At 51.3% G+C, this 140,640-nt stretch overlaps 1 protein-coding gene across 2 annotated transcripts; it reads right to left on the minus strand.

Moving 5' to 3' along the window:
- Nucleotides 1-11,062: 11,062 nt before the first annotated feature.
- On the minus strand, nt 11,063-50,938 carry LOC102451607 (malectin-like). Of its 2 annotated transcripts, XR_012900477.1 has the most exons (6): nt 50,713-50,938; nt 41,397-41,575; nt 40,426-40,602; nt 38,561-38,618; nt 37,227-37,371; nt 11,514-11,559 (listed from the first exon to the last, which is right to left on the minus strand). XR_012900477.1 is itself a non-coding variant. In XM_075918558.1 (5 exons), exons 1-5 carry the CDS (start codon nt 50,921-50,923, stop codon nt 11,333-11,335), a joined length of 852 nt encoding a protein of 283 aa, XP_075774673.1. In that variant the 5' UTR covers nt 50,924-50,937; the 3' UTR covers nt 11,063-11,332. The 2 variants fall into 2 exon arrangements, 1 of the variants encoding a protein (XP_075774673.1); XM_075918558.1 differs by lacking the exon at nt 37,227-37,371 and having other exon boundaries at nt 11,063-11,559; nt 50,713-50,937.
- Between the last annotated feature and the right edge of the window lie 89,702 nt (nt 50,939-140,640).

The following is a 140,640-nucleotide window of genomic DNA, read 5'->3' on the forward strand; positions in this document are numbered from 1 at the left end:
AATTCTTTAATTACTTGCTCCATTATCTTCCCTGGCACAGAAATTAAACTGACCGGTCTATAGTTTCCTGGGTTGTTCTTATTTCCCTTTTTATAGATGGGCACTAGATTTGCCCTTTTCCAGTCTTCTGGAATCGCTCCTGACTTCCAGGGATTTTTCAAAGATGATAGCTAAAGGCTCAGCTACCTCCTCTATCAGCTCCTTGAGTATTCTAGGATGCATTTAATCAGGCCCTGATGACTTGCAGACATCTAACTTTTCTAAATTTAATGTGGCAGCTGCTACAGCTTCATGTGGGGCTGTGCCATTTTTACCATCAGGCACAGCAGAAACATCCTAATGCAAAGGAATCCAACACAGATTGTTCCTCTTAGCTTTTGATAATGCTCATATGTAGGTGGGATGAGTGTGTGCAGTTGACATTGGTGAGGGGGTGGGGGACACAGGAGGGGCAAACTGTATACAGGTTGTACCTTCCTAAACTGTGACTCTCTCTGGTACAGCAACATCTGCTCCTGGACCACAGACTCCAGGAACAGGGAGATCTGGCGGTGGGACAGGAGTGCAGTAGGGGGCAGGGGACAGCAACTCAGCCAGGAGCCCTATGGGCAGGGGGCACTAGCAGCCAGGAGCTCCTACTTTGAAGTAGGAATAAGAGCCTCCGGAAAAGGGCACTTTTTCCGGAGGATCGGGGCCAGTGTAGACGCTCTTTTCCGGCTTTTTTAAAAGCCGGAAAAAAGCGGCGGACATTTTTATTTAAATGCCGCAGGGGATATTTAAATCCCCCGCGGATTTCCCTACGACGACTGGTGAAATTTACATGCCCCTTCCGGAAAAGGGGCCAGTGTAGACGTAGCCTACCAGTTAATAGCAGTTGCCATGCCACAAGTGCTGCTCTGTAGCACAGGGGAAGGTAGCAACACCTGATAAGTGAGTAACCCTGATAGCCTCTTGGCTCAGGGCTGGGTCCCCTTTTCCTCCCTGTTTCCAACTAAGGGTGTGTCTAGACTACATGCCTCCTTCGACGGAGGCATGTAGATTAGCCAGATCGGAAGAGGGAAATGAAGCCGCGATTAAAATAATCGCGGCTTCATTTAAATTTAAATGGCTGCCCCGATCTGCCGATCAGCTGTTTGTCGGCAGATCGGGGGAGTCTGGACGCGATGCCCCGACAAAGAAGCCTTTCTTCATCGACACAGGTAAACCTGGTTTCACGAGGCTTACCTGTGTCGATGAAGAAAGGCTTCTTTGTCGGGGCATCGCGTCCAGACTCCCCCGATCTGCCGACAAACAGCTGATCGGCAGATCGGGGCAGCCATTTAAATTTAAATGAAGCCGCGATTATTTTAATCGCGGCTTCATTTCCCTCTTCCGATCTGGCTAATCTACATGCCTCCGTCGAAGGAGGCATGTAGTCTAGACACACCCTAAGATTGACGTAGATCAAATGATACCCATGAGGCAGAATCTGCCTCCATCGTGCCTGATCCGAGCCAAGAGCCTCTTCTACGGCTGGAACAAATGGAAACAGCTAGGCCCACCTCAGCACTTCAGGGAATCTTGTGCAGTATAAAAACAAGTTGCAGTTGTAGCCTATAGGGCTAATCTGCTCACTGGCCTATATATGTATTATTTCCTTATGGTTTTGATTATGTTTATTATAATAAGTTACAGTAGGTTTATTTTGGCTGTAACACAAGCCTGGGACCTTTCAGCCAGATAGCACAGTTAGCTCACATATATTCGGGACCTTTCACCTAGACAGATGGTGGTAAGATTGATGGACTCTTTATGGTACAGGCACTTTCAAGAATACCCTCAAACTTAGCAGGTACATCATATATATATATATATAGTAGCCCAATGTCTGAGACTCTATAACGCTGCAATGGTGGCTGTTCCCTCTGGGCGGCGCTGTTGCCTGAGTCACGTCCTTCGCCTCCCGCCGTGGCGCTCAGCTGACTTCCGCGCCGCTCAGTGAGTGAGAGGCAGGAGGGGGAGGAGAGCTGAGAGGGGGAGGGGGGGGAGGAGGAGGAGGAGGACAGAGAGAGAGAGAGAGATGGGGCGAGAGATCGGAGGCTCAGGAGAGAAGACCGATGTGGAGGAGAGACCTGAAAATCCCGTCTTATGATGGGCTAATTGGCTAGTTACGTAGAAAAGCCCGAAATAACAAGTTGAGACCAGACCGAATAACCGAGTAGGACAGAAATAACAAATGTGATAGACAACCACAAAAGGCCCATGGTAATGAATTAACACACATGATAATAAGTTCAGATCAATGATATACTGACCTACTGGAAAAAGACACTTCACCATTAGTAAGGTGTGGAAATACAAATAAGGAGAAAAGGAAACATCCCCTACTGAATATGCATCAAACATAACATCAGCATAACATATGATAAACGTGGCATCCCAGCCTAGGGGTGGGAGGAGAAGGAGATGTAGTCCTTGGGAGGTGCCAGAATGATGGCCACTGGTGATGATGGGGAAAGTGCAGGTGAGGAGGAAGATGATGGATAACACCTTGGGTTGTTCTAGAAGGAATGGTGTGTGTGTATATGGTATGGAAATGTAGATGTACATTCCCTATTTATCTTATTAAATTGGGGTGTTTGTGACTGTGCTTAATTAATAAACTATATTTGCAAATATGCAGGAGTTCCTATAGCATGAGTGTTGCATCTGTGCACATCAGGGTTTCCAAGCATAGAATAATTGAATACTGGGTCTGATCCTGGGACAAAGAACCTGTCAACCCTAAACGTGGTAACCAGAAATTTATAAGCAATATTAGATCGGACAACACAGTTCTCCCCTATCTAATAAAGATGAGGGGAAATAACCCAGCCGTGACAGAGCTGAACACTAGCAAGGAGGAACAAAAGAGAAGCAGAGTCATTGCTGCCCAGGGGCTCAAGGATTCAAGTTGCAGTAGTGGTGGGATTTAAAATTGGATCTCTCCAATCCACTCTCCAGTGAAGTCAGGGCTCCAGCCCCAACACAGTAACAAGATGTCAAACGCCCCTTCTCTCAAAGCAAAGAGGGATTTCCTAATTTTTTAAAGCACTAGATCATCCAAGTGACAATATAATTTTGTTTATTTTCCTTAAATACACTGCTGGTTAAAGCTGCCAGGCAGTAGATTTCAGAATATTCCCTCAACCAACCATCCTGAGAAAATTAAAAAGTAACAGCTACATGTACCAAAAATAAAATAACCCATCCAGCTCTTCTCTCCAAAAGAACAAGTCTTTGCAAAGCCAGTCTACTAAGACACAGATATCTATGCTTTTAACCCAGGGCCCAAGATTGATACAGTCACTGCAAGTTGTTATAACTCAAAGCAATGGACAGTAAAAAAAATAAAAAAATCTTCTTCAGAACCCTTTAGTACTGATTACTAACACAAAGAATCGCCCCAAAATAAATGGATTTTTCCCCATATCGTTATATCCTTCATTGTCACTCAAGTCTTGCAACCTTGAGTAACTTGCAACTGTGCGGCCCTTAGTGCTCAAAAATCAGCTGAGTACAGAAGTCAGTGTTCCCTTGGCAAGAAAGGACATGCAAGCAGCTCATTCAGGCCTTGTCTAAACAACCATATCCAAGTCATGGCACCCACTTTCAACAGAGTTAAGAGCTGCTGTGCAGATGGGACCCAAACACTGTCACTACAAGCAGCAAGAGCTTGAGTGGAAGAAGTCCCCAGGAGCAGCCTGGATCCAAGTTTACCAACAAACCTCTAGTCTAGTGGCTGTTTTACTAACTCCAAAATCCCCAAATGAACATGTTTGGATTGAAACTGAACCACTATGACAGAACAAATAAGCACATCCCTAACAGATGAATAAGAAATAACTATGGCTCAAATATTTTGCATTTCCTAGATCCAGACACACACTAAGAAGAATTTTTGGTTAAACAAAACTTGTTAAAAACAGCTTGACACCTGTCTGAGCTATTTCCCCATCCCTGCTATAAATCTCTACCACACAGCCTCCTGAGTCCTTGCTGTTTGCTATGGATTATTCACATTTCCTGAGCTGACAACAACTGTCTCTGGGAGGAAAGAAAGCACTTTGCCGCCACCCCCCCCCCCCCCCCATGAAACACTTAAGGAGGAAACAAATAATATCAGCCACGAGAGTCGTGCTGGCTAGACCAGGTGCAGTGCACCCCATGGCATTTCCCTGATCTCTTCAGAAAGTGCTTTAATATATAGCTATAAACTCTGAGTACTCCAGAGTCCAGGAATAGGGTTGCCAGATGGTTTAACTAAAAATACCCAATCCCAACAACCCCCCCCCCCCCCCCCCCCACAGTGAAATTCCAGACCCTGCGAGTCCCACTAAGCAGAACTCTCTCCTGCTCTAATGGGCACAAGGAGTGGACAGATGCCTTAGAGGTTCTGCTACTGGCAGGAGTTTAAGTCCCAAACTACTTAGAGACTCTCAGGATCTGTTACAGATGCAAGTTGCAGCAGTTTTCTATCCCTTTACAAAGGGACTAATCAGGCTACAGCTGACACTGGACTATGTTTCCATGGTTGCTGTTAATCCCGTTTTAAGTACAGCAAGGCCAGGGATCAAGTATTGTATTTTGCTCCTGGTTTAGAACTCTGCCGCGATGGCCAGTCTGAAAGGCGCCCACCAGTTCCCCTAGCACATCCATTACTATTCATCCAGCTCTGTATTTCAGCTAGGACATTCCAAGATGGTAAATAATGCCCTCTGCTTTTAGAGGGGGAAGTGCCTGAAGTAGGGACCATTTCCTCCAGGAGATAGATTTAAAGAAGAAACAAGTTCCTTAAAACAGAAGCTTCTTCAAAGAGCCTTGTGATCAAACCACAACAAAAAGGCACCAAAAATGAACATGAGAATTTGCTTTGGCATTCCACTTGCAATCCCACAGGGAAAGGTTAGCTATCATTCCATTTGCGCAAACACTACGGTACAAAGGTCCAGGGCTGGCTTAAAGCTACCTAAGACCACTGGATTCAGAGTTAAGGATGAAACAGATCCTCACTCTCCCAACCGCACTGCGGAAGACACACACACCGGAGCCCTGTAAGGATGCCTGCCATTCTGAGATCCCACATCCTAGGCACAAGCAGGTGGGGAGGAAAAAAATAAAAGAATCTCCACCTGCAATTTGAATACCCTGGGCTGGGAAGGTTCAAGTCAAGCCATATCATCATCACGTTGCTTCTGTTAGGTTTTTAGAATCAACATTGTTTAGAAAAAAAGTCTCGTCAATCTGTCTATAGAACTCAACTGCCTGTCCTCAGGCTTCTCAAGGGACACTGAGCCATAGCCTCCACATACTCACTTCACCCTGCCCACTGTTGCAAGGATGCACACACACGGACCAGGGTCCATATTTGTCTGCTGCTCTTTGTTTGCACGTGATACAGAGTTTTTACACTTCCTTGTTTCTAACTGGTCTCCTAACCTTCCCAAGCACTAGCCTGTATTATAGACTAACAGAGTGTAAAGCTGTGGAAAAGCTTCTTGCTTAGGGAAGCAAAATAGCAGTCCAGCATTTCCAAAAGTGAACAGCCTGCCAGGATTTGAAGCAAGTCATGGAAGCAAATCACTGCATCTCCCCTCATTTCCACCAGGCTACAATGTCACAAGTAGCACTGCACTAATAGTTACAGGCCTGGAAATGCAGCATTGTTCACACTGTTGTACTTGCTCAGCCATCCATCCCTAAAAACAAATGGAAATCAATTCAATGAAAGGCAATGTCTGAATGCTAACCCAACATATCAACAACAGAAAAATAAAGTAGCCCTAAACCCATCTCTACCCCAAACCCCCAAATCATGTACCTCTTGTCACTCTTAGCCAGCTGCAGCTATGAAGAGATCGAGGCAAAAGTGAGCCATAATCAGAACTCAACATCCATTCATATGTTGGATGGATCACTCTGGCCACTGCAATCCACCCTACCTTACCCTTCTATAGTCCTTATTCAAAAGATAAAAATTAAGTACTTGCTTCATTTGTCCCAAAAGGATCATTCAAGTGAAGCCTGAAGCTGCCAGAAAAGGAAGAGTTGGAAAAGGAAAGCAAAAAGGAAAACTGTTTCATTATAGCACCATAATGGTGCCAGTAGACCCGGCAAGCAGCTAAGGCAGGGGTGGGCAAGATGGGGTCCATGGGCCAGATCCAGCCTGCCAAACCACTGGATCCAGCCAGCAGCTGCCCTGCCACTTCCCCGCCCCCAGGCCAATCAAGACCTGGGAACGGGGGAGCTCGCAAAGTCTCCTACCCCCACTAGGGACATGCAGCATCAGAGGAAACCACCAGCTGTTCAAAACGGCTGGCATTTCCCTCTAGGCTCCGCATGCCCCTGGCAGGGCGGGGCCAGGGCGCAAAGAATTCACATGCTCTCCCACCCCCAGGCCAATCAGGGTCTGGAGGTGGGGGGGAGCACGCAAAGTCTCCTCCTCCCCCCACGCCAGGAGTGGGTCGCACCTAGAGGGAACAGCCCCTTCCACCCAAGGCCCCGCCCCTTCTGGGGCAGCTCACAACCACTTCCAAAATTCATTAAGTGCCCCCCCCCCCTGCAAAAATTATTGCTCACCCCTGAGTTCAGGGGTGGGGGCTCAAACCCATGTGAGCACCTCACCTCTAGTGCACAGGATAAGGCCCGATAACTAAGCTAAGGGTAAATAGAGCAAAGCATATACCACTTTTAAAAAAGAATCAAACTGAATTCATTTCCATGTAAGAACCATAGGCTGCAACACACAACAGAAGCATAATGCTGTGCAGGCTACCCCTAAAGACATGTTGCTTAATCCTCAGGTGAGAGTCCAGCACAGAATCAGTGCATTGCCACTATCATAAGAAACAGGGATCCACTTCCCTGTCCTTGCAGAGGAGCGGACTAATAAATCAGACCTCTTCCATCTCTAACTCCTATGATCCTACATGTCACCCCTTGAGCTCAAGTTGCAGGAACTCAGAGGTACTGAAGGAGACCTGTGTCTAAGAAATACTGGCATCTCAGGGGAAGAGAAGAGCACACTCCTCAACTGAAAGGGGGGCTGTTTTCAAGGCCAAGTTCCTGGTTTGTGTAATGAATCGGGGCAGTATATGATGAACCCAAGAAGCTCTTGCTATTTGATTAAGGCTCCAAACCTCGTGTTGTTCTAGTGTGTTAGAGTGACCACATGATCGGCAAAGAGATCCAGGTAAATCATAAGATCAGACAAAATGTTACAGGCATTGCCACTCAGAACAAAAAAAGTCCCCAAAATACACCTTTAATTGTCTCATACATTAAAAAATAAGCATTTAGGAGTGATAAAGGTCCAGGAAGAGACAGCGGAATGAAGCTGCTAGTTCCAGGCCTCCCAGTGTTTCAGAACTTGGCTTGCTCTGGAGAGCTACTGTGGACTCTCTCCTCCCAGTAGGGAGCCAAGCATTCTCTGACTGTTTTACCAACTCAACTGCTTGTGTACACATTTAGTGGCTAACAGTAGCAATGGGAGAAAGATCAGCTGGATCTTATATTCTGCACTGGTCTTGCAGAATCAGAATTGTGGTTAAATATAAAGCAGCAATGCACATGCTCGGAAAGATGGCTGCTTTGGGGAACTAATGCTCTAATAGTGCTCCTCACTCCTGTCTTAGCCTTCATGGCTGAGTAACACTTTCCACAGCTTGAAAATAGGAAGAAAGTAAAGGCCTTGGCAGCTGTAAACAGATTATTCATAGAGCTCCACTGACCCTTCACGAAGAGGGTCTGTCTAGCTTATCAAAAGGCCAGGTGTGAGTAGAGCAGGTGTGCTCAAAAAGCAATGGATAGGAAAAGCCAGAATCCAGGGAGCAGCAGCAGGGGGATTACCACTCAGTCAAGTGGCACAGTATGAAGCAGATGAGATGTTTGCCAGAAGAGATAGATTTAGCCTAAGGCAAAGAAATTCTGCACTGAGGATCTAGAGGATGCATGTTATTAGAATAAAAGTGGACAAGGCTTGTGCACCTCAAGACTTAAGCACCAAAAAGAGCACCTTTTATCCTGACTGTGCAAGTTGCTGGGCACTTCCTGTGAAGAAGGGAGCACGGACACCTCCCGTAAGTCAATGGGAACTGAAGCTGCTCAGCACCTTGCAGATTCAGATCTTAAGCCAGGGGTGGGGAACCTCAGGCCCAGAGATCAGACGCAGCCCCCAGCTTGCCTAGATCTGGCCCCTGAGGCTTGGGGCTCTCCCTCCCAGCATTGGGGAGCCCACGCTGGCACTCCATGCCTCCCCATGGGGCTGAACCACACAAAATCTACTAGCCTGGGCCCCCCTAGGCTCTGGTGGTGCGTGAAGGGAATGTGGAGAGTGTCTTTCTCCTCAGTCGGAGGCCACGTCAGTGAGGGGTTTTTTTTTTTTTTGCTTCTTACATGTGTGCAGCCCCCAACTGATTTTTCTGTGGGTCAGCGGCCCCCAACCTAAAAACGGTTCCCCACCCCTGTCTTAAGTGACACCAGCTGTCCAAGGTCCTCCAGACTCAGATCCAGAGCCAAGCAGCCCTTCATGCCACCCCACCTAGAGAACACATGATCTTCAAGCAGGAGCAGAGTCCACTTGCTAAGCTATATAGTGGAAAGTAAACAGGTAGCTCAGACCCTGTCACGTTGCTGAATTGGAGGGAAGCAGCCAGATCGCTGGTGCACCCCTAGGTGGGGGTGTTGGCCCCAGAAATTGGTGTGGGGGGAGCCATGTGGGGTGTTGAATGGGAGATTGTTGTTTGTTGATCTTATGTACGCTATTTATGTGAGTGTTTAATGTCTATGTGTGTAGGTAGGAATCTGTAATCTGTGTGGAAGCTGAATATTTCTGTGAATGTGGTTAAGCATTGCTATGGACAGGCTGAGTAGCAAAGCCCTGTGGAACAATGACTCTCAATAGGCTATGGACACACCCAAAGAATGGGATTTGTCACCTGAGGGCAGCCAGCAGGAAATATAGAGATTGGCCTCTGACCAGGTGACTTGCTGCATACAAGAAGAGGCCAGGAAGGAGTATAAAGAGGCCATGTGGCCGATGCCATTTGGTTCTCAGCTCAGCACTTCATCCCAGAGGCAGCACTGCAGGGATTGAAGAGCCCGGAAGACCTGTGAACCCATCCTGATCGTAGGATGTGCAATAAGAACTTTTAAACCAGCAGCTGCAACATCTCTGCTAGAGCCTGCATCGAGGACTGGGAGATTCGGTGCATGTAACGTACTGTACTTTAATAACCTTACTCTCATGCTTTTCTTTCTTGTAATAATAAACCTTTAGGTATAGATTCTAAAGGATTGGCCCAGCGTGATTTGTGGGTAAGGTCCAGAGGGTAAATTGACCAGGGATCTGTGGCTGGTTTCTTGGAACCGGACAGAACTTGTTCGGGGTAGGTGGGATTGGGTGCTAGGACCCCCCACCTGTGTATGAGGCCCGGGGCCATCTGGGGCACGGATATTGCTGGGGTGTCGGAGGGGTTTTGCTCAGGAGGCTTCAGGCAGGTTGCTGAAGCGCTCTGTGAGACTGGTTTTTGGCCTGTGTGGAGAGGTCGCCAGTCAGGGGGACTGTAAAGAGCCCCGGATTTGAGCAATTCGCCCTGAGCGGACGCCCTAAGCTGTGCCCAGACACGGCCCGGTCCGTCACAGACCCATCACCAGTTGACCATGGAAGCTGATCAAATTGATCTACAGCAGTTTCCATCTATTTCAGATTCTCCACATTGGATTACGGATGTGAACGACTAGTCGCTTCCCCCTCCCCTTGCTGCCTCGATCAGAAATAGGTTGGGATGGGGGGGTGGGGAGCAGGGGGGTGCTTCAAAGAGGCAGCACCACATGGAGCCTGGGGTCAGCTGGATCCCCAGCTGACCCCAGGCTCCATGCGGCGCTGCTGCTTTGAAACACTGCGGGGAACATGGGGCCAGTGGGGGACTGCTTGAGTCCCCTGCTAGCCCCGTGCTCCTTGCAACGCTTTCCCCTTTGAAGTGTAGCAACAGCCCCAGGGAGGCACCCTTATCGACTCATCGAATAGTCAATGCAAATTGCATCAGCTATTCCATTTGCCAATTAATCTAAATTTAACATCCCTACATTGGATGGACATACACATACATTCATTCCAAAAGGCTAAGCTCCTTGGCACTTGCCAGCCTCCAACTCTTAGGCACATCCTAATATTCCAAAGCTTGCGTAAGATAGTTACCAGTAATGGTAGGTACAGACTGCAATCTCACATTACTGCAGATGATCAGGTCAACACAGCTGATGCAGAAAGATTAGAGGGTCACTGGCAAGTACTTGAAGGGTTGCACTGCTCTGTCTTATGGTTGCCAGATGACTGATCATAGCAGACATGCCCAAGCATTGGGGACTCACAGCCTCCATTTTTTGGTCACCTGGTTCTCAGATCCTCCAGGGAAGGCATTGTGCACTAGAGGTGAGCTTGAAATGAGCCATTGTGAAGAAAAGTATTAAAATGGAAATAAAAGCCACAACTGATACAGCAACCGAGCGCCACTAGTGCAGAGACACTGCAGCAAGAAGCCAGGATATTGCAGGCCACGGTAGAACTCCCTCAGCAACGATCTAACATTGCAATTCTCAGACTAGGAAAGTCTCTCCCCACTGGTGAAGAAAATCAGGCCGAATAATTCCCTCAGCTCTTTTTGCAACTCTCATTCTGAAGTTAGAACCTTTTCCTGGAGATCCATCAGTAAGTCTGAGCCTGTGGATCTTTAGGACAGAGAAGTACCATGCATTTAGTTACAAACATTAAGGTAGCTGTTGAAAAGCCAGTCTCTTTCCCCTGTAACTGTTAGTCACCCAAAGGCACCAGAACATCTGTGCACACTTCTGACCAAAACAGACACCTGGCCTCATTTCAAAGGCTGTTTTTCCAGGCAACATTCAGAGTGTGCTACCCTGCTTAGCTTCTTACACTGGGATCGATTATCCCCCTGAACGAGGGCCCAGTGCTTAGGTCATGCAGCTTCCTCTCCATGTGGGATATGGATCAAAGTTCACCAGCATCAACTTCTTACAACCCAGACAAACAGCAAGGATCCAGTTTAATCTCAAGTGCCCTGGAAAGGAAGGGATGCTGCTTATAGTGCAACAGGAGATGCCAAGGCCTCACTGCTCAGTGGCTGGGGGAAGGCAAGTGCCCCCCTTTACCTGTACCTGGCGTTCATTCCAAATGAACTTTTTTCCCTTTAAATGATGAAAAATATGGAGAAACTGAAAGCAACTGTATTTGGTCTGACTCCTTTCTTCCTGGCCTGTGGCCCCAGCTACTGTAATCTCTGCATGGGGCTTGCCCTCACAACCGGCAAAGGCAGAAGAGGGTAGGAATGAAGACACCAAAGGCCACCAATATAGGGAACATGAGGCTGCTGTTGTCCGAGGCGTAGGGGTTTGGTGTCCGGGGGCCTGACTGAACCCGGTTCTTATTGGCCTGTTTTTTAATGCTGGAGCCTTCATCATATTCTTCATCTTCCTCATCCTCCTTTCTCTCCAAGCCAGGATGAGGCTGCAGCTTTGGAACATCTGTTGGAAGAGAAAGAAATTCAGTGGTGAACTTTGCAAGGAGTTGTCAGGACTGCAACAGGCAACTGATTCCAACTGTCCCTTTGTGATCTGCCCCATCCCACACCCTACCAGCTCAAACAGGGCTTCAGGGACACCCTGCAGATGGGTACACAGTCCCACACTGCCAAGGTGCTCACTCCAATGCAAGCACCCTAATCCATGGAGATACTTGGACAGCTCCACTCAATATGTGAAGCAAATATTAGTATATGATGAAGATGCCTATGAGGACAGAGCAGCATCACCACTCTCCAACCTCTTATTCAGGAAGAGCTACATCACACAAGCACATCTGCCCTAACCCAATCTCTAATGCTTCTGAAGCTTCAGGGGGTAGCCGAGTTAGTCTGTACAGGATAAACTTAAAAAACAGCAAATGGTCTGGTAGCACTTCAAAGACTAACAAAACATGTAGATGGGATCATGAGCTTTCGTGAGCACAGTCCACTTCTTCAGATGACGGGAGTTATGAGTTTAGGGGTTGTGCAGACCCAAAATAAATAGGGGAGAAGGGAGAGGAGGGAAGGAAAAAAAATGGAAGGGGGTGGGAAATAAGGAGCAGAGGGTAAGAAAATATCAAAGGGAAAACCAAATAGGGGAAAACCAAACAGGCAGAACTGGTAATCACTAAGCACCTAGGCTGTGTCTACATTGGCACCACATGATAAGCCTCCAGGAACCCAGCCCTAAAATCAACCACAGTGACAACTGTCCACATATCTATACAAGCAAATTCATCACTGGAGCCAACAACATAAGCTACCAAATCAAAAGGTCATTTGACTGCACATCAGGGCTCCCCACCCCCTACCGGTCTAAGGGTATGTCTATACTACAGCACTATTTTGAATTAACTTAATTTGAAATAGTTAATTCGAATTAAGCTAATTTGAAATAATGCATCTATACACAAAAACTATTTTGAAATAGCATTTTGCTGTTTCGAAATAGCGTGTCAACACTGAGTGGACCGTGAACTGAAGTTAAGGCTGGCTGGAACCAGTGCCGGCAGGGCATCAGGTTGGGACTTAGTGGCTACATCTAGACTGGCATGATTTTCCGCAAATGCTTTTAACGGAAAAGCACTTTTTGCGGAAAAGCGTCCGTGCCAATCTAGACGCGCTTTTGCGCAAAAAAGCCCTGATCACCATTTTTGCAATCGGGGCTTTTTTGCGCAAAACAAATCTGAGCTGTCTACACTGGCCCTTTTGCGCAAAAGGGACTTTTGCCCGAACGGGGGCAGCATAGTATTTCCGCAAAAAGCCCTGATTTCTTACAGTAGGAAGTCAGTGCTTTTGCAGAAATTCAAGCAGCCAGTGTAGACAGCTGGCAAGTTTTTCCGGAAAAGCAGCTGATTTTCCGGAAAAACTGGCCAGTCTAGACACAGCAGCTACGTCTACACTGGCACCCTTTTCCGGAAATGCTTAAAACGGAACAGTTTTCTGTTATAAGTATTTCCAGGAAAAGCGCGTCTACATTGGCAGGCTGCTTTTCCGGAAGAAAAGCACTTTTTCCAGAAAAGCGTCCATGGCCAATGTAGACACGCTTTTCCGGAAAAAAGCCCCGATCGTCATTTTCACGATCGGGGCTTTTTTGCGGAAAAGACTACTGTGCTGTCTACACTGGCCCTTTTCCGGAACAGTTTTTCCAGAAAAGGACTTTTGCCCGAACTGGAGCAGCATCGTTTTTCCTGGAAAAACACTGATAATTTTACAGTAGATCGTCATTGCTTTTCTGGAAAAGCAAGCGGCCAGTGTAGACAGCTGGCAAGTTATTCCGGAAAAGCGGCTGCTTTTCCGGAATAAGTGGCCCAGTGTAGACACAGCCAGCCAGTGTGTGGGGCTGCTGCCTGAGGCTAACTGAGCTCCATGCTTAAAGGAACCCTACCCCCACCCCAGACAGACAGTTCTCAGGGTTCCCCGCTTGCTTGTCTACCTCGATGAGGGACAGCAAAGCAGTCCTGGCTTGGAGTGCCCTGAGTGCCCGCAGTCGGGACACCACAGCACTAAGCCACATGGAGCCAAAGCTGCCCCGGGCACGCTGGTGTGTCTCGTGGGGTCGTTGCCATCAGACCGGCTGCACTTGCTGCAGGCTGCCATCCGGGGGTCCATCGGGTGGCTGTCAGGATCCAGGAAGCCCTAAGGGAGAGCATCCACCCCAAGGAGCCCTCAGAGCCTCCCTGGTCCTCCCCACCGGGGGCTCATGCCCCATTCCTCCCTCACGTCCTTCCACTTACCCCTCCCTAGCCCCCTTCCTGATGTCAAACAAAAGACACGTGTGTTCAAAAATACAAACTGGGTTTATTGAACCAAACTGGGGGGGTGGGTGTGGACCTCTGGGGAGACTGGGAAAAGGAGGTGGGAGAGGGGAGGGGCAACCTGGGAGGAGGGAGCTAGAAGGGGGAAGCAAGGGGGAGGGGAAGCTCAGGCTTGGGGGGTCTCACCGGACCAACCTGACTTTCATGCAAACCTGCCCCTGGGTTCGCATGTGGCCTTTGGTGGCCAGGCTGGCAGCTATCCTGCCATAGACGGCCGTGTTCCTCCATCTAGGGCTGAGATCATGGAAGTTGGGGGCATCCCCCCCAAACCTGAATAAGGTCCATGATCTCCACCCTGGACCAGGAAGGCGCCTGCCTTCTCCAGCCCCTGTCAGGCTCCTGGGAGCTGGCAAACTGCTCCTGGGGAGTGGTGGAGGGCTGGCTGCCAGTGGCTTGCTGGCTCATGTTTTGGGGTCACTGGGTCAGGGGCCCCAGTGGTCACTGCTGGCAGGCTTGGAGCTGGCACTGGCACTGGCACTGTGGCCAGGGTCTACCCCTTTAATGGCTCTGGGGCTGGGGGAGAGGAGAGTAAGCTTCCCTTTAATGGCTCTGGGGCTGGGGGAGAGGAGAGTAAGCTTCCCTTTAATGGCTCTGGGGCTGAGGGAGAGGAGAGTAAGCTTTTCTGGTTGTGCCCAGAGTGGCCACCAGGGCTCTCTGGGGGTATGTCTACACTACCCCGCTAGTTCGAACTAGCGGGGTAATGTAGGCATACCACACTTGCAAATGAAGCCTGGGATTTGAATTTCCCAGGCTTCATTTGCATAAGCCGGGCACCCCCATTTTTAAATCCCGGCTGGTTCGAACCCCGTGCAGCGCGGCTACACGGGGCACGAACTAGGTAGTTCGAACTAGGCATCCTACTTCAAACTACCGTTACTCCTCGTGGAATGAGGAGTAACGGTAGTTCGAACTAGGAAGCCTAGTTCGAACTACCTAGTTCGTGCCGCGTGTAGCCGCGCGGCACGGGGTTCGAACCAGCCGGGATTTAAAAATGGCGGCGCCCAGCTTATGCAAACGAAGCCCGGGAAATTCAAATCCCGGGCTTCATTTGCAAGTGCGGTAGGCCTACATTACCCCGCTAGTTCGAACTAGGAGGGTAGTGTAGACATACCCTGGGAAGGGCTGGAGGCCCCCTATTTCGAATTAAGTGGCTACACAGCAGTTAATTCAAAATAGCTATTTCGAATTTGGCATTACTCCTTGTAGAATGAAGTTTACCAAATTTGAAATAAGGGCTCCACTATTTCGAATTTATTTCGAAATAGCGGTTTGCCTGTGTAGATGCTATTAAAGTTAATTCGAAATAACTGACCATGGGTTCTGTGCTTCCCCCGGACAAGCGTCCAGTCCTCCAAGGTGGAGGACTGGTCAGCAGGGGCGAAGCCAGGGGGTGCAGTTGTTGTTTGGGAGGGGATGTTGAGGCAAGGGAGGGAGAGAGGGGGGTAGGGAAGCCTCCACCTGGGGAGAGCCCTCTCCCTCACCCAACAGCGAGCGCACCACCCTCTCCTCCTCAGGCCCCACAGAGACAGGTGGAACGGAGGCAGGGCTCGCCCAGGCACGCCAGAGGGGGTGCCTCCAGCTCCCGAGAAAAGCTGTCAGTTGGAAGAGGGGCGGCTGCAGAGACCGGACTACCAGGGGGGGCCGGTAGTGTTAGGGCCAGCGCCCTCCCGGGCACTGGACACCTCCTCCGCCCGGGCCAAGGGACAGTCCCTCCGGACATATCCAATCGCCTGGCAGAGGAAGCAGCAGGTCTCCCCCGTCTAATAATCGACCTGGTAGAGGGCCCCCTGTTAGGGCACCATGAAGGACCCCTCTAACATCAACCCGCCATGTGCCGCCGGCAGCAGCTGCAGGTGTACCTGCTGGCAGAAGGACAGAATATGGCGGTGTGGCGGGGTCCTTACAGCCCAGTGGGAGAGGACTGATAGTGAATACTGGCCTCCCCAGGGTGGAGAGGGCAGGCAACAGCAGCATTGGGGAGGAAGGGTGGGATAGAGGCGAGAACCACCCGTACGCCCAGGTCCTTCAGCGGTTCGATGGGTACGTGCACGGCCCCCACGTCTAGGCCCCTCTCCACCGCCTCCTGGGTGGTGGCCTCCGAGGCAAGGAAGAACACCGCCTTGCCGTACATTTTAAAGGCCCCCCACCACCTTCGTCAACACCCGCACGTAAGTTTCGCCATGGGGCAAGGCGGTGACCAGGAGGCAACAGATGCCGTGCCTCTTGGTCAGAGTGGGGAAGGGGCCCCAGCCACCTGGGACAGAGCTTGAGGCGGTGGGCAGGGCAGATGACACGGTGGGGGACAGCAGCGGCCCCCTGGGCATACACCCTGGGGGCTACAGGTGGATCGCCCTCAGAGCTGATGGGGGGAAACCAATAGGGGAACTGGGGAGAGCAAGACAACCACTCCTCCCACCTAAGATAGAGGCAGGGGAGGGGGGTCAAAAGGAAGTGCTAGCCACTCCTCCGTGCTAGAGGAGGAATACAAGCGATCGGGGTAGGGACCAGGTACTCTGGGTAAAACAGGACTACTGGGAGGCTGGGGGAAGGGATAGCACTGGGGGAACAATGTGGGGCAAGGCAAAGCAAGAGCTGGGAGGCAGGACAGGCACTACAGCAGACAGCCAACAAACTGGGGCTGGGTGGGGCAGGTCAGCAAACTCTGGGGTGAGGGGGGACAGAGCTGGTTGGCGGGGTGGGTGAACTACTGTAGTGGGGGGGCAAGGTGGGGAAAACAAGGGTGAAGGGGCCCCCCAGCCAAACACTGCTGAGGGAAGGGGCCAAGTCCAAAGGGAAAAGATAGGGGGAGTATGCCCATGAGCACCTGTGGGGGCTCAATCCTCGCCTGCTGCTGCAGTGAAACAGTCCTAGATAGTAAAGGGATGGGGGGAAATGGCTAACCCCGCCGAGGGGCAAGTCCAGATGGTGCAAGGGAGTTGGTGGAGGGGGTTGTGGTATGTGGGGCAGGGGGGGCTCTGCGCCTCTCCCCCAGCCCCCCTTTTAGGAACTCAGTCCACCACCACCCCAGGAGCAGGTGAAAAAGCTCAGTCCCAACAAACCAACCCCCTCCACAGTCCAACTGGTGGTCCTCTTCTTTTCTCCCTCGGCGGGGTGCAGGTGGTGCAGGAGCAGCAGCAGGCAGGTAGCAGCCAGGGGGGGAAGGCCTCTGGATGGTGGGTGCTGGTGGGGTCCTCTTCCTCTGGAGTGGGGGAGGGGCAGGCCCTCCCTCTCCCCTCAGGCAGCAGTAGCAGCTGGTGGTGGGGAGCAGGAGCACTGTCCAGGAGGAGCAAGTCCAGCAGCTGAGGCCTCAGCAGGCTGGGTGGGACAGGGCAGCAGAAACAGGAGGAGAACAGCAGCTGCACCCTGCTTCCTCTCCTCCTTCTCTAGATTGGTTAGGAGTGGCCACTCACTGACCCCAGGGGGAAATGCCTCTCCCTGAGTCTTGGTGGGCTCACCTTGATGACTCACCTGGAAGGAAACCAGGGTGCAGGGCTGGGGATATAAAAAGGTCTGCCTGTAAGGCCAGTTGGGGTCTAGAATTATTCTATCCCCAACCTGTAAGGGAGCCAGAAACCTTCTCAGCCCAACCCAGTGAGTAATCAGACCTGGGGGAAGCTGACCACTGGGTGGGCCTGTGTATCTGGCCTGGGGACTTCAACCTATGCTGCCCTGAAGACTTGCCCTGAACAAAGGTACAATCTGTGGAGGGGAGAAATGGCACCAGCCCAGGGATAGCCAACCTTGGTCTAGCCAAAGGTCAGTGGGTTGCAGCATGGAGCCCTGCTGACCAAACAACAGGTCAGTGTGTTTTGGACCAGGATCCCTGCTGATCCAGCAGCTGACTGCTCTGCTGCTGTTAGGGCCCTGGGCTGGGACGCAGTGGTGTAGGGAGGGCCTGCGTTCCCCTTCCACTACCCCTTAATTGGGTGGCAGTCTCCCCTCTCACTCTCTCTGACCACAGGCAAGGTGCCTGAACCCCTCCTGAACAAGAAGCTAGACTATCTACCTGTGCATACCTGCTGTGAATTGGTTTGCTTATTTGCTGCAGCCCCACCCTGCACCAGGGCTGAGCTTCTAAGAACTGCCACCCTGCCCTGTGCTAGGTCTGGGCTATAAACTGCTAATTGCAGTGGCCTCCCCCTGCATAAGGCTGGGGCTACAAGCTGCTTATTGCTGCTGCCCTACCCTGTGGTAGAACTGGGTTAGAAACTGCTTATAGCTGCAGCCCACCCTGTACTAGGGCTGGGCCACAAACAGCTTGGCTCCTGCTTCAGCCGGGTGGCCCATAGACTGCCAGTGCTGTAGCCTGCTCTGAACTGAGGCTCCAACTTAAACTGTGTGTAGTGGGTTTGAGTGGCCACCCATGGACCCTGAAGGGGGATACCCCTCATTCTCTGGGTGTGCCCCACTGGGCTACACCTTCCTATCTAACTGCTAGCCTTTGATCCTTATCTGGTTCTTTTAACTATCCAATCTTTGGGTGCTTACTGATTACCAGTTCTGCCTATTTGGTTTTCCCTTTGATATTTTCATACCCTCTGCTCCTTATTTCCTGCCCCCCCCCTTCCATATTTTCCTTCCCTTCTCCCCTATTTATTTTGGGTCTGCACACCCTAAACTCAAAACTCTGGTCATCTGAAGTGGGCTGTGCCCACAAAAGTTCATGATCCCATTGACATGTTTTGTTAGTCTATAAAGTGCTACCAGACCATTTGTTGCTTTTTAAGTTTATCTAATGCTTCTGGTAGCCTTGAAAGATCCCAGGCAGGATGGAGATTTACTGCTTTGATAACCAGGTGCCTCCCAACCAGTAAAGGGAGACCTATCTTCCAGCACCTTCCCCATAACCTGCCATTGCCACTCCACATATCTATCAAAACAATGTGTCCTAACTCACCCCAGTCTTTGCTGGCATGAGACCTGAATTCAAACTCCCCACACAGCAAGTTACAATGCTGCCACCAGACCACCTGGCCAATTCTTTGCCCGCAGGGTAGCAATCTCTTATCTCTAGAACAGCAAGCGGACCCACCATAGGACAAAGGTCTTAGCTAAGTGCTCTGACTCCAGCAGGTCCTATGACTCAGAACACTGAGTAGGACCCTACCAATTTCACATGAAATTAACCGTGCCCAGTGAAATCTCATCTCTCAGAAATCAGCCATGCTGGAGGACAGGACTTCTCCTTCCACTGCTCAGGTGTTATTGGAGGGAGATCAAACCATACCTCCACAGGCAGCACAGGAGTGAAGTCACTTCTACCTCTGGGGCTGCTGCAGCACAGGCTTCAGGCTCTGCACCGGCTCAGGGAGCCCAGACTAGGGGCTGCTGCTAGAGTTTGCAGCTTCTGTGATGACTCCAAGCTGCTACTTCCCTCACTGCCACAGCAGGTTCTGGGCTCAGGGCTACCATCACACCGCAGCGCCAGCCCCTGATGTTTCTGCCTAGCTTGGGGCTCCCCTCCCACCATGGCTCCTGGGCTCAGGACTCCAGCTCTGAGATTGCTGCCACTGTCCCCCCACTCCTTCCCCTGCAGTTCCTGCTGGGGCTCTGGGCACTCAAGCTCCAGGGCTTGTTGCCTTCCTCCTGCTCTGGCTCAGGGCACCTGGGCTCTGGGAATGCTGTTGCCCTCCCTTCCCCTGCGGTTCCTGCCCAGACTCTGGGCAGCTGTCCCTTCCTAGCAGCTGCTACCCAGGCTCCAGCTAGGACTCAGGGCTTCCATCTCATGTAGCTCCTTCCTGGGTTCATGGGGCTACCAATGCTTTAGCCCCCACAGTGCCTGCTGGGGATCAGGGCTTTTACCTCATGGCTCCTGCCACGGCTGAGAGGCCCATTTTTAAGTTGTCCTGGGCCCATGTGTTAATATACCACTCACCTCTGGGAGCCTCCTCCAGCTGCAGGGAACTGCACACCTGCTGCCTTCAGAGCTGGGGTCTGCAGGCTGCACAGAAATTAGTATGGCAGGGGTGGGCAAGAGGCAGTCAACAGGCCGGATTTGGCCTGCCAAACCACCAGATCCAGCCCACAGCCGCCTCCCCACAACCCTTAGGTGGAAAGCAGCTCACGCTCTGCTCTGGATGCTGGGGAGGGAGGCTTTATGTGCTGCCCTGCCCCCCAGCAAAATCTCTCAGCTCTCATTAACCAGTTTCCAGCCACAAGGAGCTGAGAAATTTTGCTGGGGGGCAGGGGTAGCGAACAAAGCCTCCCTCCCTGCCCCCTCCCTGGAGCAGAGCCACATGGTCCCACAACCCTGGGACTGCAGCAGACAGCCTGCCTCAGGTTCCTGCCGGGCTGCTGACTGGGAGCCACCTCTGGGAGCCAGAGCCTGCTTCTAGCACCCATCCCTTCTCTCCCCTCTACCTGCCCCAGGTCACCATCCAAACCCCTTTCCACTATCTTGAGCACCCAGCGGTCCGAAGTAACAGACCACCAGGCTGGGGTAAAGTGGGATCTGGTATGGACGAGGTGGACTATGGTGCTGTGAACAGGAGCAATGCCGTGACTGAGACTAGGAGCCCTGAGAAGACCAGGTGGATTCCGCCTCAGTCAGACGTGTACTCCGAGGTGGACCAGGGAGGAGCAGATGCAGACACCTATGGAGCAGGTGGACGTGGTGGCATTGCGGTACGCATGTCCAGTGCAGAGGTAGGTGCTGGAACAGTGTGACCCAGTGTCGGGGAATGGTACCGCATCCTGATGTGGCACCGTGGGTAGGGGTGCGCTGCTGGTCGGTGCTGTGAGCGGTGCCAGTCGAGCTGGGAGGGAGGGGCGGTGGGCCTGGGCCTCCGGTGCTGTGGTCTTGGGTTGTTTCAACAGCCAGTGCCAGGACATCCTGTTTTGCCTGGAGGGTGCTGGAGTGGGGGGGCGGTGAGGGGGAAGAGTCTATGAGCACCCTTGCCGTTTCTAAGGCCTCTGGTGTGGAGGGCTCAGGGAAGTCCTCCAATGGGCTCAACTCCCTATGCTGGGAGGAAGGTCTGCCCAACCTGGAAGGTCCAGGCTCCGGACTTGCCAACGCCACGTGCCCCACTGGAGGGCACGTGTCTAGCAGAAGACTGTCCCCTGTTGGGCTGCCTCTTCTACAGTGCCAGAGACTGAGACTGGTGTCGAGGTCTCTGTGGTGCCGGTGAGGCACAGTGCAGGGGGGAGTCCTGCACTGACGCCGGTGCACTTCGAGGACCTGGTGCCGACTCCAATGCTGGTACTGGCTGGAGAGCCGCCTCCATAAGGATGATCTTAAGACGTGACTCTCTCGGGCGTTTTGTGCACGGCTTAAACATTTTGCAGGCTTCCGTGAGGTGCGTCTCCCCCAAGCACTTTAAACACGAGGAATGAGGGTTGCCATGGGGCATAGGCTTGTGGTACTTTTTGCAGGACTTAAAGCCTCGCGGTCCGAGCATGCCCTGCTGCGGGCGCATGGCAGCAAACAGCAACGAAAACAACAAAGGAGTCTTTAACTTAACTGCAGGTACTTAAACTAACTGAAGAAACAAAGCAATACTGAAGACAACTATCCCTAGATGAGCTGAGTGTTGTTCCAACGACCATCACAGCGGTAAGAAGGAACTGAGTGGGTGAGGGGGGCAACAGGGGTATATATGGGCCAATATACCGGTGCCACTCCAGGGAGCTCCCCGCTGACCCTAAGGGTACTGCTGAGGGAAAAACTTCCAACAACATGTGCACGCTACATGCACACACCTAATTGGAATGGACATGTGTAATCACTCGAAGACGACAACACTTGTATTGTGCAGAGCAACTTACATCTGCGAGCAGACATTTTCTGTCATGAAATTCAGTAAATCAAAGACCAGCTCTTCTATCACTACTGACCACCTTGCAGTAGTGCTCCGCATTGCAACATCAGAAGTGACACCTGACTTCATGTCCCTTGTTAATGCCCAACACAGACTTGCTTCTTCACACTGAGTTGCATTTTTTTTTCTTTTATGCTTACATTTAATGCACATAAGTTGCATTAAACTCAGGTGGGCAATATATGAGACGTGGCTTCTGCCAGTGTTTATTACCCTGTGCCTCTGCAGATGTGGCCATTTAAAGCAGTGTTTCTCAACCAGTGGTACGAGTACCCTTAGGGGAGTGGTCTCCAACCTTTTAACACCCAAGATCACTTTTTAAATCTCAGAACAGGTGAAGATCTACCGCCCCGCCCCTTCCTTGAAGCCCTGTCCCTTCCTTGAAGCCTCTCTATTCTCCTCCTGTCCATCACTTGCTATCCCCAGCCCTTACTTACACTCTCTGATAAACAGTTTATTTTTAAATTATGCGATACATACAATTAAAATAACGTGTTTATAATTATGAAATAAATGGTCTGTTTTTTATTCATGCTATTTAAATCTAAAATGAAGCATTTAGAATTATACATTTTGTGGGGACAGAGTTCTGCGGCTGGGGGCAGGGGAGAGGGAACAGGGTGCTGGGAGGGCAGAGGACAGGGTTCTGCAGCAGGGGACAGTTTGGGGAGTGGGGACGCAAATGGGGACAGAATTCAGGGAGTGGGGACAGTTCTGTAGCTGGGGACAGCATTCTGTAGTTGAGGACAGGGGAGTAGGAACAAGGGGCAGGGTGCCAGTGGAGGCAGAGTCCGTCGCCCCTGTCTCCCCCCCCCCCCCCCCCCCGGAAACCAGCGCATGCCTGCCCCAGGGCCAACCCCCCCCCCGTGCAGCAAAGCCTACCCAGAGGGCGTGTGCCTGCCCAGAGGGCGGACCCCCCCCACCCGCACAGGGAAGCCCCGCGCGCGTGCCTGCCCCAGGGCCAAACCCCCCCATGCAGGAAAGCCTCATGCGTGCCTGCCCAGGGGGCCGACCCCCGCAAGGAAGCCCTGTGCGTGCCTGCCCCGGGGCCAACTCCCCCCTCCACGCAGGGAAGCCCCGCGCGCGCTCACCTACCCTGGGGCCAACCGCCCTCCCGTGCAGGAAAGCCTCACGCGTGCACACCTGCCCAGGGAGCTGACACCCCCCTACCCGCGCTGGGAAGCCCCGGGGCCAAACCCCAGCGCGCCGGAAGCTGACACTACCTCTGTCTTCTCTGGAGGTAAGTAGTGGGGCTTCTGGGGGGGTGGGAGGGAAATGGGGGCGGGGCTTACAGGATGCCTCGCGAGCGACTGGTCGAGGCCTTGAGATTGACCAGTAGCTCGTGAGCGACCGGTTGGTGACCACGGCCTTAGGGGGACTCGAGAGAAGCTTGGGGGGGGGGTCAACACAACTGAAGTTTGGAGAGAACTGAATTTTTGTTTGTTTTTACAGCACTTTATTTTTGTACTTTTTACACCCAAAAATGTCATCGCCCACCCAGCTATGATTAAGTTGTTTAAACAAATGTGTTGCGACTGTAGAAAACAATTGTGTGCATCTGAAAACTGTAGGTAGTGGGGGCACTTTATTTAAAAAAAAAAAAAAAAAGTTGAGAAACACTGATTTAAAGCTCCTGTTGGCTGTGGATCACCATTCCCAGCCCACGTGAGCTGTAGGAGGTGGCATCCCAATTCAAGCAGTGCCCATTGGCTGGAGATGGTGCTTCACGGTGAAGGGGAGGTCCAAGCAGCTGTACCAGTGGAGGTGCATGTAAATAAAGTATTGGTGGCCTGCCAGGGCTAACCCTGGTGAACCCTGTCCACTCCGCGGGTCGGATACTGCCCACCACTGATGGAACTAAAAGTTTAGCATTAGTGTTGTTGTTACAAGTGTTCTCAATGTTAGTGTAAAATTTGTAATAAGTGTTCCCTTCTATGATAACCTTTGGATAATGTTGTATGCAGTTAATTATTACACTTTAATTACTTTGTGTAAAAATACATATGGGTATCTTTTTACACCACATGGACCAAGGCCGTGCCCCTTACGGGTCAGCCCTTGGAAACTTCTGAAATTTGTGAAGTAGCCCCCCACCCCCCCTTCAAAAATTATTACCCACCCCTGGTCCAGAGTGATCTAGACAGAGGATTGGGCCGAAAGAAATCTGATGAGGTTCAACAAGGACAAGTGCAGAGTCCTGCACTTGGGACGGAAGAATCCCAAGCATTGGTACAGGCTGGGGACCAACCAGCTAAGTAGCAGTTCTGCAGAAAAGGACCTGGGGGTTACAGTGGATGAGAAGCTGGATCTGAGTCAACAGGGGCCCTTGTAGCCAAGAAGGCGAATGGCATATTGGGGTGCATTAAGAGGAGCATTGCCAGCAGATCTAAAGATGTGATGATTCCCCTTTATTCCTCACTGGTGAGGCCACATCTGGGCTACGTCTACACTGGCCCCTTTTCCGGAAGGGGCATGTAAATTTCACCAGTCGTCGTAGGGGAAATCCGCGGGGGATTTAAATATCCCCCACGGCATTTAAATAAAAATGTCCGCCGCTTTTTTCCAGCTTTTAAAAAAGCCGGAAAAGAGCGTCTACACTGGCCCCGATCCTCCGGAAAAAGTGCCCTTTTCCAGAGGCTCTTATTCCTACTTCAAAGTAGGAATAAGACCCTCCGGAAAAGGGCACTTTTTCCGGAGGATCGGGGCCAGTGTAGACGCTCTTTTCCGGCTTTTCTAAAAGCCGGAAAAAAGCGGTGGACATTTTTATTTAAATGCCGCGGGGGATATTTAAATCCCCTGCGGATTTCCCTACGGCGACTGGTGAAATTTACATGCCCCTTCCGGAAAAGGGGCCAGTGTAGACGAGCCCCTGGAGTATTGTGTCCAGTTCTGGACCCCCTGCTACAAAAAGGATGTGGACGCATTGGAGAGGGTCTAGCGGAGGGCAACCAAAATGATTAGGGGGCTGGAGCACATGACCTATGAGGAGAGGCTGAGGGACTTGGGTCTGTTTAGTCTGCAGAAGAGAAGAGTGAGGGGGGATTTGAGAGCAGCCTTCAGCTTCCTGAAGGGAGGTTCCAAAGAGGATGGAGAGAGGCTGTTCTCAGTAGTGACAGATGGCAGCACAAGGAGCAATGGGCTCAAGTTGTGGTGGGAGAGGTCTAGGTTGGATATTAGGAAAAACTATTTCCCTAGGCGGGTGGTGAAGCACTGGGATGGGTTACCTAGGGAGGGGGTGGAATCTCCATCCCTAGAGGTTTTCATATCTCAGCTTAAATCAACCCAGCCAGGGCTTTGTCAAGTTGGGATTGGTCCTGCTTTCGGCAGGGCAGGGGGCTGGACTCTATGACGCCTGAGGTCTCTTCCAGCCCTAGGATTCTATAGGTTTCCTCCCAGAGGCTGAGGCTGGCACCCTGCTCTAGTCAATTCCCCTCTCTGACCAGCTAATTCCAGCCCAGCTGGCAGAGATCAGAGAACCACTGCATTCCTCCCAGAAGCTGTTCTCCTCCTGTCTCCACCCAATGCACAGCCAGGTTAGTGAGCCCAGGCCGGGAGGAGAAGTGAGCCCAAAGGCCAGAGTGAAGTCGACCTTCACCACCCCAATAGGGCTCTGAGTTCCTGGTCCTGCCTTTTGGCCTCAAAGGGGCCTATCAGGGGGCAGACTCAGTACCATGGTACCTCTAGCCAGAAGTCTGGGAACTAACTTGCCAGCTCACTGGATGCCTACTTCTAGCTGGTGTCTCCCCTTGTTCTTCCCTCTAGTCCAGACCCATGTCACTCTTTGACCACAGCATCCTCTTCAGGCCACTGCCCTCTGGCTGTGCCCACTCCAGTCTCCGTGTCCCCTTCGGGGGGGGGGGGGGGGGAGGGTTACCCAACTATGCACTCCAGGGTCCTCCCCTCCCAAGGGGCACCCACTTCTTCTCCCAGGTAACACCTAGTTCCTCTGCACCCACCTTGCCTCAGTGACCCACTTCCAGTCTTCATCTAGACCCTGCCTCAGGGGCCAACTGCAGTCTGTAATGGCCACTCATCACTGGCAAAGGGGTGTGGACCTGCTGCCCCTGCCTGCCTCCCGCAGCCCCAGTAGCTTCCGGCCTTGCAGTCTGGGGGCTTGCTTGGCCAGAGTCTCCCCAGCACCGCTCTACCTCCAGGAAGCCGCCTGATTCCCTGGCAGTCAGGTCCCTACTGATCTCTAGCTAGAGCAAGAGTGAGCTTCCCCTTCTCCCTCAAGGGGCACTTCTTTATATAGCCCCCAGCTGGGCCCTCATTAGCCAGAACTGCCTCAGCTGGGGCTTCACCCACAGCTCTCACTCAGGGCTCGGTTTTTGTCCTTAAAGGGCCAGTGCAGGGCAAGCACCCTGTCACAGGGCCTCTGCCACCTTCCAGCACCTGGTGGATCAGTTACTGAGAGGGATGGAGAACTTTGCTTTGGCTTATACTGACAACCTGTCTCTTTAGCTGGACCTGGGAAGCCCATACGATCCAGGTGAAGAAGATGGCAGGCTGACCGTAAAAGCCAGGAAGTGTAGTGGGGGGATGGCGGAAGTGATGTATCTAGACCACAAGGTGGGGAGTGGCCAGCTGAAGCTGCAGCCAGCTAAGGTGGAAGCCATCCGGGACTGGCCCACTCCCCAGACTAAGAAGCAGGTCCAGGCTTTTGTTGGGATGGCCAAGTACTACTGGAGGTTTGTGCTCCATTTTAGTGCCCTGGCCACGCCCCTGACAGAGCTGTGTAGGAAGGGCCAGCCTGACAAGGTGGTCTGGACTGAGCAGTGTGAGGGGGCTCTCTGCGCACTGAAAGAGGCCCTCATCCAGGGCCTGGTGGTGGTCAACCTGGACTTTAGCAAACCCTTCCTTCTGTTCACTGCTGCCTCCGACACTAGGCTAGGCGCGGTGCTGATGCAAACTGACTCCAAGGGGGGGACCCCATCATGCACCTCAGCAAGGAGCTGCTGCCCGGGAGCAGCACTACAGGGCCATAGAGAAGAATGCCTGGAGCTAGGGTGGGCCCTTAAAAACTGCAGCCGTATCTATTTGGGCCACATTTCACCATGTACACCAACCACTCCCCTCTGACCTGGCTGCACCAGATGAAGGGGGCCAACGCTGAGCTGCTGCGATGGAGCCTGCTCCTGCAGGACTACGCCATGGATGTGGTCCATGTTAAGAGGAGCGCTAATGTCATAGCTGATGCTTCATCCCATAGTGGGAGGTCTGAACTTCCCCAGGTCACTGGGGGTATGTCTACACTGCCACCCTAGTTCAAACTAGGGTGGCTAATGTAGGCAATCGAAGTTGCAAATGAAGCCCGGGATTTGAATTTCCTGGGCTTCATTTGCATCTTGCCAGGTGCCGCCATTTTTAAACGTCCGCTAGTTCGGACTCTGTGCCCGCGGCTACACGCGGCACCGAGTAGGTAGTTCAAATTAGGCTTTCATATTTAAATCCCGGGCTTCATTTGCAACTTCGATTGCCTACATTAGCCACCCTAGTTTGAACTAGGGTGGCAGTGTAAACATACCCTGACTGAGTGACCCTGCTCAATTTGGTCTGGGGGGGGGGAGAGATGTGAGGAAGTAGGGAGTTTTGGGGGCTCAAGAGGAGGGGGGTTGCATGTAGAGTGGGGCACTTAGTGCCCCGGGATGTTACTGGTTAAATGTGACAAGGGGAGAGGGAGTTTTTTGTTGCAGGGAACAGCACAGAACTGGAGCCCTGGCATCTGGTGCCCTGGTCACGGGAAGACCCTGCTCAGAGGACACAGCCGGTTCTGGGCAGATGAAAGACAATGGGCTGCAGAGAGGAGACTCCTGTGACCAACCCAGCTGGTTCCAGCCAGGGGAGAACAATGGATGGAGGAGAGGGGAGGCGGAGAAGAGAGGGGCCCAGGCAACCCTGTCTATCTGGAGGGAAGACAATGGACAGGGGAGGGGCTGTTGCTGAGGATATTGGAGGCTCTGAGGGAAGTTGGGGGAGGGGGTGGTGGTTGGGACAGAATGGGAGCAGACAGAGCCCACCTGGCTGCAGGGGGGACTCAGACATGCCTGGCTGAGGGAGGCCAGGCCTACAGGCCTGAGAGATCCTTTGCTGCATTCAAAGCTCAATAAACCCTCCTGTTTGGTGCTCGCTGAGAGTCGCTCTGGGCTGGAGAACAGGGCTGCACTATTCCCTCTGGGAGTGAAGGCTCCAGGGGTACAGAGGGAGTGGACCCCCGAAGGGGCTCACGGCAGAGGCAGGCGGCTGAAGGCCCTGCGAGGCGCCATCCCGGAGGCAGAGGGGCAGACCCCCCAGGTGAGAGTAGGCACCCCACGAGAGGGTCGCCGCACTGGAGTAGACCCCCTGAGAAAGGGCTGTATCACTGCCGCTGGAGTGGAGTGGGCTCCCCGAGAAGTGTAGTGGAATTTGCCCCTTGCCCGAAAAAGATAAGGAACTAGCCTAACAGCAATTAGGGGCCCACTAGCCTGTGAGCAAGAATGAAGCTGTGTTTCACATTTTCTAACTTGTGACAGGCACAAGCAGGCAGAGTAAAACCGCACATAGGCATAAGATAAGAGTACCCCTCCCCAGTTACTGGAATGCCAATCGTGAATGTTAGAAATAAGGTATTGCTGTGCTTTAACCAATGAAATGTAAAAGCCAATCAAGCTGTTATTCATGTATCCGATAAAAGGCTATGCACAGAGCGGCACGGGGTTGCTCCTCACCATTTTTGCTGTAAAGCTCGAGGGGACGACCATCAGCGCTGATTAATAAAGGTCTGGTAAATCCTCCTTTGGGCATCCGTGTCATTCTGTTACACCGGTTTGAGTCCGGTACGGTTACAGAAGGGGCTGCTGCACTGCGGGGGGGGGGGGATGACGACCTGAGCCATGACAGACACTCAGCCAAATGGACGAGCTTGAGAAGGGGGACTATGAATGGGTCAAACAAGCCCTGCTGCACACGTTGGGCCGAGCCCTGAGGCATACAGGAAAAAATTCTGGAGTGTGCAGAAGGGCCCTGGGGAGACCTACATGGAGCTGGTCTCCTGGATGGTGTGATACATTCACAAACGGGTATTTGGGGCTGGGGTCCAGACCCCAGAGGACCTGGTTAAGCTGATGGTCCTGGAACAGCTCTATGAACTCTGCCCCGCCCCCGTCCCCTGGGCCCTGAGACTGTGACTGAAGGACAGGAAGCCAGAGGACCAGCACAGTACAGGGAAGCTGGCTGATGAGCTTACAAACAGCCAGTCCACCTGTGAAAGGGAATCCCAGAAAGATCAGGTCACAACAGTGGAGTGAGGAGAGGCACCCACTAGTGCCCCCCAGAAGGGAGGATCCAGCAACCTCCTCCCTATGGGGACAGCCAATACCCAGGCAAACCAGCCGGTCCCAAGGGAACCAATGGAACCTGACCTGTCATCACTGTGGGCTCAGTGTCCCAAACTCTAAGACAGGCTGAGCAAACCGAGACCTCACAGGGTTAACTGGGTAGGGCTGGAGGAGGGGCAGGCTGCCCTCAGCTCAGGAGTGGTGAGTCCCTTGGACTAGCTCCTTTGGGGGGCCTGACACTCCAGAGGCAGGTTTCTCAGTGTACCAGGTAGGGGCAGGGCTGCCCCTGTCATGATTATGAGCAGTGGTCCCCAACGCGGTGCCCGCAGGCGCCATGGCGCCTGCCGGGGCATTTGTGCATGCCCACCGACAACCTGGGCCAGCCTGCCCCCAGCGCACGGGAGGCGCCGGTCCCGGGCGCGCGACACGCACCGGTGCCGGGCGCACGGCCCTCGGACAGCCCCAGCCCCGGGGCGCACGGCCCTCGGACAGCCCCAGCCCCGGGGCGCATGGCCCTTGGACAGCCCCAGCCCTGGCCCCAGGTGCGCGGCTTGGGCGGCGGTGCTGGCCCCGGGCCCATGGCACAAGGCGCTTGGGCAGCCTCGGCCTCAGCCAGCCCCAGGCGCAAGGCACTCAGCCAGCCCCAGCCCCGGGGCACATGCTGGCACCGAGTGCAAGGGCATCCCCGTCCCCTGGCATGCCCCCGGATGCGTGGCCCCACCCCCCGGGAGGCCTCTAAAGGTTGGGGACCACTGATTATGAGGGTTAGCCAGCAGCCTGGGGATTAAGGGGTTAACTACACCTAGCCAGGTGGAGTGACCAGTAGGAATGTAGGTGGGACTTTCAAACTGGGACAAAGGAATTTGGTTTTTTTTCCCCTCTCCTTTTGTCTCTCGGGGTGTGTTCTCTGCAGCTACAGGCAGGGACAAGCATGTCTCTCTCTCTCTCCAAGACACCATTCTTCACTTTCTGTAAGTAGGGTAAAGTTTAGGCAGTTTCGTTAGGTTTTATTGTTTTAAGGGTTGGGTATGGGATCTGGTATCTGGCACTGCTTAAAAGATGTTTTGGCTTTTCTTTGTAACTAAGTTCTAGGCCCATGGAGTTTCTCCATGAGTATATTTTGTTACCTCCCTATCTAGTCATTATGTTTGCAACAGGAATATTGTTGTAATAATAAAAGTTCTTTCTTTTCTTTTTATTAACCTGACAGTGGTTACTTGTGTGTCCTGATTTTTATTTTAGGGGTGAGATTTCCCAAATGATCTTTCCCCTGATTTCTTTATCAGTATTTGGGTGGTGGCAGCAGAAGTTTTATTCCCAAGATCTAGGTTTTTAAGATTTTGGGGGAAGTTTTATACCAAAGCCTGGTAGATAAGGCTTTGGGGTACACTTGCTGGCCCCCACTTCTGCATTTATCATGCCAGAGTGGGGAAGGAGCCGTGGCATAGCAGTGGGATTATTTTGAGAACCCAGGATTTTTAAAAGGACACAGGTTTTTCTTTGAGTTGCAAGCTTTGCAGTTTTTTCTCTTTTTCTTTTGTTTTCTGGGCTGCTTGAGAGGGGCAGACAGAAGGTTAAGCTTAAGCCAGACACAGACCATCCCAACCAGTTTGTTTGTTTGTTTTTAATAGCTTTCGTGACAACTGGATAGCTAGGCTAGAATAGGGCAGGGAAGGAGCCCAGTACATGCTCTTGCGATCAGGCAAGGTAACCCTAGAGAACCCAACCCTTCCTAAGCAACACCCTGAGGCAGAAACAGCCTCAGAGCCAGGCATGATGTTAAGTACCTGGAAAGATTCCAACCCCAGAGAGGGGAAACAAGAGCTTACCTCTGTGAGCCCTGGGGGAAGGGATCTTGAGGAGGCAGGAGCAGCCGGCTGCCGCTCTCCCTCCCCCACACCTGCGCCTTCTGTGTGCGATTATGCCATGAGGACCAGCAGGCCTCTAAGGGTACGTCTAAACTACATGGCTCCATCGACAGAGCCATGTAGATTTGTTGTTTTGGCAAAGGCCAATGAAGCTGCGATTTAAATGATCGCAGCTTCATTTACATGGCTGCCGCACTGAGCCGACAAACAGCTGATCAGCTGTTTGTTGGCTCAGCGCGGCAGCCATGTAAATGTAAATGAAGCCGCGATCATTTAAATCGCGGCTTCATTTGCCTTTACCCATAATCCTAATCTACATGGCTCCATCGACGGAGCCATGTAGTCTAGACACAGCCTAACTGACAAGGAGATGGAGTTTTTCCTACAGCTGGAGGACAGGCGTGCACAACGAGAGACCGAGGCCGAAGACAGGCATATACAACAGGAGGTGAAACTGGCAGAGATAGCAGCAGGGACGAGGCGAGCAGAACTAGAGGCCCAAGTTGCGCTGGGGAAAGCCAAGCAGCCGGACACCGCAAGTACCCCACCTAACACTCCCACCTCCATCATCAACCAACCCCCCAGAAAGTTCCCCATGTACCAAAAGTAGGGGATAATGTTGAGGACTTTTTCCTCAACTTTGAGAGGGCCTGCCAGGGGTACAACATTCCTCCTGATCAGTACATGAGAGAGTTAAGATCCCAAATCGCTGGTCCCTTACTGGGGGTAGCCACGGACCTGCCAGGTGACCTAGCAAATCATTATGAACTGTTTAAGCAGGAGGCCAGACTCAGGATGGGCCTCACCCCTGAACAGGCCCGGTGTCGCTTCAGGGCCTCTAAGTGGACCCCAACCACACCATTCCCCGAACATGCTAGTCGTGTCCTCAAAAACTGGGAAACGTGGCTCTCTGGAGAGCAGGCCCACACTCGGGAAGAAATCTCTCTCCTGATGCAGATGGAACAGTTCCTCGAGGGTGTTCCAGGAGAGATTAGAGGGTACATCCTGGACAGAAAACCAAAAAGCCTCAGAGAGGCAGCAGTGCTTGGGGCCAGATGGATGGAACTGAGGGGCCACAGCAGCCTGGAAAGCAGTCTGAGGGGGCCCATCAACACCTGGGGATCCCCCCGACCCCCACCCCACAGAGACGGGCCCTACATACACCCAGGAAGACCCCAGATCTCTCCCCGTTCCTCCATACCATCTGCTGGGAGCCCCCCCCCCCCGTTCCCATGATACCGCTGTGAGGCGATGCTTTAAATGTAATGAGCCGGGGCATGTAAAGGCCGACTGTCCCCAGAGCACCAACCGGCTACAACTCATCACTCCGGGGTTGCCACAAGGAGCCTCAGGCCCAGATGCCTCACGGATCCCCCCCAGAGCGGAGGGAGACTGTGAGAGTGGGGGGACGGGAAGTTATCGCATGGAGAGACACCGGGGCACAGGTATCAGTGATTCACCACGCTCTGGTGGACCCCAAGGCCATTGACCCAGAGACTCTAGTCACCATTCAACCCTTCAAGGCAGACCCCTTCGACCTGCCTACGGCCAAGCTACCAGTTCAGTACAAGGGCTGGGCTGGAACTTGGACTTTCGCAGTCTATGATGACTACCCCATTCCTATGCTGGTCGGGGAGGATGTGGCCAAGCATGTGCAACAAGCTAAGAGGGTGGGAGTGATCACACGTAGGAAGGCTATGTAGACTGTACACCCAGACACCCTGAACCCTGCAGTCATGGCACCCAAGCCCCGACCAGCAGCTGCAACCACAACCTGTGATCCAATTCCTGAAACCCAGGTAGGGCCAGCCCAAGAACTGGAAGGACAGGGGCTGCCGATACTAGGATCTAAGTCAGCCACTAGGGGCACCATGGAGTCAACAGCCACAGATGAATCTGCACCAGCAGACAGTGATTCCCCACCTGTAGAGGTACTACCTGCTCCCGCAGTGCCTCTTGTGGGCCCTGGTTGGACGTCTCCGGCTGTAAGAGAGCAGTTCCAGGCCGAACAAAAAGCAGATGAGAGCCTCCAAGGTGCTTGGACAGCAGCCAAAAGCGAACCACTGCCCCTCAGCTCTTCGAACAAAACCAGGTTTGTGGGAGAAAGAGGACTTTTATACTGAGAGTCCCTTTCTAGTGGACACCAAGGGGACTGGCATCCTCAGAGACAGTTGGTGGTTCCTACTAAGTACCAGGACAGGCTCCTAAGCTTAGCCCATGATCACCCTAGTGGCCATGCTGGGATGAGCTGAACCAAAGACCAGTTGAGAAGGTCATTCTACTGGGAGGGGATGAGCCAGGGGGTTACTATGTCCGTACATGTACGGTGTGCCAGCGGGTGGGGAAGCCCCAAGACCATGCCAAGGCACCCCTCCAACCCTTCCCCATCATAGAGGTCCCATTTCAGCGTGTAGCTGTGGATATTATGGGTCCTTTCCCTAAGACGACCCCCAGGGGGAAGCAGTTCATATTGACCCTCGTGGATTTTGCCACCAGATGGCCTGAAGCCGTGGCTCTAGGAAGCACTACGGCTAGGACCATGTCCCAGTCCCTAACAGATCTTTGCCAGGGTAGGTTGGCCCTCAGAGATCCTCACAGATGCAGGGGCCAATTTCCTGGCAGAGGTTATGAGACACCTCTGGGAAGCCCATGAGGTAGAGCACCTAGTTGCTACTCCCTACCACCATCAAACAAATGGCCTGGTGGAAAGATTTAATGGGACTTTGCGAGCCATGATACGCAAGTGAATGAACGTTGCAACGACTGGGACCTGGCTTTACAACAATTACTGTTTGCTTATCGAGATGTCCCACATCCCAGTTTGGGACTTTCGCCTTTTGAACTGGTGTATGGCCGCAAAGTTAAGGGTCCCTTACAGCTGGTAAAGCAGCAATGGGAGGGGACTAACCCTTCACCAGGAACTAACGTTTTGGATTTTGTTTACAACCCCCAAAATACCATTCGAGACACTAACTCCCGCACAAGAGAGCTTGCAAAATGCTCAGCAAGAGCAAAAGGCCTGGTATGATAAACATGCCAGGGACCGGTCCTTCAAAGTAGGGGAGCAAGTCATGGTTCTGAAGGCACTCCAGGCAAACAAAATGGAAACATCCTGGGATGGGCCCTTCACGGTCCAGGAGCATCTAGGGGCAGTTAATTATCTTATAGCGTTTCCTGATCCTGACCTTAAGCCTAAGGTCTATCACATCAACTCTCTAAAGCCCTTTTATTCCCGAGAACTCAAGGTTCTTCAATTCACTGCCCAGGAGAAGGAAGAGGTGGGGTGGCCTGAGGGAGCCTACTACGACGGGAAGAGCCAGGGTAGAGTAGAAGAGGTAAGCCTCTCCCTGAGCCTCAGCCGTGAGCAACGCCTACAGATCATGCAGCTGTGCACCCAGTTCACCCCAATGTTCTCAGCCACCCCGGGACAGACCGCACAGGCATCTCATTCCATTGATACTGGTGATGCTCGCCCAGTCAGGGCCCAACCCTACCGAATGGCTCCTCCAGCCAAATTGGCTATAGAGAGGGAAATCAAGGACATGTTAGAGATGGGCATAATTCACCCTTCGGGGAGTGCGTGGGCTTCTCCAGTGGTCCTAGTTCCCAAGCCAGCTGGGGAAATCCAGTTTTGCGTGGACTACCGGAAGCTAAATGCTGTAACTCGCCCAGGCAACTACCTCATGCCACGCACAGATGAGCTATTGGGAGAAACTGGGGTGTGCTCAGTTCATCTCCACCCTAGACTTAACCAAGGGGTACTGGCAGGTACCTCTGGAGGAAGAAGCGAAGGAAAAAAATCAGCCTTCATTACACACACTGGCCTATTTGAGTTTAATGTTCTTCCTTTTGGGCTGCGCAACGCACCTGCCACCTTCCAAAGGCTCGTGGATACCCTATTAGCTGGTTTTGGAGAATTTGCGGTGGCGTATCTAGATGATATAGCTGTATTCTCTGATTTATGGGGAGAGCACCTAGGACACCTCCAAGCTGTCTTCCAACCCGTAAGGGAGGCAGGGCTAACAGTTAAAGCAAAAAAAAAGTCACATTGGCTTGAACAACAGGGTGACCTACCTTGGACACCAGGTGGGTCAAGGAACTATCAACCCTCTACAGGCTAAGGTAGAGGCTATAAACAACTGGCCGGTCCCCAAATAAAAAAAAAAAAAAAAAAAAACAGGTCCAATCCTTCTTGTGTTTGGCCGGGTATTACAGGCGATTTGTACCACACTACAGTGAGGTCGCTGCCCCTCTAACTGATCTTACTAGAAAAACGCAACCTAACGGGGTCAAGTGGACTGACCAGTGCCAGGGAGCTTTTACCCAGCTCAAGACAGCCCTTATGTCTGACCCTGTACTGAGGGCCCCAGACTATGACAAGCCTTTCGTGGTCACCACAGACGCATCCGAGAGGGGTGTGGGGGCAGTTCTGATGCAGGAAGGACCAGATCAACAACTTCACCCTATCGTGTTTCTCAGCAAAAAATTGTCTGAAAGAGAAAGTCACTGGTCTGTCTCCGAGAAGGAGTGCTATGCGATTGTGTACGCTCTGGAGAAGTTAAGACCGTATGCGTGGGGGCGACGCTTCCATCTACAGACTGACCACGCTGCTCTCCAGTGGCTTCATTCGGTCAAAGCAACCAACAAGAAGCTCCTTCGGTGGAGTTTGGCACTACAAGACTTTGAGGTACAGCACATTTCAGGAGCCTCTAACAAGGTGGCCGATGCCCTCTCCAGAGAGGCATTTCTGGACTCAACTAAATATACTCTCTGTATATCTGTTATGGTACTCCATGGATGTGGAAGCATTTTGTTTACTTTTCATGTGTTCAACCATCTAGTCAAGTGTGCATAAATGTATTTACTATGTTTTATCTCAGACCTCCAGGAAGAAATCACAGGCAACGTGGCCAGAGGCTGTCCAGCACCGTCTGTGATTTGGGGGGCATGTCATGATGATGAGGGTTAGCTAGCAGCCTGGGGATTAAGGAGTTAACTACACCTAGCCAGGTGGAGTGACCAGTAGGAATGTAGGTGGGACTTTCAAACTGGGACAAAGGAATTTGGTTTTTTTCCTTTCTCCCTTTGTCTCTCTGTGGGAGTCCTCTGCAGCTACAGGCAGGGACAAGCATGTCTCTCTCTCTCTCCAAGACACCATTCTTCACTTTCTGTAAGTAGGGTAAAGTTTAGGTAGTTTCGTTAGGTTTTATTGTTTTAAGGGTTGGGTATGGGATCTGGTATCTGGCACTGCTTAAAAGATGTTTTGGCTTTTCTTTGTAACTAAGTTCTAGGCCCATGGAGTTTCTCCATGAGTATATTTTGTTACCTCCCTATCTAGTCATTATGGTTGCACAGGAATATTGTTGTAATAATAAAAGTTCTTTCTTTTCGTTTTATTAACCTGACAGTGGTTACTTGTGTGTCCTGATTTTTATTTTAGGGGTGAGATTTCCCAAATGATCTTTCCCCTGATTTCTTTATCAGTATTTGGGTGGTGGCAGCAGAAGTTTTATTCCCAAGATCTAGGTTTTTAAGATTTTGGGGGAAGTTTTATACCAAAGCCTGGTAGATAAGGCTTTGGGGTACACTTGCTGGCCCCCACTTCTGCATTTATCATGCCAGAGTGGGGAAGGAGCCATGACAGCCCTCACAGAGCGAGTGCCTCGTGCCCCTGGAGGTGGATGGGAGGAAGGTGATGGGCTACTGGGACACAGGCGCACAGGTGACACTGGCCCAGCCCAAGCTAGTGGCCCCAGACTGCATGGTGCCCAACTCCCACCCGACCCCGATGGGCATAGGTGGGACCCTGTTCAAGGTACCTGTGGCCCGAGTGCATATGAAACAGGGGGGGGGGGGGGCTAAAGAAGTGGGGGTGCACCAGCCCTTACCAGCTGGGGAGCTGATGGGCAGTGACCTAGAGGATTGGCTGGAAGACCCCATAGCCAGTTACCTGTAGTTACCCGTAGCCAGAGCGGGGCACTCTGCCTGACCCTGGGGAGGGCAACCTGCAGGGGGCACAGGGCCCCATCCCAGCACACAAGGGACCCCAAGGGGTTGGGCACAGCAGGGCTGGGACTCCAGACCCAGGTAGCGAGGGGGGAACAGGTCCCCATTCCTTCCCTGGCTGCTGAATTCCAGGCCGAGGTGCAGCTCAGCCCCTGAGGAAAGGCTGCCAGGAGAGGTTCCTGTGGGAGAGGGGATTCCTGTACCGGGAATGGCTCCCTCCAGGGCAAGTGGAGCGGGGGGGGGGGGGGGGGGGGTCCAGCGATAGCTGGTGGTTCCCCAAAAGTATTGCTGCAAGCTGCTGTACCTGGCCTATGACGTCCTGTTCTCAGGGCACCAGGGGATTCAGCGCACCAGGCAGAGGCTGCTGCAGAACTTTTACTGGCCTGGGGTCTTTGTTGCTGTCCAGCAGTACTGCCGGTCCTGTGAGCCCCGCCGGTGGGTGGGGAAAGCTTGAGACAAGGAGAAAGCTGCCTTGAGACCCCTGCCCATCATAAAGGAGCCTTTCCAGAGGGATATCGTGGGACCCGTCAGCAAGATGACCCGGTCGGAAGAAATACATCCTGGTAGTGGTGGATTACACTAGTTGCTAGCTCGAGACTGTGCCTCTGTCCTCTATCAAGGCAGACACCGTGATGGCCATTTTCAGCAGGGTGGGGTTCCCCAAGGAGGTCTTCATGGACCAGGGGTCCAACTTCATGTCAGTCCTGCTCCGGTGCTTGTGGGAGAAGTGTGGGGTCCAGCACACCTGGGCCTCAGTGTATCACCCACAGTCCAGCTGGTGGAGGATGCATGGGGGAGCCCAGGGTGCTGGCTCTAGGCCCTCCCCCTCCCCAAGTTGGATTGTACTAACTGCATCTGGTGCCTATGCTCACAAGTCTGTTCTCCATGGTGTCCCTGTGAACTAATAAATATTCTGTTCTACCTGCTGGCTGAGTGTCTCATCTGGCTGCGGATGGGGGTGCAGGGCCCGGTGGCTCCCCACACCCTGGTGACACTGAGAAGGCCCCCAGATTTTCAATTAGACACACAACCTACTTTACAAATGAAGCAGCCTCGTACTCTTGGGCTACGTCTAGACTGGCATGATTTTCCGCAAATGCTTTTAACGGAAAACTTTTCCGTTAAAAGCATTTGCGGAAAAGCGCGTCTAGATTGGCACGGACGCTTTTCCGCAAAATCTAGACGCGCTTTTCCACAAAAAAGCCCCTATCACCATTTTCGCGATCGGGGCTTTTTTGCGCAAAACAAATCTGAGCTGTCTACACTGGCCCTTTTGCGCAAAAGGACTTTTGCCCGAACGGAAGCAGCACAGTATTTCTGCAAGAAGCACTGATTTCTTACGAGATCGTCAGTGTTCTTACGGAAATTCAAGCGGCCAGTGTAGACAGCTGGCAAGTTTTTCCTCAAAAGCAACTGATTTTGCAGAAAAACTTGCCAGTCTAGAGACAGCCTTGGAGTCAAGGAGTGGGGAGACAATACACCTGTGGATGTGCTAGGACAAGTCTTTACAGGTGACAGCTGAGGGTGATGGGCCTGGCTGAGACAGGTCAGTGAAAGCTGCCACTATACATATGCTTTAAAAGGTAATGGGTTGCTCTCCAAGCTAGAGTCTTGAAGGATTCGAAGTTAAAAACTTACCATCCACTGTTCCTTGCAGAATGTATAGTGCACAGATTTTCGGATTGTCATAGTATCCCTAGAGAAAGGGAAGGCAGAGGTCAGTGCTGCAGGGTCAAAGAAAGGAATACCCTCACCTATCAGAGTCACCTCCTGTCACATTATTGGATTTTAATATGAGCAAGCAGGTCACTGCTGTACCCACTAATGGGTGTTTGGCCCCAAACTCTATACAAAGTGGGCCATATGAGGTGTCAAATGGAAGCATGTACTCTGCTGATTCTATGTATGATACAAATATCATACAAATATAGGAGTATGTGAAGTTATGAATATGGGCTCTGTGCTTGTATTGAAAATATTGTGTCTGGGAGAGAGCAATGGGCCTGGACTGCCTATTGTGAAGGATTGTTCAGTGAACGGCTGTGCTAACTAGCACTGCTGCATGGACAATGGCTCTCAGAGTGGCCAATACACACCTGAGGAATGCGTCTGGAAACCTGCAGACCAGCCAGTGCCTCATGGCTACTTGCATGTGAAACACAGACAGGTCACTTGATCATGTGACCAGCTCCAGTTTGGGAGACACCAGGAATATACAAGTGCCATGAGGCCGACTCCATCTTTGTCCTCAGTACTGCTGCTGATTCCAGATGCATCCTTGCTAGGGACTAGGGATGCTAAGGACTAGTCGATTCCTCCCCCCCCCCCCCCCCGGCTGCCTCTATCAGATAGAGGCAGCAAAGGGGGGGGGGGGGGTACTTCAAAGTGGCAGCACTGCACAGCTGAGCCCGGGATCAGTTGTGCGGCACTGCCACGCGTGGAGCCTGGAGTCAGCTAGGGACTCCCCAGCTGATCCCGTGTTCTGGGGAAATGCTGCGTGGAACCCGTGGTCAGCTGGGGAGTCCCCAGCTCATACTGGGTTCCGCTGAAATGCTGCACAGAGCCTGGGATCAACTGGGGAGTCCCCCACTGACCCCGGGCTCCATGGTGTGCATTTCAAAGCAGCAGCGCAAGAGCCCCCACTGGGGACTCTTGTACATTTCAAAGCTGGCCCGTGTGCAGCCCGGAGTCAGCAGGACTTCCCACTGGCCCTGGGCTGTACGCGGTGTTCCACATTCTTCCTTTGAAATGTACAAGAGCCCCAGCAGGGGCTCTTGTACATTTCAAAGGAAGAATGCATAAGTGCCTATCGACTAGTCGATAGAAATTTCATCAACTACTCGACCAGCAAATTAACCGTTACTTAACATCCTTACTCGGGACAGAGAGCCAGGAAGGATTTGCTGACCCGTCCTGATACAGAATGTACACCAGAGACTTTTAAGCTGGCAGTTTGTAACATCTCCACTAAGGGCCTGCATCAAGCACTTGGTGTTTGATGTATGTAATGTATTCTCTTTAACACTCTCAACCTTTTCTTTCTTTTATTAATACACCTTTAGATTCTAAAGGATTGGCCCAGCATGCTCTTTGGGTAAGATCTGAGGCATAAATTGGCCTGGGACTGTGGCTGGTCCTTCGGGACCAGGAGGATCTGTTCATAGTAGGTGAGACTGGGTTTTATAACCTCTCTCCTGTGTAAGGTCTGAGTCTGGTTCTGGCATGGAGAAAGCTGGGGCGTCTGAAAGTCTGGGGCATTTTGCTGGCCAGATTGGCAGCTGATGTTCTCTGCGTGACTCGTTTGTTGCCTGTATAGGAAAGGAGTCCAGTTGTGGGCTGTAAGTAACCCAAGTTTTGAGCAATTCGCCCTGAGAAGACCCTCTCAGAGGTTCCCAGACTTGACCAGGTATATTACACCTCCCCTCCCTCTCCTTATACACGACTGCACCACGCGGCACGGTGTGAGGGATTGGATAGGGTTTCCACTAGCCAGGATTTGTTACCTTGACAAACTCAATGTGGAGCTTCCCTGTGAACGTGGAAACCTCTCCCTGGACACTGAGCTTCCCTTTTCTGATGCTGATGGGAATCATCTCATCATGAGCTGTGCTATGTCCAACTCGGTCAAAAATGTCCAAGTCCTTCACCACCACGTGACCGTTCAAGCGCACATCAAACACCTTTGGGATGGAAGAGATTGCAGAGAGTATCAGACCAGGTCTACACTAGACCTGGAAGGTTGGCTTAAGGAACGCAACTCGGCTTAAGGTAAGCCACCGCAGCAGGCGGCCAACAGGGGCAAATGCTCCCATTGGCTTCCCTTACTCCTCACAACTGCAAGGAGTACAAGCTGCCGGCCGGCGCAGCCCATAGCATTCGATTTATGGGTCCATACCAGACCTGCTAAATCAAACGCCAGAAGGTCGATCTCCGGCATGAGTGAAGATGTGCCCCGGAGGCAGAGAGGCAGACCCCCCAGGTGAGAGTGGGCACCTCAAGAGAGGGTCGCTGCACTGGAGTGGACTCCCTGACAAAGAGCTGTCTCACTGCCACTATACTTGAAGTGGAATCCCCGAGAAGGGGCTACCTCTCTGGAGAGGGGGGTTCCGCCCGGGACTGACTGGCCAAGTGCAGGCACGACCTGTAAGCCGTGATACCTTGCAACCCAAGTTTGAAAAATACTGCTGTAGAGAAACACTCCACAAGGTATTTTGGAGAGTGATGTTTACCTGCAAGGCAGAGTAAAGGCCTGCAAAGCTTTCAAGGAGGTTGTTTGGGTGGTTAGCAGACCAGAGTACAGGGAACTGATACAGTGTAGCTCCCACGAGATCCTCACCCTCAGTGTGGGCAAACAAGGTAATTGTCAGTCCTGAATTACATCACAGGAACTTGGCATACACAGCCCTAGACAGAAAGTATCATCACCAGAAAATAACCAAGAAAGGCTCCTGGGTCAGGGGGAGACTTGGCTTACCTTCTGCTGGGACTGTGCAAAATAGACTTCAGCAAACTTCAACACCACAACGTAGTCACCCTCCTCCTTGATGGGGACTTCATACCCAAATGTCTCCTCATTGTAACGCTCAGTCTGGTACAGAATCTGATCCTCTGTGTTGGACCGCAAGATTGGCAGCTTCACACCATAGTCAGAGGCTGGGTTCCAAATACAAAAATCAACAAGAATGCAAGAGTTAACTTTTGAGGCATCAGCGGAAGACAGCTCTAAACAACCTCCGGGCATCCGCAAGAGGACCAATTCTCGAGGCCCCATATTACCTCCTAATTCTGACCAATGGGGGCACTACTTTAAAAATCCCCATTCCCACTTTACCAACAGCCACACTTTTTTTTTAAATCCAGTAGAGGAGGAGACAGGATGAGCAGTGGCTGGAGGAAACCCAGAACCCAACAGAATCCTACAGAAACACATTTCTTAACACATTGCTAATAGTATAGCAACCAGCCCCAAGCCAGTTAGCAGAAAAGAGGTCCTATTTCATGGACTGAGTACACTGGTGTTCCCACAGACCTTTTCCACTCAGTTCCCCACAATCTGAGTTCAGCTCCAGTCTCATTCCTCAGCTTCCTTTATTTGACATATGGTAAAGCTAGATTAAGTTGATCACACCCAGGGGCTACGTCTACACTGGCCCCTTTTCCGGAAGGGGCATGTAAATTTCACCAGTCGTCGTAGGGAAATCCGCGGGGGATTTAAATATCCCCCGCGGCATTTAAATAAAAATGTCCGCCGCTTTTTTCCGGCTTTTAAAAAAGCCGGAAAAGAGCGTCTAGACTGGCCCCGATCCTCCGGAAAAAGTGCCCTTTTCCGGAGGCTCTTATTCTTACTTCAAAGTAAGAATAAGAGCCTCCGGAAAAGGGCACTTTTTCCGGAGGATCGGGGCCAGTCTAGACGCTCTTTTCCGGCTTTTTTAAAAGCCGGAAAAAAGCGGCGGACATTTTTATTTAAATGCCGCGGGGGATATTTAAATCCCCCGCGGATTTCCCTACGACGACTGCTGAAATTTACATGCCCCTTCCGGAAAAGGGGCCAGTGTAGACGAGCCCAAGGGGTGTGGTGTATGGAGCATACTACACAGAGGGTTACACAGCAAATCCCTTCCTTTATATAAGTGTACAAATTACACTGCATCACACATCTTGGAATTGGCTTAAATTGCTTTGTAGAAACCAAACCCTGTACAGCACGCACGACTTACACTTTACCTCAGCTTACCTTCCAGGTTGATCTTATCCATTGTTACCCTGTCCATCGCAAGTGTTTCCCTGGGCGTTCCCCTTATTTTAGCTAGTATAGACATTCTGTTTCCAGCCTGCTGATCCACTTACCTCCCTAACCCTCTCTCCAAATAAATAAGACCTGGCTGGACATGGGTGAGGCCTATAGCATCAGAGGACTTGACCACAAAAATCAGACTTTGCTAGAGAAAGAGCATGCAGAACTTCTAATGTTTTAATCATGATGCGGTACACAAATGAAATGAAATCAATTTAGGACCAAGTCACCTCAGATAATATAATCCTGTCCCCTGCAACTGACTTGAAATTAAAAACAGATTACATTTTCTCCTAAAAACATTAAAAGCCATGCTCCATCAAAAACATGCAGGCTGGGTGCATGTATTAGAGGGATATTAATAAAACTCCTTTCTTCTTGCTAATAGTTATCCAAACATCATGCAAGGAACCTGAATCAATAAGGATGTGCATACATGAGGGCTGTGATGACCATGCAATCTACCCCAGCTATGATTCTGTGGGTTATACATCAGAGCCACGTGTGCAGTGAGCCTTTACTTCTGTTAGCTGTACACCACACAATGAAGACTCTTTGAAGAATATTTCCAGCTGTGCCAGAATCTGAAGCCATCATGGAGGTTAAATACTTGTTTGCCCTTCCTTGTTTAATATCTGTACTATAATGGAACTTTGGGACCTTAATCAGCATTGGCACCTTATTGTACTGGACACTTCACAAAAACACAAGACGGCATGAGCCCCTAAGACAGGGGTGGGGAACCTCAGCCCCAGGGGCCAGATGCAGCCCCCAGCTTGTCTGGATTTGGCCCCCAAGACTCATCAATGGGGAGTCTGCGCTGGTGCTCCAGCCCCCCCCAGCCTCAGAGCTGGAGCACACAAGGTTTACTTGCCTGGGCCCCCCTAGGCTTTGGTGTGCAAGGGGAATGTCTTTCTCCTTCTCAGTCAGGGGCTTCTCTCAATACTTCTCACTTGTGTGCAGCCCCCAACTGATTTTTTTGTGGATCAGCAGTCCCCGACCCAAAAAAGGTTCCCCAACCCTGCCCCCAAGAGCTTACTAGCTAAAATGCTATTTCCATCTGATGGAGTAGGGGAGATGCTGGATGACATCTGCACAACTGGCACTTCCAGGCAGCAGTGAAAGCAGATCCAAGCTTTTAGTGGTCAGCCAACAGTTGCCATGTCCACAGAAACAGGCATTAGTTTGGTTTGGCCAGTACAGAGTAATCCAAAAGTTTTACCCAGTTGCACAGTACCAACGTCCAAGACAATGGAAGTGACAGAAAGGAAACCAACACTAGTTCTAAATCTTCAGTGACATATCTACCATGCTACAGAGATTACAGCTATATAGTTACACTGAGAGAACCTTGGGGTAAAACTGCTATTGTTCTGTAATCACCAGCGAAGGTCGTGGAGCTTTGATAATCAGAACCACAGGAGGTTAAAAGCTCCCACTGTTCTCACATCCTGCTGTAAATACATCCCTTTTCCCAAGTTACATGTTAACTAATTATAGTAGTTCAAATAGCCCATAAACACTAGATCAATTCTTATTTAACCCTGCAGGTTAGAGACAGGTGTACAGAGAAACTAAGTTCATTGTCAGGCTGGGATAATGACTATGATGGGTTGGATCACAGAGACCCCCTTGAGACTGTCACTTGATGGGATGATCATACCATTGAGCATAGTCATTTGTGTGAGTTCACACTGACGGTTGCTGTGACACTTCTGTGCCCCATATTTTTATGGAAATGTTTTTTTAAATATGAATGTACATAGCAAAATGGGACAAGTAACCAAAATGGGGCAAGTAACCAATAATTCATACCCACCCTCTGGGGCTCCCCACCACCCTATGCTGCTGAACCAGAAACTCTCATTTACCACAGCCAAGGTACAGAATTGGGGTAATAGTCTCTGTTAACATCCTTAGCCCCTCAGCAGAGTAAGGACTAGTTGACTATCTGATAAGCAAATCCTTATTGGATAGTCAATTCCCCCCCCCCCCCCCCAACTGCCTCTATCAGATAGAGGCAGCAAAGGGGGGGGGGGGGCGGTATTTCAAAGCAGCAGCGCCGCACAGCTGATCCCAGGCTCTGTGCAGTGCTACCCTTTTGAAACGCTGCCATGGAGTTTCAAAGCGGCAGCACCGCATGGAGCCCAGGGTCAGCTGGGGACTCCCCAGCTGATCCCGGGCTCCATGCAGTGCTGCCACTTTGAAATGCTGAGCGGAGCCCGGGATCAGCTGGAGAGTCCTCAGCTGACCCCGGGTTCCATGGAAATGCTGCACGGAGCCCGGGATCAGTCCCCAGCTGACCCCAGGTTCTACAGGCATTTCAAAGCGGCAGTGCAGCATGGAACCCAGGGTCAGTGGGGGACTCTGAGTCCCCCACTGACCCAAGGCTCCATGAGGGTGCTTCCACTTTGAAATGCACAAGAGCCCCTGCTGGGGACTCCTGTACATTTCCAAGCTGGCCCATGTGCAGCCCAGAATCAGCAGGAAGTCCTGCTGACGCCGGGGCCCACACAGATGCTTCTGCTTTCAAATGCACAAGAGCCCCTGGGACTCTTGTGCATTTCACAGGGTAAGCGCCCTTGTGGAGCCTAGTCAGCGGGACTTCCCGCTGGCCCGGGCTGTATGTGGTGTTCCGCATTCCTCCTTTGAAATGTACTAGTCAATTAACATCCTTAACAGAGAGACAGACAACAGCTCAGCTCTAGGAGCTCAATTACAGGGACTTGACAGCCCTCATGGGACCAAAACTCCAAATAATCCATCTTACTCTGTATAAAAATTTGAGAAAGAGAAAGCTCATAAGTTTGCTCTATCAATGAAAGATATACACAGCTGTTGTCCACCACAGTAACTATTTACCCTGGGTTTTATAATCATAACATCATTTTAAGTATAAAAAAGTAGGATTTAAGTGGGTGCAAGTGATAAGCAGATCAAAGCAAGTTATTAAGCTAATATAATCAAAACATGCTAGCTAAGCCTAATTAAGAGAGATTGTTGCAAGTCATACATTTCTCACCCTAGTCCTTATTTCAGGTAAAGAACTTCAGGCCAGAGCTGATCTTTCTCTCTGACCTGGGCCTAACAGCTCCTCCCCAATCAGTTATTTTCTTTCCAGGTCCTTTCATATGTCCCCCTTGAGGTGGGAAGCAGTCTTTGAAGCCAGCTAAAGATTAATTACCATTTGCTTCCCATTCCTTAAATACAATTTCCCCAGGGAGGGAAGTCTTTGTCCCACTCCCCTCATCTCTCTGGAAAAATACCAAATTCAAGATGGAGTCCACAAGCAGGTGGTATGGTCACGTTTTTGTAGGACCAACCACAGTTTAGGCTTACAGGAAAAACAAGACTATTCTCAGATGCTTCTCGTGAGCACTGGTTCCTTGAGTACCAGTAATGGCTTTCACTAGAAGACCTAGAGCAGTGGTCTCCAACCTTTTTAACCACAAGATCACTTTTTGAATTTAAGTGCAATGTAAGCTCTACCTCAAATCCAAATACCCTTTGCCCCACTTCCTTCCTGCCCCTTTAAGGTACCACCCCTGCTTCACCCCCTCTCTGAAGCTTCAGCCTGCTCACTCCATCCCCCTTCTTCCCCAAACCTCACTCACTTTCACCAGGCTGGGTTAGGGATGCAGGCTCTGGTCTTGGGCCAAGGGGTTTGGAGTGTGGGAGGGGCTCCAGGCTTAGGGCAGGGGATGGGATTGGGGTCGGGGTCCAGGAGGGTTTCAGGGTTCAAGCTCTAGGAAGGAGTTAGGGTGCAGGGGGACTCATGTCTGGGGCAGGAGGTTGGGTGCAGGAGGAGGTCCAGGGCTGGGACAGGGGTTCAGGAAGCAGGCTCTGGCTGGGCACTGTTTAACTGAGACAGCTTCCAGGTGGTGGAACAGTAGGATTAAGGCAGGCTTGCTCCTGACCCGGCCCTGCACCACCCCTGAAAGCAGCTGGCATGTACAGCAAAGGCTCCATGGCGTCATGTGCTGCCCCTCATCTACAGGCACTGAGCCCACAGCTTCTACTGGCCACAGTTCCCTGTTACTGATCAGTGGGAGCTGCAGGAGCGGTGTCTGCAGGCAAGGACAGCGTGTGGAGACCCCCTGCTCTGCCTCTCTCAGGCTGCAGGGACATGCCAGCCACTTCCAGGAGCAGCAATTACCACAGGGATGACAACTCCAGCCACAACAGGTTAGCGTAAGTGAGAAATGAAAGTGATGAAATGCACAGACCACTCAAACCCCCAAAATAACCCACTTTGCAAGCAGTAAAAGTAGTAACCACCACCACCCCCCACATGTGTGTTGGGTCAGGAGATGAGAGGGAAGGACACTGAGTGTGAGAGAATGACAGACACACACGGTGTGTGAGAGTGACATTTTCATTGCCAAGCTCCCTCCCCTTCTCTGTGTGGAGATAGGGTACAGGAGCAGGGGGACACCCTGACATCAGCACCCCCCTTCTCCCTCCCACACCCTGCCCAGCAAGCAGGAGGCTCCCAGGTGGGGCAGCTCCAAGGCAGAGGGCAGGAGCAGCATGACAGTGGGTGGAGAGGCAACTGAAGTGCCAGTGCTTGGTAGCTTCCTGGCCAAACCAGTCAGGATCACCTGTCAGAGGCTCCAAGATCTGCTGGTAGATCCCAATCTACTGATTGGTGACTGCTGACCTAGATTAACAAACAGGTGTACACTTTATATTTCTAACTTCACCTACAAGAATAATACATGCACACAAATGAAATTTACATGTCCAGGGGTTACAAGCTCTTGAATGATAGGTTACTTGCCCCATTTTGCTATGCATATTCATATTTAAAAAACACATTTCTATAAAAATATGGGGGTATAGTGTCAGAGTGAACTCACCCACTCACACAAATGACTAATTCATTTGAATGCTACAGTATGCTGTATGATGCAATGGAAATGGATCTGACTTAGCAGCATTTTAGTGATGGTGAAGAATGAGTGATGCACCAAGACAGAAACAAACCATTACACATTAAAAGTAACCAAAGTAGCCACAATCTTCATTTATTTGGCATCTGGATATGCTAGAAATCCCTTAGCTATACTTTCTTCCTTAAGTCCCAGGATCAGAATTTGAGTCTTGAGGGAAACCCTAAGGCACCATCCCAGGACTCCTAAGCTATCAGTAGCAGGATTTCTGCTGCAGCCATTATCTGCTCATCTACACAAGTGGGAGCAGAATGAGTAATTCCAGGAACCAAAAAGATGGTGTAACAAAAGCCACTGATGGAGAGATCCGGAGAGCCAGGAGCAGGCAGGGTGCACCCTCTCACAGGACCCAGTCAAGATAAACCTGAGCAGTGAGCAGTCAAGCATCCCTCACCTCCCAAAGCATACACCAGGGAGTATGTAGGGTGGAGAGCCCCATGTGCTGGACAAGCGCCAGAGGATCCACCCAGTCTTCCCACTCGCAGTCCAGGAGGTCTCTGATCCTGGTGACTTCTGCCAGGACCAACCTCTGGAGCACCAAGGGGGACTACGATGCCTGCAGATGGAGATACAGACTGCATAGCAGAGGCTCTGTGAGATGGTCTGCCTCCACAGTGGTCCTCAAGGACATGGCCGCTGAAAGCAGCTTCCAGCTCTGGAGGTCCTGGTAGAAGGCCAGCAGTTTGGAGAGGTCTCTCAGAAACCCACTCAGATGGAGATAAAGGAGCTGCCTGTCATACTGGAGCAAGCTGTTACATGTCACTAGCCTGACCACTCAACATCAAGTTCCACTTCAGTCCATGAGGACAGACTTCTCCTCAGATGACATGCCTGCAGTCTAAAGCAGGGATCTTGAAGTTTTACAAAGCTAAATGCTCCAAGTCTCATCCAGTTGCAGGGAGTGACCATACTTCTGGTGAGACACACGGCATGCTCAATAAAGTTGGGCTTTTTTGGGGCAAGCTAGTTTTGCAGGCAATAGCCAACATAGCAGTTTATCAGCTCCTGTAGGCAAACCCCCCGCCCCCACCCCCCAAAGGCCTTGTTTAATAGAAGCTGAATAACTTTTTAGAGTTTTTGTTGCTGATAAGTATCACTGATATTTACAGCTGGAGATGGACAACACAGATCTCAGGTTCTCTGCTCCTGTGAAATCTGATGCAGGGTGCCTAAAGTGCTCATTTCTTTTTTTTCCTATCTCCCACTGGAGGCTACCCTCTCAAGTTAGATCTAGACTATTCTCAGTGAGATGCTAGTACCCTAGCAGTTTCAATAAAAGTGCAACCTTTCAGAGAGATGAACAAATAAGCAACTTTTGCTCAGTTAGGATCACATGCTAGAGCAGCTAGGCTGACAATCGGAGAGATGACACCAACCTCTCAACTCTTCTGCCCTGCCTGCTGAAACAGAACACACAGGCTGCATCTAGACTGGCAAGTTTTTCCAGCCGCTCTTGCACAAAAACTTGCCAGCTGTCTACACTGGCCGCTTGAATTTGCGCAAGAACACTGATGTTCTACTGTCCGAAATCAGTACTTCTTGTGCAAATGCTTTGACCTTCCCGTTCAGGCAAAAGCCCTTTTCCGGAAATGCTTTTGCGCAAGAGGGCCAGTGTAGACAGCTAAAAACTGTTTTGCGCAAAAAAGCCCCGATGGCGAAAATGGCGACCGGGGCTTTCTTGTGCAAAACTGCGTCTAGATTGGCACGGATGCTCTTTTCCACAAATGCTTTTAACGGAAAAACTTTTCCATTAAAAGCATTTACGGAAAATCATGCCAGTCTAGACACAGCCATGCTGTAAAGTCAGACTGCATCTCTGCAAACAGCTGCTCTCATGTAAGCACCTGACCAGAGAGGGCAACACAATGGCAGAAAAAACCTCTGAGCATTCTACAAGTTCACATGTGTTGCCAACATTTAAGACTTAGAGTTCAGTACTATCACCTTGTCCCTTTCCTCACCTGGAGAGCAGTAAGGGAACAGCCCTGAGGGCAGCCTTCCATTGCCACATGGCTCAATGTGCAACAGGGTACTAAATTGCATCCATTCCCTTTCCTGTCTCTCTACTCCCCCTAACAAAAATCCTCTTTGGCAACTGGAAGTTACAGAACACCAAGAGAAGGCACAGAATGGGTACTCAGCAAGGCAAGTGTGTAAGTTATCAGCAGGAAATGGCAGCCAAGACAGAGAGGAGTCTAGGGGCAGAGAATCAGTTATCACTTTAACAGATAAGGAGGAGGGTTCAATACTTCCTGGGTGACTGGTACAGAGAACTGCTGATCCAGGGAACTCCTCCAGAAGAGCCTGGTTCCCCCCACAGCCACGGGGTTCAAACAGGGAAAGGAAGAGTTGAGGAGAGAAGCAATAGGAGAGAAACAGGCTGAAGGGGGTGAGAGGCTAACGTAGCACACTGAGAACATGCTGTGCCCAGGAGTTCGGCCCCTTCACAGATTGCTTGGGTTCTCCCACCATCCAACGCTCAAGGCAGCAGGGTTCTGAAGTTCTGGAAGCAGTCATCCCCTTTATTCCCCCCTTCAAAGACACTGGCTAGGAGCCATTCCTCCGGTAGGATTAGGCGGGCAGCAAGCCCTATGCCAGGCCGCACCTGGCCCCAATCGGCCCCTTAGCCAGAGGTCCCCAAATATCCCCGGCTAGGGCACCAAAAAAGCGTGTAGCCTGGCTCCAGGCGGCTTCATTAGCCAGTGCTCCAGGCACTCACCGAGCCTGCCCAAGGGCGAGACACGCTGGGGCAGCCGGCTAGGCCCCTAGGGGGAGTTATGGGGAAATGGTTAAGTGCCCTTCAAATGCGCGCCTTCGCTACCTCACACCGCCCGCTGCACGGCGAGAAGCCCGCCCGTCCCGGGAAAAGGTAGCGGCGAGCCTGGGTTGATCCGGGGGGCGGGGAGAGAAAGCAGGAAAAGGGAGAGGTCAGAAAGGCTCCCGGCGGGAGGGCAGCCTGGGGACAGACGAGGTGATGAGAACAAGCTGGAGGAAGACGGGACGTGGCCAAGCCTCCAGTTCTTTCCCTCCCCCCGAGGCCTCACCTCGGCCCACCCGGCCCTCGAGCGGGTCCCTGCGGAAGTGGATGCCGTTCACGTCCACATGGGCCTCACCGCCCGCGTTCACGGCCCAGATCACGTTGTCGGCCAGGCCGGCTCTCGAGGCCCCTAGCAGGGCCGCGAGTACCAGAGCCACCCCAGACACCCCCATCTCCGGCTCCTGTTCACAGCTTAGCCCCGCCCATCCGAGCCACATCTATCGCCCTCCTCTTCCTGCCGCGACAAGGGGTATCCGAACGCACTAGTCAAATGGCTGGAAACCAGCCATTCAGTCACCGCCTATGGTCTTGAACGTTAACTACCTACTCTTCTCTTATTGGCTCTCGTAGTTCCCATATTTGTATAGTAATAAAACGGCGAGCCAATAGGAATGAGCAGGTTTGGCTGAGAGCTAATCAGGTATAAGGCGGCTAATGCTGTTGGGTTGGCAAAGACTGGGGGGAGCGGGGACTAGAGCACGCTATGTGCAGCCCCTCCCAGGGCAGACCGCTGCAGCGTCACAAGCAGCTGCCCCATAGAATGTCATACCTAGTCGCTGTTCCCTGCTCTTTACAATAATTAACAAGGGGCTCAGGGGTAAATCGCAGCGGGTAGAAATTAACCGGGGGGGTTAACTAACTTTCTTGATGGTAGGGCAGAACGGGGGCTGGAAGGGAAAAATCAGGTGGGGGGATTGGAGCTAGGGGAGACACTGCCAGTCCCTGTGACGGAGTTTTGACCCCACACGGGGAGGGGCAAACGGAGTAGCAATTACTCAAAGGGATGAGCTCCTTGCCAAGTGTGCAAATCTGGGGGCGGGGCAGAGAGGGGTTTTTATTTCTCCTCTCAGGGAGAGACGTACCTGAACACAGGATAGCTTCCTGTTTGCTCTTAAATGTACAGCTACCCTAGTGCCTCCCTGCTAGCCCCACAGCCCCTACATCTCTGCACTGCTACAGTACGTGGGGCAAAACACTGTAAGCACCCCACATGCAGCTGTGAGGGAGCATGTAACACATTCTGAGGCCTTAAAAGTCTCTAATCAGTTAATACATGAAGTCTCATAACAGTTCAGATATGTCTTATCTCTTGCAGTGATTCCCTGAATTACATTCCCAACCCTCTAACCCATTTTATTGGTAGCTTTGCTCCTTTACAAATGTTATTTCTATTACTCTTATTAGAGGGCCATGCTCCCTGCTTGCTACGCTCATCAACCAGACACCCCTCTAGTGTGGGGGTTTGAATGAGCGGGGTGGGAGTGCGGGGTCTCGGCTTGTGGGGTGGGGGCCACTTGCTTTCATGCAGCTCCCAGCACCATAGCTCAGGCCCTAATGCTGCTTTTTAAAATCTAGCTAATTTATTTTGCATTAATTGCTTGAGTCAACTACAATTAATTGAGAACCTTAATTTTCATGCCATTCTACAAGTTGAGAGTTTGCCCTCACCTGCACTGCTGGCTGTGTTCACTTTTGGTCACCCTACTCCAAAAAGATGTAGCAGACATGGAGAGATTTCCAAGCCAGGCAGTGAAAATGATTAGAGCCCCTGAAAGGTTGTGTGTGAAGAGACTGAACAGATTGGGACTGCATCATGCTGCCAGCAGACAGCTCCCTATGGCATGCCAATGTTACACATACCAATGAATAAGCGGTTACACATTGGGGGCTTGGATGGCATAGGGGACTGAGCCCCAACAGCTCTTCCCCAGTGATGCAGCCCCCCGGGCTGTGAAGTGGGAGCCAGAGATGGAGCAGCCCATGGCTGGAGGGGACAGCACCAAGACTAGCTGCAGAAGCAGCGGGTACAGGAGTTTGGGTTGGGGTACATGAGGGGCTCAGTGTTACCAGATTTGCCCAATACTCTGGGGTATGCTCATTTATTAGGGTTACCCTTATGGGACTGGGGGAAGGTTAACAGTTCTATCAGTGTGCTGTTGGTGCTTACTTGGGCTCTCATATGGAGCTGAATTCTCCCTGCTGCCAATTCCCCCTCCCACTGGAGCTCTCCTGCAGGAACTAGGTTCTCAGGATGGGGCTCTTCCCACCTTAGCAACACACACAGACACTCACCCCCACTAACAGAGCACGTCTGAGAGGACTGGGTACTCAGCGCTCACAAGCTGACCCCCTCATATGTCCCTGGACTCAGCAGGCTGGGTTTCACAGCAATGCCACACTGCACCCTCATGTGCCTTTGGACTCCGTGGGCTGGATTAAACAGCACTTTAAGCTGCCATCCTCATAAGCCCCCAGGTTCAGCACCCCCATCCCCACTTTCACAGCACAGTCATTCACTGGTGTTGGGGACTCGAACCCGGACGGCCTCTGTTCGTTGTCTGACCGCAAAGAGACAGGCAACACCAGCAAGATCCAATCACAAGCTCTTTATTGAATAGTGCGCACTTACAATAGAGAGCGGCCCGTCTCCAAAGTGAACCAGCCACGATTTCATTAACAGGTAGGCTTATATAGACAGTTCTGTCGTGTCATAGACTATTCGCCCAAGCAACCAACCCCCCTTTATCAGTTAGAAACCTCTAATACCTATGCATACCTGGCCAACTATACATCACGGCCTTAAGCAATTCAGAATGCATCAGCAATTTCTTATCGGCCCAAAAGACAGGTACTGGGCAATAAGGAGACAGTTTGTTATGGCCGAAGGAGAACATAAACAGGGAGTTTGGAACAAACGGGGAGAGCAGAAACAGGGAGTCTCCTTATCAGTTCTCAAAACAAACTGTTCCTCATCACAGCAGGTACAAAAATGCAGCTTTTTGCTTATCTCATTTTGCCAACTTGAGCAAGCGTGTAGGGTGCGTCCCTGCTTGAACCTATCTCCAGTTCTGTCCAGGGACTACCCAGAAACCTTTGTTACATTTGCTTTAGCATAACTGCACTAGGCCTATTTTTTCTAGGGCCTAACACTGGTAACCCACATGATGAGCAAACCCCACAGGATTTTGGGCACTACAGGGATCTTTTGCTTGGATACAAGAAGCGTTGTTGCAAAGCGAATGGGGAAGCCAAAACAACACCCCTTGAGGAAGAGTGAGCAAAAGAGAAAGAAAGAGAGAGAGAAGCAACCAGCTTAACAATGAAAGTGATTTATTTCTGAGTAGTGAATAGATATCAAACAGTTACAATATTAAATCTAACAATTACAATATTAAATCTAAATTGAAACTGATTACAAACGTTAGGTAACCATATAACAGTTTACACAGGGCAGGGTCAGGAGGCTATGCTTAGAAAGATAGTTGATGAGAGAGAGAGAGAGAGAGAGCACGAGAGAGAGACCTCACCACTCCACAGAGCTTGCACTGATCGGGGTTCCCAGATGGTGATGGGAGCCGGGGGGTCCAGAGGGCAGGAGAAAAGCAGGACAGAGCCCCCAGCACGATCAGACAGGAGATGAAGAAGTCTCAATGGAACTGATGCAGTTTAAGTCCAGGTATCAGAACAGTTTTCTTGGGGCAAGGATAGGAGTTTTATAGGGATAGTTCAAACAGAAAGAGGAGAGACAATAGAGACTGATCACCCCCTGGTTATGGGGGATGTTCCTTGAACGAGCTCACAATGCAACTAGGCAGTGTCAGTATTTTGGATGTCAATAGGATCGTTACTAGAATTGGTCTGATAATGACTAATTTGGGTGTGAGCATCTGGAGCAGGGATTTCCCATCAGGCACTGCTTCTCTGCTTTTGGTGTCCCATAGTTCACTGCGGTTCCTGCCTTGGAAGAGCTGCTCTCCATTCTGTATGCTAATGAGATGTCCCTCTGTTCCATCTTTAATGCAAATGAGGCTGGGGTGTTTCCTTAATTGTATCACCCTTGTCTGAAGCAGTTTAGGTGTGTCTTCCCCGGCCTTTTCATTGCTTTGTCTTTGATTCTAGCAGAGGCCTGAGGGAGGGGGATGGTTTTCCATGAGCGTCACTCCCTGACTCCCCAAGAGCACAAGGCTGACAGGTGACCATGTTCTGGTTCCCCAAGAATCACAGAGCTGGTAGGTAACAATTCTCCCTGCCCCCCCAGAGGGAAGCCGGCGCGTGTCTCCTCCAGGGCCGGCATGTGCCTCCTGTGGCGCAGCCAAACCCCCGTGCAGGCCAGCCCCGAGGCCAACCCCCCCCCCCCCGCGGCGCAGCCTAACCCCCGCGCATGCCTGCCCCGGGGCCAAACCCCCCTCCCACAGTACAGGGAAACCCCTGCGCTGGACTCACCCCTCCAGCGGCGCAGGGAAGCCAACACACTCCTCCTCCAGGGCCGTCGCCCCCTCCTGCAGCGCACCCAGCACGCCACAGAGCTGTCAGAGGGGAGCAGCCACCGCACTTCCGGAACCCCCGGAAGTGGCGCGAAGCTGCAGGCAGGAATTCTGTCCACCCCGCAGGAAGCCAGCACTATGCTGGAGGTAGGTGGGGGGAAAATGGGGGGTGGGGGCCCAAACGCCTCGCAGTCAACTGGTCGAGCCCTCGTGATCGATCGACCGGTTGGTGACCACGGCCTTATACACTCTCACTGGGTTGAGAGAGGAGGTGCAGGCTCTGGGGTGGGAATGAGGGATTTGGGTGTGGGAAGGGGTGAGAAGTACAAGCTCTGGGAGGGAATTTGGATGCAGGAGAAGGGGCTGTTGACTCAGGGAGGGGGCTCTAGGCTGGGGAGTGTTGGGTTCAGGTGGAAGGCTGGGGTGCTGAGCAAGCCAGGGCTTGTGGCTGTGAGGGTGCAGGAGTTTGGGCTGGGGTGCGTGAGGGGCTCAGGGCAGGGAGTATGATGGGCTCAGGACACAGATTTGTGGTGTGTGGATGGTGCAGGAGTGTTGTGGCAGAAGACTGAGGATGTGGGGATGCAGGAGTGTGGGGATGTGAGGGGCTCAGGACGGGGGTTCCAGTGTATGATAGGCTCAGATTTGGGGTCAGGTGGTGCAGGAGTGTTATGATGCTGCAGTGAAATGGGGATTTGGCTCCAATTGGGGGCTTGTTGGCCTGACTTAATTTTTAAATAAAATATGATGTCAAACTCAAAAGGTTTTAGCATTGTCTTTATTTATGAGAGCAGTGAGGAACCATTTTGAGTCAAAGGTCACTGACCCACAGAAAAGTCAGTTGGGGCCACACAAGTGAGATGCAAAAAACCCCCCCAAAGCCTCACTAATGTGGTCCCAACTCTGCTGGTGTGGGCAGGGGACAGGGTGCTAGTGGGTGCTGGGGCCAAGGAGAGGGTGCTTCTGGGTGGCAGGATGCTGGCACAGGTGGCGGGGTGATGGGGCAGGATGCTGGGGTCAGGGACATGATCCTGCTGGGCACTGGGGTGGGTGGCAGGCTGCTGGGACAAGAAACAGGGTGCTGCTGGGTGCTAGGGTGGGTAGCAGGGTGCTGGGGCCGGAGACAGGGTGGTGCTGGGTGCTGCGGTGGGTGGCAGGGTGTTGGGGCCAGGGCCAGGGTCCTGGGGTGGGCGGCAGGGTGCTGGGACTGGGAACAGGGTGCTGCTGGGAGCGGGGACTGGGTGCTGGGGACAGTGCTGGCGATGTCAGGGGACAGGGTACTCGTGGGGGGTCAGGGCAGGGGACAGGGGCAGCTGGGAGCAGTACCTGGCAATCCTGCAGCACCTCTGGGTTCCGGGAAGTGTGCGACTGCACTTCCCCTCCCCAAACAGCTGGCGTGCGAGCTGCCTGAGCAGCAGGGGCTCTTGCACTCCAGCAACTTACTTCCACGATGCCGTCCTGCAGGGGGGGAGGGCGCAGTGAGTTCCAGGGCAGAGCGTGCTGCCTGCACAGTCGGAGCTGCTCAGACCCGGGTCTCCTGACTTCTCCCCTCCCCTGCACCCGCACCGTGCAGAAAGGCGGCGGAACTAAGTTGCCGGGTGCCACAGCCCCAGCTGTTCAGGCAGAGCGCGCTGTGACGGACTGGGCCGTGTCTGGGCACAGCTGAGGGCGTCCACTCAGGGCGAACTGCTCAAATCCGGGGCTACTTACAGCCCCCGACTGGTGACCTCTCCAAACCGGCCACAAACCAGTCCCACAGAGCGCTTCAGCTGCCTGCCTGAAGCCTCACAAGCAAAACCCCTCCGACACCCCAGCAGTATCCGTGCCCCAGATGGCCCCAGGCCTCATACACAGGTGGGGGGTCCTAGCACCCAATCCCACCTACCCTGAACAAGTTCTGTCCGGTTCCAGGAAACCAGCCACAGATCCCTGGTCAATTTACCCTCTGGATCTTACCCACAAATCACGCTGGGCCAATCCTTTAGAATCTATATCTAAAGGTTTATTATTACAAGAAAGAAAAGCATGAGAGTAAGGTTATTAAAGTACAGTACGTTACATGCACCGAATCTCCCAGTTCTCGATGCAGGCTCTAGCAGAGATGTTACAGCTGCTGGTTTAAAAGTTCTTATTGCACATCCTACGATCAGGATGGGTTCACAGGTCTTCCGGGCTCTTCAATCCCTGCAGTGCTGCCTCTGGGATGAAGTGCTGAGCTGAGAACCAAATGGCATCGACCACATGGCCTCTTTATACCCCCTTCCTGGCCTCTTCTGGTCTCAGCAGGTCACCTGGTCCTCAGCCTCTCTCTGCTGGCAGCTCTTGGGTCTCCGCCCTCCTGCTTTAGGTGTGTCTTTGGGCCATCAAGGGCCATTGTTCCACAGGGCTTCGCTACTCAGCCTGTCCATAGCAATGCTCAACCACATTCACAGAAATATTCAGCTTCCACACAGATTACAGATTCCTACCTACACACACAGACATTATACACTCACATAAACAGTGTACACAGGATCAGAAAACAACAAGCTCCCATTCAATACCCCACATGGCTCCCTTTTATACCAATTTCTGGGGCCAACACCCCCACCTAGGGGTGCAGCAGCGATCTGGCTGCTTCCCTCCAATTCGGTAACGTGACATGTGCTGGCTCCTTTGGGGAAGGGAAGTGCTTCTCTCCCTGCTGTGGGTCACATGAGGTCATCCCTGTCTGGCACCCACCTAGTGTGCCCTCCGGGAGCAACTGTTCCCTCTGCCCCCGCCTCCCTATGCCTCTGCGTCGCCAGGGAGGAATGGGAAACAAGTGTGCTGCTTCTTTAAGGAGCTGGCTAGCCGTCGCTCTCTCTCTTTCAGAGGGGGCGGGGGAGTGCTGGCTCTTCGCAGAACCCCTACTTTCACTTCACAGAACCCCAGGGTTCCACGGAGCATGAATTGGGAAACACTGCTGTAGAGGCAAGGTTTTGGAGTGCTCTTGTGGGTCCCCAACTCCTGCATTCGTCGTGCCAGAGTGGGGAACAGCCTTGACAGATGCCCTCCTCCCCTGCCTGCTGTTTGGTGGGGAGGAGTAGTCGACCCTTGTCCCCCTTCCCCCTCTGTCTGTGCCTCCTCCAATCCCCTCTGTCATGATGGAGGAGACCCCTTGCCCCCACCCCTGATCCTGTCAACCCCATGTTTCCCCCCCATTGCCACTGGCCCCAAAGACCACTGTGGCTGACCTCCTGACCCCTGGTTCAGGCTCCGCTGCTGGCATGGCCGATGCCCCCCCCCCCCCCCGATTCTGGAGGGGCTTCCACCTCTGCTGGGAAGAAGGGCAAAGGCCTGGCCCGGAAGGGACCTCCCGAGGCCAGCCATGCCCACTGCAGCACCAACATCTGTCACAACTCCTTCTTCCCCTGCTGCTCCCCACACCAACTTTGGGGGCATTCCATCCGTGGCCCCCAGAGCGTACGCCCAGGTGGCCACTGCCACCCTCTGCATGCCACTGCATCTTCTGCCCCAACTGCCGCCTCCAGCTCCATTCTTGGTGGCCGGGGCCCCTTCCCCACCCTGACTAGGAAGCACGGCGTCCGCTGCCTCCTGGTTCCCGCCTTGCCCCACGTCAAAACATACATGCGGGCATTGGCAAGGGTGGTGGGGTCCTCGGCCGTGGTGGCGGCCTCCAAAATGTACGGGGAGGTGCTGTTCTTCCTTGCCTTGGAGGCCGCTGTCCAGGAGGTGGTGGAGAGGGGCCTGGCAGAGGTGGCATGCACGTGATCCTAGAACCATTAGAGGACCTGGGCGTACGGGTGGTGTTAACCTCCGTTCCACCCTTCCTCCCCAATGCTGCCCTGTTACCTGCCCTCTCCTCCCTGGGGAAACCAATATCCACCATCATCCCTCTCCCATTGGGCTGCAAGGACCCCACCCTCCATCACGTTCTGTCATTCTGCTGGCAGATGCAGTGACAAATGCTGCTGGCAGCATGTGATGGGGTGGCGCTGGAGGGGGTCCTTTCTGGTGTGCTACCAGGGGGCCCTTTACTGGGTCCATTACTCCTCAGGGGAGACCTGATGCTTCCTCTGCCGGGTGACGGGGCATGTCCGGAGGGACCGTCCCTTGACCCGGTCTGAGGTGGCATCCAGCCCCCTGGGGCCCAAGAGAGCACTGACCCTAACACTGCCGGCACCCCTGGTGGTCAGGCCTTCACAGCTGCCCCTCCTCCTACCAACAGCTCCGCCTAGGCACCAAGAGTGCCACGCCCAGGTAAGCAGGCTGGCCTCGAATTTGTACAACCAGATCCAGCGGGGTCCGAGGAGGAGAGAGTGGTGTACTCGCTGCCAGATGAGGGAGAGGGCTCACCCCAGGGAGAGATTTCCCTGCCCCCCATTGTTCCTCCCTTTCCTCCCAGACACCCCCGAATATCACCTGCGCCCCCTGGCTCTGCCCCTGCCGACCACCCCTTCGATTCCTTCTGAGGTGGCTGGACACTCATTTGGGGGAAGCACAGAGCCTGCGGTCCGTGAGCTCGATCCCCCACCCTCAGATGAGGAGGGTGGGAAAGCCCCATGCAAAATATTGAGGGGGGGGCCACAGCAGCTGATACGGCCCTCGACAAGCATCAGCAGGAGGCGAGGGTCAAGGTTGCCATGGCAGCAGAGGTGGACGGTACCGTCCTCCTTGTGGAGCCTATCCCCGAGGAGGCCTCAAATGGAGCTCCCCCGGCCTCTTTACCATCCGTGCCCCCTGTCGTCACCACCAAGGCAATTACTGCCTCGGCAGCCGGCGGGGAGGACTATGGGGCAGTGGGGATGGACTTCAGCTCCATCTTCGAGGAGATCGAGGCCCTGGGTCTGACCCTGCTTGCCCAGTGGGAGGACAACCCATTGCCAACAGGCCTCGGTCTGGGTGGCGACTCAGTGGCGCCGCCGCCGCCGCCGCCGCCACCTCCTCCTCCCTCCCCCATGCCCCAGACAACCACCCCTGTTCTCATCCTCAGGGTGTCCCTAATACTCCCCATTGGCGTGGCCACCCCCCCTCGAATGAGGAAGGCGGGAAGGCCTCCGCAAAATAATGAGGGGAGCCACCACTGTCAGCATCACCCCCGATGAGCGTCAGCACAAGAATGCCATGGCAGCGGAGGGAGACGGAACCGTCCCCCTCGCGGAGCCTATCTCCGAGGAGGCCTCGGATAGAGCTCCCCCGGCCCCTTTCCCATCCACGCTCCCGTCATCACTGCCGAGGCAACTGGTGCCTCGGCGGCTGGTGGGGAGGACTCTGGGGCCGTGGAGATGGATTTCTGCTCCATCTTTGAGGAGATCGAGACCCTGGGTCTGACCCAGTTAGCCCAGGAGGAGGACAACCCCCTGCCAACGGGCCTCGGACCCCTCCTCCTCCTCCCTCCCGCATGCCGCAGGTGGCCATCTCCGCTCTCGCAGTCAGGGCGCCCCTAATGCTCCTTGTCGGCCCAGCCACCACAGGTACCTCGTCTGAGGCCGCCAAGCCATTAGGGGCGATGGCCGGCACCGAGCAGCCGGGTCCCGGGCTTGTGGGTGCCCCCTCCACCTTCGAAGCGGAGCGGTTGCTGTCTCTTCCTGCTGGAGGCCCAACAATTGGTATAATTGTAACCGATGCCATGGCCTAGGACACGAGCTCCACCCAGCCATCCGAGCCCGGCCTTGGCGCGGGCCCCCTCCCCACCTCAATCCCCGACCCCATTCAGGAGGCGCCGCAGCCCGGTGGCCCAGACCTGGAGCACTGTCCCCTTGCCCCTATTGCAAGCTCTGGCCCCTCTCCCTGTCTCGATCCTTCCCCCATTCCTGTCCATAGCCCCGGTCCTGATCCCACCCCTATTTAGGGTCCCAGTCCAGCTCCCATTCCTAGTCCTGCTCCCACCACCACCACCATCCCCCTCATTCCACACTCTTGTTCAGGCCTGGTGTCTGTTCCTGACCCTACTCTCCCTTCCTTCCCCACCGCGATGCCCGTTCCCCCTCCACTGCCCCCCCCATCCCACTGTTATTGCCACTCCCATGGGGGCCTTCTCTTTCCCACTAGCTGTGAGCAGCCCTCAGGGGATGGTTTTCATGTCCCCCATTCCTAGTTCTCTAGGGGCTGTTCTGCTCCCTCCGCCACCCCATCCCTCGCTGGGGATGGAGAAGGGCATTGCAGCACCACCGCATCTGGCACTGCACCAGATATCGGATCCCTGTTTGCCTGTCTCCGTGGCCCGTGGGGCCCATACAGGGGCCCAGATGGAGGAAAACCCTGCTACGCCAACCCTCTCAGCGCTGAGGTCCAAGCTCTGCCAGTTCCTCGCGGATACCCGCAGGGCCAAGGACAAGGTGCAGCTCGCCCTTCTGCACTGGGAGTTCTTCAACCATATCCTCAGGGCCACAAGGGCACTTTTGCAGGAGAGGAGAGGGACCAAGAGGCAGGACATCGCGGCCTACTGCTGGTCCTGAAAGTTCCATGACACTCTCCTGGCCTTCGGGTCAGGGAGCGGCCTGTTGCCGGACCTGCGGGGGGACCGATTATCCTGCCCATGAGGATTCACCCCAGCCCTCATCATGAAATACACCATGGTGACATTAAATTCCTAGGGCTGTAGGGCGGGTCTCCACAGGAGCCGGGTGCTCGCCTTTGTTCGGGAGGGGGGGTACTCAGTGGTTTTCCTGCAGGAGACCCACACGACTCAAGCCGTTGAGGCTGGAGTGGGGGGATGGGGTGTTTTTTAGCCACCTCAGCACTCGCTTGTCTGGGGTGGTCACCCTGTTCTCCCCTGCCCTACGGCCCGAGGTACTGGGGGTCGCCAAGGTCATTCTGGGCTCACATGGAGGAGCTGGTGTTGAATTTGGCGGACCTTCCGCCTCCAGGCCCTGCAGAGACTCCTCTTCAGTGCAGGTAGTCCGGCATGGGGCACCTTGGCGCGCGCCTTCCTCCGCCACCTCCGAGGGCTCCGATACGACCGGCAGCTCTTTTTTATCCACCCGAGGGGTCTTCCGCGAGACCTCTCAGAGCTGCCGGAATTCTACCAGGACCTCCTCCAGACCTGGAAGCTGTTCTCGGCGACCAGGTCCGTTGTGGCCTCCGAGGGGGCAGACCTCCTCGCGGAGCCCCTGCTCCACAATCCAGCCTTGTGCGTGCAGGTGGCGGAGTCTCCCTCGGTGCGCCGGAGGCTGATCCTGGCAGAAACCACCATGGTCGGAGACCTCCTGGACTACGACAGGGGGGACTGGGTGGATCCCCGAGCACTCGCTCGGCACATGGGGCTTTCCACCCTCCCAACACCCCTGTACCTACTCCAGGAGGTGAAGGCGGCTTTGTCACAGCTCACTCTCGATTTCCTGCAGCGAGCCCTGCCAAGAGGGTACACCCCCCCCAAATGACTGCTCAGACACTGAAGCCTCTCTTGATGACTTTCATTCACACACTTAAAACCCATAGGCTGCGTCTAGACTGGCATGATTTTCCATAAATGCTTTTAATGGAAAAAAGTTTTTCCGTGAAAAGCATTTGTGGAAAAGCGCGTCTAGATTGGCACGGACACTTTTCTGCAAAAGCACTTTTTGCGCAAAAGCATCCGTGGCCAATCTAGACACAGTTTTGCGCAAGAAAGCCCCGATCACCATTTTAGCCATCGGGGCTTTTTTTGCACAAAATGGTTCTCAGCTGTCTACACCAGTCCTCTTGTGCAAAAGCATTTGCGCAAGAGGGCTTTTTCCCCGAACGGGAGAGTCATAGTATTTGCGCAAGAACACTGACAATCTTACATGAGATCGTCAGTGTTCTTGCACAAATTCAAAGCAGCCAGTGTAGACAGCTGGCAAGTTTTTCCACAAAAGTAGATGCTTTTGTGGAAAAACTTGCCAGTCTAGATGCAGCCATATAGTATTCCCTACTCCACATGTCTAATTTTACACACAAAAATAATACATACACAAAGAAACAAATTGTCATAGGGCAGACTCAGCACCAAGTGCACCTCCTGCTGGTCACTCAGGCAATTAGCATTTTTGGTGCTAGAATGCCCCTTCTGGCTGGTGTCTCACCCACTCTTACTTCTTATTCACCACCACTGTCAGGGCCCATCTCTCTCCCAGACCGTGGTGCCCTACCCAGGATACTGCCCCCACACTCTGGAGTCCTCCCTCTCAGGGAGCTCCCCAACTCCCTATGCTCACCTTGCCTTAGTGACCCACTGCCAGTCTTCAGCTAGCCCCTACCACAGGGGCAAACTGCAGTCTGAAATGACCACTCATCATTGGCAAGGGGTGTGAACCTGCTGCCTTCACCTGTCTTGGCTGCCTCCCCAGAGCCCTAGTACCCTGAGGCCTTGCTTCAGGCCCTGGGAGCTGGACGTTGCCTGGCCCTTGGCTTAGGAAGCCTCCCTAGCACCTAGATCCCTCCTGCTCCCCAATGCCCCTGGAGCCCTTATTTATACAGCCCACAGCTGGGCCCTAATTGGCATCTATCTGTTGCAGCTACTTGCTCCATGTCTTCAGCCCTCCAAGCCCTCACCCAGGGCTGGGTTTTAATCCCTTAAAGGGCCAGTGCAGGGTAGACACCCCATCCCACAGATCCAGTGGATTATGACATGAAGGTTACATGAAGTAATTTGCTCAAAGCACCTTTGAGTTATGGACATAAATGTCCATAAGTCCATTTCATAAAGCTTGGGGGGGGGGGGGGGGTGTGTGTGAACCGTCACAGCTGGCACTCAAGGGGTCCTTCCTAGTGCCCTACTAGGAGGCCCTTTATCGGGTACACTACTCCTTGGGGGAGACCCGATGCTTCCTCTGCCAGGCGATGGAGCACATCTGGAGGGACTGCCCCCACCCCAGTCCGAGGAGGCGACCAGGCCCTGGCCCCAACACCGCCGGCCCCCTGATAGTCCAGCCTCCACAGCTGCCTCTCCTCCTTCTGACAACGGCTCTGCTCAGGGGGCAACTCTCTGGCGAGCAGGCAGGCTCCACCTTTGTCCAACCTGATTCAGTGGGGCCTGAGGTGGAGAGGGTGGTGTGGTTGCCCCTGGCAAAGCAGAGGGATCACCCCAGGGGGAGGTTTCTCTGCCCCCCGTTGTTCCTCCCTTGCGTCCTAGACCGCCCCCCTCCCCCCGAGTACCACCTGTGCCCCCTGCCGGCCAGACCTCTGTCTCCACCTCAGAGGGCTTGACACTCGTTCAGGGGAAGTGCAGGGACCGCGGTCTGCAGGTCCAATCTCCCCCCTCCCCCGCTGAAGCCCTCTTTAGTGTTTGGTTTCCCATAGCAGTGCCCTGCTTTTTCCTCTACAGTGTGAGCTTCCCAACAGCAATGCCCTGCCCCTGCCCTCTGCAGTGTCAGCTTCCTCACAGCAGTGCCCTGCTCTGTGCACTGTGAGCTTCCCCAGAGCAATGCCCTGCCCTCTGCAGTGTGATCTTTCCCACAGCAGTGTCCTACCCTGTACAGTGTAAGCTTCCACACAGCAATGCGCTGCACCATGTAGTGTGAACTTTCCCACAGCACTGTCTTGCTCTGCACCCTGCAGTGTGAGCTTTCCCCAGCAGTGCCTTGCCCCACCACTCCGCAGTGTGGGTATGTCTACACTACAGCGTTATTTCGAAATATCTTATTTTGAAATAGTTAATTCGAAATAAGTTATTTTGAAATAACACGTCTACACAAAATGCATTTCGAAATATCGCATCCACACTGACTGGACGCTGAATCACATTTAAGGCCGACCGGAACCAGGTCCGGCAGGCCATCAGGTCAGGAGTTAGCCTCAGACAGCAGCCACACAATGTATCTGAGGCCTGTACTTAAAGGGACCCCCCCTTGACAGCCGATTCTCAGCTTTCCCTGCTTGCTTGCCTACCTCGATGAGGGACAGTAAAGCATTTTGTCTCTGTGTGCTCTGGTTGCCCTCATTCAGGCCACCACAGCACTCTGCAACATGGAGCCAGAGCTGCCCCGGGCACTCTGGTGCGTCTCGTGGCTGCGTTGCTGTGAGCCTGGCTGCACTTTCTGCAGGCTGCCAGCCTGGAGGTCCATTGGGGGGCTGTCAGTATCCAGGAGGCCCTACGGGAGAGCTTCCACCCTGAGCAGCACTAAGAGCCTCCCTGGTCTGCCCCAGTGGGGGCTTGTGCCTCATTCCTCCCTCATGTCCTTCCACTTACCCCTCCCTTACCCCCCTTCCTGATGTCAAATAAAATACATGTATTTTCATGAACACAAACTCTCTTTAGTTAACAAAACGGGGGCGGGGGGGGGGGTGGGCGATGAAACGCTGGTGAGACTTGGGAAAGGAGGCGAGACAGGGGAGAAGAGAGGGGAGGGAGAAACCTGGGAGAAGGGAGCTGGAAGGGAGGGGAAGAAGGGGGAGGGGAAGCTCAGGGTCTCACCGGACCAACTTGATTTTCATGCAAACCTGCCCCTGGGTTCGCATGTGGCCTTTGGTGGCCAGGCTGGCAGCTATCCTACCATAGACAGCCGTGTTCCTCCGTCTAGGGCTGAGATCATGGATGTTGGGGGTATCCCCCCCAAACCTGAATAAGGTCCATGATCTCCACCCTGAACCAGGAAGGCGCCCGCCTTCTCCAGCCCCTTTTAGGCTCCTGGGAGCTGGCAGACTGCTCCTGGGGAGCGGTGGAGGGCTGGCTGCCAGTGGCTTGCTGTCTCATATTTTGGGGCCACTGGGTCAGGGGCTGTCATGGCTCCTTCCCCACTCTGGCATGATAAATGCAGAAGTGGGGGCCAGCAAGTGTACCCCAAAGCCTTATCTACCAGGCTTTGGTATAAAACTTCCTCCCAAAATCTTCAAAAACCTAGATTTTGGGAATAAAACTTCTGCTGCCACCACCCAAATATTAACAACGAAATTAGGGGAAAGATCATTTGGGAAATCTCACCCCTATTATGAAAATCAGGACACACAAGTAACCACTGCCAGGTTAATAAAAAGAAAGGAGAAAACTTTTATTGTTACAACAATATTCCTGTTGCAAGCATAAGGATCAGAAGGAAAGGTAACAAAATATACTCATGGAGGAATTACACCATAGGCTAGAATTTAGTTAAAAAGAAAAGCCAAACATCTCTTAAGCAGTGCCAGAGAGCAGGTCCCATACCCAACCCTTAAAACAATAAAGCCTAACAAAACTACCTAAACTTTACCCTACTTACAGAAAATGAAGAATTGTTTCTTGGAGAGAGAGAGACATGCTTGTCCCTCCCTGTAGCTGCAGAGGACTCACCCAGACAGACAAAAGGACTCAGACTCATAGACTTTAAGGTCAGAAGGGACCATTATGATCATCTAGTCTGACCCCCTGCACAGTGCAGGCCACAGAATCTCACCCACCCCCTCCTAGAATAATCCTCTCACCTATATCTCAGATATTGAAGCCTTCAAATACTTTGAAGACCCCAAGATGCAGAGAATCCTCCAGCTGTGATCTGTACCCCATGCTACAGAGGAAGGCGAAAAACCTCCAGGGCCTCTGCCAATCTACCCTGGAGGAAAATTCCTTCCCGACCCCAAATATGGCGATCAGCTAAACCCTGAGCATGTGGGCAAGACTCATCAGCCAGACACCCAGAAAGTTCTCTGTAGTAACTCCTATCATCCCTCCATTGACCTATTTCCCACGGATAATGAATGGTCAATTAGTTACCAAGATCATGTTATCTCATCAAACCATCCCCTTCATAAACCCATCGGCTACGTCTACATTGGCCCCTTCTCCGGAAGAGGCATGTTAGTTTCCTACTTTGAAGTAGGAATAAGAGATCCTCCGGAAAAGGGCTTTATTCCGGAGGATCGTGCCAGTCTAGACGCTCTTTTCCGGCTTTTCCCCAAGCCGGAAAAAAAGCGGCGGCCATGTTTATTTAAATCCCGCGGGGGATATTTAAATCCCCCGCGGATTTCCCTATTCTGCAGTTGGAAATTAACATGCCTCTTCCGGAGAAGGGGCCAATGTAGACATAGCCATCTAGTTTAATCTTGAAGACAGATAGATCTTTTGCCCCCACTACTTCCCTTGGAAGGCCGTTCCAGAACCTCACTCCTCTAATGGTTAGAAACCTTCGTCTAATCTCAAGTCTAAACTTCCTACTAGCCAGCTTATATCCATTTGTTCTTGTGTCCACATTGGTATTGAGCTTAAATAATTCCTCTCCCTCCCTGGCATTTATCCCTCTAATATATTTAAAGAGTGCAATCATGTCCCCCTTCAGCCTTCTTTTGGTTAAGGTAAACAAGCCAAGCTCCTTGAGTCTCCTTTCATAAGACAGGTTTTCCATTCCTCGGATCATCCTAGTGGCCCTTCTTTGTACCTGTTCCAGTTTGAATTCATCCTTCTTAAACATGGGAGACCAGAACTGCACACAGTATTCCAAATGGGGTCTCACCAATGCCTTGTATAATGGCACTAACACCTCCTTATCCCTACTGGAAATACCTCGCCTAATACATCCCAAGTCCGTATTAGCCTTTTTCACGGCCATGTCAAAATGGTGGCTCATAGTCATCCTATAATCAACCAGGACTCCGAGGTCCTTCTCCTCCTCCGTTACTTCCAACTGATGTGTCCCCAGCTTATAACTAAAATTCCTGTTATTAATCCCTAAATGCATAACCTTACACTTCTCACTATTAAATTTCATCCTATTGCTATCACTCCAATTTACAAGATCATCCAGATCTTCCTGTATGATATCCCGATCCTTTTCTGAATTGGCAATAGCTCCCAACTTTGTGTCATCCGCAAATTTTATCAGGACACTTCCACTTTTGGTGCCAAGGTCAGCGATAAAAAGATTAAATAAAATTGGCCCCAAAACTGATCCCTGAGGAACTCCGCTAGTAACTTTCCTCCAACCTGACAGTTCACCTTTCAATATGACCCGCTGTAGTCTCCCCTTTAACCAGTTGCTTATCCACCTCTCAACTTTCATATTAATCCCTATCTTTTCCAATTTAACCAATAATTCCCCATGTGGTACTGTATCAAATGCCTTACTAAAGTCGAGGTAGATTAGATCCACTGCATTTCCTTTATCTAACATCTGTTACTTTCTCAAAAAAGGAAATCAGGTTGGTTTGGCACGATCTACCTTTTGTAAAACCATGTTGTAATTTGTCCCAATTGCCATTAGCCTCAATGTCTCTAACTACTTTCTCCTTCAACATTTTTTTCCAAGATCTTGTGTACTACAGATGTCAAACTAACAGGCCTATAGTTACCCGGGTCACTTTTTTCCCCCCTTTCTTAAAAATCGGAACTATATTAGCAATTCTCCAGTCAAATGGTACAACCCCTGAGTTTAGAGATTTATTAAAAATTTTTGCTAATGGACTTGCAAGTTCATGTGCCAGTTCCTTTAATATTCTTGGATGAAGATTATCTGGGCCCCCTGATTTACTCCCATTAAGCTGTTCAAGTTTGGCTTTTACCTCGGATATGGTAATATCTACCTCCATAGCCTTAGTCCCATTTGTTAACTTACCATTATCCCTAAGCTCTTCATTAGCCTCATTAAAAACTGAAGCAAAGTATTTGTCATTGAACTACTGTATCAAGATCTACTCCTTAGTACAGCTAACACTAAAGGCAGATGTTTAGTCCAGGATCCCCCCTTTTCTGACAAGACTTTAGATAAGGCTGCTTCAATGGTACGATTCATACGTTCCACCTGCCCAGAACTATGAGGGTGCCTGGGGATATACAGCCTCCGTTGTATCCCTAGAGCATCCAACAATGCCTTCCAGATTGCTGGCAGAAATTGGGGACCCCTATCTGAGTCAATCACCTCAGGAGATCCATATCTACAAATGATCTCTTTAAATAAAACCTTGGCTGTTTTTTCAGCACTGTGGGTTTTCATGGGAAATGCCTCTACCCATCCCAAAAATGCATCTACTACTACCAAAAGTGAGGTACACCCTCTTTCCCCAGGGGGTAACCCTTCAACAAAATCTACCTGGAGGCGGGCCCACAGGCCTCCTGGCTCCCGCTGATGACCTAAGGGCAGGTGATCCTCAGATTCCCCTGGCCGGCATGGGTTAAAAGCAACACATGTAAGACAGTTCTGTACCCAGTTACGTCCTGTCGCTGTCCTGGCCAGCAGGCTGTGTCTAGCTCATTGCAAAGTCCCTTCCACCCCCTCATGAGCAAGTGCATGGGCCCAACATACAATTTCTTGTCAGTCCCACCGTGCTGGTACCACTACCGGGTGCTCAGTTTGCTTCAGCTGTTGGCGCAGGGCCCCACGTGTGGTGACTGCAGCCACACAGGGGTCCTTGCTAGCCCATCCACCTTATTGTTAAAAAGAGCTTCTACTGACTAGTCTGCATTTTGGTGGCCTTTAACATATCCTAATGTCCTCTCCGCCCACGTGCAACACTGCGCATGGGCAGCAGCAGCCAACGAGGAGGAGCCGCACACGGCAGGGACGGGTCAGGGTGCGCGCCACGCAGAGCTGGGGGAGAGACCCAGCCCCACATATTGGTGGAGCAGGGCCCCCGGCTCTGTAACTCGCCAGCACTTCCGGGTTCAGGGGCACAGGGCCCGATTCAACCGAATCGGCCTAAGGCCGGCCCTGCCGGCAGCCACCAGGCATACTGAGGCCCGGTATTTTTTTCCCCACGGCCCGGTACTGGGCCGCGGCCCATAGTTTGGGAAACGCTGACCTAGTCAATTAGTCAATAAGCGGGGGAGCCACACCGGGGTTAGCTCCCACCCTGGGAGCTAACCCCGCTGCAGCTCTGCCTTTTAAATGTATTAAGAGAGCTTGCTGGCTCTTAATGCATTTGAAAGGCTGGTGAGCAGCGGGGTGGAGAACACAGCATGAGCCAGGCCAGCTGATTCCTGGCTTGTGCCAGGTCTGCCAGCTGCGCTTTAGCCTTTTAAATACATTAAGGCTATGTCTAGACTGGCATGATTTTCCGCAAATGTTTTTAATGGAAAAGTTTTTCCGTTAAAAGCATTTGCGGAAAAGAGCATCTAGATTGGCACAGACGCTTTTGCATAAAAGCACTTTTTGCAGAAAAGCGTTCGTGCCAATCTAGACGCGGTTTTGCGCAAGAAAGCCCCGATCGCCATTTTCGCCATCGGGGCTTTTTTGGACAAAACAGTTTTTAGCTGTCTACACTGGCCCTCTTGCGCAAAAGCATTTGCGCAAAAGGACTTTTGCCTGAACGGGAGCAGCATAGTATTTGCGCAAGAAGCACTGATTTCTTACATGAGATCGTCCGTATTCTTGCGGAAATTCAAGCGGCCAGTGTAGACAGCTGGCAAGTTTTTCCACAAAAGCAGCTGCTTTTGTGGAAAAACTTGCCAGTCTAGACGCAGCCTAAGAGCCTCATCAGCTTGGTTATGTCTACACTACAGAGAAAGATCGAAGCTGCCATATACTAAAACTCTTAAAACTTTTCTTTGTAAAACATGATTTCACTATGGAACAAAAAATGGAAAATTAAATAAAAACTAAAAAGAGGTGGGAGTTGGAGAATGGGTTAGTGAATAGTGTCTGAAATAGAATATTCCTCTGGCTAAAGTGCATAAGCAGCTCCAAAATTATATAAAAACTGGAGGTACAGATGGAATTTTTTAAAGTTTCCTTGAGGAGATTTACTACTTCTGTCCCAGTGCATTCTGGGAGAATGGAAGTTCAATCTGGGACAAGGAAGACACAAGATGAGGATGTCATTCCTGTGAGTTCCTCAGGGGATAAAAAAAAAAAAAATCAAGACCCATCAATGAGAGAGGCAGCAAAGATGCAAAAAAAAAAAAAAAAAAAATACACACACACACACACACACACATGGAAAATCAGAGCAAAGAGCTGTGCTGTGAATGAGCATGATCCAGAGAGAGTTTGAGTACCAATAATTCCCAATGATGTCAGTTGGAATTGCTGGTACTCAGCACCACCCAGAATAAGGTGCTCTGTGACCCACAACAACAAAGTAAGGCTTCTGCACCACAATGGCACAATCTCTTTTCATGAAGTTTTTATGGTCCATTGAATCTACCGTCTGGGTAGCAACTAGAGCTGTGAGCAACTTGGCCCTTTTGGTGGGCAAAGGTCTGTGGCTGGTTTCAAGTCATCAGAACATGGGGATTACCAGTTGGGTTAGACGGGTGATCTATCTATCTGTGTCCTGTCCCTGGCAGGGACTGCAGAAGAAGGTGCAAGAAACCTCCAGTAGGCAGTTAACCAGGGAAAGGTCCTACCTAACCCATTAATTAGAGCTGGCTTTGTCCTGAAACATCATTTGCTGCATGGGGTTGTCCGTGCCAGGAGACTCACTAGGAGTTTCAAGTTCTAGTGCATCCAAAACTCATAGCTGAGCTGCCACATTATGTCAAGTTATGCATGTTATAACTCACACTTAGGTCAGGCATTGGAGCCTTATGGCGTCAAATCCTTTGGGTCCCAGTACAGTCTATAAAACCATGACAGGTATGGAGAAAGTAAATATGGGAGCAAGTAAATAACTTTTCCATAACATAAGAACTAGGGGCCACCAAATGAAATGAATAGGTAGCAGGTTTAAAACAAACAAAAGGAAATTTTTCTTCACACAGCACAGTGTCAGCCTGTGGAACTCCTTGCCAGAGGATGTGGTGAAAACCAGGACTAACAGGGTTCAAAAAAAAAAAAAGAGCTAGATACATTCAAGGAAGTTAGGTCTATCAATGGCTATTAGCCAGGAGGGGTAGGAATGGTGCCCCTAGCTTCTGTTTGTCAGAGGCTGGAAATGGATGACGAGAGGTATCACTTGATGATTCCCTGTTCTGTTCATTCCCTCTGGGGTGCCCGGCATTGGCCACAGTTAGACGACAGGATATTGGGCTAGATGGACCTTTGGTCTGACCCAGTACGGCCGTTCTAATGTTCAGTCTCTACTTCTGACGACTTGTACAGGACCATGGTCTAACACTGACAATCATAAACTGGTCCTCATCCAGCAGAAATTTCAGGCTCAGATTCTTCCCAGTCTCAGAGCACTGAGTGCCATGGAAGGGAAAACAATGGCTACGTCTAGATTGCATCCCTTTTTTGTAAAAGGGATGCAAATTAGACGTATTGCAATTGCAAATGAAGCGGGGATTTAAATCTCCCCTGCTTCATTAGCATAAAAATGGCTGCCGCTTTTTTCCGGCACGGAGCTTTGCTGGAAAAAAGCACCAGTCTAGATGCGGCTCTTTTGGAAAATAAAGCCTTTTCTGAAAGATCCCTTATCCCTCTTAAAAGAAGGAATAAGGGATCTTTCGGAACAGGTTTTATTTTCCAAAAGAGCCGCATCTAGACTGGTGCTTTTTTCCAGCAAAGCTCCGTGCCGGAAAAAAGCGGCAGCCATTTTTATGCTAATGAAGCAGGGGAGATTTAAATCCCCGCTTCATTTGCAATTGCGATACGTCTAATTTGCATCCCTTTTACGGAAAAGGGATGTAGTCTAGACGTAGCCAATGTGTGTTACACCATGCTTAAAGGTTCAGGAGCTCAGCAATCTTAGTTCATTGAGTATACACCAAGTTTTTGGTTTATTACACAACCCAAAGCCAGCCAAATGGGGCCTCATTTCAGGCTTTGTTAGTCATGTTTTCTAGACTTTGCTGGGGGTGGGGGAGTTAAGTACCCAGCTCCCTGCTTTTCAGAAAGGGCCGAGCACCCATCCTGTGAGAAACCAGGCCCCTCTAAGACATTTCAAGTTGAACAACAAATTATTGACTCCCTAAATAACTAACAACAATAATAATAAATAACAGTTTTGAAAAAATCTTGGCCAGGCCCAAGGAAATTTCTAGGCCAGGTGTTTTATGCTCATTTGTGTGGCCAACAAGGAGATACCCCCTTAGAGAGAGGCTAGACATTTTATTTTGCTGTTAGCCCCTATTTCCCCTTCTTTGAAATGTTAATGGAAGTCCCTGTCTAATGTCCAATGTGAAACCCTGCTCTCTTGCAATCCTCCATTGACGTTAAAATCTCTTTAAATTTAAAATCTCTGAGGCTGTTGCCCTCACCCATGCCAATATGAGATAAGCCACTTGATTGTATTTGTCCTGACCACTTCCATTTAACTCTACTGTTCTGTCTCCAAGGTCCATCTCTTTGGCAACGGGGCAGGGAAATATCAGAGACACCCATGTGATTTTTACTGCCTCAGAAGGTAGGGATTGGCTGTGGGAGAAACACCCTATTATTTAGCAGCTGTCATGGTTAAGCTAAATAACCCTAGGATGGGGCAGGTTGAGCCGTGTGTGAGAGAGCAATCTCCCTAATGCCAAATGAGGAAGAGAGCGACATATGAATTAAATATATTGCACAACACCAACTAGATGGATGCCTGGTTTTGAAAAATGAATAAAAACTGGGAATGTCCTTCCAGACGCAGGAGCAATGGGCTCTGAGCAGACAAGCCATGCCAATTCATCAGAGGATGTCAAGCTCTCAGAGCCGGCCATGGGATAAATCAAACTGCAAGAGGGGATGGAAAAAAAAATGTGTTGGAAGGGGAGTGAAAGCAGGAAGAGGGACAGAAAGGCAGCTAGAGGGAGGAAGAAAAAAAAAACACTAGATCAAAGGCAGAAATTAATCAGAGAACAGAATTATTTATTTGTTCCTGCTGCTAGTGGGGATTTTCCCCCTTTGAGGCCCCCCAGATCATCTGGGTTCCTAGGTCTCCATCCAGTCTGTTATTCTCAGGCATCCCCCCCCTTCCACAAAGCAACATGTTCATTTCATCACACTGCTCTGCACAGCCAAACATTTTGATCTTTGTCTTTTCCAGTGTTTATGTGGGACAGTGTAAGAAATGTATTTACAGTACACGAGGCTCTGGTTGATGCTGTCTGATCTCATTTACACATTAATATTGGGAGCAGGGAGGAGGAAAGCGTGCTCCTTTAATTCAACCTTCATTTGTTAAAATGTTTATAAATCCACAGGGCCATTTGTCTGGTTATTACTCAGGGCCTGATCAAGTAATTCAGATTCTCTGGGTCACAGAAGACAAACCAAATATATGGTAGAGGGAGGTCTTTATATAGCTTGTAGGTCCATCCTCTTGCCTTGCATTTTGTGTTTCAGGGACACGGGTGGGCTCAGGGGACCTGTACTGACACAGAGCTCTTTACCTCCAGTTGTATCAGTCCAACTCTAGCCTAGGGCCATAGCAACTGAAAGTTGTTGCCATTAGAAATTCGACCTAAGGGGGTTATTTCAAAATAAAGCCCTAGTGTAGACCAGGGCCAGGAGAGCTTGTCCTGGGCTTGCTGCTGGCTTTAGGCTAGTTTCAGTGGCCAGGTTACAGGAAACCACTAACTAGCCCCCTGCTTGGGCATTTCAAGTATTGAATGGACATGTTTGGACTCCACCATTGCCATCTAGCCCCTTCAATTTGGGAGACACACTGGAGGTTGGGTAGAACGTGAAACTTGCAGTGAAGCTAAATACATATACTGTGACAGGGTCCGTCTCACTCCTGGGTCCCAGACCCGTGTTCAGCCCACAATCTGCAGTCTGGGTACTATAGCACAGGTTACACTTGCCCCTTTCAGCATTTTGTGGGGGCTGTCCCTTGGCAAAACTGGCTATCAGGACAGATGCTCCTGGTCAGCTGTAGGGGAGCCTGGATGGCTCTCCCTTGACCAGAACAACAATGTCTGCATTGCTAGGCCTTGTCCTGGCCCTATCCAAAGTATGGATCTCTAACAAAGCAAACCCGAGGCCTGTCTCAAGTCTAGTGCACACACACACAAAGCCAAAAAGGGTGGGGGAGAGTCAGGAGTGCTTGCCCAATCATGCATAACTTGTAAAGGACAGCAAGACCAGGCCAAGATGACCAGAAGCAACCTGGTACTAGTACATCCCATTTTTGATAAGGGAAAAATTCCAGAGACAGCCAAAAAACTAATTAACTGCTTTTGCAATATTTTGGCATAGCAAAATGTATCATAGATATTGGCATAATAGGGATCTTACACAAAATGTAGATTGGTAGATATTACTAGAACAACCAAGTTGAGTATAAATATAGGGGTAGAAAATCTAATCCATGGGAGGTATTGAGTAAGGTGTCCCCACTACATTACTCACTGCAACAAGAAGGTGAACCAGTTCCTACTGCCTAATGCATTGTGCACACCTCTGCGCGTGGGGAAAGAAAGAGGCCACAACATCCCATCTGACAATCGTAAGGGTAATAGTATTGGAACTGTGTGTGTGTGTGTGTGTGTCGGGGGGGGGGGGGAGTTTGTAAGGGACCCTCCTTCCATCTGGGTCCCTAGGTGGCAGCTGGTACAGCTCTTCTGCGGTGTTCCCTCCACCCCCGGTTCCCCTGCATCTCTGCTGCTGCTGCTCCCTCCCCAGCCTCAGGTGCTGCAGGGGCCATCTCCTTCCTTGGCCCCACTGCTTGCCTCCCCGCCCCTCCCTTGCTCTGGTGGGTCCTGCAGCTGGTGCTGCAACCCTGCCACTCAGGTGCCCATAAGCACACTAGTTTCTCCCCTGCCCCCCCAGCAGTGTCTTGCTGCCCTCTTGCATCTTGAGCAGGCCTCTCCTCACAGCTTGCCTCCCCTCTCCACCATTCCCCTCTCATGTACCCAGGCCCCCCTCTGTCATCTTGTTTGGTGTCTGAGCCTCCCTTTCTTCTTTAGTTACCCCCCCCCCATGTCTGTCAAAAAATGTACCCTTTCACCTTCCCAGTGCAGCTGGAGGAGCCTCTCTTACCATCCTGTGCTGGGAGCTGTACCCCTTGTTCCTTTACCCCCTCCTCCTATGTGCATTGCTGCCCTCTCACCCCGCTTCCAGGTTGGGGGGGGGGGGAAAGCAGTGAACCTTCTTCCCTTCCCCGGCACTATTGACCTCTCCCAATTGTCTGTTCCTGTCCTTCCACCCACCCATGAATACAATGGAGGGGCAGTCATGTGACACCACTGCTGCCCCTTGCCCACCCCTCCTCACTGCCTCTGCAAATGCCAACCCCTCTGAGGCTGCCAGGCTGCCCACTCATGCAGTGAGAGTGGTGGACATGGACGGGGATTCTGGGACCCCGACCACTCCTGCCACGGCACCTTCTGCCCCCAGTGTCACCACTAAGAAGGCCTCCCTGAAGGGTAGGAAGGGCCAGGGGACCAAGAAGGGCAAGAGCCCCGCCCAGAAGGCAAAACCTCCGGTGGGGAAGGCTCACCCCCCTGCTGTGGCCACAACCATGGCCACAGCTTCCCCTCTTTCCTGTCCCCCTGTTCCTTCCACCAGCTCTGGGGGTGATGGTGTCCCGGCTCCCAGGGCGTACGCCCACATAGCCACTACCCCCCTACCTGCTGCCTCCACTCGAGCTGCCTCCCGGAATTCCATCTCCAATGGGTGCGGCCCCTTCCCCACCCTGACCAGGAGGCACGGGGTCCGTTGTCTCTTGGTGTCAGCCTCGCCCCATGTGGAGACCTACGTGAGGGCGGTGGCACATGTGGTAGAGCTCACAGCCGTGGTGGTGGCCTCTAAGATGTTCGGGAAGGTGGTATTCTTCCTGGCGTCCGAGTCTGCCGCGCAGGAGGCAGTGGAGAAAGGTTTGATGGTGGGGGGAGTCCATGTCCCACTCAAGCCTCTGGAGGACTTGGGCGTACGGGTGGTATTTTCCTCCATTCCTCCCTTACTCCCCAATGCCACCCTATTGCCTTTCCTCTCCACCCTGGGGAGGCCTCTGTCAGTCCTGAGTCCCCTTCCTTTGGGCTGTAAAGATCCTACCCTCTGCCACGTCCCCTCCTTTCGCCGGCAGGTACAAATCCAACTACTGCAGGCGGGAAGTGGTGGAGAAGCCCTAGAAGGGTCACTTCTGGTGCCCCATCAAGGGACCCAGTACCGGGTATATTACTCCTTGGGGGATGCCTGGTGTTTTCTCTGTTGGGTGGCAGGGCACGTTTGAAGGGACTGCCCTCTGGCCCGGCTCGGAGATGCACTCGGGACCCCCGATGCCCAGGAGGGTACCGGCCCTACCATCACCGGTGGCCCTGATGGTCTGGACTCTGGGGTCTCCCCTCCTCCAACTATGACCATCATCAGTCCCGCCCAGGCTCCGCAGGGCCCAGACGAGTGAGTGGGTGCTGCTGCTACCGCTAAAAGTGGCAAGGCCGGGCCCGCGGAGGAAAGGGCGGCGGGGTCAGGGACAGGACTCGGACAGGGCCTACCTCAGGGGGAGGTTCCCCTTCCCCAGCTGCCCAGCCCCTGTCCTCCCTTGCCCTCCCACTGCTGCCCTTGTCCCCTGGTTCTTCCCCCATTCAGGCCCAGCCCTCCTCCTCCGAGGGCTGGGAGGTGCTGCAAGTGAGCCCGGCATTCCACCTCACCAACTGAAGGGGAGGATACCCCCCTCGTTCCTCTGAGGGTGGATATAGGAGCCATCCCTCCCTCTGAGCCCCGGGACGCTTCACAGCGCCATGGGGCAGCTGAGGTGACCGCAGCAGTTGCAGAATGGGTAAAGGCCTCCCTTCCGGAGTTCCTGCAAGAGGAAGTGTCCATGGAGGATGCTCCCACCCTCCCCACCTCCACTGTGAGGGCAACCGCTGACCCTGCTGTCGACAAGGGCGACCATGTGGCAGCGGGCAGCAGACTCGTCTTCCTCTCTGTTGGGGGGGGGGGGGGGTTACAACCCTGACGTGGGGTGCGTCCCCCTTCTAAGGGCCCGTGTCCTGGTCCCAGCCCCTCTAACAGGGCTTATACAGCATTAGCTGTCCCACTACAAAGTCCGGGCCACTCTGCCAGGGCATATACGGTACTTGAGGCCTAGCTCTGGGAAAAGGCCTCTCGCAGCCAGGGTGATTGCCTAGGGTGCAGGAAGGGGTGGTAGGGGGACCTGGGCCCTCCCTCTCCACTGGGTCCCAGCCCAGGGCCCTGTAGGCAGGGACTCTTGCTCCTGCCTCCTTGTAGCCAGACAGGAACCCCCCTGTAACATCCATCTTTGCTTGCCTGGAGCATGCAGGGCACACAGAGCAGTAAAAGCCTTGAGCAGGAGGCCCGGATATGGCAGGCTGCTGTGACCGTGAGTGGCTGTAAACAGAGATATGCCAACTGCTGACCAAGAGGCTGCCGAGGAGTGCCCTTGACTAAAATCCCATATTGATACGAACACACATCCATCCGCGGGGGGAGGAATCTCTCACCCACTAAGGAATGTCCAGTACTCACAATTTAGTTCTCTCTCTTGCAAGCGTAAATTAAGTTGAAACTCCCTTGTAAGAACTGGCGCCACAAAACGGACCAGTACAATTTGGCATCTTCGATAAGAAAGAGGATACGGGCCCCTATGGGTATAAAGATGGGTCCAGCAGCACATTTACTCTGAGCATCAATCTACCATCATCTGCTGGTTGGGTTAGGTGATTGACCTCCCGAGGTTCCACGGGGATGCCCACCTCGTATTCGTCTTTCCTAGGAATTGAGGGACCAGCCCTGGCTTGACCCGCTGGAGTCGAGAGGCACAGAAGGGGGTAAAAATTGTACCTGGATGTGTCCTTTGTCTTAAGTGTACACATAGACTTAGAGCTCTTTAAAGATTAAGCTGTCACTTGGTACCATTATTTCTATTTTCTATCTTTATTTTCTTTGTAACCATTTTTAAGATCTATATTTGCTAGCAGTTAAGAAATAGAGCACTAGCCATTGTAACCATATGATTTATAAGCTTCTTTAATAAACCTGTAACTGTTTAAGTTTTAACCTGACTCCTTCAGTTGCTGTAACAGAACCAAGCACGATTTAAAAGAACTTCAGCCGGTCATAAAGGGACAGGTATAGGGAGAGCTTGGGCGTTTGGATCTGTGTCACTCCCAGGTGACAGATCCGTTGGGGCATCTCTAGACTGCCCGCTGCAAAGGGATCCTGTATTCTAGCAGCTAAAATCTGAGATGTAACAGGCTCTTCCTATAGGCCCAGGGCGTCTGTCAGCCTGTTGGCTGCCTTCTGCAACGGGACCCCAGTCCTAGCAGTAAAGTCACAAACGTTAAACCTCTTCTCAGTGCACACACACACACACACACACACACACACACACACACACACACTGCCCTGACCATCGGCTGACACTGCTCAGTGGGGAATCCAGCCGATAGCAATCCCTTGCCCTGGGCTGCTTCCTACCACCCTGGCACCCCTGTGGTCTGTCCACCTCAGCAGCAGTCCTTACCGGGGCCGGGGCCGGGGCCAGGGCTGGCAGCATAGGTGGTCTGGTCCCTCAGATGGGGTTGGCTACCGGTTTCACTCCCGGAGTCCAATGCTGGTCCTTGCTCTGGTTGCAGCCTAGGCCCTTCTACCCTCCAGCTGCCTCCCCTCTTGCCGGCCTCCCTCTGTCTTTATATGCTGGCTCTGCTGGGAGCATGCCCAGCAGGGCCAGAAGGGCGGGGCTCTTTCAGCCAGCTGGGCCTGGGCTACTCCCAGCCCTTCAGTGCGGGTCCTGTTCACCCCATCACACTCTCCCAAGAGGTGGAGGCTTTAGGGTTGTCCCCAGCTGCCTCAGAGGGGGATCAACATGCCCTGGAGCATAGGTTCCCAAACTGGGGGGGCGTGAAGACATTCGGGGTGGGGGCACGAGGTGACCCAACCCCCTCCCAAGAAAGAGCCTGCACTGGCGTTACCTCACCCAAAGTTCATCTTTAACTGTTTGTTTTGCACTGTGGCTTCCCCAGGTCTGTCTCCCTCCCTCCTCCTGGGGCTACAGACAAGCCCCAGAGCTGCTTTGAAAAGGTGCTAATTTGGAGCTGACTTTGAAAAGGTGCTAATTTTCTCCCCCCCAATAGGGGCCTTGGAGCTCCGCTCCTTGAATAATCACTGATTAAAAAGGCTCGAATGCCAGCAGAGTTGCAAACAGCTGCTAGCTCAGACTCAGGAAGCAGCCCAGGGAACAAGTGGCACACATGCTTTCTGAGCCCCCGGACTTGGTTGCGCAACCCCTAGGTACCAGCTTAGCTGTCCTCTCCCCACATCCAGACCCCCACGAGTGCCCTGGCCCCCCTGCCCAGACCCCCTGAGTGCCATGCCCCCCCTGCCCAGAACCCAAGCACCATGCCCCCCTGCCCAAAACCTCTACTGGTACCTGCCCCCCCCCCGCCCAGACCCCACAAATGCCCTGCCCCCCCTGCCCAGACCCCCACAAGTACCCTGTCCCCCCTGCCCAGACCTCCACGAGTGCCCTGCCCAGGACCTCACCTGCCCCCTGCTCAGGGTGCCCCCTGCTTAGGGCCCCACCAGGACTCTGCTCCTGCCCCCTACCTCCTGGCCAGACACCTACCCCCAGCTTGCTCCTGTAGCCTATTTTCTTCACAAATTCTGCACCCCCATCCCTATCCCACTCACTGGCAGCCCTGTCCCGAACACTGGGTCCCTCATTTTGGCCCCACCTCAGAGTGTAGAGGGACCCACAAATTCCACTAACCCTCAAACCCCAGAAGAATTAATCTGGCCTGATGCCTTGAGCCTCAGTCTTACCTACCCCCCATGGGACTGGGGTGCCAGGGGAGGGAGGTGACTCAGTTGGGGCCACATCAGTGGAATATTGGGGGGGGGGGTAGGAGTGTTTGGGTTTGGGTTTGGGTTTTTTTGCATCTCACTTGTGTGTTCCCTGACTTATTTTTCTGTGGGTCAGTGACCCCTGACCCATAACAGGTTCCCCGCTCCTCCTATAAATAAAGACAATGCTGAAACATTTGTGCTGGCCCCAATTGGCCCCCATCTGGCCGCAGCATCATAACACTCCTGCATCCGCACACACACACCTCAATCCTGAGCCTATCACACACTGGAACCCCCTGTCCTGAGTGTCTCACATCCTCAGTCTTCTGTCACAACACTACTGCCCAATCCACACACTGCAAATCTGTGTCCTGAGCCCATCATACTCCCAACCCCCCTGCCCCGAGCCCCTCATACACCCCAACCTGAACTCCTGCACTCTCATAGCCACAAGCCTGTGGATTGCTCAGCACCCCAACCCTCCACCTGACCCCAACACTCTCCAGCCTGGAGCCCCCCCTTCTCCACCTCTTCCCACACCCAAATCCCTCATTCCCACTCCAGAGTCCGCACATTCTGTCTCAACCCAGTGAGCGTTAGGTAAGGGCTGGGGGCAGCAAATGATGGAGAGGAGGGAAATGGAGGGGGCAGGGCCTCTAGAAAGGGGTGGGATCTTGAGGCTTGCCCTGACATTTAAAAAGTGATCTTGGGTGTAAAAAGATTGGAGACAGTAAGGTAAACAATTTTTAATTTTCACATTTTATACCAGGAAAATATTTGCCTTTTGACGTGTAGGGGTACCAGTTTGGTTTGTGGGGAGGCCAAAGAATGATGTAGAAGGCAATGAAACTTTTTTTGAACTTTCTAGCACGCTTGTGGGAGTGTTTGGGACTGTTCTGTCGTGGGAGTAGGTAACCAGTCTTGCACGGTTACTGGTGCTGGGGTATATATAATTCAGCACGCATCCGTACGTAATAGTAGTAGTAAATAAATGTTTGCAATAACTTATCAAAGTAACTTGTGTCCATTAAATTTATTCTAATTGGGAAAATTAGTTTTATAGATTTTTTTTAATTAATATATTATGGCTGCGATTAAGAAAAGGAAGACTACATTAGGTATGGCTTCACTGTCATAGAAAAAAACGGGATCGATCATCCTCAATGCATAGTATACCACACAGTTCTTAGCAATGACGCCTTGAGACCTACTCGTCTTGAGTGACACTGGACAAAGAACTACAGTGCTTTGACAGAGAAACCAAAAGAGAGCTTTTTGCTGCTAAACTTCAAAATTTGTAACACATGAAGCTGGACACTACTGGAGCTTTTCATCAAGTATCGGCCACAGTGGAAGAAGCATCTTATGAACTGTCATTGCTCATCACTAAAGCCAAGAAAGCGCACACAATCGGAGAAACTCTTGTGCAGCCTTGCTTGTTAAAAGCAGCTGATATTGTGCTTGGTGTGGAAAGCAAGAAATTTCACTTTCTGACAATTCCATGAAATGTCCCATCAATGAGTTGGCAAAACATCTTAAATTTCAAGTTGTGGAGGCAGTTTTGGCTTCTCCTTTTTTTTTTTTTTTTTTTTTTTGCAATTCAGTGTGACGATACCACTGATGTAGCACAGTGCTGTCAGTTGCTTGTCTACTTTCGATTAATTAACAATGGAACTGTGAAAGAAGAACTGCTTTTTTTCAAAGGACTTGACAACCACATCAAAGGCTTCTGATATTTAGAAAACGATTTCAGATTTTTTGAAGAAAATAGACTTTCATGGGGAATACTGGTTGGTGTATGCACAGACTCGAGCAATGCTTGGCTTTCGCTTTGGATTTGTGACATTGGTGAAAGAAAAAAAAATCCAGCTGTAACCACAACTCACTGTGTCATACACAGACAAGCGTTGGCTGCTAAAACCCTTCCAGATGACCTACGTGACTCATTGAATTTGGCCATCAAAATTGTCAATTTTGTGAAGAACAGTGCTTTAAATATGAGGCTTTTTGATGCTCTTTGCATAGATTTGGGAGCGGATCATAACTCTTTTGTTTCTCGTGGAGGTACGATGGCTTTCCAAAGGTAACATGCTTTCAAGATTATTCAAACTGAAAGACGAAGTGGAAATTTTCCTCAAGCAACAGAAGAAAACAGAGTTATATCATGCATTTACAGACCAAACATTTCAACTTTCACTAGCATACCTCGTGGACACTTTTTGAACCTTTGAACAACCTCAGTTTGAAGCTGCAAGCATTATAGTGCACCACAATGCCATCAAAGCATTTGTAACCTATCCTTTAAATCGGCTTCCGTACCTAATGACTGGAAGGTAGACAATGTGACACCAATATTTAAAAAGGGCTCTAGAGGCGATCCTGGCGATTACAGACCGGTAAGTCTAACTTCAGTACGGGGCAAATTAGTCGAAACAATAGTAAAGAATAAAATTGTGAAGCATGTAGAAGAACATAATTTGTTGGACAAAAGTCAACATGGTTTCTGTAAAGGGAAATCATGTCTTACTAATCTATTAGAGTTCTTTGAAGGGGTTAACAAACATGCGGACAAGGGGGATCCAGTAGATATAGTATACTTGGATTTTCAGAAAGCCTTTGACAAGGTCCCTCACCAAAGGCTCTTGTGTAAATTACATGGCCATGGGATAAGAGGGAAGGTCCTTTCTTGGATTGAGAACTGGTTAAAAGACAGGAAACAAAGGGTAGGAATAAATGGTAAATTTTCAGATTGGAGAGGGGTAACTAGTGGTGTCCCCCAAGGGTCAGTCCTGGGACCAATCCTATTCAACTTATTCATAAATGATCTGGAGAAAGGGGTAAGCAGTGACGTAGTAAAGTTTGCAGATGATACCAAACTGTTTAGGATAGTCAAGACAGAAGCAGACTGTGAGGGACTCCAAGAAGATCTCACCAAACTGAGTGATTGGGCAACAAAATGGCAAATGAAATTTAATGTGGATAAGTGTAAAGTAATGCACATCGGGAAAAATAACCCCAACTATACGTACAGTATGATGGGGGCTAATTTGGCCACGACAAATCAGGAAAGAGATCTTGGAGTTATCGTGGACAGTTCTCTGAAAACTTCCACACAGAGTGCAGCGGCGGTCAAAAAGGCAAATAGGATGCTAGGAATTATTAGGAAAGGGATAGAAAATAAGACCCAGAATATCTTACTGCCCCTGTATAAAACTATGGTACGCCCACATCTTGAATACTGTGTACAGATGTGGTCTCCTCACCTCAAAAAAGATATTTTGGCCTTGGAAAGGGTTCAGAAAAGGGCAACTAAAATGATTAGGGGTTTGGAAGTTTGTAAAGAGGATGTGAAGAACAAAATTGTGTTTCATCTGGACTGCCAACATTTCTGGAAGCCCCCATTCATAAATTAGTATGAAATCGATTCAATGTTGATGTCAATTCATTGCCAGAAGTATTGCAATAACAAGCACTCAAAATAAAATATGATTCAAATGCGAAAGATAATTTTGAAAGCACAAGCTTGGAGGAATTTTGGATAAAATATTTCCCAATGTATTCAAAAGTTGGAGAAGAAGTGCTACGTATTATTCGTCCATTTTCATCAATGTACCTCTGTGAAAAAAGCTTTTCAAGCTTTGTCACATTAGAAACAAAACGAAGAAATCGACTGGATGTCGAAAATGATTTACGTTGCACACTTGCATCTTTCAAACTTAGGATTTCCCAACTCATGAAGAAAATGCAGCATCATCCTTCACATTAAATTCAATTTGTTTCTGCTGTTATGTTAAATTACATTTTTCTTGGCACAAAAATTTAATAAAAAATATTTGTGCATATTTTTAATTTTAAATCATTTTTATACCAAGTTTTTGTGTTTGTTTTAAATTTTAAATTACAAATTGAAGTTTTTGTTAAAAGGGGGGTAGGATGATGGTAAAGAAGAGGTGGGGGGGGGCGTGAGGGTTTCTCAAAAATCAAAAGGGGGGTGTGATGCCGAAAAGTTTGGGAACCACTGCCCTGGAGGGACAACAGTTGGCCTCGCCTCCCCCTTCTGACCCGTCCTTCTCCCTGCCTCTGGGTTGCCCCAGGTTGTGATCAAATGCCCAGCCATCGGCAGCACTTTGGCAACCGAACCCCTGGGGGCTCCTAGCAGGCGGGAGTTTCCATCGTTCCCCATCACCCCTGGCACTAAGACCTCTGGTGCTGCACTTTTGGTGGTGCTAACTTCCCCCACCACTGCCACCAATCACCTGCCCTGCGAGGAGGCACTGCATCCCGGTGCCTCTTCCACTGGGGCTTCTGACCCTGATCCTACTCCTAACCCCTGCTCCACTCCTGCTCCCTGTTCAGCCCCTCTCCCAACCGAATTTCCCATTCCTCTTCCTGCTCCCCCTCCTCCTTGTCTTTTTCCTAATCCCCCACCTCTTGCTCCCCCTACTTTGCTTCCTCCTCTTCCTCCTTTCCCCAATCCCTTCCCTGACAACTTTTCCTCTCCTTCCCCTATTACTGCCACCCCTGGGGATGCCATGTTCAGTTAAGATGTTGGCCCCTGGGAGGCGGTTGTTGTTTCTCCCGCTCCCAGCATGTCTGGAGCTGTTCTCCCTCCACCGCTGCCCCTATCGTCATCCCAGCAAGGACTTCAGAGTCCCTGTTTTCCTGCATCAATCGGTCGCAGGGCACATGGAGGGGTCTGGCCCGAGGCCCCGACACCCAATGCGCTGAGGGGCGAGATGCGCAACTTCTTGGAGGACATTTGTGGCTCCAAGAATAAAGTGGCTCTCACCCTTCAGCACTGGCAAGATTTCCATCTCATCCTCCAGACTGTAAGGGCCATTTTGGGGGAGGGCAAAAGGACTGGTTGGCAGGAGGTTGTGGCCTACCAGCGGGTCCGTGGCTTCCGTGATGCCCTGCTCACGTTTGGGTACGGTCACGGTTTGCTGCGGGGCCCAATGGGGACTGCCAGCATTCCTGCCAGCGAGGCTCCTCCCCAGCCCTCTTGATGCCGCAGTTCGTCCTTGCCACTCCGAACCCCCGGGTCTACAGGCTGGGTCTCCGCAGGTGTCAGGTACTCTACTTCCTTCGGGGCAGGGGGGTGCTCTATCATCTTCCTGCAGGAGACCCACGCAGCTCCGGCCGCCGAAGCTAGCTGGCGGCTGGAGTGGGGGGACAGGGTTCACTTCAGCCACCTGTTGGCCAATCAAGCCAGGGTGGCGACCCTGTTCTCCCCAAACCTGCAGCCCAAGGTGCTGGGGACTGCCGAGGTTGTGCAGGGCCGCCTGCTGCACCTCCAGGTTCGGGTAGAGGAGCTGACATTAAATCTCATTAACATCTACGCCCCGATGTCCAGCCCGGAGAGGCTCCGCTTCTACCACCGGCATCTGCCTTCCTCGGCTCTCTGGATCCTCACGAATGCCTGGTCCTGGGTGGGGATTTCAGCTGCATCCTTGAGGAATGGGACCGCACGGGGACTGAGCAGTGCCCGGCCACTGCGGGCATCCTCAGGGAGATAATAGGCCAACACTCCCTGGTGGACGTCTGGCGTGACGTGCACCTGGACGAGGACGCAGCATTTACCTTTGTCCGGGTGGAGGGTTATCGTCTTTTCACTCCCGGTTGGACCGCATTTGTCTCTCTCCTCATCATCTATTTCAAGCCCACTCCTCCAGCATTCGGCCAGCCCCATTCTCGGACCACCACTTGGTGGCCGTGACGGCTTCTCTCTCTCCTCGCAGAGGCTGGGGCCGGCCTACTGGCATTTCAACAACAGCCTGCTGGAGGACGTGGGCTTCATAGCATCCTTCCAGGAGTTCTGGCTGGCCCGGTGCAGGCAACGGTGCATCTTTCGTGCCACGCACCAGTGGTGGGATGTGGGGAAGGTGCGCACGCACGACTACACCCAGGGGGCCAGCCGGCAGAGGGATGTGGCGATAGTGCAGTTGGAATGGGAGGTTTTAGAGCTAGAGAGGCAGCTGGCCACTGGCCCCAGAGATCCATACCTCTGCGGAACGTACCGGGAGAAGCGGGAGGAACTCCAGGCCCTCAACGACCTTTGGGCCTGGGGTGCCTTTGTTTGTTCTCGCATCCATTTCCTCCAGGAGATAGATCACACCTCCTGCTTCTTCTACACCCTGGAGAAAAAGAGGGGGGCTAAAAAGAACACTGTCTGCCTTCTGGCGGAGGATGGCACCCTCCCTCACGGATCCGGTGGAGATGCGTGAGAGGGCTCGTGCCTTCTATGCCTCCTGTTTCTCGCCGGATCCGACCGACGCCCGCGGAGTTCTCTGGAACGAACTCCTGTAAACCACTACCTTATGTATCAGCTACACTATGGTTACAAATACCTCCAGATCAAGTGTGTCTAGCATGTGATCTATGTGTAGGGGTGTCGTACCTCGGTGTTTTCGTACCTCGGTACCTTCGGTGGTCTGGACTGTCAGTGTCAGCGTCGTCTGGTCAGGGTTGTCCTGGCGCGCTCCTGACAGGACCTCTACTCCGTTGTTAAACTCTCGGCTACATGTGTAACAATCGGTACTCCCGTTATCTAGAGCGTTAGACCCCGTGCACTTGGGTCAACACAGGAGATCTCTGAGAGGCCCTGGAAACGACAGATGCAGGCAAGGTTTGAAATCAATCGAGCAGGTTTATTGTCAAATGCGAAGCTCTACCAGTTGGTAACAGAGATCAGTACAATGTTACACCACTGGGCACTATGGCCCGCATTGACAAGGTACCAACACCGGGCAGGCCTATTGCCATATATCAGATATTAACAGCAGTTAGTCAAAATTAAGCTACTGTGCACTCTGTAAGTTTAGGCAATGACACCTGCCGTTCAGGCGCCTAGTGCGCCCCCCCCCAAGGTCGGCCGGAGAGCACCCTCTGCGGTGTCCTTTTATAGACAGGTGCAAACAACTTCCATCATTTCTTTACGCACCAGGTTACCACCCTCTGTTGCCTAGTTACCACCCCTCACCTTACGGAAGGGGGGCTTACTTACTATCCTTCATGCTGTCAATCTCGACCTGGTCCCGAACCTAGGTCGGTATGTGCATTAGTTTTTAGGGAGTTTTTGTACCAAGACATTTCTTGTTAAGATGTTCCAATACTCCGCTTTGGCTCACAGTCTGTACCCAGTGCCTCCCTGTGTCCTTCCATGCTCGACCTAACTTACACAATCACACAATTATCAATAGGGCCTCTTTCTTGGCTCCTGTTACTGAACCAAAGTCTTGCTCACTAGATTGCAGGCCTGTTGCTGTTTTCATGTTACAGGCTTCTATTTAGGCCTGCTGACTCCATGTTACTGACCCTCAACTTACTACAAGGGGAAACAGACACTCATACACCATCCAGCTGGAAGGGTATTTTATGACCTTTGTAAATCTCTCTTGTTGGCCCTGCCCAACTGGGTACTTTCCTTTAATGCTATTTAAGCCAGTGATGGGAGTCCTGGCTTACAGGATCCCAGAGCAGAAAGATATTGCTGGTTATATAGAGAGCTGCTGGGGAGGTATTTGTTGCCCTTTATGAACCATCCTTCTGTCTGAACTGTATAACAGCTTCCAGCTAAGAAAGCTCAGGAGGAAGAAGTCTCATGTAGCTCCCCTGTCTGCCAGAGTAGGGCAGGCCACATGCATGTGCACTCTTACAAAGTTCAAAGGGCCCTTTGGTGGATAAAGTCATAGATCAGCCAAACTGCTCAAATCAGTTGAGAGGAGGGATGATCTTGTTTTAAAAGCATTAGACTGGGGGATCTACAGATTTGGGTTTACTCCCTGGCTCTATAAACTGCTTAATCTGTGTTTATCTGCTATGAAATTGGATGGGGGAAGAAATACTTCTCAGGGGTATAGCAGGGTAATTTGTTATCAGAGAGGGTTCAAACTTGGAAATTCCAAAATTCCCTTTTGTCGCAAATCAAAACAAAAAATTCAGAATTTCAAAAAGTCTCCCACTAATCTAAGTTGTTTCAGAGATATTAAAAATGATGTTTTTGAACTTTCTCTGCAAATAACATTGAAGCACTCTGTTTCTGTTTTTTGATGTTGACCTACTGAAATGAAACATATTTAAATAATTTTTCATTAAATATTTTGATGAAATCAGTATGTTCTTACAAAATGTTTCAATTGAGTACAATCAGCATTTTCTGACACATGTTCAGTCAATGTTTTTGACTAGCTCTGTTCACTACTGTTTGGAGGTGCTCAGATACTCTGTTGTTAATTAACATTTAAAAATAGAATACAGGCAGTCCCCGGGTTACGTACAAGATAGGGACTGTTTGTTTGTTCTTAAGTTGAATTTGTATGTAAGTCGGAACTGGTACATATTGTAGGGGAAACTCTAGCCAAACATTTCTCCAGAGCTCAGTTTTATTCTCCCACACCTCACTTCCCTCAGTCCTTTATTCTCAAGCTGAGGTATCTGCTGAGAAAAGCCGCTCCGCGTCTCCCTGGTCTGCTGCGGGGCAGCAGCTAGTGCGGGGTTGCCTCACCCTGTTTGTAAGTAGGGATCCGATGTAAGTCGGATCCATGTAACCCAGGGACTGCCTGTAGTAATAACAAGATCTGTCGATCTCAAAGTGGTAGAAGCTCCTAGGATTATGGTTTCAAACTGCCATTTTTTAACCATCTTCTTTCCTGATGCTCACAGCTTTGTGCAATTATGTGTATAGGATCTGGATATTTTAGGAAAGGCTAATAACAGTTTTTGGTAGTCTTAGTTTAAGATTGTTGGGATATGTAAAAATTATAGGGGTCTGGGATGACTATATATCAGTGGGTAAGGGGGTCTAGCCAGAATAGGCATTGCCATTGCCCTTTAAACATGTTTTCCCCCTTTGTCCTGGCAGCTTTGCAAGATGGTTGCACTGAACAGTGTCTTGTTTTGTCTTCGCACTTGTCTGTAAAAACATTGTCAGAGTCAAAGTGCTTTCCCCATCCCTATAAGCTGCTGATTAAGACAGTATGTAATGCTGATTCAACTAACAACCAGTAAACAACAAACAGGGGCGGGTATAATTGTATTCATCACCTGCTTATTAATATTCATTGTGTGGGAGTTTACCTAAAACCTAATTTAGTATGTTAATTTACATGTCTATCACTACTTAACATACTAAAAGAGAGAAAAGGGTGTGATTAGCACCCGGTTGTTGCCACTCAGACGCTGCATTGAATGTCCAAGGTAAACATGCACGGGCAATAAAGCAGTTCCTTTTACCCCATCCATTTCTGGGTCGCCTGTTTCTTCTCTAACAAAGATTTCTTGTACTTACATTAATCTCCCTCACACACACACACACAAGCAAACTAGATGTGGTAAAAGACTTCCATGGTGCAGAGAGAAACACACAGAGCAGAACTCTCCGCAGTTAACAGCTTGGAATGGATTCACCCCCTCCCACCCCGCCCCAGTCCTAAATTGGCAAGTCACAACTTTGAAATCTGCGCTGAATGTCAGCTGAAAAGAGAGGCTTTACACAAGCAAATTGACAGTGATGCAAGGGCTGCCTTACTAGGCACAGACTCACCCATATTCTGAGTTAAAAGAAATATTGCATTTTTAAGGGTAAAGAAATACATTTCAAAGATAAAGAAAGAGAAAAGATTGCTGGTTACTTTAAAACACCCATATACGCAAGTGCCGCTCACACTCTCATTTTATCAAATATAGCAGCATAACACATGAACATTTTGGTTTTTAAAAGACAGACTTTTAGGCAAAATCAGTGTAACAAACAATGTATTTTAATCAAAAGACAGCTGCTTTTTTTTTTTTTTTTTTTTTTTTTTAAACCCTGTAGCCCTACAGCCTGACATGTAAAAAGCATCAGGGTTGAGTTTACCAGTCCTTCTGCACGCTGAGCTTTGTCAACACCTTCGGTGACAGGTTTATCAGATACATCACGGGGTCTGGGGTCTCTGCTACCTCTCTGATCGTTCTGGTAACTTGTGTTACGGTTTCAGCGGTCACATTCAGCTTTTTCCATTTGTACCCTTTGGCTATAATTATGTATAGGACCCATGCAACATTCAATTTAGAAGAAATATGTCCAAGTCGGTAAAACTCCTCGGAGTGGCTCCAAAACAGAATGTTAAAGTTCAACGGGTTGGGGTATTTTTCTGCACATGGCGTGTGGGTTTCAAACATCACCTTTTTCAAACAATGGTAAAAGACTTTTACTATAATGACTCTAATGATGTCGTCCATAACAATCTCTTCGCCATCCTGCTTGTTTTCTTTGGTGCTTTTTTTTTCTCCTCTGCATTCACGCAAAAGCAGCAGGTATATACCATGGCTACGCCCATCCGAGTCCCATTCTTTTCATCCTCTGAAGAGGTGACCTATCACAAACAGAAAAAAAACCACATTTCACATTTTTTGTTGTTGCCATCGTTCACCACAAAGAAAAAATAATTATTTTACCTCAATCACCCCATCCTCTGTGTCATAACCAGCAGTGCTGCCCGAGCCAGTTGCATCATCGGGAACCTGTTATTAAGCACAAGTTTTAACTCCAGTCTTCTATACACGTATTTCATTTCTTTCAATGAAATAAAGTTGCTTTTACCTCCTCCTGCTCTTCTGCCTCAGCAGCAGGCGCCGGTTGTGGCCCTGCTTGGTCTCGGAGTGGTTATTTGCCCCTCACCCTCCACCGGCTGATTTTCCTTATCGCGCTCATTGGCCCGCGTCTCAGGGGCCATGTCCTTGTATATGTTCTCTTCTTCTTCTTCTTTCTCTGGGACCATAGCCTTGTATGTGTCCTCTTCTTTCTCGGGACCCGCAACCTCATATGCGTTCTCTTCTTCTACCACGATTACCTATAAAACATAAAATTTGTATAACGTGCATGTAATTTTCCACATTTTGCTATAAAATAATACAAATCAGCTTACCGCCATCTTTGGTTCTTCACCCGCCATAGGTAGTGTCGGGTTATTCCACTCACTGCTTTTCTTCTCGTTCACTGGTGGCAATGCTACCCACGTTTTCAGTTCTGTCTCTCTAGCATACAATTTGTGTCTCGAATAATGGATACGAGAAAGCGGGGTGGCCCTCAGGACGCTGCAACAGCGTTCAGTTTCCTCGGCATCTGTACAAGTCTTGAGACTGGCCATAGGGCTGTATCGCTTGACCTTAAAACCACCTGTTGCCAGGGCTGGACAGAGGCATGGGCGAGCCGGGCAGCTGCCCAGGGTGCCAACCGATGGGTGGCGCCTGATGGCAGCTGTAAGGGGCGCACGGTGTCCCCTACAGCTGCCATCAGGCACTGTGCGCCTGGCTCCCACAGCGCCGGCCCGCCCACATCCCCGCGGCACCAGCCAGTAACGCCCTTCCCCCACAGATGCGGGGCCCTACACGGCCTGGCGCACGTGCCAGCAGCGACGGCCAGGACGGACTGGGCCGCACTTGCGCCGTGCACTCTAGGGGCGAGCCCCGGGCTGCGCGCCAGCAGCTGTAGCCAGGCCACGCATGCGCCGTGCGCCCAGGGGTGGCACCGCGCGCCCGTGCCTGTGCCCATGCCCAGGGCACCAGAATACCTCAGGCCAGCCCTGCCTGTTGCGAACAAGCAAGCTTTTATACACAAGGATAAATGGTTGTTGGGCGGCTTTTTTCAAATAAGCCTGCTTCTGAAACAGAAAACTCCGCTCTGTGTCTAATTGGTTCCTGCCGGGGCTTGCCCTACTAAATTCTATTGGTCCAGCCTAAAGGGTGGAGCTGAAAACCTATTGGATGTGCCTAAAGGAAGGAATGGTTCCTAGGGCTCTTTGCCTCGCCTCCTACCATTCCCCCTTCTGCTAGCTGCTGGGGAAGGACACCTCATGGGAGCTGCCTTGGACACCATGTGCAGGTTGCGGGGAGAGCTGGGGGCAGGCATAGGGGCAGAAATGGGAGGGTGAGGGCAAGGGTGGGGCTAGGGAAGAGGTCATGGGGGCGGAGCTGAGGGTCAGGGATGGGGGTTAGGGGTGGGCCAGGGGTGGGGGCAGGGGCTAGGGCGGGGTGGGACTAGGGAGCGGCTAGGGGCAAGGTTAGTTGGGCTAAATGAGGGGCGGGGCACCTGTCAAAACAATATGGTGATAAGAGAATCATAAAATACTAGGACTGGAAGGGACCTCGAGAGGTCATCGAGTCCAGTCCCCTGCCCTCATGGCAGGACCAAATACTGTCTAGACCATCCCTGATAGACATTTATCTAACCTACTCTTAAATATCTCCACAGATGGGGATTCCACAACCTCCCTGGGCAATTTATTCCAGTGTCTGACCACCCTGACAGTTAGGAACTTTTTCCTAATGTCCAACCTAAACCTCCCTTGCTGCAGTTTAAGCCCATTGCTTCTTGTCCTGTCCTCAGAGGCCAAGATGAACAAGTTTTCTCCCTCCTCCTTATGACACCCTTTTAGATATCTGAAAACTGCTATCATGTCCCCCCTTAATCTTCTCTTTTCCAAACTAAACAAACCCAATTCTTTCAGCCTTCCCTCATAGCTCATGTTCTCTAGACCTTTCATCATTCTTGTTGCTCTTTTCAGGACCCTCTCCAATTTCTCCACATCTTTCTAGCCGGAAAAAAGCGGCAGCCATGTTCATGCAAATGCCGCGGGGGATATTTAAACCCCCCGCGGCATTTGCAATTCCTAAGTGTCTCATTAGCATCCCTTTTCCGGAAAAGGGTGCCAATGTAGACACAGCTTATGTGTGGAACGGATTGTTCCTTCCTAAGTGGAGCACTTTGCATTTGTCTTTATTAAACTTCATCCTGTTTACCTCAGATCATTTCTCCAATTTGTCCAGATCATTTTGAATTATGACCCTATCCTCCAGATTAGTCGCAACCCCTCCCAGGTTGGTTTCATCTGCAAACTTAATAAGTGTACTCTCTATGCCAATATCTAAATCGTTGATGAAGATATTGAACAGAGCCGGTCCCAAAACAGACCCCTGCGGAACCCCACTTGTTATGCCTTCCAGCAGGATTGAGAACCATTAATAATTAGTCTCTGAGTACGGTTATCCAGCCAGTTGTGCACCCACCTTATAGTAGCCCCATCTAAGTTGTATTTGCCTAGTTTATTGATAAGACTATCATGCGAGACCGTATCAAATGCCTTACTTAAGTCTAGGTATACCACATCCACCGCTTCTCCCTTAGCCACAAGGCTCGTTATCCTATCAAAGAAAGCTATCGGATTGGTTTGACATGATTTGTTCTTTACAAATCCATGCTGGCTGTTCCCTATCACCTTGCCACCTTCCAAGTGTTTGCAGATGATTTCCTTAATTACTTGCTCCATTCTCTTCCCTGGCACAGAAGTTAAACTAACTGGTCTGTAGTTTCCTGGGTTGTTCTTATTTCCCTTTTTATAGATGGGCACTAGATTTGCCCTTTTCCAGTCTTCTGGAATCTCTCCTGTCTCCCATGATTTTCCAAAGCTGATAGAGGAGGTAGCTGAGCCTCTAGCTATCAGCTCCTTGAGTATTCTAGGATGCATTTCATCAGGCCCTGGTGACTTACAGGCATCTAACTTTTCTAGGTGATTTTTAACTTGTTCTTTTTTTATTTTATCTTCTAAACCTACTCCCTTCCCACTAGCATTCACTATGTTAGGCATTCCTTCAGACTTCTCGGTGAAGACCGAAACAAACAAGTCATTAAGCATCTCCGCCATTTCCAAGTTTCCTGTTACTGTTTCTCCCTCCTCACTGGAGCAGTGGGCCTACACTGTCCTTGGTCTTCCTCTTGCTTCTAATGTATTTATAAAAAGTCTTCTTGTTTCCCTTTATTCCTGTAGCTAGTTTGAGCCTTTGCCTTTCTAATCTTGCCCCTGCATTCCTGTGTTGTTTGCCTATATTCATCCTTTGTAATTTGTCCTAATTTCCATTTTTTATAGGACTCCTTTTTTATTTTTAGAGCATGCAAGATCTCGTGGTTAAGCCAAGGCGGTAGCTTTTTCAACCTTCTGAAATAAAAAGTTGTCACCAATGCAGTCCAAGAACTTATTGAATAGTCTGTGCCCTGCTGTGTTAGTGTCCTAACATATATCTGGATAGTTGAAGTCCCCAAACACCACCAAATCTTGGGCTTTGGATGATAGTTAGTTTTTAAAAAAAAGCCTCAGCCACCTCTTCCATCTGGGTAGGTGGCCTGTAGTAAACTCCTAGCATGACATCACCCTTGTTTTTTACCCCTTTTAGCCTAACCCAGAGACTCTCAACGCTTCTGTCTCCTACGTCCATCTCCACCTCAGTCCAAGTGTGTTCATTTTTAATATACAAGGCAACACCTCCTCCCTCTTTTCCCTGTCTGTCCTTCCTGAGCAAGCCGTACCCTTCCATCCCAACATTCCAATCATGTGTATTATCCCACCAAGTTTCTGTGCTGCCAACAATGTCATAGTTGTATTTATTTATCAGCACTTCCAGTTCTTCCTGCTTGTGACGAGGTGGGCCCCCCCCTTTCCCTGGAAACAGGCCCACCCCGCACTGACCCGGCAATAGCGCTGTCCCTGCTAGGGAGGGCCGGACAGCCACGGACGGTCTGCGAGCCGTGCAGCGCTGCTCTGCGCATGGCGGCTCGCACGGAAGACCGCGTTGCTAAGCAACGCGATCCGGCGGCCCAAAACAAGATGGCGGCCGGAAGTGACGGGGGGGTGGAGGGTACCTGGGGGAAGTGACGTCAGACGCCAGGGGAAACTGGCGTGCAAGTATAAAAGACGGGGGAGCGGATACAAGCGGGGGAGGGCGAGCGAGTGGGAGAGGGGGAGAGCAAGGGAGTTGGAGAGGGGGAGTGCGAACGAGTGAGAGAGAGAGAGAGCGACAGAGGTGGAGAAGAGGAGGGCGAGCGAGCTGGAAAGGGGGTGGAGAGTGGGGGGGGTGGGATAGGGAAATAGGTAAGTTAGGTCAGCAGGGTGGAAGCAGCCCAGGGCAGGGCACGGAGCCGGTGCACCGGTGGTTTAGGGCATAGCCCCTCCGGTGGGACAGGTCAGGCTGACTCTGTCCTTAGGGCCCTGGGCTGGGGTCTGGGAGTGAGGGTGGGCCCAGACCCCCCACCCTGCAAACCCGCGACACATTCGTCTCGTTGTGGGAACCAAGCAAGGAGCGTACCTCAAGGGTGCTCGGCGACTAGCAAACTAGGAGGGGGACGGGTGAACCCCCACACTGCTTATTACCCATACTTCTTGCATTTGTATATAGGTATCTAAGATACTGATTTGATCTTGCCTCCCAGTCTTGCCCTGACCCTCCTCTCTGTCTGCCATTATAGCCCACGCTCCCTCCCATTTCCGACCCATCTCCCAGGTCTCCATGTTCTTCACTTACCCATGGGCTTAGCTCACCTGTCCCCGTCGAACCTACTTTAAAGCCCTCCTCACTAGGTTAGCCAGTCTGTGTCCAAATAGGGTCTTCCCCCTCCTCAGAAGCTGAATGCCATCTCTGCCTAGCATTCCTTCCTGGAATAGCATCCCATGGTCGAGGAAGCCAAAGCCCTCCTGGTGACACCATCTTCGCGGCCAGGCATTCACCTCCAGGATGCACCTGTCTCTGCCCAGGCCCCTACCTTCAACAGGGAGGATCGAAGAGAATACCACCTGCGCTCCAAACTCCTTCACCCGTACTCCCAGAGCCCTGTAGTCACTCTTGATCCACTCAGTGTCACACCTCGCAGTATCATTTGTGCCCACATGGATGAGTAGCATGGGGTAGTAGTCAGAGGGCCGGATAATCCTCGACAATGCCTCCGTAACATCTCGGATACGGGCCCCTTGGCAGACAGCGTACCTCCCGAGATGAAATGCCAGGGCGACAGATGGGCGCCTCCGTCCCCCTCAGAAGAGAGTCTCCGACCACCACTACCCTACGTTTCCTATTCGCAGTGGTGGCAGCAGACCTCCCAGCCTTGGGGGTACGAGGCTTCTCCTCCTCTGTTGTTGGGGGCGATTCCTTATCTCCTGTATCAAGAAGAGCTATCGAGGCATTTACTACTGGCACGGTTTTCCATTGCCTTACACTTTGGCAAGGGAGGTTCCAAAGAGTATGGAGAGAGGCTGTTCTCAGTAGTGACAGATGGCAGAACAAGGAGCAATGGTCTCAAGTTGTGGTGGGAGAGGTCCAGGTTGGATATTAGGAAAAACTATTTCCCTAGGAGGGTGGTGAAGCACTGGAATGGGTTACCTAGGGAAGTAGTGGAGTCTCCATCCCTAGAGGTGTTTAAGTCTCGGCTTGACAAAGCCCTGGCCGGGTTGATTTAGTTGGGATTGGTCCTGCCTAGAGTAGGGGGCTGGACTTGATGACCTTCTGAGGTCTCTTCCAGTTCTATGGTTCTGTGATTGTGCAATCATTCTCACACACTTGTAAAAAGTGTGTGTCAAAAACTATGAGATCTGAATGGTTATCCTTATAATCTTGTATTTGTATTGTAAAAGGGTGTAGGAGAGCTCTACTCATGAACCATAACTCAAACCAGAAACTTGAACCACAAGCCAAAAAGGAGTTTGAAGAACAGTTAGCCAAAAACTAAAAAAGTAATAGCAAAATGTTTTTTTAAGTACACCAGAAGCAGGAAGCCGGTTAAACTACCAGTGGGGCCACTGGATTATCGAGATACTAAAAGAGCACTCAGAGACAATAAGGTCATTGCAGAGAAACTAAATGAATTCTTTGCTTTGGTCTTTACAGCTGAGGATGTTATGGAGATTCCCAAACCTGAGCCATTCTTTCTAGGTGACAAATTGGAGGAATTGTCCCAGATTGAAGTGTCATTAGAGGAGGTTTTGGAACAAATTGATAAACTTACAGTAACAAGTCACCGGGACCAGATGGCATTCACCCAAGAGTTCTGGAAGAACTCAAATGGGAAATTGTGGAACTATTAACTGTGGTTTGCAACCTAGCCTTTAAATTAGCTTCGATATCTAATGACTGGAAGATAGCTAATGTGACACCAATATTTAAAAAGGGCTCTAGAGGTGATCCTGGCAATTACAGACCGGTAAGTCTAACATCAGTACTGGGCAAATTAGTTGAAACAATAGTAAAGAATAGAATTGTCAGACACACAGAAGAACATAATTTGTTGGAGGACAGTCAACATGGGGTTTCTGGAAAGGGAAATCATGCCTTACTAATCTGCTAGAGTTCTTTAAGCGGGTCAACAAACATGTGGACAAAGGAGAATCTAGTGATGTTGTATACTTAGATTTCCAGAAAGCCTTTGACAGGATCTCTCACCAAAGGCTCTTAGGTAAAGTAAGTTGTTATGGGATAAGAGGGAAGGTCCTTTCATGGATTGATAACTGGTTAAAAGACAGGAAACAAAGGGTAGGAATAAATGGTAAGTTTTCCGAATGGAGAGAGGTAACTAGTGGTGTCCCCCAAAGGTCTGTTCTGGGACCAATCCTATTCAACTTATTTTGAAATGATCTAGAGAAAGGGGTAAGCAGTGAGGTGGAAAAATTTGCAGATGATACCAAAATGCTCAAGATAGTTAAGACCAAAGCAGGCTGTGAAGAGCTTCAAAAGGATCTCACTAAACTAGGTGATTGGGCAACAAAATGGCAAATGAAATTTAATGTTGATAAATGTAAAATAATGAACAATGGAAAAAATAATCCCAGCTATGCATACAAAATGATGGGGGCGAATTTAGCTATTACTACTCAAGAGCGAGATCTTGGAGTCATTGTGGATAGTTCTCTGCAAACATCCACTCAGTGTGCAGTGGCAGTCAAAAACGCAAACTATGTTATGAATAATTAAAAAAGGCATAGAGAAGAAGACTAAGAATATCTTATTGCCTCTATATTTTTATTTAATTTATTTTATTTAAATATTTTTACCCCGCCTATTTAAAATATTCAATAAAATATAAAACCATGATACACCCACATCCTGAATACTATGTACAGATGTGGTCTCCTCATCTCAAAAAAGATCTATTGGTATGGGAAAAGGTTCAGAAAAGGGCAACAAAAATTATTAGGGGTTTGGAACGGGTCCCATATAAAGAGAGATTGAAAATACCGGGACTTTTCAGCTTGGAAAAGAGGAGACCAAGGGGGGATATGATAGAGGTCTATAAAATCATGACAGGTATAAAGAAAGTGAATAAGGAAAAGTGATTTACTTGTTCCCATAACATAAGAACTAGGGGTCACCAAATGAAATGAATAGGTAGCAGGTTTAAAACAAACAAAAGGAAATTTTTCTTCATGCAGCGCACACTTAACCTGTGGAACTCCTTGCCAGAGGATGTTGTGAAGACTAGGACTTTAACAGGGTTCAAAAAAGAACTAGGAAAATTAATGAAGGTTAGGTCCATCAATGGCTATTAGCCAGGATGGGTAGGAATGGTGTCCCTAACCTTTGTTTCAGGGTCTGGAAGTGAATGACAGGGAAGGGATCACTTGATGATTACCTGTTGTGTTCACCCCCCTCTGGGGCACCTAGCATTGACCACTGTCAGCAGACAGGATACTGGGCTGGATGGACCTTTGGTCTAACCCAGTATGGCCGTTCTTGTGTTCTTAATTCCATTGTGCCAGTTATTATACCAACACAGAACAAAGACCTTTGATCAGGGTGAATGACTACACAAGTTAGAGAAAAGTGGAAAACTAGACTCAGAGTTCCTGCTCTCCTAACTTGGGCCCCACTTAAATTTCTTGAACTCATAAGTGATATAAGGGCCTGTCAAGGCTGTTCCCCATTTTGGCATGACAAATGCAGAAGTGGGGGCCTGCAAAAGCATCCCAAAACCTGATCTCTACAGGCTTTGGTACAAAAACTTCCCCCCAAAATCCTAATACATGGATTTTGGGGAGTATCTGTTGCCACCATCAAGTGCTTTTGAACCCACAAACAGGGGTGGACACTTGAAACCAACCCCAGGGGCACCCCAAGCTCTTTTCCCCAAAGAGCTTGAAAAAGAAGAGAAAACAAGCTGCAGTCTGTGGTAGCTGACTCCTAGTCAGATAGACGGACCTCCCAGGACACAAAAATGAATAAGAAAAAGAAAACAAACTTTTATCATCAAAACAAAACTACTGTTGCTACCAAAGTTGAGGTGGCTAGATGGTAAGAGCCACCAATTAATATATGCAGAGAAAATTTCCTGGGTTAGAAAACTTCATTACAAAAGAGGAAAAAAACCACTCTCAAAGAAAGAAAAACCATTTTTAACAGCACCAACCTCAATTCCAGATTCCCAAACCAGAAAACAATAAAACCTGATGGGCTAACTAAACTTTGCCCTACTTACATATTGTGAGAAGACTTTTCTTGGAGAGAGAGACGGCCTCCCATCTCCCTGTTACCTGGAAGAAACTGCTGTGACTCTGACAAAGGAGGGAAAAGATAAAAATTCCTTTGTCCCAGTTTGAAATCCCTACCTGCATTACTATTGGCTGACCAGATACCTGGTTAGGGGACAGGAGACATAATTAACCCCTTAGCCACCAGGCTGCTGGTCAGCCCTCCTGATTATGACATGCCCCCCCAAATCACAGACGGTACTGGACAGCTTTTGGCCACACTGGCTGAGATTTCTTCTGGGAAGCCTGGGATAAAACATAGTTAATAAATATATGCACACCTTACTAGACTGTTGGATACATGAGAATTCAACAAGCCCCTCTCACATCTGTGGACTACCATGACTGACATACAGAGTCTTAAGTAAATTTCTTGTAGAGCATTAATTTTGCAGGGCCCCTTTGCCAAGGCCTTCTTACTGCTGCTGACTCATTTCAACTGCCCCTTTAACCAACCAAACTCTCAATTCCAAAATCAAATTTAGAACAGTGTGGGGTCCTGAGCCAAAGCTCAATTGACCAGGTTCTGTGGATCCTGATGAATACACCACTGTCATACACCAGGCCAGGTCTGGCACTGCTGAGGGCATCAGCTCAGGGCAAATTGCTCAAAACCAGGGCTACTTACTGCCCTCGACTGGGGATCTTTCCTAAGGCCCCACGCCAGTTATACAGAGCACTTCAGCTGCCAATCTGGCCAGCAGGAAGCCTCACCAGCAAAACTCCTTCGACACCCCAGCTTCCCTGTGCCACAGTCAGATCCAGGCCTCACACACAGGTGAGAGGTTATAAAACCCAATCTCACCAACTCTGAATAGGTTCTCCTGGTCCCAAGGGACAGTTCCAGGCCAATTTTTGCTTTAGATCTTACCCACAAGATCACACTGGGCCAATCCCTTTAGAATCTAAACTCTAAGGGTATGTCTACACTACCCTCCTAGTTCGAACTAGGAGGGTAATGTAGGCATACCGCACTTGCAAATGAAGCCCGGGATTTGAACTTCCCGGGTTTCATTTGCATAAGCGGGGAGCCGCCATTTTTAAAACCCCGCTGGTTCGAACCCCGTGCCGCGCGGCTACACGGGGCACGAACTAGGTAGTTCAGACTAGGCTTCCTATTCCGAACTACCGGTACACCTCGTTCCACCGGTACACCTCGTTGCCGGAGAAAAGCGCCAGTCTAGACGGGATCTTTCAAGTGTGTATGGGCCACTCTGAGAGCCATTGTTCCTGGAGCAGTACTACTTAGCACAGCCATTCACTAAATAACCATTCCTCACAGGAGGCAGTCTACGCCCATTTCTTCCTTCCAGACAGAAAACATTTAAAATACAAGTGTAACCCCCTTTTTCCTCCCCGGGTTACTGGGGAGCAGGTCACACTCACAGGTGTGCCTGGGTGCCTGGTGTTTTAACCCAAAAGAGATCCTGAGCACCCCAGTGGTGATGGTCGTTAGTTGGGGAAAGCCCTATCCACCCCCTTGCTGCAGTCCCTTGCTGGCAATGAATGTAAAATGGTGGTGCCTGCACCTGGCTGGCCTTGTACACACACTGGTGCCTTGAGAGCCTCCAGGAATATACTCATTCCAACATAAATCTGGATCTAATGTGGGAGAAAAATCCAATAACTCCAATTGTGTCAAAGGGGGGACTGTGCAGGAAATAAACTCTCTAAAAGAAAACTGCTGTAAGGGTTAAAAGTTTTCCAGACCCCTCTCGCTGTATCAGAGAGAAATCAAATTAACTCTAATCAAGACCCTTACAATGCCTATCTCAAGTTCATGGATACTCCTAGTCTGTCACAATTTGTCATGTAAACCCTTATCTTTGTCACAGTTTGCCTTGTAGACTCCTCCACTCAAGCTCTCATGTGGCTTTGTGTACTGTAAAAACTTACTTCTAGCACTCCTGGGGTGAACAGAAGTCTCAGAGTTCTTCTGCTGAGACTTTGATATGTTAAAGAAAAACAATCCACAACTGAACTGTCTAAGCATTCTGTATAAAGGATCCAAAAACCTGTAACTCAGGGCGGCTTTCACTCTTGGTGTGACAGCCTGCATGCATGCATCATAAAGTTTTTCCTTCTAGATTTCTCTCCTGCCTCACTGATTTGACCTCTGGCCTCGGACCCTTCTGGGGGCTCTGTACCCCAGGGGAGCGAGATTTCCCCCTCACTAATTCCAGAACAACTACAAATCATATACATCTAATAGAATCCTTTAAAATAAACAATCAACTTAAATAAACAGGGATTAACAGAATTAGAAATGAATAGCATTAACAAAACACATAATAATTGAAGCTTATACAGCTAACATTTGTACTACCAGTGACCCCACCCCAGAGTGTGCACACCCCTAGACTCAGTCCCAGACACTTGCTTGCGTTGGCGCTGATGTTGCAGCTGTAGTGGAGATTTGGTCCAGGCTAAACAGCAGCTCTGTCCCAGGCAGCACTTCTCCAACAAGGCCCAAAACTTACTGCCTCATGCTGTGCCTATAGGAAGCAGCCTGCTAACTCCCAGTTCCAACAGGCAACGGTCTATAGCTGCACTCTAGCAGCCCCTGCACTGGATCAATGTCCTTGGCAGCAGCCTGGCTCCCCCTCTGGTTCCAAACTCCAAGGCAGAGTCCCAGACTGCTAGGCCCCTTTCTTCAAGCCCATGGAGAGAGCAGTCCTCTCTCCCCCCAGAGTCCTCCCTTCCTGTTTTTTCCCAAGGGCTCATGGGAATTGTGGTCTGGATTGTAGCACACAGGGTCTTTTCAGAATAAACCCGAGGCCCCTTTAGTAAGGGGACTACACAAGAACAGAGTCCATTCCATAACTTTATATACAAACATCACACAAGTATCATACATAGAGTCAGCAGAGTAGAAGCTTTAATTTGACACCTTACATGGCCCCCTTTGCACAGCATTTGGACCCAACACCCATTAGAGAGTACAGCAATGCCCTTGCTCAGAGCTAAAGAAATTAAATTTATGCATGCCAGCTTTGGCAATGGTCTGAAATCCAATTATTATTGAGTAAATATAGGCATCCTTATTCCCCATAATGTATGCATCTTGGCACTTGGCCACGAAAACAAAAATGTAGTTGTACCTCAGTTTCTCTTTTCACACAGCACCCCAATTCTGGAATGCCCCTTCTCAGGTGAGAAGCTCCAAAACTAATTACAGGTATCAACAGTGAACTACCAGTATCACAAGGCTTTTTAACATACAGTGTGTCCTTGGGTACATTTCTTAACAGTTTTCAGGGTTTTGGCACAAGAGCATGAACACTGGACATTTTTACAATTCTTGGTAACAACAGCACATTGGTTACACAAGTTAGCATCAGCAATAGGAACAAATCTATAGCAAGTATACAATGACAGTGCTTTCCCTCATGCCACATTTTTGGCTCCATAGCATTGTAATTTTGCCCCTTCAGATTTAAACTGCAATTTTCCTTTGCAAAAGCAAGTTTTGCCCTTCCCCCTTGTCCTGTGGGTTCAAATTCAGACAAAGGGCTGGCTGGGTGTGTTTTCCCTGCTCACCATGGCCATGGAATTCTCTTGCTCCCCACAGCTGATCAGGTAGCAAGCAGTCCAGACACTAACCTGGCCCCCTGCTTTCAATCTAGTTTTCCAAGTGGGCCACTACCTCACAGAGACGGGGTCTAGGTGTACTGGCCTGATAGACTTACAGATCTCTGGTCCTTTCGCCACCAACCTCTGCTTCCTCCTGGAATTAGATGTTAAGCTCACTGCTAGATTACAACTGTCCACGGTGTCCAAAGCTGGGAGTTTCTCTGCCATCTCCTGCACTGCATAGAGATTCACTACAAGACAGCTGCTCCTCTGAACCTGAGACACACCTTGTCCCCTCACAGAATCAGACTGGAAACATTCCTGTTCCAGCAACACACACTCCCCATCAAGCTGGACAAACAGTCACTTGGACATCAGAGGGCTGTTTCATCTCTCTGGCTGCTTCCACTCCATTTGAAGCAACCCCCACTCTCCCCAGATTGAGGGAAAGAGTTTTTAAACCAGGCTTTAAAGACTTTACTAAAGCAGCACGGAGTACGCCATTTTGTTACCAATAATGAAGTCAAGGCGGGGGTGGTGGAGAGGTTTAACAGAACTTTAAAATCAAAGATGTGGAGGTATTTTACAGCCCGTAACACTGTTCGATACATTGACGTGTTGCAAGCCTTCATAGACGGGTACAACAGAAGTTATCACAGGGTCGCCCCATCGACGTTGTTGCATAAATTGCTGGGTTCGTCCCCTTGGAGGCTAGTCTGATTTACCCCAAGAAGAGAGTCACACTTTCAGGCTGGGTCCAACTCAAGTTTATTGGTTGCAACCAAGGTACGGCTAAGGAACTCAATGTTCAAAGCAGAGCCGACCCCCAACATCTCATAGGCAGGGGTTTTTATAGGGTTAACATCCTTCCTGGTTTAGGTGCCTTAACATGATAGGTTACTTCATTTTTGACATTTAGCATTCCTATAGGTCAGGTTAATTTTCCAAATGAGGTTAAATACAGTGCCTACTTGCCGACTTTGCGGTTACAGCTGTGTTACATTCATTCACTTTTGCTGAACAATGGGCGAGCCATACTTCCCTTTTTCCTTTCCTGCTTGAGCCGGTGACAAGTTTAAAGGATGTGGAATCTATCCATATCTCTACTTAACAGAAGACTGGTTTCACTTCCCCTCGTCTCCTTATTATAAGTTATTACCTGTGACAGGCCTTGACCTGTGTCATGTCTTACTCCTATACAAATAGCAAATATATCTAAGCATTAGCAATGTATGTATATTGTACGTGCCCCTCATAGGGGAATCAATGGCTCCGGGGGATTTGACTTCCCTTTTACACATCAATTCCCCCCTCAAGAGGCTTTCTCTTTCTTATACCTCATCAGTTTCTTCTTTAGCTAATCTTTGGTAATGTACAAGCATTTCATGGTTGACAGTAGTCAATACAGTGCGACATATAGAGGCAATTATACAAGGTATAAAACAGGGCATTAAGCATAATCTAATCACAACAAAACAAAACTAAACAGGAATGTGTACCAACATAGCACAACAAGAGTTTTCCTCTTTTTCTTTGAAACAGTCGTGGTTCAGCATCATGCAGGGGAGAGGTTACTAGCACATCACCCTGTAATATTTCGATTCTTCTAGTGTCCAACAGGTGGGAAAGCAGGACCAGAAGAGAGAGGCTTATCAGCAGTCGGGGTAGGATCATTTTGCAATGGGAAGCATTGGCCAACAGTCAGTTCTTGGCACTTCACAGCGCTGATGGACATAAGAGTCTTTATTCTCTGAGCCAAAAGCCAGCTAGCTCTTTTGGAACCAAGGTTATTTCCTAGGAATAAAGCAAACTGTAAAAACAATCCCACGCGGTTGCTTGATACCGGCCTTATCAAAGTGAGGCCTTTTTGGCATGTGGTTGCCAGGGGAACCAGGGTCGCAGTTACTGCTGTAGCATACGCTTCTCAGGCTGACTTAATGATTTGAGTTTGTCAGTCCTTAGCAAGATACCATGGACTGCCTCAGTTTACTCCTATAGTTCCTTTCTCTTGACTTTGGGGTTCTTCTTAATCTACTAGGTTAAATACAACAATTTAAGGGATTTTAATTTACTCTGGAAGTGCTGGTACAGCACTATCATTATTATAAATGTTAAAATCTAAACTCTCTACATAATTTGGCAAACACTATTCAAATCCATCCCCAAGATATTTCGTCGCCTTACTGGCACTGCCCATGATTATAGGTTTGACCTCTACTGCCTGGTTGAGTGCTGCAGAGATAGGTGTTTGGCATGGTCCATGGTGTTTCCCTATCTGTGTGTACCTCAGACGGCCAGCCCCGATATATCTTTGGGCATTGGCCACCAACTTCTTGATCTTTGCCTGCAGGGCCAGTAAACCCTCCTCTTGGTGCTTACTTCCGCCGTGCCACTCAGCATCTCATGTGTGGTTATCTCCACTACCAAAGTGCGATATATCCACATTCTATTGACGGTTAGGCCGCTTGATGAGGGACTGTTATGCACACAGACGGATATACAGAGGGGCAGGATGGAGTGATCTGTCTGGGTAGTCAAACACCAGTAGGTACCGTTCATTTGGACCAGCTCAATGTTCATTTGTTTTTCTATGACAACCACATCAAGCCTAGGCAGATTCGTCATGATGTTAAATGGGCAGGTACATAAAATTTCCTTATCAAAGTGGGTGCAACAATCCCTGGGTATAGGGAGGCTCCCACACCTTCAGAATAAGCAATGCCTTCTATTCTATCTATATGCCCTTGCTTTGGTACAAGCAGGGAGGTTACCATTCTGATCTGATCTGAGTGAGGAATCCTCAGAGGGACCAAAAACAAATGGTTGTACTATGCCCTGTCCAGGTGGACCTTTGGGTCCTCATGGATTCTCTCTTTCCCTACTCCAATGGGTAGGCACAGGGGAGATTGGGGACTCACCACCATAAGAACTAAGTGGTAGTGGCTAAAGCTTACCTTATTCTTCAATACTGGCCTTCTAATTTCTTTATTTTACTTCCAATCCAATTAGCTTCTGGTCCAAACATCAGGTTAGGTCTAGTGAAGTAGACACAGAGCTGGACAGATCCTTCAAACTATTTAGGATCAATTGATTAGCTTGGCTGGTGTGTAGGCCTTTACGGGCACTGGATATTACTGCATTTACAAGTCTGGATTCTCATACAATTTCTGGGCTATGACATAAGTGTTGCTGATAGGGTTACCAGGCTCAAACCAATCTGCGATGGTATCTGCTAAACCTTGTCATTGCCTAATTAGGCATTTGCCAATTTGATTAGCCAGTCTAGCACACAGCTGGTCTGTACCAGTGTGGAACATCATCAAGGTAAGGATCAGTGACAGTTGTCCTGGTTCTGGAACAGAGGCCTGTTCAGGGCATGATGCACAATTGGGAGGCTCTATTTTGTCCTTAAAGTCCTGGTTGATGATATCCAAATGAGGGCAAGTTAGCAATGGCCATTAAAACAAAACTAGTCTGGTGGGAAGGAGCTAGTCCTGTCTCCCATCCTTCTGTTCACGTGATGTACTCCTTGCTTCCTTCCAGTTCTTTTTGTTCACCTGTGGAGACATTGTTAACATTCTCCTAGCCTAAACAATTTTCTATTCACAATATTTGCAATACGTATTACAATTAAGACACACAAGACAAACTTGGACAGAACACAAACTCATTATGTCATGACACAGAACCATGGCATTTTGTTGTTGTTTTTCTTCAACTGGCACCAGCGCTTTCTGATTATCTGAAAGACAAGAAAACATTTCTCCCCCCCCATCGGGGTGGCCTATTATAACTTAAAATACTGCCTAAGATCTGTTAGGGGAACGGGTTACAGCTAGTTCCTTACCATTTTCATGTGCGAGTGAGCTGCAACTTTCTGAGAACAAGAGCGCTTCATCGGTACTCGTGACCTTCCACTCCCTTGAATTACCTTAGAGTTGCTAGCCCTCCCCAACAGTGGCATGGTTCAGTTTCCCTCTCGTATTGCAGACCGGGCTCTTTTTTTTCCTCTTATGATCTGTCTTGTTCCTGCTAAATGACTTTTCTTAATTACACAGATTTGTCTAGCATTAATTTGGTAAGGAGAGTGGGCTTTCTAATTAGCCCCCACACTTCCTAATTCTTTTCAGTATATGATTTTCATAACATCCAGGCTGCAGCAGTTGAGTTATGCTGCTGGCTCTGGGGTGAATCACTTGCTCATGTTCTGTAAGGAGATTTATGTTGCAGAATGTGTCTCCTTGTTAGGGCAGATTTAGTTTTTAGTGATTACATCTTCACATTCAATTTCTACTGGTTGACATTTGGGTGGCTTTTAAGTTACCTTCCCCCACGCCCTCAAGCCAATTATAACGGCGTGTGAGGGAAAGGTTAACTGTTTGTTATGTTTTTTCCTCTGGATGTGGCCCCCACTCATATGTTGTGAAACATCTTTGGGTTGCCTGCGTTTCTAGCCGTAGAGGCTGTCGTTATCTATTTGCTAAGAAGGGCTCGAGAATTTCCTGAAGTTGCTTGGATTCGATCCTTGCTCAAAGCCCGCATTCCCTTTTCAATCTCATAGCTTAGGAAGGTGCATATTTGGGCCTTCTCTTGTGAAACTTTATATCCCTTCTTCCCTAGGGCATTCAACAGGGGCTCCGTTGCCCTTTTTCCCTTTTGCATATCAGGACAGGTAATCAACAAATCATCAATATACTGGAGGAGAGCTACCTCAGGGTGCTGCCCCCTCCAGTCTTCTAAGTCTTTTTGCAATGTCGTCCCAAAAATACGGGGGGATGACACAAAACCCTGGGGCAACACAGTCCACAACAGCTGGGTTTTGTGATGGGTGTCCGGGTCTTCCCATTCAAAAGCAAATAATTTCCAACTATCTTTGTGTAAAGGTATAGAAAAGAAAGCATCTTTCAAGTCTAATACCGTAAACACTGTTGTGTCTGCTGGAATTTGTGTTAAGATAGTGTGTGGGTTGGGGACCATAGGATGGTCTACAAGAACTTCCTTATTTATTGCCCGTAAGTCTTGCACGAGTCTATAAGAGACGCTATCCAGTTTTGGCATCCCTAAAATAGGGGTGTTGAAGGGAGAGGAACTTTCTACTACCTAGCCATATCTTTTGAATTGTTCGCTTAATGGCTTTAAGCCTATCCAGGTGGCTCTTTTTTCTCTCTCAGGGGATATTGCTTTACACCCACAGAGCCTTCTCCTTCAATGAGAGGAATTCTTACTGGAGTCACAAACTTTGCTCGGGCAGGGGTCTCATCTGCCCATACACATGGATTGACTCCTTCTAAGACTTCAGTCCCTTTTGTCTCTAACAGCATCTCAGCTGCACAGAGGGCCATCTGGTAATTTGAGCCCTGTTTCACCGGCAGCTGCACTACATTCTGATCACTACGGAAGAAAATTTTAGCTTGCAGCTTAATTAGCATATCTCGCCCTAGCAGGGCAACTGGGCATGCAGATGAAACAACAAAGGCATGCTCTAGCATAATTTTTTCTAATCTTCGTGAGGAGGGGTCTACATACGGGTAGCCTGCTTCTTCTTCTCTCAATTCCTTCTATCGTCACATGCTTTCCACTTTCTTTAGCTGAAGGGGGTTTTATGGGGATCATAGAGAACGTGGCTCCAGTATCCACCAGAGCCTCATAGTCCCTGCCACCCACCCTTATTTTCACCATGGGATCCTTTCGAGCTTTAGCTCGTAGGGTGGTGGCCTTAGATCCCGGTCCCCTTCAACTAGATTCTTCTCCGGAGGATTCTGCCCGCATCTGGCGGTTCTCCGGTTGTCTTTTCTTCCCCTTTGCCTTCAATTTTTGGGCAGTCTCTCTTCCAATGTCCTTTTTCCCCCTGTCAGTGCACACATTCATCAACTGCTACCTGTCCCTTTCCTTTCTGAGGGGGCCCCTTATGGTCCGGCCTCTGATTGCTGGAGAGTGCTGCAGCCAGCACTGCCATCTGCTTCTGCGCTCTCTTATCTTCCCTCCTCTATTACTTCTCTAAGGGGGTACTGATGGTATGATGATCCCGGATCTGATGGGCCTTTTCGCAAGAAGTACTTTTTTTTTTTGCCCGAATGGAGTAGTCCACCCTGTTGGCTCAGCCCCCCTCACTTCAGCCTCTGCAGGGGGGGCTGAAGTGAATCCAGGACCAGCAGGAGTCTGATAAGGGGGGGGTAACTTTTCAGATGTAAGTTCACTTATGATTTCAGAGTTACTGTTTCCTCCTGAAGTGGCAGGAGAGGAACAATTCTCATTCTCCCTAATAGGGCTAGACCCTCCTGAAGAAGAAGGGGGTTTCCTCTTCTTTCCATAGGGCTCAAATTCCTCATCACTAGAGGGAGCCAGTATTCCAGGGCTTTTACCTCTCAAGGTCTTTGCCTTTGCAGCCATGACCTTACACACACCCATACTACATTTTAATATCCATTTTGGTCGATCCTGGACGTGGAATAACCAACAATCAATATATGGGAAGTGATCCCACGGTCCGTCCCGCGTCACAACGCTATGTGTTAGGGATACCAGGTTTACATCAAAGGAGCCCGTATCTGGCCATCCGACACCAAAAGTAGGCCACTCAAGTTGACAAAATTTAATTAACTCATCTTTTGCCATTTTTACTCTATAGTCACTTTTAAAATTACTAAAATTCTGTAACATGCATCCCAATGGGGTTGCGGAGTTTTCTATCCGGGAGCTTCCCGAATCCATGTCTATATATATATATATATATATATATATTCCACACATACACACGCAGGCAACAAGCTTTTACCACGGCTCCGTGTGTCGATGGGATGACACCACACCAGCTTTTAGCGTCCGAACCCAGAGGGTCCAGCGCTTGGCTGTCTCACTAGAGACACCGGTGTGCCCTTATGGAGCCGTGACACTTAAGACGGGTCTATCAGACAACAACAAATATAGACAAACAGGGGCTTGGAGACTCGCTGGGTCACGAGGTTCGGCTGACCCCCCTTGCAATCAAGAAATCCTGGTCATCGGGTTTCCCCTTGCAGGATTCTTGGGGCGGCTGGAGTCAGCTTAAGTCTCAGAACTGGTCAGCGACAGTCATGCTTACACACAAACCTGTGGTTTCACAATTTAGGTTTCCAACAAATCATTAAAACAAAGAACAAGAGTACTCCTACTAAAAACAAAAGCAATCCACTGGAGTTTTCCTAACTCCTCATAACTTCCCCACGCAACCCACAGGTTCATGGTGTTCCTTCTGGGGCTTACAGAGGCTTTTACCATTCGGGTGCGACCCGCCTACCCTATACGTGTTTTCCTACCGGATACACCGTGTTTATTCGAAGTTCCCACTGTCCTCGAAGGACAGTTCTCGAATTACTAACACTACCCAAAACACAGGGAATTATCGGTATACTCACTCTGTCTCCGCCCCGGCGCCTTCTCTTCGGACCTCACAGCCTAGTTGACTCATTCAATAGAGACTCCTTTAACTTTCCGGATGTCCCAACTCACGCTTTCGGTGCCGTGACGGACTCAAACAGTCCGGTGCGCACTTCACGGTCACCTACGGCGAATCTTGTCGTCCGACTCCGGAGTAGTCCAAGGGAGGTCCCATCTGGGGTGCCAATTTGTTGCATAAATTGCAAGGTTTCGTCCCCTTGGAGGCTAGTCTGATTTACCCCAAGAAGAGAGTCACACTTTCAGGCTGGGTCCAACTCAAGTTTATTGGTTGCAACCAAGGTACGGCTAAGGAACTCAATGTTCAAAGCAGAGCCGACCCCCAACATCTCATATGCAGGGGTTCTTATAGGGTTAACATCCTTCCTGGTTTAGGTGCCTTAACATGATAGGTTACTTCATTTTTGACATTTAGCATTCCTATAGGTCAGGTTAATTTTCCAAATGAGGTTAAATACAGTGCCTACTTGCCGACTTTGCGGTTACAACTGTGTTACATTCATTCACTTTTGCTGAACAATGGGCGAGCCATACTTCCCTTTTTCCTTTCCTGCTTGAGCCGGTGACAAGTTTAAAGGATGTGGAATCTATCCATATCTCTACTTAACAGAAGACTGGTTTCACTTCCCCTCGTCTCCTTATTATAAGTTATTACTTGTGACAGGCCTTGACCTTTGTCATGTCTTACTCCTATACAAATAGCAAATATATCTAAGCATTAGCAATGTATGTATATTGTACGTGCCCCTCATAGGGGAGTCAATGGCTCCGGGGGATTTGACTTCCCTTTTACACATCACCCTGAGTGAGGGCAAGCAGAGCACTCCGAGACACAAATGCTTTGCTGTCCCTCAGCGAGGTGGACCAGCAAGCAGAGAACTGTCTGTCCGGGGTGGGGGTCGGGTCCCTTTAAGCACAGACCTCGGCTAGCCTGAGGCAGCAGCCCCACACACTAAGTCCGAACCTGATGCCCTGCCGGCACTGGTTCCGGCCAGCCTTACGTTTGATTCAGGGTCCACTCAATGTAGACGTGCTATTTCAAATTAGCAAAACACTAATTCGAATTAGTTTTTAGGTCTAGATGCACTAATTCGAATTAGCTTTTTTCGAATTAGTGCTGTAGTGTAGACATACCCTTAGTCTATAAGGGTATGTCTACACTACCCCGCTAGTTCGAACTAGCGGGGTAATGTAGGCATACCGCACTTGCAAATGAAGCCCGGGATTTGAATTTCCCGGGCTTCATTTGCATAAGCGGGGCGCCGCCATTTTTAAAACCCCGCTCGTTCGAACCCCGTGCAGCGCGGCTACACGGGGCACGAACTAGGTAGTTCGAACTAGGCTTCCTAGTCCGAACTACCGTTACTCCTCGTGGAATGAGGAGTAACGGTAGTTCGAACTAGGAAGCCTAGTTCGAACTACCTAGTTCGTGCCCCGTGTAGCCGCGCTGCACGGGGTTCGACCGAGCGGGGTTTTAAAAATGGCGGCGCCCCGCTTATGCAAATGAAGCCCGGGAAATTCAAATCCCGGGCTTCATTTGCAAGTGCAGTATGCCTACATTACCCCGCTAGTTCGAACTAGCGGGGTAGTGTAGACATACCCTAAGGTGCCACAGGACTCCTTGTTGCTTTCGCAGATCCAGACTAACATGGCTACCCCTCTCATAATAGATCTACTATATACAATGATAAAGCCTAATTCACTTCCACTTCACCCGTATGCTACCTACAGTGCCAGGCAGGAAGTCATGGTTCCGTCTTTTCCCACCCATAGGAATGCCACCACTGACATAGCTGGTGTGGAGGGCCTAATCACTTCTAGTTACCTGGAGCAGGACTTGTGGATCAATCCTGCCCATTCCCTCCCAACGATTGTTCTTACTAAACCCAAAGTGAGACTTGGTTGTTCTAATAATATTTACCAATTGATTACGTATTGTGTAGGATACGTCAAATGCCCACTGCCCCTATTTGGGATACAGCCTGCTACTCAGGATGTTGCTGCTATGTGCGTAGTTGATAGTTCTATGGCTTCATCTGTACTTTTTGCTTGTCAGAAACGAGTACCAGTACAAGCTCGCTTGTCCTGTGTTCTTGACGTGGTCTCGTGTACCAGGCTTAATCTACATTGTTATGCAAAACAGTTCCTGACTCTCAGGCCCTGCCTGCATGCTTTGTTGCACCAGACTTGAGACAGGCCAGAAATCCACACTTTGGACAAGGCAGACATCACGGCTGCGTCTACACTGGCATGATTTTCTGGAAATGCTTTTAACGGAAAAGTTTTCCGTTAAAAACATTTTTGGAAAAGCGTGTCTAGATTGGCAGGACGCTTTTCCACAAAAGCACTTTTTGTGGAAAAGTGTCCGTGCCAATCTAGACGTGCTTTTTTGCGGAAAAGAAATCTCTGCTGTCTACGCTGGCCCTTTTGCGCAAAAGTCTTTCGGAAAAAGACTTTTGCCTGAACGGGAGCAGCATAGTTTTTCTGCAAAAGCAGTGACAATCTTACATGAGATCGTCAGTGGTTTTGCGGATATTCAAGCGGCCAGTGTAGACAGCTGGCAAGTTTTTCCACAAAAGCAGATGATTTTGCGGAAAAATTTGCCAGTCTAGACAAAGCCTGCCAGTTTTTGCCAAGGCAGGGTTGTGCATGCTCCCCTACAGTGCCGAGGTGGCGATCTGCCCCTTGCTGCCCTCTTCTTCTCAATCTCCAGCACCGGAGACCCCCAGCCAGGAGGTAGGAGTGAGTAGTGTCTGGGTCACTGTTGCTAGGCAGATTTAGCAGTGCACACCCAGAAGCTTCTGGCATTGGGTGTGGTAGTTTGGGGTCTGCTCCAATAGTGTCTGTCTCTGTTGCTGGGGTCAGACCCCATGGTCAAGCAGGAAGGGCAGCTGCTTTTCTAAGGACCTCATGCCCTGTATTAGCTCGGAGAGGCTGAGCCAGGAGCAGAAAGCAGACTGCTGTCCCTCACTCTGAAGCACTTTGCAAGCAGGTAGGGCACGTCTAGACGACAGACTTCTGTCGACAAAGAGCGTCTAGACTGCATTGAGTTCTGTTGACAAAGCAAGCTGCTCTGTCGACATGGTAGTGTAGACGCAAAGGACAGTTTACATGCAAACTCTGTCGACAAAAGGCGTTATGCCTCGTAAAATGAGGTTTACCAGCGTCGACAAAACTGCTGAGTTCTGTTGACGTTATGTCGACAGAACTCAGCAGTAGTGTGGACGCAGGTATAGTTTTGTCGACAAAAGTCCACTTTTGTCGACAAAACCCTGTAGTCTAGACACACCCGTAGTGAGGATGTTAACCCTCTACCAGAGACCATGGGCATGTTAATTCTAGCAAGGGGAAACTGGGAGGGAAAAATAAATTCTTCTGTGTTAATTGTATGATTTGAATGCTGTTTTGATTGTAGCCTATAAACGGATTCGACCCTCAGAGTCCACTACGAGCTAATTGTGGTACATAGAGTTCAGCCTGAGCAGTCACCATTAAGGCCGGTGGCCCTTTTATTACGCACATTCGCGTTTACACCCGAGTCGGATCGGCCTGCTGGCGGAGTAGGGGGGTTCGGGCCCGCCCCCTCTCCGAACCCCGGCCCAGGGCCCTAAAGGCAGGGACCCACGGTCCCTTCCTAGCGGATGGGGGAATGCCCCAAAACACACCCGCTCACGGGCTCCACGACCCCGCCCTGGGCCGCTTCCTACTCAACCAGGCCTCCCGGCCCGTCTCCCTTGACCCCGCTTGCCTCACCTCTCCTTCCTTCTCCCCTCCTCCAGCTCCGTCTGCCGCGCTCCCCTGCACCGTGCCGACCCCGGGTTTAAATCCCCCGCCGGCTCCGTTCCCCCTCCGCGTCACTTCCCCTGCGACGCCTCCCAGCCACCCTTCCCCCGTGACATCATCCCCCTGTGCCTCGCCGGCCCCTCCCTCTTGGGCCCTGCCGGCCGGCGCCCGCTGCCTCCCGATGCTCCCTGTGCCGGCTGCCGGAGTGTTCCTGCAGCCCGCCGCAGCGGGCTGGGCCGTGTTCCCCGCCCCCCGGTGTGGCTGCCCGGCGCTTCCCGGCGCGCTCTCCGTGCGGGGCGCGAGTGCCCCGTCACATAGCCAAACTGTTTTAGTTCACTTTCTCAGTCCGTGTGATTCTTCAGCTCCTCTGTAATGTAGTAATGGGGAAAGTCATTTTTAATTTTTTGTTCTCAGTTTTTGTATTTTCTTGTAACCGGGTTTTCTTTAAATCTGTTCACTTGTGACTTAACTCAGTGGTTCCCAACCCTTTTTTATACCACGGACCAGCAAACCCATTCACAAACTTTTGGCAGACTGGTAACATTTTATTTGCATATTCATTCTGCAAATATGCAACTGTTACAAGTCCACCTAGCCCCAACACAGTATCTTGCTCCCCAGTGCCTAAGACCCTTTGACCCTTTAACTTCTGACCCCTACAGCCCATGCCAACATCCTCCTGCCCCATGACCCCACCACACCCTCACCCAACACCCCTTTGATCCCACCCTTGTACTCTCCAGAGCAAGGCTGCCCCCACTAGGGAGTGTAGTTGTGACTGCCATGCGGGCAGGGAGAGCGGTTGCTGGCAGCGCATGTGCTCCCTCATCGTTTGCACCCCCTTCCTCCCCAAGTGTGTCTCGTGCCCCCATAAGTAGAGGCCGGGGGGGGGGGGGGGGAGTGCAGAGCCCTGGCCAGGTGGTCATCTTATTTGGGTGGGAGGTAGGGAGGGAGGTTTCTACTGCTGCTGCCTCAGACCCATCATGGCCACTGAGCAAAATATGTCACCATGGCTGCCAAAGTTGAGCCACATTGAACAGCTGGCTTCAGCTCTGGCAGCCGCTGTGGCTCAGCAGCCAGCAGTTCAGGGACCAGTGATTGGGAAAGGCTGACTTCACTGACTGGTTAATAAGTGAGCTGGCTGTCTAGCAGGGGAAGAGGCTGCCTGGACTCCAACTGATGATCCCTACAAGCAAGTGGAGAGATCAGTGTTTCTTAAACATTTTAAGACTGAGGAACACCGAACAATAACTTTTTTATAGGGGAACACCAAGGATTTTTTTGTCGAGCAAAAAAACAAAACAGAACAGCCTCCAGGAAAAATTTGTTGAGTAAAAAAAACTAACCAACCAATGGGCCTGGGGGTTGAAATGCACCATGACGCCCCCCCCCCCCCCCGCCCCCTCCAGGAAGACTGCCCTAATAACAGTCTGGTACGTGGAGCTGAAAATGTAGACCAAAAAAAAGTAAGGCTAATAATAAACAAATGCTAAATAAGGTCATGTGTCTGGCCAGGAGGGAGAGTGCAGGAGGGGACTTGGGGCAGGGTGTCAGAGCAAGCTGGGAGTGTGGGGTCTTGGCAGGGGGAGAGGAGTGAGGGGGTTTGGGTGGGGGGTCTGGGCATGAGGGGGGGACGCTTACCTGGCTTGGCACCCTGCTGTAGCAGGGAAAGCCTCCAGGGAGCCTGCTCTTGTTCCTTGGGGGGCGGGGGGGGGGGCTGGAGAGCTCAGTTCCCCCCCGCCGCCCATGCAGCGGGGAACCCAGCACAGCTGCAGCACCAGGCAAGGCTTCCCACTGGCAGGGCGGGGAGTAGAAACCCCGACCGTCCCCGCCAGATTAAACTCTTCCACTTCCCCAGCAGGCTGGGAAGGGGCGCAGGGGAGAGAGAGCAGCAGCGCATGGGGGGCAGCAGAGCCCGAGCACGCCCCGAGGTGGTGGGGGCAGGAGACAGAGCCTGAGCCGGGTTCCCTGCAGACGGCAGTTTTAAATCGCCGAGGTCCGGGAGCTGCTCCTCAGCTCCAGCCACCCCTCCCCCTCCCAGCAGCAACGGCTGCTGTAAAAGCAGCCGCCTGCACACGTGGAGGAGGAGGAGGCTGCGCAGCAACATAGTCCCCGTGGGAGAGGGGCTGTCCTGCAGGCTGGGGAGTGGGAAGCTGCAGCGGGAGCTGCCTATGGGCTCTGCAGGGGGCGGGGGAGCAGAATTTTTGGGGGGAACCCTGAGTTCCACATCTCACTGTTCGGGAAACACAGCCCCAGGGAAAAGTTGTTGAGCAAAAAAAGAGGCTTGCCCCTTTAAGGGTGGTCCTTTTGAATTCTGTTCTCTCTGCAGCACACCTCCGACTGCCTCACGGCACACCAGTGTGCCACGGAACACACTAAGAAACGCTGCCCTATGCTCATAGGGCCTTGGGTCGGGACCCAGTGCAGCAGGGTGGGCATGGGTACCCCTACCAGGGTAAAAACTCCCCACTCATTGACTCTGCTTATTAGGCCCTACTGCCCTGAAGTAAGGGGCATGAGGTGACCAATGAGGCGGCGACCGCTCTCCAGAATAACCCTATTCCTGTGACAGGGTGGGCATACACTACCACACAGCAGTTAGGATGATATCAAAAACTGTCAATCTTTCTGCTTCAGATCTAACCTCAATCATTCAAAAATCAAGTCAAACCCCAAAAACCATGAGATTGGTTTAAATAACTTGAGATTTTTCTTTTCATAATTTGTTTTAAAATTTGCTTTCCGATTTTTAAGCCTTTAGTGGGGATCCCATTGTGTTCCCCAGCTTCTAGCCCGCATGTTTGGTTTTTTTTTGTTACATGAAAGATGTGGTTGTCCTGCAATCTGAGTCCATCAGCTGGGGCTCTAAGAAAAAACCCAGATAATGTGGCCATGAGGCTGCCATTTTGGATCACTCTTGGGCTATGTCTACACTGGCATGATTTTGCGCAAATACTTTTAACGCAAGAGTTTTTGCATTAGAGTATTTGCGCAAGAGAGCGTCTATATTGGTCTGGGACTCATCATAAGAACGATGCACTTTTGAGCAAAAGCGTCTACATTGGCGGGATGCTTTTGTGCAAAAGCGCGTCTACATTGGTGGGATGCTTTTGTGCAAAAGTGCGTCTACATTGGCGGGATGCTTTTGTGCAAAAGTGCGTCTACATTGGCGGGATGCTTTTGTGCAAAAGCGCGTCTACATTGGCGGGATGCTTTTGTGCAAAAGCGCGTCTACATTGGCGGGATGCTTTTGTGCAAAAGCGCGTCTACATTGGCGGGATGCTTTTGTGCAAAAGCGCGTCTACATTGGCGGGATGCTTTTGTGCAAAAGCGCGTCTACATTGGCGGGATGCTTTTGTGCAAAAGCGCGTCTACATTGGCGGGATGCTTTTGTGCAAAAGCGCGTCTACATTGGTGGGATGCTTTTGTGCAAAAGCGCGTCTACATTGGTGGGATGCTTTTGTGCAAAAGCGCGTCTACATTGGTGGGATGCTTTTGTGCAAAAGTGCGTCTACATTGGTGGGATGCTTTTGTGCAAAAGTGCGTCTACATTGGTGGGATGCTTTTGTGCAAAAGCAGAAGCCTGGAACCATTTTGCAGAGGGCAAAAGGCCACCAGCCCTTTCCGGGGGCGGGGCTGGAGCTCCGTTCAGACACGTGCTTAAAGGGATCTCTCTGGAGAGCCATTTGTCTCCTGCTGCGTGCGTTAGGACCTCTTGTAGGGACTGACAGCTGTAGCAGTTCTATTTGTGGTTGCTCTATGCCTTATTGGACACCACAGCCTTGTGCCTTTAGTGCCTTTGGCTGATTTTTCTATCTCAGCTTGTTTCTTGTGCCATGGAGCCAGGGGTGGCCATGTGCCTGCTCTGGCCCCTCTCGGCCATTTTCGAGTGCCTGCAGCTGCTGCTCCAGGCTGGTGCCCTCGTGTTCAGGACCTTGAGGCGCAGGTTGCTTTGGACTCCCTCACCAGGGAGGCCATGGCGTCCCTGTGGCATCCCCACCCCAGCGTGGAGAGGCCACTGTGGAGACTGGACACCAGCACCGACTGGTGGGACCGGCTGGTCCTGGGGCAATGGGACGACCAGCAATGGCTCCGGAATTTCCTCATGCGAAAGCGGACGTTCCTGGAGCTGTGTGCCTGGCTCACCCCTGCGCTCCAGAGAGCCACCCCCCGGCTGCGGGCACCCATCCCCCTCGACAAGAGGGTCGCCATCGCAGTCTGGAAGCTGGCCACCCCGGACAGCTACCGATCGGTGGCACAACAGTTCGGGGTGGGCAGATCGACCGTCGGTGCCGTTGTCATGCAGGTAAGTCCTGGGGTGAGTGGGGGGGGGCGGGGGGGAGGGTGCTGCACTCCATGCCCAGGGGCAGGCAAGACTCCAGGCTGGGTCACCCGGGGTTTGGGCCGTCCCTCCCTTGCACAGGCCTGCTGGTGGGGGGGGGGGGGGGGGGGCGAGGGGGCCCTGGTGTGTGTGTGCGCATGTGTGTGTGCGCGTGAGGACAGAGGGAATCACGGGGGGGGGGCAAGGGAGCGCACACTCACCCTGCCGTATGTGATGTGTTCCCCAGTGTTTCTCTGCACCCTTCTGCAGGTCGTCCACGCCAGCAACGACGTCCTGCTACCGAGAGTCATCCACCTGTGCGACGTGGACACTACGCTGGCCGGCTTTGCTGCCCTCGGGTTCCCCAACTGCGGGGGAGCTCTGGATGCAACCCACATCCCCGTTCGGGCCCCGGAGCATCGAGCGGCCCATTTCACAAACAGGAAGGGGTACTGCTCTATTGTTCTCCAGGCTCTCGTGGACCACCGGGGCCGCTTCCTGGACATCTATGTGGGCTGGTCCGGCAGGGCACACGACGCCCGCATCCTCCACAACTCCAGACTGTTTCGCAGGCTGGAGGCGGGCACCTACTTCCCCCGGCGGGAGTTGACTGTCGGGGACGTGCCCATGCCCACGTGTATTGTGGGGGACGCGGCCTACCCCCTGCTGCCCTGGCTAATGCAGCCCTACACGGGGCGGCCAGACCACAACCGGGCCCGGTTCAACGACCGCCTCAACCGGGCCCACAACCAAGTGGAGTGCGCCTTCGGGCACCTGAAAGCCTGGTTCCGTTGTTTGCTCACCCGTCTGGAGATGGGTGAGCGGAATGTCCCGGAGGTACTGGCCGTGTGCTGCGTGCTCCACAATCTTGTGGAGCGGAGGAGGGAGGCCTTCCTCCCCGCATGGATGGCAGGCGAGGGCCAGGCCTTCGAACAGCCTCGCACAGCTGCCGTCCGCCAGGCGCGCCAGGATGGGGTGTGCATCCGGCAGGCCCTGATGGAGATGTTCTCCCAGGCCCCATAGTAGGGTCGCCTCTGTCGCCCTTGACATCTCCCTCCCATCCCCTCCCCTTCCCTCCTTACCTCCCAATAAACAACTGTGGCGGGGCGGCCCCTCCCCGCCTCTTGAGCCCGGCCGCACAGGCGCTGTTCGGCACCTGCGGGGGGCCGGCCCGAGAGTGCGCGGCTTGTACCCAGGCCGCGCCGGGGCTGGAAACACCGGCGGACCCGGCGGCGCACGGCCGCGGCGCAGCAGCAGGGGAGGGGTCAGTGCGGAGGAGTTCCCCCGCCCTGACAGACCCCGCCGGCAGCCAACCAGCGGCCGGAGTGGGCAGCTACGGCCCCGCCCCAACCTGTGACGTCCCCAGGGGTGTCTTCGGCGGGACGCTTGAAAAGGAGAGCGTCGCCGCCAGGAAAGGGGAGAGGAGACGGGGTACACATGGTGGAGAATGTGGGCACCTTGAAGAGGGATCCACACCCCTGGTAAGGAGGGGAAACGCTCCCAAAAGGGAGTAGACTTACGAATATTTTTTTCGGTAGAAGCCGAAAGCAAGGGAACGCTGAGAGTCTCAGCGTCTCCAGGAAAGGACCCATGAGATGGATCCTGCTCAGGTGTTGGAGTGGATGAAGGAAGCCTAAAGGGAGAGTCAGCAGCAGCAGAACGTGCTGATCCAGCAGTTGTCCATACAACACCAAGAGCAACAAAGACAATTGATAAAGGAGCTGGCGGAGCAATTTTGGGAGCAAGTCCACCTGTCAGTACCTCTGAGGCTGGGAGCGACCACCCAGGAGGAAGACATAGAAGAGGACGTGGGGGCCGTACCACGCCCGAGTATCCGATTGACGAAAATGGGGGCCGCCGACGATCCAGAGGCGTATTTAACAACGTTCGAGCGGGTGGCCACAGCCGCTAGGTGGCCGGAGACTCACTGGGCCACCATTTTGGCTCCTTATCCGACGGGGCAGGCCCAGTTAGCGTACCGGAGTTTGAGCGACAGAGATGCGCTACGCTACTACAAACTGAAGGAAGCTATTTTGGACCAGATGGGCATTACCCCCGAAACGTATCAGCAAAAGTTTAGGGGTGAGCATTACACCCCAGGGACCCGGACCAGGGTCATAGCCCAGCGGCTAAGAGAGGCCGGGTAGAGATGGCTGGACCCCGACCAACGCACCGGGCAGCAAGTGGCCGAGCTGGTGGTCCTGGAACAATTCGTCAATATATGGCCTAGCGGGGGTGCCCGCTGGGTACGACGGCACCACCCCTCAACGTTAAGCGAAGCGGTCGAATTAATGAACGACTACGAAGCCGCCGAGGGGTGGGAGAGAGGCCACAGGATGGAACGGCCACTGCCACCCCGCAGAGCGGAATCGGGGAGAGGTCCCCACACCAAGGAGAGCCCCGAGAGGAGCGACAGGTGGGGGGCTGGAAGAGGTATAGCTCGTCGGCCATTGGTGCCAGCGGGGTCTCTCCCGTCCAAGGAAGGTCTCCGAGAGACGGACGGCCGTTCTCCCGAGGCCGGGGCAAACCCCCCGAAACCCGTCGCGCCCAGGGGGCCATGCTTTCGGTACGGGCAGGACGGACACCTCATAAAAGACTGTCCCTTTATGGACTGCTCTTACGCCCAGGCATTGGCGGGGGATGGGGCACCCGCCGAGGAAGGTAAGCTAATGCGCGTGGTCATGATCGGGGACGAACGGGTGACCGCCCTCTTGGACTCGGGTTGTAGCCAAACCATGGTGCGGGCTGACCTAGTCCACCCGAGAGGTCCACGGGGCCCCCCCGTACAGGTGCAGTGTGTGCACGGGGACGTACACCAATATGCCACCACATGGGTGCAGATCCGCGACGGGAACCAAGACAACTGGTGTTACGTGGTCTTGGCACCCCAGCTAGCCTATCTGGCCTTGCTGGGCCGCGACTGGACCGGCTTCCGCAGGGCAGTGAGAGAATGGCAGGCTAGCGGGTCCCCGGCGGCGGCGGGGGACCAACTGGGAGCCCTCGGGGAACCCCCGGGGGGCGAAACCCCTAGCACCCCGCGAGCGGAAGGCCCAAACCCAGAGACCGAGATCTCCCTTGAACTCGACGACGGTGACTTCCTCCAGGAACAACGGGAGGACCCCACGTTGCGCCATGCTTGGGCCACGGCACGAGAGGAGACCGAGGAGGAAGGGGCAATGGCGGAAGGACCGGGGGGACCGCGCTTTCAGGTACATGCTGACCGCTTATATGGGGTAGACGGAGGGGGGGAGGAGCAGACACCCCGGCGGCAACTTCTCGTACCCTGCCGGTACCGGCACCGCCTTCTGGAGGTGGCCCACGCCAACCCTTGGTCGGGGCACCTGGGACAGGAAAAAACAGTAAAGCGACTATTACAACGCTTCTACTGGCCCGGGGTGTATCGTGAGGTGCGAGACTTTTGCGAGTCCTGCCCTGAATGCCAGAAGGCGGGACCCCGGAATGTACCAAAGGCCCCCCTGGTGCCCCTCCCGATAATAGACGTGCCCTTTGAAAGGATAGCGATGGACATCGTAGGGCCCCTAGACAAGTCAAGGGCGGGCCATCAGTACATATTGGTCGTCTTGGACTATGCCACGAGGTATCCTGAGGCCGTACCCCTCCGAAACACGAACGCCTCCACCCTGGCAACAGAACTGGTGAAGCTGTTCACCCGCGTCGGGCTGCCCAAAGAAATACTGACCGACCAAGGTACCAATTTTACATCCCGACTAATGGCGGAATTATGCTGCCTGCTCCAAATTAAAAGCATATGGACTTCAGTGTACCATCCCCAGACTGACGGGCTGGTTGAACGTTTTAATCGGACACTGAAGGGCATGTTAAGGAGATTTACTGAACAGGATCCTAGGGTATGTCTACACTACAATGTTAGTTCGAGGGGACTATTACGCAGCAAAGGAAGAAGGTACACAGCCTGCAAGGTCAGTAGACTGGGACTGGGGTACCCCGGGGTACACTGGGGTGTGACGGGGTACAACAACCAACACAGGTTTTTTTTGGAACACAACATTTGAACTTTTTATTTACAATGGGGAGGGGGGAGATGTAGGGGGGGGGAGGCTCTTAACTGGGAGGGAGGAGCTACTGCTGGGAGGGGTGCCCCTGCGACTGCTTCTGCGGGGGCGGACCTGCACATGGGGGTCAGGCCGTGTCGGGGCAGGCAGCACGGGGAGGTGGGCAGGAGAGGCAGGAGCAGGAGGGGGCATTGCGGGAGGAGGAGGGGCAGGAGCAGGAGGGGGCACGGGCATTGCAATGGGAGGGATGGCGGGTGCATGGGGCAATGCCATGCCATAATGAATGGCATGGCCAATGTGTGCGGTGAGGGTGGTGATGGCATCTGCCATGCACACACACTGGGCCTGGAAGGAGCCCCAGGCCTCCTGGCGCCACTGCAGATCCGCCTCCACCCGTTCGACGGCCTGCACGTGGCGCTGAAGCAGCTGGTCCCACTGCCGGACCCGCCAGCTTGGTGCTTGGGCGGCTGGGGGTGCCGCTGCTGCCGGACTGGTGGGTCCCCCGCTCCTGCTTGGTCCCGCTGCAGAGAAGAAAGGGTGGGTCAGTCAGGCAGGCCGGCCACTGTCCCCACACCTCATGCCCTCCACCCCTGAGCCCAGGTGACACCACAGTAGTGTGGCTTGGGCCCACTCAGTGCCCCCCGTGTTGTATGTTTGCAAGGAGGACCGCCCCTGGAGTAGGGTCCTCCTCCATGTATTGTAACCACCGGTCTGTGTCCTGGCCCCGTGGAGGGCAGGAGGGCGCTTGTGTTGCGTTAACCTGTGGAACTCCCTACCGGTGGAGGCTGTGAGGCTTTGGGCTAATCACTGGTGTTTGACAGGGAGCGAGATGCATCCCCACACAGTGCCTGGGAGCACGTCTGGCAGAGGTGGTCTGGGCTCTCAGATCCCCTTGCGTGGGATATCTCCTGGACGGAACCAGGAGAGTGACTGGGGGGGGGTCCCATCCTTGCAGCCCGAGCGCTTCCCCCCTCCCTCTCCCGCTAGCCCTCACACACGTAGCCCAGGGACATGTGTGGCCGCAGTGGGGACTTCCCTCGGGGGGCCAGCCAAGGCACCGGGAGCAGGCGAGGGGCTCAGTGGGGCCCACGCTCACAGGGCTGTGATGCTGCGGTTTTCCCAGGAGCAGCTGGCTGTGCCTCACAGCCAGGCATGGGGCAGTGTGCCGTTCTGCGTGCTGCACCCTTGCGGAGGGGCGGGCTCTGGGCTGAGTCCCTGGGGCCCTGGCTGGTTCCAGCCGGCATCCACCCTTCCCCCTGGTCCCGCCGGATGTGTGTGAGCAGCACGGTCCCAGGCGTGCCCTGCAGCTGCCTGCCGCAGCCACATGCCACTTGGTCACGAGGAGTAATGGTAGTTCAGAATAGGAAGCCTAGTCCGAACTACCTAGTCCGTGCCGCATGTAGCCGCGGGGCACGGAGTCCACACTAGCAGACATTTAAAAATGGCGGCGCCCGGCTTTATGCAAATGAAGCCCAGGAAATTCAAATCCCGGGCTTCATTTGCAACTCCGGTTGCCTACATTAACCACCCTAGTTCGAACTAGGGTGGTAGTGTAGACATACCCTAAGAGTGGCCGTACTGGGTCAGACCAAAGGTCCATCCAGCCCAGTATCCTGTCTGCTGACAGTGGCCAATACCAGGTGCCCCAGAGGGAGTGAACCGAACAGGGAATGATCAGGTGATCTCTCCCCTGCCATCCATCTCCACCCTCTGACAAACAGAGTCTCGGGACACCATTCCTTACCCATACTGGCTAAAAGCCATTTATGGACTTAACCTCCATGAATTTATCTAGTTCTCTTTGAAACCCTGTTATAGTCCTAGCCTTCACAGCCTCCTCCGGCGAGGAGTTCCACAGATTGCGTATGCGCTGTGTGAAGAAGAACGTCCTTTTATTTGTTTTAAACCTGCTGCCCATTAGTTGCATTTGGTGGCCCCTAGTTCTTATATTATGGGAACAAGTAAATCACTTTTCCTTATTCACTTTCTCCACACCACTCATGATTGTCTAGACCTCTATCATATCCCCCTTAGTCGCCTCTTTTCCAAGCGGAAAAGTCCTAGTCTCTTTAATCTCTCCTCGTATGGGACCCGTTCCAAACCCTGAATCATTTTAGTTGCCCTTCTCTGAACCTTTTCTAATGCCAGTAGATCTTTTTTGAGATGAGACCACATCTGTATGCACTATTCCAGATGTGGGCGTACCATGGATTTATAGAAGGGCAATAAGATATTCTCCGTCTTATTCTCCATCCCTTTTTCAACGATTCCTAACATCCTGTTTGTTTTGACTGCCGCTGCACACAGCGTGGACGTCTTCAGAGAACTATCCACGATGACTCTGGAGGGCGGGGGGCTGGACTCGATGACCTCTCGAGGTCCCTTCCAGTCCTATGATTCTATGACTCCAAGATCTCTTTCCTGATTAGTTGTAGCTAAATTAGCCCCCCCCCCCCCCCCCATCATACTGTACGTATAGTTGGGGTTATTTTTCCCGATGTGCATTACTTTACATGTATCCACAGTAAATTTCATTTGCCATTTTGTTGCCCAATCACTTAGTTTGGTGAGATCTTTTTGAAGTGCTGCACAGTCTGCTTTGGTCTTAACTACCTTGTGCAGTTTAGTGTCGTCTGCAAACTTTGCCACCTCACGGTTTACCCCTTTCTCCAGATCATTTATGAATAAGTTGAATAGGATTGGTCCTAGGACTGACCCTTGGGGAACAGCACTAGTTACCCCTCTCCAATCTGATAACTTACCATTTATTCCTACCCTTTGTTTCCTGTCTTTTAACCAGTTCAGTCCATGAAAGGACCTTCCCTCTTATCCCACGACAACTTGATTTACATAAGAGCCTTTGGTGAGGGACCTTGTCAAAGGCTTTCTGAAAATCCAAGTATACTATATCTACTGGATCCCCCTTGGCCACATGTTTATTAACCCCTTCTGTGACAGGGCGCACGCCCTGCACTGGCCCTTTAAGGGCAAAACCCAGGCCTGGAGCAGGGGCTGAAAGAAAAGACCCAGCTGAGGCCATTAGGGCTAATGAGGGCCCAGCTGGGGGCTATCATATATATATATATATATAGTAGCCCAATCTCTGAGAGTCTGTAACGCTGAAATGCTGGCTGTTCCCTCTGGGCAGCCCGTGCTGCATGGGGAGTGCGGGGCCCAAACGGCGGCTTGCACCACTTGCTCCCCTGCAGCGGCCCAGCTGAGCAGCACAGAAGTCAGCCGAGCGCCACGGTGGGAGGCGAAGAGGGGCTGGGCGGTGACGTGCGGTGTGATAGCGGCTCCAGGCCCCGCCCCCTGGCCATGAACGTCACCGCCCCACCCCCCTTTGCCTCCCGCTGTGGTGCTCGGCTGACTTCTGTGTCACTCAGCCTGGCCGCCGCGGGGGAGCAAGTGATACAAGCGGCCATTTGGGCTCCACACCCCCCATGCAGCACAGGGAGTGCGGAGCCCAAATGACTATTTGGGCTCCGTGGTCCCCCAAGTGAGAGGCAAGAGGGGGAGGAGAAGAGAAAGAGAGAGACAGAGAGAGAGGCAGGAGGTGGAGGAGAGCTGAGAGGGGGGGGGGGGATGCAGTAGGAGGAGGAGGAGAGAGACCGACATGGAGGAGAGACCTGAAAATCCCGTCTTATGATGGGCTAATTGGCTAGTATAAAGAAGAACAGTTTGCTACTGAGGGGAGAGAGCAGTAGGGAGCTGGTAGCTGAGGAAGCAGGAGGCTCCCAGGAGCAAGCACAGGACTGGGGCAGCAAGGCCTGGGGCTTGGAGGGCGGCAGCGAGGCAGCCCTGGTAAGTGGGGTAGGAAATCTACACCCTGTGCTGGTGATGAGCGGCCCGTACAGAGCGCAGCTTGCCCGGAGATGGGCTAGATGAAGACTGGCAGTGGGTCACTGAGGCATGGTGGGGAGTATGCACCCCTACACCTTCAAAGAACTCTAATAGATTAGTAAGACAGGATTTCCCTTTACAGAAACCATGTTGACTTTTGTCCAACAAATTATGTTCCTTTATGTGTCTGACCATTTTATTCTTTACTATTGTTTCGACTGATTTGCCCAGTACTGACGTTCGACTTACTGGTCTGTAATTGCCAGGATCGCCTCTAGAGCCCTTTTTAAATATTGGCATCACATTAGCTATTTTCCAGTCATTGGGTACAGAAGCTGATGTAAAGGCTAGGTTACAAACCAAAGTTAATAGTTCCGCAATTTCACATTTGAGTTCTTTCATAACTCTTGGGTGAATGCCATCCAGTCCCGGTGACTTGTTACTGTTAAGTTTATCAATTAATTCCAAAACCTCCTCTGATGACACTTCAATCTGTGATAAGTCCTCAGATTTGTCACCTACAAAGGACGGGTCAGGTTTGGGAAATTCCCTAACATCCTCAGCTGTGAAGACTGAAGCAAAGAATTCATTTAATTTCCCCGCAATGACTTTATCATCTTTAAGTACTCCTTTTGTATCTCGATCGTCCAGGGGCCCCACTGGCTGCTTAGTAGGCTTCTTGCTTCTGATGTACTTAAAAAACATTTTGTTATTACCTTTTGGCTGCGTCTAGACTGGCATGATTTTGCGCAAAAGCCTGTCTACACTGGCCACGAGTATTTGCGCAAGAGCACTGACTTTGTAATGTACAAAATCAGTGCTTCTTGCGCAAATACTCCGATGCTCCCGCTCAGGGATAAGCCCTCTTGTGCAAGTTTTCTTGCGCAAGAGGGCCAGTGTAGACAGTCAACGTTAATTTCTTGCACAAGAAACCCCTATGGCTAAAATGGCCAGCAGAGCTTTCTTGCGCAAGAGAGCGTCTACACTAGGCCTTACCTCTGCCCAAGGTTGTGAAGGCTGCTAATACTAACACAGCAGCACTCAACTCCTTCAGGGAGGGCTTTGCCATTAACCCACCTGGGTACAGGCCCATGCCCTTTCCTAGCTGGGTCCGAGACCTGTTGATATGAATCTAGCAAGAGCCCAAAACTGTCGACAGAACTGGCTGTAGTCTAGATGCTCTTTGTCGACAGAAGCTTTGTCGACAGTATCTGTCAACAAAAGCCTGTAGTCTAGATGTACCCCAAGATAGCAACTGACGAGCGATTCCTTTAGCCTACTCTGCCATTTAAGGGGGAGGCAACAAGCTCAATATGTTCACTCTTCGGGGGTAAGAGCGACCACTGGCTCACCTGTTGGGGGACTTGCAACTGCCGGATTTTGCGCCATGTCCAGCATGTCATTGGGCTGGTAACAAGAACCACTACTATCTGGAATCCTAAGATGACTACAATTGGATGTAAGGCCACATTCAGGATCCCTGTACCAGTGGGGGACCATCCCAACAATACTTTCCACCAGTGATGTGCAAGATCCTGTCCAATTCTTGCAAACACCCGTTTAATTTAATCTGCATTATGATACACGGTAATCATGACTCTGCGCCATTCCTGTCTAGCAGTGTGCAACTGGTTCTGTAAATCAGGGTGTACAACCAATGTCTGTAAAGCAGTTAGATTCATTCCTAGGGGCACAGGTTTCACAGTGGAATACAAAGCATAGGACACTTTTAACTGGCTATATTTAAATTCAGGTACCTTCAACTCAAAAGTGCATCCCCTAATGGCTACAATATTACAAAAGCATGGATTTTCATAAGGGTTATGATGTATTTCATGCACAAAATTAACAAGAAGCGTAGTACACCAACTTCGATGACATACACAGTGATCTCCTACATAAACAAGCATAGAATGGTTCCTTGCAAAAGGGTTATTAGCATAATGCCATTTTCCTTCAGTTGTTTCTAAACACACATCCTGGAGTTGCAGGGCATCTTTGTTACATTCATATCCAATTCCAGTTTCCTTTAAACAAGCTCCCAATTCCACTGTTTTCCATTTTTGGCCATCTTTTACCACCCATACCCTGTGATCAGTCGGTTCCATTACAGTCTGATTAACAGTCAGGCCTAATGCCACGATGGGGGAGACCCATCTCATTTCTGCTTGGGACATTAGCAAAACAAAAACTGTGATTTCTTCTGACTCCCAATCATAGGTGAAATTGACCATTCTCCACTAGGCCTGTAGCTCTCTTTTCTGGTTGGGTGGCATTTTTCCAAATGATAGTTCGAAGTTCTACCATGAGCACCCCATTCGTACCACCCCTAATTCTATCTTTGACTACATCAGTTATCCATACTTGCATTTGCATACATGCCACAGCTAAGGAAGTGTTAGCCTGCAGAGTGCCACTAGCCTGTAAGAGGCAACGGTGATCTCCCTCTTGGGTCCCCATCCCTCTAGGGCAGGGGTCTCCAAACTACGGCCCGCGGGCCGGATGTGGCCCGCGAGGCCCTCTCATCCGGCCCGTGGAGACCTTTTTGTCTGGCCCCGCCTTCCGCGTGCCGGTGTGACGAGGCGACCCCCGCCCGTCCCTGGGGTGCCGCCGAACGGGCCCTTCTTGCCGCGGGGGGGGGGGGCCCTGTCAGGGGTGTGCGGCGTGTACTCACGCCGCGTCGGGGCAGGAGAAGCTGGCTGCTCCGCTGACAAGCGGCCGCGCGGCGGCAAACGGCGCAGGGGGCGGGGGTTAGCACGGGCGGCGTTCCCCCGCCCAGACTGACAGGGCAGCCGGCCAATCAGGGGGCAGGATGGGCGGTGGTGGTAACGCCCGCCCGGCGACGTGCGGGGGAACGTGAACCCCGGCGGGAACTTTAAAAAGGTGACCCCTTCCGCCCGGGGGGGGGGGGGGGGGAAGGAGTGAGCGGTGGCAAGCAGGAGGGGAGGACAGCGTGCAGAGGAAGGGGAGAGCAGGGGGAAAAGCCCCCCCCCTTGTCAGGAGTCCAGACCCGACGGCCACCCAGACGGCAGGACCAGCCCCGGCGGGAGGGGTGGGCATCTGGATATACGACCGTCAGCCTGACGGATGAATCAAAGGTGACTGCCCCACGGTGGGGGGAGGTAGAGGGTCACACGAGGAGGGAAAGGAAGCAGCCCAGGGCAGAACTCGTTAGAGTTGGCGGGCTGACGAGTTACGGCAGGAGCCCCGTCAGCCGGACCGGAGCCAGCTGGTTCCGTGTCCTTAGGGCCCTGGGCTGGGGCCCGTGAGTGAGGGGGGGCCCGGGCCCCCCTTTCCCTCCCCTTCAGCACTGGAGGGAGTGCATGGTCAGAGTACCGGCCGCGCTGCGACAGAGGGCGCAATAGGCAACTGAAATTCCCCGTCGTGAAAGCGGCCCCCGAACTTCTGTTTGATAGTTAATGCGGCCCTCGGGCTGAAAAGTTTGGAGACCCCTGCTCTAGGGTATGGACTACTTGGTATTGTAGAGAGCTTAACTGATCGAATGATACCTTAAGGGGTGTGGAACGAGGTGTACAGCTAGTTCGGATAGGAAGCCTAGTCCGAACTACCTACTCCGTGCCGCGTGTAGCCGTGGGCACGGAGCCTGCACTAGCGGACATTTAAAAATGGTGGCGCCCGGCAACATGCAAATGAAGCCCGGGAAATTCAAATCCCAGGCTTCATTTGCAACTCCGGATGCCTACATTAACCACCCTAGTTTGAACTAGGGTAGTAGTGTAGACATACCCCAATTCCTCCCACTAATAAATCTGCTCTTCCCCAAGGAGGAAATAGCATGTTATGCATAAGAATAGTGATGTTCCCGCCAATCAGTCGGGGGTTCTCTAGCCACCAGAGTGGACTACCATTTACAGTCCAAACCATTATACAGATTGATTCTTCCCTCATCCCTACAGTGATGTTTATCCTACTTAATTAAACCTTTTAACCTTAAAGAAGTGGGGTGATATCCATCGAAGGGAGCTAGAAGCTTTTCTCCTGAAACATAAACAGGATCCGAAATATCGAGAGTATTGTTTACTTCACACTCCAGCGTCTTCCATGCATGGTTCTCCCATGTTTTGATTACGATGGCTTGAGGCATGCCAACACCAGAGGCATAAACCTGCAAATGCCAGAATCCAGATAGCCACATACACAGCCAGGACCACCCAAGGGACCACATCACCGACAAAGCTGTTGAACATCTACTGACAGGAGATCCCGCAAGACAAAACAAACATAGACTCTTTGCAGGGGTGGGGAAAGGGAGTGATAACACATTTTAAAGCTAGCAGCATTTATTCAGACTCACTGATGTCTGGGTCATATTTTTCCCAAGCTGGGAATGCCTGGGTTTTACTCTGAGCCCTGAGCTCTTGCTCATGACTGTTAGGATAGTTTATTGCCTGTATTTCATTCTCTGCCATTCCAATTTCAATGACTATGTGGGTTACACTCAAAGTTTCATCTGGGACTACTTGATCTTCCCCTATTACCTCCAGTTCTGAACTTAATTTCTCTTCTTCTGATTCCGAGGGATCGGTTGTCAGGTTGCTATCTGTTTCTACTTCACACTCCCATTCCTCCAGAGTGATTATGCTCTCCTCCTTGAGGAACCAAAAATAGGCATCCATCGTGTCTAAGACTGACTGGGACTGTCTCCTTTCCATTGTTTGAGCTTTGAAGAGTGAAACCACTTCAATATGCTTTTCTTTCCTGACCAAATTTCTAACTGGTAGACAGTGGGACTAGCTCTGTTACAGATTCTGACAGGTCCTGCCCAAATTGGACTGAAACTGTGTGTTCTTTCCTTTACCTGTCGATACATGACCATATTCCCTACCTGCCACTCCTGGGGGTTTAGGACCGGATCCATTCTCTTGTCCATTCTCCTAATGTTGGTTCCCAAGGCTATAGCCACCTGCCTGTGGGTGTCAGCAACAACTTTTAGCAGCTGCTGCATCCATTGGTCCGTGAGGATGCGGGGTTGTAGGTTGTCAGGAGGTGTTCCATCCACCCGCCACTGCTCTGGGGTCAGCATTATTGGCTGCACATGGTATACAAATATTTACAAACTGCTCCACATTAGTGCTCATGTGTGGCCACCAGCCAGCTGCCTGTAATCGGGTTAAGGTTTTTTCTACTCCTAGATGTCCCCCTTCATGAGCAAGGGAAATCATTTCTGTCCTTAATGATGTGGGAACCACCCAGACTGCTTCTGATTCCCCTTCTCTGGCCGCTAGGATTACGTTTGAGTCATTCTGCTGCCACACCTTCCACTCCTGGTGTTTTCCCTTTTTTACTAACTCTGCCAGGCTGGGAGTCTGGCTTTGTAGGGTTATTAAATCAATTTGTTCTGAATCTCCCTTTCTGGCTGCTGCTATAGGAGCTATGTCTTTTCCATTTCCTGGTTGCCACAGTTTTCCCTCTCTGGCCCCCCTCTTGGGATCCTCCTCATCTGCCCAATTATTCCATTTTGACTCCTCAGTCCCCTTCTTGTGTGCCCTGACTTTTCCCAAGTGTACCACAGTGTCCCGGGACTCTGCCAATGTCCAGACATATGTCAGTTTGTCTGCATAGGCTATGGGCTTGCCATCTGCAGACCTCATCCCTCTCTTCTTCCATTCAGGGACCTAATCCACCAGGGACCAGAGGACCCAGTCTGAGTCAGTGAAAATGGCTACCTTCTGTGTGGGGAGGATGTTTTCAAGGGCTACTGCTATGACCACAATTTCAGCTGCCTGGGCAGAATGTGGGGTATACCGTCCACTCAGTACCTCGCCCGTAGGCACTTTTACAGCAGCAAAACCTGCCTGCGGATGGCCAGTCTCATAAAAACAAGACCCGTCCACAAACCACACCACATCTGCTATTTCCTGCATTTCACTCGGCACAGCCCCTCCCTTGAAGAGCGGTGGCTCCTGAGGCAGTGGTTCAGGTAACGGGCATTCATGCGCTTCTCCCTCTATCAGGAGGCCATAAGGAACTGGCGACAACACCGGGGTTTTCTCCAGATCTACATTTTTGTTTAACAAAGGAAGGGTCCATTTTGCCAGTCGGGGGCTAGAGACATGGCCATTGTTGATTTTCCTGGTGAGTACATACTTCACTGGAGCGTGGGTTGGACAGGAGATATTCCCAATGCTGCAGTGCCCAGACAAGTGCTAGAACTTCCTTTTCACATGGAGTGAATCCCTTCTCTATCTCACTCAGGGTCTTGGAGGCATAGGCCACAGGTCAGAGAGCTGTCCTGTGGTTCTGGCTTAGTACAGCTCCCATCCCTCTGTCTGCGGTTGCCAACTGTAATACAAATGGTTCTCCCACCCGGGGGTAGGATAGAGCTGGGGCTTGGGCCAGAGCTTGTTTTAGCTGGGTCATGGCCTCCTGTTACTGAGGGCCCCAGTTCCACTCTGCTCCTTTCTTCAGTAGTTAATGCAGGGGAGCTGCTTTTTCTGAAAAGCCTTCAATAAAATCTCGGGAGAAGTTAACCATACCCAGGAAGGATCTAAGGGTATGTCTACACTACAGTGTTATTTCAAAATAAGCTATTTTGAATTAACTATTTCAAAATAAGATATTCAAAATAACACATCTACACACAAAATGCATTTCGAATTAGCTATTTCAAATTTGGCATTATTCCTCGTAGAATGAGGTTTACCGCTGTGTAGACGCTAGGAAAGTTAATTTGAAATAACAACTGTTATTTCGAATTAACTTTGATGTGTAGACATACCCTAAGAGCAGTTACATTTGTGGGGGCTGGGAGACACCCTTCTTGTCCTAGGGTGACTCCGAGATAGTTTACTTGCTGGGAGCACAGCTAGGCTTTCTTTGGGCTGATCTTAAACCCTGTTTCCTGAATCTTTTTCAGAACCTTATCCAGCACCCGCAAATTTTCCTCTTGGGTCTGTGTAGAGACCAAGATATCATCCACATAAGAAATCACACTGTCTCTTTTAGGCATTCCTTCCCACATTTTTGCTACATCGGCATAGCAGATGACAGGGGCATTATTCCAGCCCATGGGGACTTGGGAAAAGCATAGTTGTTTTTCCTGAAAAGTGAAGGTGAATTTATAGTAGCTGTCCCAGATCTAACACTGAAAACCACTGGGCCCCTCCTACAATGGAAGCCATCACCTCCTGATAGGTAGCCACTATGGGCGCCATAGGTGGGGTCACCTGATTAAGGGGCCGGAAATCCACCACAAGCCTCCAAGTTTTGCCATCACTCTTAAGGACGGGCCAGAGTGCAGTATTGTTAGGACTGGGCTGTTCCACTAAAACTCTCTGACTTAACAGTCCATCAGTTGTTTCCTTCAGACTAGGTTCTGCCTCCTTTGGATAGCAGTACTGATTCTGGGGTGGAGGATCAGGGCCTGTAATTCAAATTTCTGCATCAATTTTACCACATTCTATTTTATTTTTGGCCCACACCGCCCAGTATTTTTCTGCAATTTCTAAGGCTTCTGGGGGCCAGGCAGACCACTCCAATTCCTCTGATGCCTTAAGTGCTGCGATATCCAAATGCCCCCTCCTGCAAACTTCACATAAACAGTGACTCTCCCCCACTCATCAGTATTTAATTGTGCCACAATTGGGGGTTTCTGGGGCGCCCGGCCTCCCAATAGGGATGAAATTGGTGGAGCACTAGGGCTTTTCCCCCCATGCTCAGCCAGCTCGTGTTCTGCCAGCTTTGCTAGGAGTTCAGGGGTAGGCAGTCTGTCTATTGCTTCCTTTGACTCATATTTCAAGAGCCGCTTCCAAATTTCCCCACGCCCTTGGTCAGGGGGTTCTGCCTCGACCCTTAGGGGGTCTGTCTCCCCTCTCCTTTCCCTGAGTGCTCTTTGGGGCGGGTATGGCAGCCACCTTATCCGGTTTCTTTTTAGGAGGGTGAAGGTCTTTTTGAACCTCATAAGCCTGCTTTGCTATCTCTGCAATATCTCTTATTCGAGTGGCTGCCAGATCTGTACCCACAAAGGCCATCTGAATCAAGGGGAGAAATCCTTGGGTTAAAGCTTGTTTGAAAGGAAGGGCTGAAAATTCTGGATTAACTGCGTCTGTTAGCCCAGAATGTGTCCGTGCTATTTTCCTTCTGGCTATATAACTTTCTGCTCTCTCCCCGGCTTGTTGTTTCTCCTGATGGAATATAACGGTGGGGCTCTCTCCAGGGAAGAGGGTATGTATTTCTTCCCTCTGCGCATTTGTGTGCTTCTCTGTATCATCTGCTCCGGGGGGGGGGGGCTCCCATTTGGATATCATAAGGGAGCCCTGCAAAATCCTCAGAGGTCATACACTTCCTGCAAATAGCTGCCACATCAGCCAGAGTGAATCCAGCCCTGTCAGATACTTTTACCAACCACCCCAAGGCTGTGTTTCTATTCAGAAGGCCGACGGATTTCCCTACAGCCCTAATCTGGTCAGGGGTGAAGGGTCTAGTTTCTACCCATTCCTCTGTTCCTCCATCACCTCCCCTGGGTCCCTTCCTTGTGACAGAGCTATTGATTATAGGGGCTATTGGAGGAGGTCTTTGCAACTCTTCCAGCGACTTCTGTAGGGGACTATATGGAGACTGCCCGATAGGCAGGGCCGGCCTTAGGCCGATTCTCCCGATTCCCCTGAATGGGGCCCCATGCCTAAAGGGCCCCCACGCCCTGAACCCGGAAGTGTGCCAGGCGCTATGGGCGGCGAGTTAATATTAAGAGCCAGGGGCCCTGCTCCAGCAATATGTGGAGCTGGGTCTCCCCCCAGCTCTGCCTGGAACAGGCCCCGGACGCCCCCCCTACCAGCCCCCCCACGCGTCCTCCCACCCCACCCACAGAGTGTCCCCCCGGCCCTGGACCGTCCCTGCCATGCGCTGCTCTCAGTGCGGCTCCCCCTCGCTAGCGCACGCTGCTGCTGCCCTGTGCAGCATTTGCAGGTGAGCTGGGAGGACGCCCGGGCGTGATGTGACATCACGGCCCGGGCCTTTAAAACACCTAGGAGGCACATTGCGTCGCGTGGCCTGGCTCCGGGTTTGGAGTCCGGGGCCTGAGCGGAGACTCGGGCTCCGCAAAGTGGAAGGCAGAAGGTAGGGGAAGGGGAAAACTAGGGGGAAGGGGCTTGTGCAGAGAGGGGAGGGCAGGAGAGGAAGGGCTTGTGCGGAGGGGGGAGAGGAAGGGGCTTGTGCGGAGGGTGAGGGGCTTGTGCGGAGGGGGAGGGGAAGGGGCTTGTGCGGGGGGGAGGGGAAGGGGCTTGTGCGGAGGGGGAGGGGGAGGGGGAAGAAAGAGGAAGGCACCTAGAGACAGGGTGGAGGAGAGACAAATGCCAGGGGGCCAAGTGCAGACAATGAAGAAAAGGGCAGGAGGGGAGGTGTCAGTGGGAGGGGGGACAGGGTGATGCTGGGAGAGGAGAGGGGAAGGGCATTGGGGGCTAGAGGGGGAGGGGGAGGTGCTGGGAGAAGGCTTGAAAGAAGGGGTGGGCATGAGAAAGGTGGGGATGGAGCAAGTCATGTATGAGGGCACAGGGGCATGAGGGGAACGGGGGCAGAGGGTGGTGAGGGGGTGGGCATCAGGGAAAAAGAGGGCAAAGGGGGCAGGGGCAGTGAGGGAAGGGGGAGGCACCAGGAGGGTGCAGGGCTAAGGGAAGGTGCAGGTGCCAGGGGATTCTGGGGGTGAAGCAGAAGGGCAGACACCTGCAGGGGAGGGACCAGCACCAGAGGAGAGAGGCAGGGCAGGTGTGTAGAGGGAGGTGTTAGAAGAGGGGCTGAGGAGGGGTAGCTCACTTGATCAGAGTGGGGCTACTGGAGGAGTGGGCACAGGGAGGAGAGAAGGGCTGGTGGAGGGGGGGCAGGTCGCAGGAGGGCTGAGGGCAGTGAGAAGGGCAGGAGTCAGGACAGCAGAGGAGAGTGAGGGGTTGGGGGGCAGCAGGCACCAGGGGAGATGGAGCAAGGAGAGGAGACATGGCAGCAGAGAGAAAAGGTAAAGGTTTTAAAATATTTATTAATAACTTGAGTGCCCCAGTGGCACATCCAAACAAGCCACATGAACTCAGTACTGGTGCACAACACCAAATTCATTCTGCTCATAGGAGGAAACTCTTAGGCTATGTCTACACTGGCGGCTTCTTGTGCAAGAACATCTTGTGCAAGGGTTCTTGTGCAAGACGTCTTGTGCAAGAACACGTCCACACTGCCGTGTGTGAGCTGTGCTTTTGCGCAAGAGCGCCCATGGCAGTGTGGACGGTCTCTTGAGCAAGAAAGCTCCAATGGCCATTTTAGCCATAGGGGTTTCTTGCGCAAGAAATCCCTGCCGAGCATCCACACTGCCCTCTTGTGCAAGAGAGCTTACATCTGTTAGAAAAGAGCGTAGCTCTTGTGCAAAACACCCTCTCTTACCATGCCGTACTGTAAATTTCCTTGCGCAAGAGCAGGCGGGCAGTGTGACTGCTCTGTGGGTTCTTGCACAAGAACGGCCGTACTTGAGTAAGAAGCCACGAGTGTAGACATAGCCTTAGAGGGAACACTTCCCCCGTCTCTCCGCCCCCGAGTTAATGTCACACACGTTGGGGTTAATGCAACTGCAGGATCGTTGCATGTGGGGGGTTTGGTGGGGGCCAAACTAATCCCTGTTGGTAGGAGGATGGTGGGAAAAGTCCTTCGAGAGGGGTGACATGACACCTTTTACTTCTGGTCATGTGTCCATCTTGCCCCGAGCGTGTTACCGCCAGAGGCCTGGTTAACAGGGGTCGGGGGTGTGGCTAATGGGGCACCACCAAAAATTATACAAATCTGCCGGCCCGGAGGAGGAGTGAGTCGGCTGCCTGCGTCACAGGAGGTTTTCCTGTGCTGCAGGAGGCAGGGTGTGTGTTGACGGGGGATTTTTTTGCTCAACCAAAATTGCTGTGGGGCCCTGTCAAAATTGTTCAAATTGGGCCCCGCACTTCCTAAAGCCAGCCCTGCCGATAGGATCCAGGGAGAACTCATCAGTGTCCTTCCCCTCATAATTGCAATAAGGGGGTATGGATCGGGATCCTCCTCTGCTTCTCTATCTTCCTCCCAGCTGCAATTCCCTCTGATCGCTGCCACGATCCCCCTTTGTTCTCCTAGCTGAGCCTTAAGGGCAAAATTTGTCTCCGGCATTCCCCGTGGCCTGTCTGAGTTCTGCCTTGAGAGTCTTCTAAAAGGGCTCTTACTGCCACTTCACTCTCGGTCCCCTGCTGTTTTAACACTGGTACTTCCTTCTGCAACTTGCTTCGGACCCTCTCACAGTCACACACCTCCCTCTGCATTCCAACAATGTGAGCAGCTTGAGTCAGACTTGAGAGTGTCAGATTCTGTCTTCAGATTAATCGCTTCAGTTTCCTTTTCTGCTCTGATTCTCTCCAATTCCTGCACTCTCTGTTGTAGCTGATCTATCTCCTGATCCAGTGCTGTAGCAACCATCCACAACCCTTGCAAAGCAGCTCTCTTCTTTGCCCTAACATTCGGATTTCCCCACTTTCCTGCACCAACCCAGGTATCCCATCACTTGTGGAGCTGCAGGAAGGCTCCCGAGCCAGTAAATGCACCAGCCTTCCAGGGTCCATTACCGCCATGCTCCTGAACAAAATCTGCCAATCTGTTTCCCAACATGACTTGCAACTGTTCTTTCTTGCCAGATGTTTCCCTGTCTCTGGACATAATTCTTCACTCAAGCAGGCAATTAGCCTGAGTTCTGAGTCACAGTAACAGAATGTATCCGTAAATTAACTCGCAAACTGCGACACGGGCACTTGTAGGGAGCGACCCTACCGCGCCATCTTTTACCTCCTATTGCAGTGGACAAACTACCAACTGTTTGTACCAACCGTCTCCTTCCTCTCAACCATCCTCGCTGGGGCCTCCAAAATCTGTTACCCGGGGTTCTTTCAACCAAAACCTCTTGGTAACTTTTACTCTCTGCGAGGTGGTGTCAGGAAATAATTCGGGGAGACATGGTCGTCCGACCCATAGATGGATGGTACAAACAGGACAACACAGGAGCGTTTTCACCTAAAGCTAAACTTTAGTCTCAAGCACTTACACACATCCACAACAGGTTAGTAAAACACCCCCACCCTCGCTAATTACCGAAGTTGAGTGTGGCTCTCGAGTGACACCGGACAGGCTTCCGATGGCCAGTCTTCCGGCTGCTGGTGGGGACGAAGATGTGTCCAGATGTGAAGAGTCCTCAAGGAGTCCTCGAGGCGTCCCTCCAAGTGTTCCCAAAATTGACCCCCTAACTCAAACTTTCCTTCCCTATTTATCCATTAGTATTACAACAACATGTCACTCAAAAACGTGTTAGGCAAGCACTTTTTAAACGTTAGGTAAGCGGTTTTCTTCTGATCATCACTTTCACCAGATGCATTTTTTCTTTTTCAGAGACTCCATGCTTGGGGGCCCTGACAGATATATGTCTTAGGGCAGTGGTCCTCGCCATGGTGCCCGCCGGGCCATTTATGTGCACCTGCTGAGTGATCGGGGCCATCCCCGCCCCCTGGCACGCAGTGCATGGGCGACGCTGGCCCCGCCCCCAGGTGCGCAGCATGTGAGCGGCCCCGCCCCGCCCCTGGGCACCCAGCAGCCCCAAAAGGTTGGGGAACCACTGTCTTAGGGCATTTAGACAAACTTCCTGTTTCTCTTAGGCTGTGTCTACACTGGCATGATTTTCCGCAAATGCTTTTAATAGAAAAGTTTTCCGTTAAAAGCATTTTTGGAAAAGCGCATCTAGATTGGCAGGATGCTTTTCCACAAAAGCACTTTTTGTGGAAAAGCGTCCGTGCCAATCTAGACTCGCTTTTCCGCAAAAAAGCCCCGATCGCCATTTTCGCCATCGGGGCTTTTTTGCGGAAAACAAATCTCTGCTGTCTACACTGGCCCTTTTGTGCAAAAGTTTTTCGGAAAAAGACTTTTGCCCGAACGGGAGCAGTACGTTTTTCCGCAAAAGCAGTGACAATCTTACATGAGATCGTCAGTGCTTTTGTGGAAATTCAAGCGGCCAGTGTAGACAGCTGGCAAGTTTTTCCGGAAAAGCAGATGATTTTGCGGAAAAACTTGCCAGTCTAGACACAGCCTTAATGTATAGCTCAGCGATTTCACTAGAGATTGGGCCTCAGGAAGGACGCGGGGTCAAGCTGCCCTCTCTGTGGCACCCAAACTCCCCTTCTTCCCCCTCCCTGACTTGGTCATGCTGTCTAGGCCTATTTTGGGCCTGTTAGCTTGGCTGCTAAAGTTCAAGCAGTAAGCAATAGTGGTTCAGGCACATTACTGGATTTGCCAAAATCTCCCCGTACAGGTGCAGGCTCTGGTCTTGGGCTAAGGGATTTGAAGTGTGATGGGGCTCTGAGCTGAGCCTGGGGCAGGGAGTTGAGGTGCAGGAGGGGGTTCAGGGTGCAGGCTCTGTAAGGGAATTTGGGTCCAGGGGGCTCAGGGCTAGGGCAGGGGCTTGAGGTGCAAGAGGGGGTTCATGACTGGGGCAGGGGATCAGAGCTGGCTCCAGCTAGACACTGCTTACCCCAGGTGGCTCCTGGGTAATGGAGCAGTGGGGCTAAGGCAGGGTCACTCCTGCCCTGGCCCTGCACCACTCCCCAACGCAGCCAGCAGACCACTTCCACCCCAAGCCCTTTTGTGCCCTCCCCGATCCTGTTGGGACAGAATACAGGGTGGGAGGGGGCACCCTGACATCAGCACCTCCTCCTCTCCCTTCCCTGCCCTGCCCAGCAAGCAGGAGTTGGGGGGAGGGGGGGAGGAGAGGAGGCAGCTCTAAGGCAAAGGGCAGGAGGTATGCAGCAGTGAGGGGGGGAGGGGCAGCTGAAGTGCTGTGCTTGGTAGCCCCTTGGCCAAACCAGTCAGGGTCACCTGTCAGAGGCTCCAAGGTCTACCAGTAGATCCTGATCGACTG

The sequence above is a fragment of the Pelodiscus sinensis genome, unplaced genomic scaffold (assembly GCF_049634645.1).
Source record: "Pelodiscus sinensis isolate JC-2024 unplaced genomic scaffold, ASM4963464v1 ctg42, whole genome shotgun sequence".
Taxonomy (NCBI): domain Eukaryota; kingdom Metazoa; phylum Chordata; order Testudines; family Trionychidae; genus Pelodiscus; species Pelodiscus sinensis.

Coding starts and splice junctions, on each gene's coding strand:
- LOC102451607 (XM_075918558.1), bottom strand. CDS start 50,923: ATGTGGCTCGGATGGGCGGGGCTAAGCTGTGAACAGGAGCCGGAGATG. Junction 41,576..50,712: donor CGAGGGCCGGGTGGGCCGAG/GTGAGGCCTCGG, acceptor TTTGGAACCCAG/CCTCTGACTATGGTGTGAAG. Junction 11,560..38,560: donor TCTGCAAGGAACAGTGGATG/GTAAGTTTTTAA, acceptor CTCTTCCAACAG/ATGTTCCAAAGCTGCAGCCT.